Raw genomic sequence first — 121,896 nt, forward strand, 5'->3', positions numbered from 1 at the left:
AAACCACTTATGGACCGCCCGCCACAATAATACATTGGCTGTTTGAAGAGGAATACCGTTGTTATGGTAGCAGCTAGCTACCATTACACTGGTATCCTCTTTTTCAGTGGGCGGTCCGCTACAAGATAAAAGTGGTCTCTGCGGTGGATACTGAATGCCGCAAGATCACTTTTATCGGTGGCGGGAGAAGACCCCCGTCCCACCGCTCTCCGGTGCCCTCTGCCGCTTACCGGAGCCGTCGCAGTGACGGAGACGATCAGGTCCTATCCCTTGCTGTGTATGGAGACGAGTGAGGGGAAGATGGTCCCTATCCGTCTCCATATCACTGCAGGACAGAAGCAATGTCAAAAACTTCACTTCCGCCCATAGCTCTTAAAGGGACTTTTTTGTTTTTTTAAAGTGACATCATTTTTTTTATTGCATTTTAGTCCAAATAGGAGATCTGAGGTCTTTTTGACCCCAGATCTCATATTTAAGAGAACCTGTCATGCTTTTTTCTATTACAAGGGATGTTTACATTCCTTGTAATAGGAATAAAAGTGACAATTTTTTTTTTAAAACAGTGTCAAAATAAATAAAATAAAGTAAAATAAATAAGAAAAATTAAATATATTTTTTTAAAGCGCCCCGTCCCGACGAGCTCGCGCGGAGAAGCGAACACATACGCGAGCAGCGCCCGCATATGAGAACGGTGTTCAAACCACACATGTGAGGTATCGTCATGATCGTTAGAGCGAGAGCAATAATTCTAGCCCTAGACCTCCTTGTTAACTGAATTTTTTAAACGTCACCTATGGAGATTTTTAAGGGTAAAAGTTTGTCCCATTCCACGAGCGGGCACAACTTTGAAGCGAGACATGTTGGGTGTCAATTTACTCAGCGTAACATTATCTTTTACAATATAAAAAAATTGGGCTAACTTTACTGTTGTCTTATTTTTAAATTCAAAAAGACCGCTGTGCAAATACAGTGTGACAAAAAGTATTGCAATTACCGCCATGTTATTCTCTAGGGTGTTAGAAAAAATATATATAATGTTTGGGAGTTCTACGTAATTTTCTAGCAAAACATTTTTTTTTTTATTTGTAAACACCAAATCTCAGAAAGAGGATCGGTCCTTAAGCGTATAAAAAGGGATCAAAGTCTTTACCAAGTAACTATAGACCTGTTAGTTTAACTTACAGTATATTGTCTGGAAGATACTGGAGAGTTTAATAAAATACCACATACAGTGTAGACAAGTTCTTGCTGGAAATAAATATCTTAAAGCGGATCTCCACTCTAAAGTGGAGTCCCGCTGATCGGCACCCTCCCCCCCTCCGGTGTCACATTTGACACCTTTCAGGGGGGAGGGGGGTGCAGATACCTGTCTACAGACAGGTATCTGCACCCACTTCCGGCCCTACGATACGGGCAAAGGACGGGTTTTTTCTCCGCTTCCCGTCGCCCCCCCCGTTGTATGCTGGGAACACTCGGCTCCCAGCACACAGCGGGAGCCAATCGGCGGGCGCAGCGCGACTCGCGCATGCGCCGTAGGGAACCGGGCAGTGAAGCCGGAGCGCTTCACTTCCTGGTTCCCTCACCGTGGATGGAGGGGGGAACAGCAGGGTGACGAGCGATCGGCTCGTCATCTGCTGCGATCACCGCTGGACTCCAGGACAGGTAAGTGTCCTTATATTAAAAGTCAGCAGCTGCAGTATTTGTAGCTGCTTGCTTTTAATATAGTTTTTTAGTGGCACATCCGCTTTAAGCAACAGACAACATGGATTCATGAAAGACAGAAGTTGTCAAACAAATGTATTCTTATGGGGAGGAAAGTAAACTTTGGACTGCGGCTGTGGACGTGTATACTTGGATTTTGCAAAAACATTTGACACAGTTCCCCACACACAACTAATGTGTAAGGTAAAGTCTACAGCAGGGGTGTCTAAACTTTTTTCAAAGAGGGCCAGATTTGATGAAGTGAACATGTGTGAGGGCCAACCATTTTTGCCTGACATTCTTTGAACCATTAAAATTCGGTCTAAGTGTGTTTGTCCGAGTACCAATACACTGCCCAAGAAGAATTGGTGAAGAGTTGAGCTTGGGCGTATAATTTGTATCTATCTATCTATCTATCTATCTATCTATCTATAGATATATAGATATCTATATAGATATAGATATCTATATAGATATATATCTATATAGATATATATCTTTTGTGGCCCCAACGAATCCCAGAGCACCACTCAAGACTAAGGATGAGCTTGGGAGTGTTATTTTATGTATACCTTCACTTTAAGAGGGAAGTTTCAGGGGTAAAAAAACAATTTTAAATAAGGGTCAGTGCCCATGAATGCAGCCTCCTCATTGCCATGAATGCATCCTCCCCACTGCCATGAATGCAGCCTCCCCACTGCCATGAATGCAGCCTCCCCATTGCCATGAATGCAGTCTCCCCATTGCCATGAATGCAGCCTCACCATTGCCATCAGTGCAGCCTGATCCATGCCCATTTGCAGCCTCAGGGGGGGACAGGGAGGGGGCGGGACGAGCACTAACAGATTACATGCAGGAGATTCTCCTGTTTTCTCGGCGGCCTCTTTAATACCAAGTCCTGCCTTCTATGTTAGACAGAACAGTCGTCCAATGGCAACCCAGGAGACAGATGCCGCTGAGTAAACGCTTGTTATGCCCCCTCCCTGTCCCCTCTGAAGTAGCGCCGATAAATACAGTATATATCTTTAGTAGCCCGGGGGCCGCAAAAGATATATATATCCAAATTACCAGGGGGGCCACATTAAACCAGAACAAGGGCCGCATTCGGCCCGCAGGCCGGACTTTGGACATGCCTGCCATAGACCCACACGAGTATACTCTATTATCTGGGTTCCTACCTCACCATAGATCTATCTACCCCACCTCCTCTCCTAACTTCCCAAATATACTTAATCCTAACTTTTCCTTCTGCTGAATATTTTCCATGTTTATCTTTTACCGGACCTAAACCCATATTAAAATCTTCCATACATATAACATAAGCATCTGGAAATTGTGTCATAAACATTACTGCACCTTTTACTACCTGCAAAGTGGCCGGTGGAGGATTATAAATACTCATTATCACAAAAGGTGTAGGAGTACATTTTAGCAAACACAAATACAAATAAATACATAACTGAAATTTATTTTATGCTTCCTACAAAATCTTTTGTTGGTAATGACAGCTTCAAGATGCCTCCTGTATGGAGAAACTAGTCATGCTTTGCTCAGGTGTGATTTGGGCCCATTCCTCCACACAAACAGTCTACAAGTCTTGAAGGTTCAGTTGGCCTCTTCTATGAACTCTGGTCTTTAGTTATTTCCATAGATTTCAGGTGATTGGCAGGGCCATTCAAACAGGTTAATTTTCTTTCTTTGAAATCAATTGAGAGTTTCCCTGGCTTTGTGTTTGGGATCATTGTCTTGTGGAAATGCCCATTGTCGTTTCATCTTCATCATCCTGGTAGATGGCAGCAGACTTTCATTAAGAATGTCTTGGTACATTTTTCCATTCATCTATTCCATTCATCCATTCATATACGGTACTGACAAACTTCATATCATTGAAGGATGACTTCAATGATATGAAGTTTGTCAGTACCGTATACTGAAAATCAGCCCCACACCATGATGTTCCCACCTCCAAACTTCACTGTTGGTAGGGTGTTTTGGGGGTGATGTGCAGTGCCATTTGACCTCCAAACATGGTGTGTAACACGGCATCCAAAGAGTTCAACTTTGGCCTCATCTGACCAGTATTTCACAGGCTTGTCTAGACTTGCATTATGAGTGTGCATACAGGCCATGGCGGTTGAAGGCATTACTTGTACCTGCTAATTACTGGCCTTTCTGAAGCACTTTACAAGTGGTCCTTGGCTCTCTTCTGATAATTATTTTCACTCCTCTGTCAGAAATCTTGCGAGGACGAATTATGGTGAAATTATGTTCTTTCCACTGCTGTATTATGGACCCAACAGTGCTCACTGGAACGTTCAGAAGTTTCTAAATCCTTCTGTAACCGATGCCATCAGTATGTTTTGCAGCAATAAGGTTGCAAAGGTCTTGAGAGAGCTCTTTGCTTTTACCCATTATGAGATGTTTCTTGTGTGACACCATGGTAATGAGACCCCTTTTTAAATCAGTTGAGACTGAACTAGCTGATATTAATTTGTACTGACAAGGGGCAGGATTGCTTTCTAATTACTGATAGATTTCAACTGGTGTCTTGGCTTTCCATGTCTTTTTGCACCTCCCTTTCTTCAGGTGTTCAATACTTTTTCCCTGTGTCATTTCATTCTATTACACATGACTTTACGGGAGTTGTAAAGGAAGAATGTTTTTAATCTTAATGCATTCTATACATTAGGATAAAAAACCTTCTGCATGTAGCAGCCTCCCCTGCACCCCCTAATTACTTACCTGAGCCCTATCTTTCTCCAGCGATGTACATGAGTGTCTTAGCCGTCCGAGACACTCCTCCTGATTGGCTAAGCCATTGGCTCATGCGGCTGTCGGTCAAACTCAGTTAGCCAATTGGGGGGAGAGGGGGCGGGGCAGGTCGAGGCTCTGTGTCTGAATGGACACATGAAGCTGTGACTCGGCTCCGGTGCTCCCATAGCATGTTGCTTGCTGTGGGGGGCATTCAGAAGGAGAGAGGGGCCAGGAGCAGCGAAGAGGGACCCGAGAAGAGGAGGATCCGGGCTACTCTGTGCAAAACCAACTGCACAGAGGAGGTAAGTATAAATTATTTATTAATTAAAAATGAAAAAATAAATAAAAACACAAGACTTTACAACTACATTAGTTACAGTATGTGTTTTGGTTTCTTTGTATGTATGGATTGCACTGCTTGTTACCGACATGGTGAAAATGTTATGTCAATAGCACCTTTAGAAATGTATTTACCTAGAAAAATGGTGACGTGTTCAATACTTATTTTACCTGCTGTATATATACAGTATAGCACACTATACTGGTATAAACATACCATTTTTGTTTCATGAATAAATAAATGCTTTAGAAATTTCATTGTGCATAACCAAAACATCACTTTGCTTCTCATATTTGCCTCTAAAATGCGAGTGCTGCCATAGATCCTAAGAATTCCTCAGCAACATATAATTCTCTTGAATACCCACCAGGTTCGATGCAGTTTTTATTTTTTTTATTTTTTTTCAAATAACAGTTTTTATTGGTAATTTAAAAAAAAAAACAAAGGAAGAAGACATTCAAGGATATGTCCATTACAAATAAAGATTACTTATAATACAGTAAATACATTTTGAGACAGTCATGGCAGTAACAACCACAATACTCAAATATAAGAGATCTCAAAAAAGAGAAAAAAAAAACTGTCTAAGATGGTTCTCAGCTAAAACTATAAAACTGCTAGAACATTATAGCACACAATATCTTTGTTGAAAGAAAAAATAATCATACCTATAGAAGAGCATAAAGAGAAAAGATCAGAGGAAAAGAAAGAGAGAGAGAGTCGAGGGCCATCACAACAGCTTGCTTACAAACTCAAGGTGAGTCCTCCCGGAGATGCCATTCAATGGAGTTTTTTAATGAATGCTGTTTGGTTCACAAATCCATTCCATTAAAATAAAAGATAATATTAATTTACAAGAATGACCTGTTGATCGCTGGGTAACAAATACTACGTGTGTTTGTATGTATAATCATGCTCAAATGTTTGCATACCCTGGCAGAAATTGTGACATATTGGCATTAATATTGAAATATGACTAATCATGCCAAAAAACTATCTTTAATTTAAGGATAGCAATTGCATGAAGCCATTTATTATCACATAGTTTTTTGGATCCTTTTTAAATCATAATGATAACAGAAATCACCCCAATGGCCCTGATAAAATATACAAACCCTGGAATGTTTGACCTTGGTACAGACACAGAAGGTGGCACACACGGGTTAAAATGGCAATTAAAGGGTTATTTTCCTATATTTGAGCTTTTGAGCACAACTGTATGTATATACAGTTTATGTGTATGTAGCGCCCTGCTCCCATTGATCAGGCGCTATGCTAAATGTAGTGGGTGTCTGGGCCGATAGTTGGCTCAGACTTTTATGATTTATGCTAAATCAGCCTCTGTTCTGGCTATGGCTGTGCCTGAAAGGATTTTCCCACTGTTGCCTGTAGGTGGCGATACCACCACAGGCCGATGTTGGAACACGAGCAGGCTATGGTTATTGAGTGTCCTTTCCCAGGAACAACCCAGTGGCAGTGGTCTTCCCGCTGGGCATGCTGGGGAAGGATACTTAAGGGGCAGACACCATGTTTTTGGGGCGAGGTACGTGTTTGTGATTTTTCAGTCTCGGGGCCACGTTGGCCCGAGGCTGCCTTTCTATCAAGTAGGCCCAGCTAACCTGGCTGGGGCCTACAACTGTAAAGAGATCCCAAGCTGTCCGTCTACTAGAGGAAGCTACTTAATGGAGGAAACCAGGGGAGGACCTGCCCAGGAGGAGACCAAGCAGAAGGCTAATGTCTCTGGATAGGCCTGGTGACCCAATTAAGGGGGATCTACAGCTCAAGTTACCCTACAGTTTCGCCGGGTCGGCTCAAAGGCTCTTTAACTGTACGGCTGGAGGTTCGTGTGTTAAAATCCTGTGGCAGAGGTTTCCGGACTGTTCGTTTTGCTCATAACCAGTCTGTGGCAGAGACAGTGGGGAGATGTGGACATTACAGTGGGGGAGATGTGGATATTACAGTGGGGAGATGTGGACATTACAGTGGGGAAATGTGGACATTACTGTGGGGGAGACGTGGACATTACAGTGGGAGAAATGTGGATATTACAGTGGGGAGAGATGTGGATATTACAGTGGGGAGATGTGGACATTACAGTGGGGAGATGTGGACATTACAGTGGGGGAGATGTGGATATTACAGTGGGGGGGGGGGCTAAGGACATTAAATTGGGGGAGGCTGAGGACTGTGATGTGGGGGAGCCGACAAAATGTAATGTGGGGGCAATGAGTGCAGAGTTTAGGGTTGTGCTGCATACAGAGTACAGCCTTCTTCCACAGCTGCCTACACCTGCATCCCCCATCCACATCTCACTTTCACCCTTTTTTAGCTTTGACCTCTGCATGCAACCCCCCTTCACTACCCCATCTCCACACCCCCTCCTTTAAATATCCACCATCTTCCACATGTCTTACTTTTGTTGCTGTATTAAGCTGAAGCTTTCAGCCGACTCTAGCACCTCGCCACACACTGTAGCTGGCTTCTCCTCTTTTACTTGCAGGGAGATCATTCAATATGGGTGTCAGCATCCATATTGAGTCTTCGTAAATTTGCAGTGGTCTTATACTCCTTCCATTTCAATATTATCGCTTGCACAGTGCTTCTTGGGATGTTTAAAGCTTTGTTTAAAGCTTGGGAAATCTTTTTGTATCCAAATCCGGCTTTAAACGTCTCCACAACCGTATCTCGGACCTGCCTGGTGTGTTCCTTGTTCTTCATGATGCTCTCTGCGCTTTAAACGGACCTCTGAGACTATCACAGTGCAGGTGCATTTATACGGAGACTTGATTACACACAGATGGATTCTATTTATCATCATTAGTCATTTAGGTCAACATTGGATCATTCAGAGATCCTCACTGAACTTCTGGATAGAGTTTGCTGCACTGAAAGTAAAGGGGCTGAATAATTTTGCACGCCCAATTTTTCATTTTTTTTTTTTTTTTAAAGTTTGAAATATCCAATAAATTTCGTTCCACTTCATGATTGTGCCCCACTTGTTGCTGATTCTTTAAAAAAATTACAGTTTTATATCTTTATGTTTGAAGCCTGAAATGTGGCAAAAGGTCGCAAGGTTCAAGGGGGCCAAATACTTTCGCAAGGCACTGTATGAATATTACCGGGAACCCCGAACCAAAATAAAAAAAAAATTGCATGGGGGTCCGCTTCAAAATCCATACCAGACCCTTATCCGAGCACGCAACCTGGCAGGCCGCAGGAAAAGAGGGGGACGAGAGAGCAGCCCCCCCTCCTGAACCGTACCAGGCCACATGCCCTCTACACGGGGAGGATGTCCCCATGTTGATGGGGACAAGGGCCTCATCCCCACAACCCTTGCCCGGTGGTTGTGAGGGTCTGAGGGCAGGGGGCTTATCGGAATCTGGAAGCCCCCTTTAACAAAGGGGACCTCCAGATCCCAGCCCCCCATGTGAATTGGTAGCGGGGTACATTGTACCCCTACCATTTCACAAAAAAGTGTCAAAATGGTAAAAAACACGCAGACACAGCTTGGAACAAGTCCTTTATTAAAAAAGAAGAAAAAATTCCAGCGATGTAATCCATTCTCGACCCGGGATACTGAAAAACACGCTGCCGCGATCCAATGCCGCCTCTATGGAAGGCACGCACCGAATGACGCTAGACCCACCGTGACAGCTATTAATAGCTGAGGGCGGGCCACCCGAGACATGCGCGGGTGACCCCGCCTCCTCTGACGCAGCAGGGAAACGCTGCGGGATTACCCAGTGACATGTACGGGTGACCCCGCCCCCTCTGATGCCACAGGGTTTCCCGTTGCATCAGAGGGGGCTGGGTCAACCACGTACGTCACGGGTGGCCCCGCCCTCAGCTATTTAAGAGCTGTCACAGCGTCATTCGGTGGGTCAAGAAAGGATTACATCGCTGGTATTTTTTTTTTTCAATAAAGGACTTGTCCCAAGCTGTGTCTGTGTGTTTTTAACCATTTTTGACACTTTTTTTTGTGAAATGGTAAGGGTACCATGTACCCCGTTACCAATTCACATAGGGGGCCAGGATTTGGGGGCTTCCAGATTCTGGTAAGCCTCCCGCCCACAGACTCCCACAACCACCGGGCAAGGGTTTTGGGGATGAGGCCCTTGTCTCCATTAAACATGGGAACATCCTCCCCATGTTGAGGACATGTGGCCTGGTACGGTTCAGAAGGGGGGGGCGCTCGCTCCCCCCCCCTCTTTATTTTCCTGTGGCCTGCCAGTTTGCATGCTCGGACAAGGGTCTGGTATGGATTTTTGGGGGGACCCCCACACCATTTTATTTTGGCGCAGGGTTCCCCTTAATATTCATACCAGACCTGAATGGCCTGGTATGGAATTTAGGGGGACCGCCCCACGCATTTTTTTTACATTTTGGTTCGAGGTTCCCCTTAATATTCATACCAGACTGGGGGGGAACCCATGCTGTTATTTTCAATTACTTTTATCTGTATTGCCGGGACACGACAATTCATTATAGCCGCAAGTAGTTTTCAAATACTTTTTTTCCTTTAGAAATGACAGTTTGCTGCATGGACTGTTCTAAATGTGGGAAAAATGCACCACTTTACAGGACTATTATTGTTTCACTTTAAGCATTATTAAAATCACTGCACCCGACACAAACGGCCGTTCTTAAGGCCGGGTTCACACTATCCCCGCATGCGGCTCACAGCAGGGGTCCGGTGCGTGCTGGTTCACCGCTTCAGTTCCGATTTAACGCACCAAAAACGGCACCCGTTTTTCCGGGAACCCCGCACCGGACCCGCTGCGTAGATATGTAAACCGGCTCCATAGAGAGCCAGTCACATTCTCCTGCTATGCGAATGGTATGCAGGGAAATGCGCATTCAATTCACATACTGTAGGTGTGAACCCGGCCTAAAACTTTTTTTTGCAATGATACCTGTCTCCTGGGGCAGGACCCAGGCCCCCAAACACTTTTTAAACAATAACTTGCATATTAACCTTTAAAATTAGCACTTATGATTTTTCACGTTCGTGTCCCATAGACTTTAATGGTGTTCGCGTGTTCTAAAAAATGTTTTGCCTGTTCGCATTTTCTGCTGCGAACCAAACCGGGGGGTGTTCGGCTCATCTCTAGAACTGAGTTCCACCAAGCTCCAGCTGAAAAAAAGCCCTGTATATATATACTGGACCATAGATTATAGACTCTATAACTTTCACACTGACTAAATAATATACAATGATTTGAGCTATTTTTGCCAAAGAAATTTAGCAGAAGACATTTGTCCTAAATTTATGAAAAAAAAATATTATTTATTTGCAAAATTGCATATAATACAAAAACATTAAACTCTGTTTCCACGTCAAAACATGGAAAATAAAAAGGCGTGTGTAGCGGCTGTGTACTTTCAGTCCAGGTGTTATCTTAAATTTAGAGGGGGATGAAAGAGTTACTTTACTCTCATCCAGCTAATTCATGTAAATAGGGCCTCTACTCTAGCGGGGCTGTACTGCCAGTTCATTCTGTGTTCCAGAGGTACCTTTCCACCTCTGGGCGACAGGTGGCAGCAGTGGAGTTCAGTCAGAATCGCCTCTTGCCAGCAGCCAATCAGGAGGGGTTTTCCCTTGCGGGGCATGCTGGGGGAGGGTACTTCTTGAGTGGACGCCATTTTGTGGCGTTCTTTTTCTTCTGGTTCCGGGTGCGGCACCCACCTTCAAGGTGTGCGCACATCACGGGCCCTGGCGATATGGCCTACCAGGTCGGGGTGCAGCAAGTTGTGCTGTTCGGTGGGGAGTCGGTCTGAGGAGAGCCCGGAGGCAGGTGATCCAACAGGGCTTTGACAATCCATCGGGGATCGAGGTGACCGGACATTGACAGTTTGTTTGATGGCAACCTGTCAGTCGGTGACCATTTGAAAGACTACCTGAGGGAGATTCAGGCACAAATTTTACTGGAGAAGATTCACTTCATAATCCTATGTATGAGGGAAGGGCCTGTGGCAGAGGTTCTTCCCTGCTATTCATTTGCACCAGGTCTGTGACAGAGACTTGTTCTTCTTCCAGTGTTCCGAGTGATATCCTGGCTGCCAGGTCGGTGTGAGAGGCCTGTCCAGGTACACTATACCCCCTCGGCTGAGGGGCGACGAAAGTAGAGTGTAATTTGAAGCAGGACTGCTTCTGTGTTATCCAGGCCTGAATCTGCAATTCTCCTTTTAACCAACCTTTATCCTATCTACCTCAAGTTCACTGTTTGCCGTGTTGGGCAAGAATAAAAGCACAGAAAAAGACACCTTGCTGTTTGGACATTCCGTCATTGCTCATCATCATACCCCTAGACGCATCACAGAAGGTAACACGCCATCCCTGTTCTATCCAGCAGCTCCTGCAGGGGTAGCGCTACACGTATAAAGGGGTAGTTCCAGTTATCCAGTGGATTTTCAATACCACAACTATCATAACCTTCAATATCGATGTTTAAAGAAGAAATCCAAAAACTGGGAAGCATACAGTAAAACCAACACAAGTAATAAAAAGTTGCTGCTTCTATTTCATCGTTCATTTATTTCTCATTTAACATTAAGCTAAAGTCATGTGCGATACTCTGGTTGTTTTAACCTATGTGTAGGCAGGTTGTAAATATGTTGGTTTTAGTGAGTTATTTGCTGGGCCAGGCTGGAGGAAGGGATTAGGTCTGTGAAGTTCAGTTACCAGGCTGATAACTGCTCATGGCTTGTGGTACTGGGACTGCAGACTGCTGAAGGCACCAGGAATTTGGGAGGACATCCAAGCCATGGAAAATACCAAAATGATCTATCACCCAATGGAGGTATGCTTGCGCAGCCACACTATTGTAGTTAGTTTTAGTTTTTGCTCATATTAAACTGTTATGCTGCAATTTGTTCAGCAAAATTACATTAATCATTCTGAGCCTGGTCTGAAGTTATTCAAATGGGTTCTTGCATATTTAAAGAACCAGGGTCTGTAAAACACTAAGGGGTATGAAGCAACAAAACTACAAAGGGTTAACCCAGCAAGACAAGGAGAGTAGTTGCTAAGGGTAATCAAGTACAAGTTGAAGACATCAAGCAATCAGTCGTGGTACCTGGTAAGGTGACAGGTCCTCCAGTAGTGTGGGGGTCAATATCCTGGCTCCCTCTCCAGCAGTTGGTATCCAATAGTAACGGGATCCAAACCTGCGCACATGATGTCCCTGCTATCTGCTCGGCAGGACCCCATTTTGTTACTGGGAGTTAGGTAACAAAGGTAAGTTGGACTGGTGGAGTGGGCGCAGATTTAGTACATCCCTCCCTATGCAACATCTACCAAGTTACAGTGTGTAGTGACATGGGGAAGCACCTTTAGATCTTTAGATGATCTTTAAATCAGGAAACTGCTTTAATGTTAGATTTTTCAAATGACTGCAGTCTTTGCCTGGTCCCGGGTATTGAGGAGTGTACTCTGCACATAAGGTACCCCCGCATGCAAGGTGAAAATGACCCAGCCCACATGTGGAAGGCTAAAGCCTCGTACAAACGATCGGATTTTCCAACAGGAATTGTGTGATTACAGGCTGTTGTCAGAAAATACGACCGTTTGTACACTCCATCGGACAATTGTTATCAGATTTTCCGACAACAAATGTGGGATAGCATGCTTTAAAATTTTCCAACAACAAATGTGTGATGTCGGATATTCCAAACGTGTGTAAAATCCAAAGTACAAACAGGCATGCTCAGAAGCAATGCTCACCATAACACAACAATAGTAGAATTTGCCCTAAAGAGCTGAAAAAAACATGTCGTTTCGTGTTTGTTGGCTGACAATTCTTTGCCGTTTGTATGCAATAAAAGTTCATGGCCAACGCCCTTCGGACAGAGGTCCGAGGCTTGGTTCGCGGAAAATCCGATCGTGTGTACGAGGCTTAAGAAAGCTTGTCGTGCTAATTTATGTAAGTGGAACCTTCATATCTACTAGTTTCTGCAGTTAGCAAAATTTTGACTCAGTAATACAAAATAGATTTTGACTGCTGTGCATGTGGTTTTTTTTTGTCTTGCTGTGATTGTTAAATAGATTTATATTGAGCTCAAGAATATATGATTATTTATTAAATCTTGTACTAAATGCAATTGTATTTGCAGCCTTTGATAACTGATATAAAATGTAATTTGGTGTAATTGAGTAATCTGTCTCTGATTTTTATAGCACTTCACTCCAGGTTTTAATGGACAGCTCTACCCCTGGCATTCTTGTATGAAGACTCAATTTCCCCTGTCAAGTCAGGACCTATTTCACCCCCTTCCACCTTTACATTGCTGGTCCAACAGAGAGGAGTGGTAGTGGGAAGGGATAGTGCTACTAAGTGAAAACTTTTTAGATGAGATTAAGGTTTGCATATTAGAGAGGCCTAGGTTTCTGGAGCCCCAAGATAGTTTGGAAGACAGCTTAGACAACATGCAAGTGACTGCTACACATGTAATAGATTACTTGTATGTGAGTATGGACCTGTTTTGAATTTCTGAAAATAGAAGATAAAGAAATTGTCTTAGCATCACTGATTCCTTTCAAAAGTATTTATTAAATTAAAGTGTCAGTGCACCCAAAAAAACAATATTTTAAAGTTTTTAGTAGTTGCTGGCCAGCTAAACCACCTAGTACTTTCTTATAAATCCTTCTTACTTATTGTGTTTTTATTCTCAGGGCTTTAAAATTGACATAAATGGTAAATCTTGATGCATAAGTCCCCAAGATATATGTAGCCACCTATAACTGGACATTTCACTTTTGAGATGTTCTAATGTTTTATCAGAAGTAACTGGGTACTTTAAGTTCAGAAAACGTTAACTCAATCTCAGCATTGTGAAAATAAGTTCATCCTGACTGTGCCATTCTCGGTCTTCTCTGACTGGCAGAAGGCTTCCTAGATTGACTAAAAGATGAAGACTGAAGAGCAGGATAAGGAACAACACGTGCAGGTGTCCCTCTTTGTTCATTTTCTTGCATGTTTTGCCGGATCTCACTGAGTGTTTCACCGGGATTGTTAAGTAAGCGATGGAATAAGCTTTTTCGAGTGATTGGTTTCTCCTGGCAACGGAAAGTGACAGCAATACCTACTTGTGATTTCATCTCCCTAGAGAGTCCATCAGAGGTACCATCAAAACATCTGCCAATAGCAATTTCTTTTGCCAGTCGTGGGTTTTGATCAGTGACTGTATAAATTCCATAGTTGTGCCCTAGTGGGTCAACTGGAGCCAACATATTAAATGTTTCAGTATTGTTTCCTAGTGCAAGTGGTGGATGACGACTGAGATATTCTTCTAGAAGTCTGTTGATCTTTGTAACATGACAACTTCCTTGAGGTGTTACAGTGACCAAAGTTCGGTCTACTAAATCTTGGTCAAATAGCATTCCACTACACTTGAATTCTAGACAGGCTGCAGAACTACTTTCCACTTCCAGGTCCCTTACACTCCGTGTGTCTCTAAGTCCATACAGCTGACCTACTGTGTGGGTGTGAGTCCCTCCAATATTTCGTGTTCTAACCATATATTCCTGTGGTCCCTGTATTCCAATCTTAATGTAACAGGCACGAAACTCTTGTGGGTTTGGCCACCAGGACAGGTAGCTACCAATCCATGAAGTCAAGTCTGTCTCATCAAAGGGTACAACATTATACTCATATTTATCCTCTTCTGCTCTAAAAAAACGAAAGTGATTGTCCAAGATAGAAGCCTCTTCACAACCTTGTAAGTTTCTGTAGGCATAGATGGGGCCACGGTTTTCTGCCAAACTGTTTGGATTTGGCTTGGCCAGGTTAATTTTAAAAGCTGTCTTTTTACCAGCAGAATCGTCATGATCAGTTCGTTGATAATTTAGCTTAGATAAATAGGGCTGGGTCACCCCAATTACATTGGGATTTCGTTTGGGAGAAGATGGGGCAGCTTCAAGCTCTTCACCACCCATTGTAGCAGTGACATAGGCAGAATAAGCATCTGGTTTCACAGCATCACAGAATGCAGGGAGGCAGGCTCCATTTGAACCTGTTACCACACTGTCAAACCTACCCCATGCTCTAGGGTTTGATGAGAATCCTGGCATAGGTTCTAGATTTATTAGTGTCACAACAATTCCTTCTAGCTGTTCATTAACCATAAATTTCTCATTCATGAAAGTCCGTACCTTGACAAAACATCTCCTAAATTCTGGTACATCTAAATTAAAAAGCCTTCTTTCTCGTATTTCCAATTGTCCAATTAAAAAAGACCTTTCTTCCCTTTTTTTTCTTTTGTCCCCACTTGGCAACCTAAAATGGCTTTCTTCTTCCCATAGACCAGTCTGTGGATTTAAAGACCATAGTTTCATTTCTTTGACATGTTGAGGCATCTTAATTTGTTCTACATCCAATCTCACCTCCACTTTTCCAGTCTGGAGCAGGGAATTTGTACTGTCCTCCCTGAAGTCCAAATGAAACATTCCATAAGTCCTTAGAGGAGAAATATCTCCATCTCTGCTGACAAAATTTAAATCACTTGAAGCAGCAGAGGCAGAGCTGATGTTTCTGGGGTCCAGGAAAGTTAAACTGGCCTTAACAGTACTGTTGTAGGGTTCTCCAGAAGTCCTGCGGAAAGAATTTGGTGGTATTATAATCTCACCAATGGGGTCCTCCCCAAGTAAATCTCCAAGAGAAATTATATTGGTCACTCTAGGATTCAGATCAGTTGGGTCTTTTTTTCTCATTACTTTTACATCCTGATAGACAGTATTTCCTTTTGGATCAAATGGAATAACTTTTGTAGTCTCAACAAATTTTTCCTGACGGTCCACAAATGTAACTACCAATCTTTTAGTTCCCTCTGGAACTTCTAGAGTAAAATCCCCTTTATAGCCAGTAAATCCCTTGTTTTCTCCACTTAAAAAGATTTGCCCAAACCGAAGTGGTTCCCCAGTGTCATATGCAGTCACCCGTCCGCGAACCATAATCTTATATCGGGAGCACTCAGCACAGCCACATTGTACAACAACCATCACAGGGAGAATGTATCCTGGACACTTCACCTCTTGTAGTTTCATTTGTTTGACCCCACAGCAATAGTTTATCTCATCTTTACACTGGAGATTCGAGCTTAAGTGGTCCATGCATTGTGTGTTGGGACACCTGCCTACATTGTAGTAATAAGAGCCAGTTTTATTTTGAAAACAATCCATTGGTAGCTTGATCAAATGCTCATTTGGGGACTTGTTACAGAGGGATTCACTTTTACCTAAAAAAAAAAAAAGTTATTAAAAAAAGTTATAATTGCTGAAAAATATATGCCAATAAATTAATTGGTTACTTACTTATGACATTTAGATGGGCTACAGAGGACCTGATAACCCCCACTCCATTGCTTGCTTTGCACTGATATATTCCTCCATGTGTGGCTTGAATGTTTCTTAAAGTTAAACTTTTGTCATACTTGAGTGTGTGTTTGTCCAGCAATGTTCCATTGTGATACCTAAAACAGAAAACAAAATATTCAGTAACATGAATTGGAAGAGTTACTTCTAAGTACTGAGTGTTGAGTGAAACTAGAAGGCTCGTTCATAATTTCAATGGATTAATTCAAAGGTTCAGGAACAGAACACTTAAGCCCTGTACACACAATCGGTTTGTCCAATGAAAACAGACCGATGGACTCTTTTCATCGGACAAACCGATTGTGTGTGGGCCCCATCGTTTTTTTTCTCATCGGTGAAAAAAAATAGAACATGTTTTAAATTTTTCCTATGGATAAAAAACCAATAGAAAAATCTGATCGTCTGTGTGGAACTCCATCGGTCAAAAATCCATGCATGCTCAAAATCAAGTCGACGCATGCTCGGAAGCATTGAACTTCATTTTTTCCGGCTCGTCATAGTGTTGTACGTCACCGCGTTTTGGCCCGCTCAGATTTTTGACTGATGGTGTACACAAGACTGATGAAAGTCAGCTTCATCGGATATCCAACGAAAAAATCCATCGGATTAGATTCCATCAGATATGCGATCGTGTGTACAGGGCTTAAGATGAATACACCAATGATACAATGACTCATTGGTATTGAATGTCAGTTTATACTGGAGGTACTGTATTTTTATGAACATATAGTCATTTGAAGCAGGTTGATCTTTTATTTTGTCAGTTTGCAGGCCCATCTTATGGCGGCTGTGACATGATGAAAACAAAGTTACACTTCGTGATTTTAAAGTGCAAATAGTTTTGACATGATCCCAAAGGTGAACTGAGGGAACACAAAAGCAAACAGAAAATGTCTTGTTTACATAGAAAATTCAAATCTTTGTGCATTTTTTATTCATGGAAATGCATAGTACCATCCAGGTTCTGTACAATTTTGAGTCTTGGTATCTAGAGAAAACATAATCTTTTATACTTTACCGAAAAATTGGGCAGTATATTGAAAAAAATTTGCGTTCGATTCAGCTACTGCTTTATTATCCAAGGCCTCTGCTTTCAAAAAAATATATAAATCTTTGAATGTTGTTAAGTAATTTCCTAGCAAAAAATGCTGATTTGAACGTGTGTGAAAAATAAATTGCCCTGGATAGCAAATGGTTAAAGAAATGTATTCAAGAGTGTGTTTTCTGCTGTGATATGACCAGGGTTTTTTTTTCACAGAGAATAGGTGCAAGAACTCCTCCCTTCTTGACTCCACCCCCTACCCACCTCCAAGCACCGTTCCTTGGTTCCACCCCGTATCCACCTCTCGGTACCACCCCCTTTAGAGAAAACAGAGCCAAGTATAATTTTGTGGTGCTAAGTATTTTGTATGGATTTCGTTAATAATAACAAGAAAGGGAGTAAAATAGATCTAGCAACGATGGACACTATCAACAATAAATCCACCCCAGCAACAACAGACTACCGACAGCCAGCATCAATAGACCCTTTAGCAGCCAGCAACATTAGAGCCCTTTCTAAACAGTAGATTCCTCCCAGAAACTATTGACCCCCTGCAGCAAAAGACTCATCCTCCAGAACAATAGATCCCTCATCCGCAACAATAGATCCTCCCCAGCAACAATAGATTCCCGAGTAGCCAGCATAAATAGACCCTTTAGCAGCCAGCAACAAAGACCCCTCTCTCAACAGTACATCCCTCCCAGCAACGACTGACCTCCCAGAAACATAAGACCTGCCACAGCAACAATAGACCCCTCACGAGCAAAATAAAAAACTCCCTAGAAACAATAGACTCCCTTCCTTCACAAAAATAGATCCCCTTCAGTAGCAATAGATTTCCCAGCAGCCAGCATCAATAGACCTTCCAGCACACCCCAGCAACCCTTCGCCATTACAATACATTCAGTTCTGGAGGTGCCTAAACTGCGTTCCCCTGTGTTCCCGCTGAAAAAAAGCCCTGCATATGACTTTCTGTTAGAGGGGGGTTATATTTGTTCTCCATTGCCCCACTGTACGAAGTTATATAGCCACCATCTCTTACTTGCTCCCAAGATGAATTACGGACTATAATGGGCTCAGAGATGTGTAGTGTTCTTAACTAATGTGCACTGCATGTTCTAAACACAGGAAACGGAGGGGGGAAGGGAAAGGTTTGTGAGCTCACATAGGATGTTACAAGAAGGTAGAATAACAGAGTAAGAAATAATTTGATTAAATAGTGAATGTGTATCGATTATTTTTGGAGAATAAGGATATTATTTATTGTCACTTTAACAGGATGTAAATTCAGCAATAAACAGCTGTGCAGATATAAATCCTTGCCTCCATTAGACCAAAAAGTATTGAAGGTGCCATATCCCTAATAATTTAAACAATAAGAAAAACAAATGGGACTTTTAAGGCACCAAACTTAAAACACAATAATTATATAAAAATCAGATTTTATTATTGTTCCATCATTAAAAAACAGGGCCAAAAGGTTCAATATTCTTAATAAAAACAGATATGCACAGAACAGATAATCAATATATATTGAGAACAACCACACAGAACATCTTCAATGTGCAATCTTAAATATGCATTAATGTTGCAAATTCTACCACTTTAGGGCTTATTGTCACAAGACAATGTAGTTATGTGTGGTGGTTCTCAATATATATTGATTAATTGTTCTGTTTTTTTAATGATGGGACAATAATAAAATAATAAAATGTGCTTATTTATACTTATTTTGTTGTAAGTTTGTTGCCTTAACCACTTCAGCCCCTTTTACGATTCGGCACTGCGCCGCTTTAACTGACAATTGCGCGGTTGTGCAACGTGGCTCCCAAACAAAATTCACGTCCTTTTTTTCTCACAAATAGAGCTTTCTTCTGGTGGTATTTGGTCAACTCTGCGATTTTGATTTTTTTGAGCTATGAACAAAAATAGAGCGACAAAATATTTTTTACCTTTTGCTATAATTAATATCCCCACAAAATATCTAAAAAAAACTAATTTTTCCTCAGTTTAGGACGATAGGCATTCTTCTACATATTTTTGGTAAACAAAAATTGCAATAAGCGTCTATTGATTGGTTTGCGCAAAAGTTATAGGGCCAGATCCTCAAACGAATTACCCCGCCGTATCTATGGATACGCCACGTAATTTCAAAGTTCCAGCGTCGTATCTCTGTTTTGTATCCACAAAACAAGATACGACGGAATCTGGGCTCGATCCGACAGGCGTATGTCTTAGTACGCCGTCTGATCGTAGGTGCATATTTACGCTGGTCGCTAGGTGGCGTTTCCGTCGAATTGCGCGTTGAGTATGCAAATTAGCTAGATACGGCGATCCACGAACGTACGTCCGGCCGGCGCATTTTTTTACGTCGTTTGCGTTCGGCTTTTTCCGGCGTATAGTTACCCCTGCTATATGAGGCGTATCCTATGTTAAGTATGGCCGTCGTTCCCGCGTCAAATTTTGAAAATGTTACGTCGTTTGCGTTGTCGTTCGCGAATAGGGCTTTGCGTAGAATGACGTCACCGTCGTAAGCATCGGCTTGTTCCGGTTTAATTTCGAGCATGCGCACTGGGATACCCCCACGGACGGCGCATGCGCCGTTAAAAAAAAACGTCATTTACGTCGGGTCACGACGTATTAACATAAAACACGCCCCCATCACATACATTTGAATTGCGCACCCTTACGCCACCTAAGTTACACTACGCCGCCGTAACTTACGGCGGGAAATCTTTGTGGATACAAAAAAAAGTAAGTTACGGTGGCGTAGTGTATCTGAGATACACTACGCCGGACGGAGAGAAGCACCGCGCTTTGTGGATCTGGCCCATAGTGTCTACAAAATAGGGGATCATTTTATGGCATTTTTATTAATATTTTTTTCACTAGTAATGGTGGCGATTTTTATCGTGACTGCGACATTATGGCGGACACATCGGACAATTTTGACGCTATTTTGGAACCATTGTCATTTATACAGCGATAAATGCTATAAAAATGCACTGATTACTGTGTAAATGACACTGACAGGGGAAGGGTTAACCACTAGGGGGCAAGGAAGGGGTTAAGTGTGTCCTAGGGAGTGATTCTAACTGTGTGGGGGCTGGACTTACTGTGACACGACACTGATCACTGCTCCCGATGACAGGGAGCATACGATCAGTGTCCTGTCACTAGGCAGAACAGGGAAATAACTTCTTTACACAGGCATCCCCCCGTTCTGGAGCCACGTGACACGATCGTGGGACACCGGCGGACATTGAGTCCACGGGTCCCACGGGCACGGGGTTCGCGCAGGGGCGCGCGCATGCCCACACCGCGGCAAGTACATGTACGCCCATTTGCCTGTCCGTGCCATTCTGCCGACATTAAAAGTGCGTGCGGCGGTCGGTAAGTGGTTAAAGGTCGCATTCCAGATGTTTTACTTATTAATAAACTTATTAGGGATGTGGCATCTGCAATACTTTGAGGTTTAATTGAGGCAATGATTTATATCTGCACAGCTGTTTATTGCTGAATTTACATCCTGTTAAAGTGACAATAAATAATATCCGTATATAAGAAATATTATACAGAAATATTGTGAATCGTCTATTCAAACAGCAGATGGAGCTATAGCTTCCTATTTATATTTTTAACTTAATTCCATTTAGTTTTCAACTGTGCTGAAAGAAGACTGTTAACAGAATCTAATCAGAGTCATCAAAGCAGCATCTCTTCCCTTCTCAGATGGTTTAGTCTAGGTTTCAAACAGAGCCTCAACGCAAGCTGCTATTGAAAATGTAATTATTGAATAGACATTTTTAATTTATTGTTATAGGCACATATTATCTGTGCACTATTCAGCAGTGTTCTGGCTACAGCTGTTCTGTAGTATTTTAACAAATTTATTCTTACCAGTAGTATTTAGTGGGAACTGGATTTCCAGTTGCTTCGCAGCACATGGTCACTTTGTGTCCTATTCTTCTGATTTTTGAGTAGGGATTTTGTACCATGTATGGTTTTTCTGAAAGAATTAATATAAGTACTATAACATAGTTACATCAGCTAAGAATCAACAATGAATAGTTTCCTTTTAAATACCATCAAATTATTTGTTTATGGGATTTTATTTGAATCTATCATTATTCTGTATTTTCGGCTAATGTCTGTTATAAAGTCTTTGGATACTTTACCCATTCACTTATTGCAAAGTAAAAATAAATAACACTAGTTTAAAACATTACTTTATCCAAAATATTATCCAAAATATTAATAATTTATCACTTTATAATAAAAAGCTAAAATATGGACCTACAAGGCTTTCATTCCTCCTGTCTTTTGGGCTGTCTTTAAAAACTCTAACTGTAAATTTAAAGGTTCAGATTTTTTCACATTTGCATAAAAAGATATCCAACCCTTCAAGAAGTAGAGCATATTTACTTTACAAAGTGATTTTTCACTTAAAGGGTTACTATAGTAAAAAAAAAATGTTGCTTTAAAATAACAAACATGTTATACTTACCTCCACTGTGCAGTTAGTTTTGCACAGAGTGGCCCAGATCCACGTCTTCTGTGGTCCCTCGGCGGCTGTCTCTGGTCCTCCCCGCAAGAACTCACCACAGTCATGCGAGAGCGCTCGCATGGTAGTGAGTCTTTGCGGGCACGCTCCCGTGCCATAGCCGCTCACTGTATCACTCGGCCCCGCCCCTCGGCGCGCTGCGTCACTGGATGTGATTGACAGCAGCGCCAGCCAATGGCTGTGCTGCTCTCAATCTATCAGCTCTAGCCAATCAGCGGCCAGGCTGAGCGGCGAAGAGGATCTCGAGACCGAGTGCGGGACTTTCGAGGGGTCAGGTAAGTAAAACGGGGGCTCAGGGGGGGGGGCGTCATCAGATGTTTTTTCACCTTAATGCATAGATTGCATTAAGGTGAAAAAAATGTTTTCTTTACAACTCCTTTAATCCCCATACACACATGCAGAAAGTCAGAAGACATCGTCCGGTTAAAAAAAAAAAAAAGACTGACATTCGAACCGTGTGTATGCCACCCTGTCCAGCAGAGGCCGGCTTCTGTTGGATGAGTATGCTAGAAAACCAGCAGCCGGCCGACTCCCGATCAGCACTCTCAGCCAATGGCGGAGATTGCTGATCAGAGTGTTCTGGCGGGGGGGGGGCATTCTTCCTGTCAGAACACAACATTTCAGCACGGGAGATCGCTGTACTAATTTTGCATGGTTAGTACAGCAGCTCCGGCTGGAACTGACAGTTTTTTTTTTACTAGGTTGAACAGAGTGTGTACCAGGCTTTAGCTTAGTGAATGAGGTGAAGCTTTGTTGACTTCAAACGTACAGTTGTGCTCATAAGTTTACATACCCTTGCAGAACTTATGATTTCTTGGCCATTTTTCAGATAATATGAATGATAACACAAAAACTTTTCTTTCACTTATGGTTAGTGTAACGGAACCCCAAATGGGACAGGGGTTAAATCCGTTTAAGATATTCCATTCCGAACCCAAGACAGCTATCGACACTCCACAGTCAGGCAAACAAACCCCAATAACGAGACACTGCTCTGTTTGAGGTTCAAAACGAATAGACCTTTAATGAGAAAATCAGGCTCTTATATACAGTTAGAGAAGGTAAACAAAACATAAATTAACATGAGCTAATTAACTAATCATTTACCCAGATAAGGTGACTCTGAGATATGACCATTTCAAGGTAGACATCCCGGCTCCTCTCACCTGCTATACAATACACATTCTTTTAGTAGACATTTACATGAGCTAATTAACTACAGCTGATAAGTCAGACATCTGACCTTTAGACTGTCTGTTAACTTGCAATACACATTTATCATTAATAGCCCTTCACACAATACAGGGTCAATTAGCACCACACAATGAAAAGATCTTAGGAGCCATCCTAGATTTATTTACATCACAGTAGCAGATGACATTAACACCTAATAGTCTGTGTTCCCACATTGAATGAGTCACTCTTTCAATTAACCTGTTGAGTTCAGAATCAACAATCTGTAAAAAGTTCTTCCAGATCTCCTAGAATATATTGTGAATTACAGACCCATGTTAAATCAATCCAAGATATGTCCATTATTTCCTGGCTCATACTTTGTAAGAGCTTCTGGATTCCATGGGCCCTTCCGTTACATGTCTCCCATTTCGGCAGGAGACTAACCTAGGAGGAGACCCCAGACGGGTTGACTCCGAAGTTAGTCCATAGTTCCATTCCTCTAATGCCTGGACAACCTATTAGCATTGCCATTTTGTTTACCAGGTCGGTAGCTGATGGTGAAGTTGTAAGGTTGCAGGGTGAATAATGAAATTCAGTTCTGGAACAGTCACTTGCTTTGCTCTCTCAATGGCTCCCAAAACTTGTTGCTGATGCTCTTGGGAGAGATAAGGCACAACCTGGATGCAAATCCCATTTAACCTTTTGACAATTTCAGCCTGTTTGTGCATTTCAATGTTCAAGCCAACGGGACATCTCATAATACATGACGTAGTGTTGTTGCATCTCCAATTTCTCACTGGCCAACTTCTCACATTCCAATTTTAGACTGTGATATTGTGCCTGATCTAAGGTACATGTCGGGGAAGATAGTCTTACCCGGGTCTCAGCAGGGTAAGACTTCCAGCAGCACGGGTCTGGGCACAGGTAGTCACTGGGTTGGCTTCAGCGGGGCACATCGGGGCGTAAGCAGAAACAAGGGGGCCAAATCATTCCCCAGTAGTACATCCGCTGGCAAATCCTTCATCACCCCCACATTCACGTGTCCCGAACCAACCCCCCAATCCAGGTAGACACGGGCAACGGGTAGCCGGAAGACGGTGCCTCCCGCTACTCTTACAGCTACAGTGTCTCCGGTGTGCTGGCTCTCTGGGATGAGGTTCTTCTGTAGCAGGGTCATGGTGGCACCAGTATCACGTAGGACATTGGCTACCTTTCCATTGACCCAGATAGTCTGCTGTGTTGCTGCCTGTTGTCCTGGTTAGCTGCTTGTACTGGATCTGCCTCGTGCAGGATGCCCCAATGTTCATTCTCCTCAACGCCTCCTCCTGGGCCGCAGGCATGGATATGTGGGGGTTTCCCCTTACTGGCTGTCTCCATGACTGTGACTGCCTGGGTGGATTCAACAGACACTAGCTTTTTGTGCCCTAGCTGTTTACACCCAAATCACTTGATGGGTTGTGAGTAGCCCTGGGGGTTGAACCTAGGCTGCTGAGGATAAGTGTTCACTGGAGGTGGTGCTGTAGGGCGGTACGACTGGGGTTGGTAGGCAATAGCTAGAGGGGGTGCCGCTGATCGATAATCCACCCGAGCTGTTGTCTTGACCACAGAGTTATCCAGTTTGCGGGTGTCTGTGTATTCATCCGCCAGGCGAGCTGCTTCAGACAAGGAGAAAGGTTTTCGGTCCCGGACCCACTCTCTGACTTCCAGGGACAGTTTGTCAAAGAAGTGCTCCAGCAGGAACACCTGCAGCACCTCTTCCCCAGATTCTGCTTGGCATCCATCGACCCAGTGGGATGCAGTGCGGTGTAGGTGGCATGCCCACTCGGTATATGAGTCTCCAGTCTGCTTGCTCGTCTCTCGGAACCGCCTCCGGTATGCCTCTGGTGTGAAGGCATACCTGGCCAAAAGTATAATAGTTCTTCCAGATCTCCTAGAATATATTGTGAATTACAGACCCATGTTAAAGCAATCCAAGATATGTCCATTATTTCCTGGCTCATACTTTGTAAGAGCTTCTGGATTCCACGGGCCCTCCCGTTACAGTTAGTGTTTGGCCGAAGCCATATATTATCAATCAACTGTGTTTACTCTTTTTAAATCATAATCACAACAGAAACTACCCAAATGACCCTGATCAAAAGTTTACATACCCCTGTTCTTCATACCATGTATTGCCCCCTTTAACATCAATGACAGCTTGAAGTCTTTTGTGGTATTTGTGGATGAGGCTCTTTATCTTCTCAGATGGTAAAGCTGCCCATTCCCCTTGGCAAAAAGCCTCCAGTTCCAGTAAATTTTTGGGCTGTGTTGCATGAATTGCACGTTTGAGATCTCCCCAGAGTGGCTCAATGATATTGAGGTCAGGAGACTGAGATGGCTACTCCAGAACCTTCACTTTATTCTGCTGTAGCCAATGACAGGTCGACTTGGCCTTGTGTTTTGGATCATTGCCATGTTGGAATATCCAAGTATGTCCCATGTGCAGCTTCCTGACTGATGAATGCAAATGTTCCTCCAGTATTATATAATAACATACTGCATTCATCTTGCCATCAATTTTGACCAAATTTCCTGTGCCTTTATAGCGCACTCATCCCCAAAACATCAGCGATCCACCTCCGTGTTTCACAGTAGGAATGGTATACCTTTCATCATAGGCCTTGTTGACTCCTCTGTAAATGTAGCGTTGTTGCCAAAAAGGTAAATTTTGCCTTTATTTTTCTTTCCTGAAGTGTCCTTTTTTGGGAGGACTTTTTTATTTATTTTTAGTCCACCATGGCTTATACAATGGAGACATAATCACTTTTGAATATATGCTCTTATAATGCTAAAGGTTGAAATATTTCCTCCAAGAGAGGGCAAATCTTGTACCAAAGTCAATTTACTCTTCCTACAAGAAACTCACTTTCAGACTAATTCTCTTCCCTCTTGCTCCAACAGATATTTTACCCGGTGGTTCCATAGTACCAATCCCGTCCAGAAGGCTAAAGGAGTTTCTATCACTTTTCACAAAGCCTTGCCTATTGATTTATTTGTCAAGTTTTACCTTTGGGGAACCAAAGTTACAGTGGCAAATACATATCTGCCAAACACCAAACAAAGTCTAAAAGTGATGGGATATCTGGGAATATTGTTTGGTTTCATGGAAGGGAGACTCAATATGGGTGGTGATTTTAATCTTCCAATGGACCCGCAGTTGGATACCTCTTCATCCATTCTCTAGGTTGAAGATGTTGAAGCGTATTTTATATGACCACCATTTAATAGACGTCTGTAGGATATTGCACCCTAAATCAAGAGATTACACTTCTTTTTCTACGGTCCATCAATTCTATAGTCAAATTGACTATTTTTTGTGGACCATAATTGTCTAGAGTGGTCACCAGTATGTGACATTGGTACTATGGTTTGGTCAGACCATGCACCTCTTTTTTTGACACTTAAAATCTCTTCAGTTCCACTAAAGCCCTGTACACACGATCGGTCCATCCGATGAAAACGGTCTGATGGATTCTGAGCATGCGTGGATTTTTAACCGATGGACGTGCCTACAAACGATCGCTTTTTTTTTTATCGGTTAGGTATCCATCGGTTAAATTTAAAACAAGATTGCTTTTTTTAACCTATGGATAAATAACTGATGGGGCCCACACACGATCGGTTTGGACCGATGAAAATGGTCCATCAGACTGTTCTCATCCGATTAAGCGATCGTGTGTACGCGGCCTTAGAGAATGGACGTGGCGTCTGAACGCCGCACTGTTCTACTCACCAATCTTTAAGCTCATCTGCTACTAAAGAAGACAACTTACATAGCAGACTCTCCATTACCTACTTTCGATGAAGATACAATGGAAGAACTAGGAACTCCAGGAAGAGGTCGCTAAGGCTATTGAAAATACTTCCGGCAGGTAGGGATGAGCTTCGAGTTCGAGTCGAACTCATATTCGACTCGAACATTGCCTGTTCGCCTGTTCAGCGAACAACGAACAATTAGGGGTGTTCGCGGCAAATTCGAAAAGCCGCGGAACACCCTGTTAAAGTCTATGGGAGAAATCTAAAGTGTTCATTTTAAAGGCTAATATGCAAGTTATTGTCCTAAAAAGTGTTTGGGGACCCGGGCCCTGTCCCAGGAAACATGTATCAATGCAAAGGTACAGTGTACCCCATTATCAATTTACATAGGGGGGGGCCAGGATCTGGGGGTCCCCTTTGTTAAAGGGGTCTTCCAGATTCTGATAAGCCCCCCGCCCGCAGACCCCCACAACCACCGGGCAAGGGTTGTGGGGATGAGGCCCTTGTCCCCATCAACATGGGGACATCCTCCCCATGCTGAGGGCATGTGGCCTGGTGCGGTTCAGGAGAGGGGGGGGGGCCGCACTCTGTCCCCCCCTCTTTTCTGCGGCCGGCCAGGTTAACGTGCTCGGATAAGGGTCTGGTGTGGATTTTTGGGGGAACTCCACGCCATTTTTTTTTAAATTTGGGGTGGAGTTCCCCTTAAAATCCACACCAGATCTGAAGGGTCTGGTATGGATATTTGGGGGGAACCCCACGTCATTTTTTTTTTAAATTGACGGCGGGGCTCCCCTTAATATCCATATCAGACCTGAAGGGCCTGTTAATGGAAGTTGGGGGGACCCCCAGCTTTTTTATTTTTATTTTTTATGAATGAATCATCTCTGAATTGCCAGAGACGACAATTCATTAGAGCCGCAAAGCCGGTTTTAAATGCCTTTTTTCCTTTCAGAAATGACACTTTGTGCAGGGACAGTTCTATGTACGGAAAACATGTGCTTTTTCACATGCTGACTTTACACCCCCCTAGGTACGAAATTTAAAGTAATTTTACACTTTTATTGTTTCACTTTTAGCATTATTAAATTCACTGCTCCTGAAAAAACGGCCGTTTTTAAAACTTTTTTTTGCATTGATAAATGTTTTCTGGGACAGGACCCAGGTCCCCAAACACTTTTTAGGACAATAACTTGCATATTAGCCTTTAACCACTTGACCACTGGGCACTTAAACCCCCTTCCTAACCAGATAAATTTTCAGCTTTCGGTGCTCTCACAATTTGAATGACAATTACTCAGTCATACAAATTTTTGTCCTTTTTTTCCCCACAAATAGAGCTTTCTTTTGGTGGTATTTGATCACCTCTGGGTTTTTTATTGTTTGCGCTATAAAAGAAAAAACACTGAAAATTCTGTAAAAAAAAAAAAAATCTTGTTTCTGTCATATTAGCAGGTATTGCGGAGTATTGGGGTATTGCAGAGTATGGGGGGGGGGGTTATTGCAGAGTATGGGGGGGTTATTGCAGAGTAAGGGGGGTTATTTCAGAGTATGGGGGGGTTATTGCAGAGTATGGGGGGGTTATTGCAGAGTATGGGGGGTTATTGCAGAGTATGGGGGGGTTATTGCAGAGTATTGCTGGTATTGCAGAGCATTGCACAGGGAGGGATGGATGGCTGCTGCCACCCGCTCTCCCCCCTCTCCTCTCACACTGTACTGATCGGTACAGAGAGGAGAGGGAGGAACCGGCGTCATCACATGACGCCGGTTTGTTTACAAGTGATCGCTCCGTCATTTGACGGAGCGATCACGTGGTAAACGGCCGCTATCAGCGGCAATTTACCGCGATCTGTGATGCGCCGGGTCTAGAACCCGGCGCTCACAGATGATTCCGGGAGCGCACCCCAGGGGGCGCGCAAGAGGAGGTTTCTGGGAGGACGTCCCAGGGACATCCTCCCAGAACAACTCCACCGCGCTGTAGACGTCTTTTGTCTATCGCGCGGTGGCAAAGAGGTTAAAATTAACACTTTAGATTTCAAATGTTCGAGTCCCATAGACTTTAACGGGGTTCTAAAGTTCACCCGAACATTTGGTGTGTTCGCAAGTTCTGATGCAAACCGAACAGGGGGGTGTTCGGCTCATCCTTACCGGCAGGTAAAAGCCCAGGTTATGATGGCTTTACGCCTACATTTTATAAACATTTTGCACCCCTTCTTACTCCTTTTTTGACACAGGTATTCAATTCCATAGCAAATGGGTCTACTTTTCATACACAAACGATGGAAGCACATATTTCACTCATCCCGAAACCAGAAAAAGATCTTTCTCTATGTACAAACTACAGACCCATATCTTTAATTGGTGTAGACGTAAAAAATGTTGCTAAGATTTTAGCTAGTTGTTTACAATCATTATTGGCCCAACTAATACATGAATACATCAGGTTGGCTTCGTCAGCGGTCGAGAAGCTAGAGATAACATGCCTTAAGCCTTCCTGCTGACAGATTATGCCCATATATATTCCTCTATGCTTACTAATGATTGGTGCTGAAAAGGCCTTTGACCGAGTCAGTTGGTAGTTCTTACGATCCTCTTTCAACAGATTGGCCTAGGTCCCTATACGATAACACAGATTATGTCCTCATATCTATCACCATCAGATAGAATCAGGATGAATGGATCTTTGTCTCCTGCGTTCCCTATTTTTAACGGAACACATCAGGGATGCCCCTTGTTGCCTCTGTTGTATGTTATTAAAGCGGAGGTCCGCCTAAAAAAAAATATTAAAAGCCAGCAGCTACAAATACTGCAGCTGCTGACTTTTAATATATGGACACTTACCTGTCCAGGGAGCCCGTGATGTCGGCAGCCGAAGCTGATCAGTCGCTCGGCTCTCGGCTGCCCCTGCCGCCATCCTCGGCCATTGCTGCCTTCACTTTCTGGTTCCCTACTGCGCATGCGCGAGTCGCGCTGCGCATCCCCACTGGTCCCTACTGTCTTCTGGGACCTGCATGTCTCCTAGAAGACAGTAGGGGAGGACAGTGTAGGCGCAGGAAGTGACGTCTATGCCATAAAGTGGGAGCAAATACCTGTATTACACAGGTATCTGCTCCCTCCTCCCCCCTGAAAGGTGCCAAATGTGACACCGGAGAGGGGGAGGATTCCAAAAAGTGGAAGCTCCATTTTTTGGTGGTACTCCACTTTAAGGTGGAATATCTGGCAAACGCATTGCGACAAAACTCAAATATCACGGGCATTCAGGTAGGCCCTCTACATGCAAAATTGTCTCTTTTTGCAGATGATTTGCTTCTATTTGTAACAAAACCTCATACTTATTTTCCTTCTATACTTTTAGAATTTCAGAGATTTGGTAAAGTCAGTAATTTTAAAGTCACTATAGTAAATCAGAACTTCTCAATATATCTTTATCACAAACAAATATGAAGCAAATATCAAAGAACTTTTCATTTAAGACCTGCCCAGTGCCAGCGGTTCAATATCTAGGGATTAGTATACCAGCTTCGACTTTACAATTATACGCCTTAGATTTTCTTCCGATGCTTCACAAAATTCAAATGGCTCTGACATCTTATGCATTTAAGAGACTTTCATGGTTCGATAGAATTAACACCCTTAAGATGGATGTACTTCCTCGCCTTTTATATTTGTTTCAAACGATTCCAATCCATCTCCAGGCCTCATACAGTACTTGCGTAAAATCCGCTGGCAATTTTCCAATTTTATATGGAACTCGGCCTAGAATTAGCTTTGAGACATTATCCCTTCTGAAAAATCAAGGTGGGGTAGGGGTATCAGATGTATCTATCTATCATAAAGCAACCATATTAACATGTATTATTGATTGGTTTCACAAATCCCCATCTAGGCTATGGGTGCAATCCTATAGACTTCTGTGCCCTTCCGTGGACTTTCCCTGTTCTATGAAATGGCCTTTCAATTCCAGCAGATCTTACTAGGCAAACACTGCACATCTGGGATCGCATGATACCCATCTATAGAATATCAAAACAATTGAGCCCTATGACCTCCTTCTTTGGAACACTGGATTTTTACCAGCCTTTCATTCATCTGTGTTTGGCCCCTGGTTTAAACAGGAACACAGAAGAATTGTTCAGGTCCTTCAGTCAGATCCATTATTAACGGTAGCCTCTTCATCTACGATGCTTCTTTATAATTCCACGCAGCAGTTACAGAGGCATCAAGCTTTGTCTTAAATACGATCTATCCCATCACTGCAAGATATTTATGCCAAACCAACTGCCTTTGAATCTTTGTTGTTGCAAGAGGAGCCACTATCACATTCGGTCTCCGAATCTGTATGGATTCGGTCTCCGAATCTGTATGGATTGATATCAATCCATACAGATTTTCCCCCATATACACGGAAATGGGAAAAAGACTTCCAACAGACTTTAACCCCCCTGGCGGTATTCCCGAGTCTAACTCGGGGTTACATTTTCGTGCTGCGATCGGTAACCCCGAGTCAGACTCGGGCTCGCCTCGCTGACTCCACAGGCATGGTTTACTTACCTTGTCCCTGGATCCAGGGATGCCACTGCGCTGTGTTAGCAAGCGGGTGCTCGCTCGATTCACACAGTGCCTCTGTGTGCCGCCGATCTCCGTTCCCTGCGATGTTATGACGCACGGGGGCGGAGAACGGCGCCAAATTCAAAAAGGTAAACAAACACATTACATACAGTATACTGTAATCTTATAGATTACAGTACTGTATGTAAAAAATACACACACCCTTGTCCCTAGTGGTCTGCCCAGTGCCCTACATGTTCTTTTATATAATAAAAAATGTTTTTTCTGCCTGCAAACTGTAGATTGTCCATAGCAACCAAAAGTGTCCCTTTATGTCAAAAATGGTTTTAGAGCAGCTAGAAAACAGCGATAATAAATTATAATCACTTGCAGAATTGTGCGATAGCGATTTGTGGGGAAATTCGTCATAAAAAAATAAAAGTAATGACAGCGACAATTCTGCAACTGAGCAAATTTCAGTGATTTTGAGTTGATTACATTATTGAATAATTTTTATTATAATTATATCATTATTTGTTATAATTATTTATAATTATTTATTATATTATAATTTATAATTTAGTTTTTAAAAAAATTTCATACCCGGGATGCCTACTAGACTCTTGTTTGGTCAGATTTAAGTGAGTTATTCCTAAAAATTACAGGCCTACAATGTAAAACACCAAATTTCCTTGCAAATAATGGTACCGCTTTCAGCACCTAAAATCTGAAATAATCATACCGCTAGGGAGGTTAACTTCATCGGATTGGCAAAAAAAGTATTATTTTGACTCATAAATTGTTAATAGCTATGAAAATTCAAGAAAAGGGATATACATTTGTGACTAGATGGTATAGGTGCCCCTCTACCCTCAACCAATTTAACCAGGATATATCTTTTTGCGTTGTCATGATTCAAAGGGAAATATGATCCACATCTAGTGGGACTGTCCCTCCGTGAGAAAGTTTTGGAAACATATCTTTTATTTATATGGGAAACTAGTGAATGCAACTATCTACGCATCACCCAGAGTGGCTCCAGGATTCCAGGATCTTTAAAGACAGTGAAGGAGGAGGTGCTTAGTCACTTTCTCGTATCTCACGGAAGGACCCCCAAACATTATACAGGCATACCCCACTTTTAAGTACACAAAGCTGGAAAGTGCAAAATCAGGCTCACTTCTGCATAGAAACCAATGAGCTTCCAGGTTTTATTAGTACAACAAGTAAATTATGCGCAAGAGCTCAGATTATTAATATCACAGCAACCTAGTCAGTGTTAACAGCACATAGAACAAATGTCAGGAGACAGAGAAAGTTCAGGCTGTTGTTGTAGTGGTTGGGAAATGTGCAGGTATGCTTTGATGGGGGTCCCGTCCACCGCAACCACCTGCTACCATCAACGGCAGAAGGACTGATCCCCCCTCACTCCACAGCGCTACACCAGGGACCTGATGAAGGATGTAAAAAGATGCACCAGATGACATCTACCTCTCCCTTCTGGAGAATCCTACCTATATGCCTGTTCCTCACCACCAAAATGTGAGTGGTTTTTAATCTTTGGCTATTGTAAAATAAAAACTGTTTTAAAGTATTGCACCCAGAGGCGCCTCTCTCCTTGCTTGTCCTTCCAGGTTTTATTACCATAGCTTAATTGAACAAGCTAGGGTTAGAAGCTCATTGATTTCTATGCATAAGTGATCCTGATTTTGCACTTTCCAGCTTTAGTAAATAAACCCCATTTTGTACTTAAAAGTGGGATATACCTGTATACGTTTTTTAGCAGAGACCCTAGGGAATAAAATGGTGGTCTTTGCAACTTTTTATGTCGCACAGTATTTGCGACATAACTTTTCAAATGTGTTTTTTTGGGGGGGAAAGGTGTTTAACGAATAAAAAAAAAAAAAAAAGAACACTAAAGTTTGCCCGATTTTTTTGCATAATGTGAAAGATGATGTTACGCTGAGTAAATAGATACCCAACAAGTCACACTTTAAAATTGCGCACACTCATGGAATGGCGCCAAACTTTGGTACTTAAAAACTTTCTCAAGGAGGGACAGTCCCACTAGATGTGGATCTCCATAGGCAATGCTTTAATTTTTTTACAGGTTACCTCCTTGGAGTTACAGAGGAGGTTGTGGGCTAGAATTATTGCTCTCGCTCTAATGTGCACAGCTATATCTCACATGTGTGGTTTGAATGCCGTTTACATATGCGGGTGCGGCTTATGCGTTTAAGCAAAAATTGTTTATTTTTATATTTTGACACTTTTCATTTGCATTTTTTCTGTATCACTTTCATTCCTATTTCAAGAAATATAAACATCCCTTGAAATAGGAATTGGGTGTGACAGGTCCTCTTTACAGTGAGATCTGGGCTCTAATAGATCCAGTCGAAGAAACTGCAGTGTTTACATCTGCCGAGGATGGACGTGTTGCCTCTGAAGATCATAGAGATTACCGGGGACCATCTGGTCCTCGGTCAGCTATATGGTAGATGGGGGATGTCCCCTCCCACCACCTATAAAAATAATCAAGTGTCTGGTATCATTAAGATATTCCCACTCAAAGTCAACAATGTCATATGACGTAGTTGGGCAGGATTTGGTTAAAGTGATACTAAACACACTGTTTAATTTGCATTGACCCTTCTATTTCTGTATGTGGATGATGGCACTGTGATTATTTTAATTTAAAAAATCTAAGTACCGGTACCTTTTTCCTAACAATATACAGCTGTCACATGATCCAGCCTGTCTGCAAGGAAACATTAGCAGGAGGAGCTACTAGTCCTCTGCTGCCAGTCACATGTTAAAAAAAAAACATAATTTGGAGTAAAAATAAATAATTTATATCAAATTAACTTTTTTAAATTGTCATACAAATGTATATTTGAAATCAAATCATAGTGTGGGTCGATTTCTGCCAGTCACAAGCTGTGTCACGTTCCTCCAACCTGTGTCTTAGAATAAGAGGGAGATGAAGCCTCCATCAATCTACATGTAATATCCCGTCCCCATAGTGTTTAGCTGGTTAGTGGCCATAGAGGAGGAGAGAGGGAGTGGGGCTGTCATTTAACACTGTATATACGCCCACATATAATCTATAGTCACATGGGCTGCTCAGATGTGATAGGGAGGAAATGCTCTGCATAGAAACTCACTGAAAACTGAGCATGTGCAGTAGCTGCCAACACTGTTCTGCAAAATTCTTAGCTGAATCGGGGACTTGGACAGAAGGGGGAGATGGAGAACAGCAGAATGAACCAGGTTTTTTGCAGAATAGAGAAAAAGAATCTCATAGTGACTGAGTGAATAGGAACAGCATGGAATACAGCATTTATTGTTAGTTTTTTATGATGTGGGTTTAGTGAAACTTTAAGTACTCATATATCTGGTTGTTATAGGTTGGTGTGCTATGTAATTCAGAGTTGCTCTCTGCACAGCATTATTGAATAATTTAGCTGTTAAAGGGTCACTAAAGGAAATTTTTTTTTTTTGCTGAAATGACTGTTTATTGGGTATAGAGACATAAAAGTTAACTGATTGCTTTTAAAAATGATTACAAATTGAATTTAATCTATCATATAATGTGCCTCTAGTTTCACTTTCGGTTTTAAAGGACATACATGAAGAACCGGGTGAGAGGTGAGTCGGGAAGACTCACAGAACAAAAACAAACAAATCCAGGGCAGTGTTTTGTTTTTAAAATGAATCTGATTGGTTCTGAGGAGTTTTTTCTACACACAGTAACGACAGCTTAGACCACTGTGAAAATCTCCCAGTATGATGGTTATAAGGAAACAGGCAACCAGGAAGTGTGGAGATCACAGCAGAATTACAGCCACTTCAAAGCAAAAACGAACAATGAGGACATGAAACCAGTACTGCAGTAAGGTAAAGGAAGCTATTTAGCTAAAAAAAAAAATTCCTTTAGTGACCCTTTAAAGCTGTTTTTTTTCTTAAAGTCAGCAGTTACAAATACTGCAGCTGCTGACTTTTAAAATATGGACACTTGGCAAATGACAGGCAAGGCCTGGACAGGGCAATTGAATTTCAGATAGTAGCGCGAACTGCCCGGTGTTTCTGGAGCACAGGCCAGCATAGGGGGAGGAGGCTATGCGGGTAGCCTTGTGATGTAGGGCCGATACTTTCTCATATTATGCTTTGTACATCTGCGAATACCCGGCCATGTCCGGGAAAAGAATGCACGTGTTTCTTCCATTGCCCTTTTTGTGGACAGTATTGTAGTTCTTGTATGTATGTATGTATGTTTTTTATGTTTTGTAAGAAAATAAAATAAAAATCTATATTTGAAAAAATATATATATATGGACACTTACCTGTCCAGCGCGCCCCCGATGTCAACACCCGAAGCCGATTTACCGCTCGGCTCTCGGATGCCGCAGCCATTTTCGGTGGGGGAATCAGGAAGTGAAGCCTTGCGGCTTCACTTACTGGTTCCCTACTGCACATTCTGATTGGTCCCTGCTGTCTTATGGGACCTGTGTGGTTCCCAGAAGACAGAGGGGGGGGGCACCGGACGTGGGGTAGATATATCTGCTCCCCCTTCCCCCTGAAAGGTGCCAAATGAGGAATAAGGACAGCGGAGGTTCTATTTTGTGTGGACCTCTGCTTTAATAAATGTATAGATTTGCAACTGATTTACCCAATTTCTTTAAAGCAGCTTCAAAATAGGAGACCTTAGGTTCTTTCCTCATGCTTTGTAAGGTTACAGAAGAGAATCCATCCATCTTTATAGTGATATTAGAGGGAGTATCCATACAGACCCCTTTTAACATAAACAAGCCATGTTGGTCTGTTACACCCAGGATCTTCTTATTCATGAACACCTTGGCATTGTGAAGGACAAAGCCATGTATGCTCTGGATTTTACCCAACAAAGTGTGATTGTTGCAATGACACCCAGGACACAATTCTGAGGTTTCTGTTAAAAAAAAAAAAAACAGGAAACAATAACTAGATATCTTTCAGGCAAAGGCTAGAAACATAAATGTAAAATTTTCATTACATCTGGTGTGTTAGATCAGCAAAACTCACCAATAACTGTACAGTGCAAGGGCCCACCTGATTAGATATAATTTAGATTAAATATTTAGTGGAGCATTAAACTAAATAGTAGTGTGAGAGCCTACCTAAGCAATTTATTTAATGTATTTCCAATCAGATAGTCTATAGCACTGCACAACTTGAGATTATAAATCTAAACAAGAATTAACAATCACATTTCAATAAGTGTGGGCAGCTTTAAAATGTTAATTTATTCAAATTCATTTAAAAAAAATGTAATATTTTATATTATAAATTTATGTATAATACATTCATAATACAAATTATATTTTAATAATTTTAAGTTTAATAAATGAAATTAAATTACATAACATTACATTATAGAACTTTAATGCTAAAATAAAATAAATTGAAGGGAAGAAAATGGTGCATGTTAACCCACAGCATACAGTAAAATACTATCTCGTATTTCCTATTCTTTGCTACAATAATAATGAATGAAATTGGGCAATGCAGACATCTATTTCTAGCACATGGATATGCATGCTTTATCATTTTTATTGAACCAGATTTCTTAGCTCACCCATAATAGGAGGCAGTGGCCTTTTAAAGCACATTTGAGTGTTCAGTAAATAAACCCTGACTGGAGAAGAAAGAGTTTGGATGTCAAGGATGAGGCGTTTGCCATCAAAGTTTTTTTATTTTTAATACGGACATGTATGAATATGTGTCAGGAGGTGAACAGAGGCAATCAGGTGGACAGAGGCATACGACTAAAAGCACAAATACTTTTTGATCCACTTTTACTTACAGTTGGTAAAGCAGTTAAAGGAATGTAACCTTTATTCAGCCTTTATTTGATGCTAAAGATGGTCACTAGGGAAGAGCTCTAGGTATCATTAATATAAATGGCGGACATATGTTCTTACCGATCGCTAGCACTTTCATTTCAATGGCCAATACAGAGTGAAAGTGGGAATAATGAAAATCTATAATTGAAACATTACATAAGCAGCACATTCTGTTGACGTGCGCCTTTTTTTTGTTGCTACTTGAAATTAGAATTGTTCTCAGTGATATTTTTCTCACCTCTACAAAGAGTTCTTCCACACTTCTGAATTTGGAAGGTACGCCCTGAACAAGGAGCTGTCTTACTGGAACAGATCCGGCGCCTCACACTTTTCCCTCCTCCACATGTCTTTGTACAGGGTGTCCAAGCACCCCAAGAAGACCATCTTCCTGTTAAAAAGGGTGAAATAATATATTACAATTAATCATTTCCAACAAATTTATTTTCATCAATTTTAATACTATAAAAAGCAAATTCTATGTTGCAAATATTTTAGTAAAAACACTTTAGATTCTGAATAAAGCATCACAGTGGATTAAAGGGATTTTTAACCACTTTAAGACCGGGCCTATTTTTCAGACTTCTGGTTTACAAGTTAAAATCACTTTCTTTTGCTAGAAAATTATTTAGAACCCCCAAACATTATATATATTTTTTCTAACACCCTAGACAATAAAATGATAGTCATTGAAATACTTTCTGTCACACCGTATTTGCGCAACGGTCTGACAAGCGCACTTTTTTTGGAAATTAAATAATAAGGCAACAGTAAAGTTAGCCCACTTTTTTGTTATATTGTGAAAGATGATCTTACACCGAGTAAATTGATACCCAACAAGTCATGCTTCAAAATTGCGCCCGCTCGTGGAATAGCTACAAACTTTTATGCTTAAAAATCTCCACATGCGACGTTTAAAAATTTCTACAGGCTGCATGTTTCGAGATACAGAGAAGGTCTAGGGCTAGAACTATTGCTCTCACTCTAACGATTCCTGTGATACGTGACCACATGTGTGGTTTGAATACCGTTTTCATATGCCGCGCTACTTACGTATGCGCTCTCTTCTGCACGTGAGCTCGGCGGGATGGGCCACGTTATAATTGAAAAAAAATCATATTTATTTAATTTTTTCTTTTTACACTGTTCTTTTAAAAGAAAAATCACTTTTATTCCTATTACAAGGAATGTAAACATCCCTTTTAATAAGATAAAAGAATGACAGGTCCTCTTATATATGCTGCCATAACAATGATATTCCACTTCATAGTACCGTCGTATAATAACGGCGGGCAGTCCGTAAGTGGTTAAAGTGTATGTAAAACTTTAGGGCTCATGCACACTGGGCATAAAGATTGCTACTTAAAGTGGATGTAACCCCCCCCCCCCAAAAAAAAAAAATTAAGGCTTGCACCTTGTACAGTATAGGATTTCATGTCATCTGTGCCCAGTCTTGCCACAAAGAGCTAATCCAGGTCTGAGCAATCCTCTTATCTTTTCAGTGAGATAAAAATGGTCAGACAGAAATAGATGTCCGCTTCTTCCCCTTACTGTGAGTGACAGGTGATTCACCTATCTCATGCAGAGCCTGAGAGAGACATTCTGTGTACATTCTGTGTCCTTCAGATCCCCTCCCCCTTTCTTCTCCAGCTCTCCCAGGATTGGTTGCTTCCCACCTCAGAATGATTGGGCATGCTGAAGTCATATGGTGACTTTCCTGGGTTTTGACTGGATGTTAGTGAGTTTTGAATGGATGTTAGTGGTCATGGGGCATAATCCACAAGACCAGCAGAAGTTCAATAAGGGGGAGTGTGGAGGTGGGAGGGGAATCTACTGACATCACAACTCCACCCACAAGCTCCAGGCAACAGACTCGCCCACAGAATCTTCAGTTTTTCGGGTCTCATAGGGGAGACATTTGACAGGTAAGAATACATGCAGGAGGCATGTAAATCCTTATAGATAACCACTATGGCAGTAGTTTAGAAAGGATGAGAGTGGGTTTACATCCACTTTAACCACTTGCCTACCAGGCACTTACATCCCCTTCCTGCTCAAGCCATTTTTCAGCTTTCATCGCTGTCGCACTTTGAATGACAATTGCGCGGTCATGTAACACTGTACCCAAACACATTTTTTATCATTTTCTTCACACAAGTAGAGCTTTCTTTTGGTGCACTGACTGGCATTGCTAATGGGCAGTGATTGCTGGCACTGTTGGGCAATGATGGGCACTGATTGGTGAGGAGATGCCGCTGATCTGCTCTCCTCGCCACACACTCTGTCAGTGTGAGGCGAGGAGAGTCGATTACCGGCATCTCCATGTTTACAGGTGTCAGAGCCGATCACATGGTTAAAGAGCCGCGGATGCGGCTCTTTACAGAGATCGGGGTACTGTCGTGTCCTAGCAACATGGTGTGGCCGCGTTTGCCATGCTTCGTGCCCCTGTGGGCGTGCGAGAGCGGCCGTTCTGGAACGCCATTATATGATGTCGTCCCAGAAAAAGAGCCGCACCATTCTGCCGTCATTTATATTTTTTATAAGCTCACAAAGTGCTAGAAAAAAAACCCCTGGATTAAAAATGTTGATAATAGTGTTTTTGTGCTGGCTTGTAGTAGCGCCTTAGTAGCTTTTAGACGTTTTTAGGAGCGTTAGCAGTTTATTCGCATTTTTACAATACATGAAGAAAGAAAATGATCAAACAATTCGACAAAAATATATTTTTTTCTGTTCCTTACTCTGATGCCGCGTACACACTATTAGCTGGATTCATGTACAGTTACGACGGCGTATCAGTAGATACGTCGTCGTAACTCCGGATCCGCGCCATCGTACATTTAAGCGTATGCTCAAACTGAGATACGCTTAAATGTTGCATGTAAATCAGCAAGATACGCCTATTCACGAGCATACGCACGGCCGTCGCAGTAAAGATACGCCGTTTACGTAAGGCGTTTTCAGGCGTAAAGATAAACCACCAAAAAGATGGCGCAGCCAATGTTAAGTATGGACGTCGGCACAGCGTCGTATTTTTCACGTTTTACGCCGTTTGCGTAAGTCGATTCAGAATAGGGCTGGGCGTAGGTTACGTTCACGTCGAAAGCATTGACTATTTGCGACGTGATTTGGAGCGCGCACACTGGGATACGTCCACGGACGGCGCATGCGCCATTCGTTCGAAGCGTCATTTACGTGAGGTCACAAATGATTTCCATAAAAAACGCCCACCTTTTCCACATTTGAATTAGGCTGTCTTACGCCGGCCAATTTCCGCTACGCCGACGCAACTTATGGAGCAAATGCTTTGTGAATACTGCACTTGCCTCTCTAAATTGCGTGAATCTACCTATATAATTTTTCGAGTTCTAAAAAATTACGTTTTTTTTTTAATGTCATTAAAAACGATTGTGTGTAGGCTTCAGAGCATTTTGTCAGGGTTGTAAAAAATGGGCAAAATTTTTTTTTTTAACAACGTTTTTAACGTTGTAGTTTTTTGGGTTGTAAAAAATGGTCGTGTGTGGGCTTTAACGACGTGAAAAATCTGTGCATGCTCAGAAGCAAGTTATGAGACGGGAGCGCTCATTCTGGTAAAACAACCGTTCGTAATGGAGTAAGCACATTCATCACGCTGTAACAGACAGAAAATCGTGAATCGTCTTTTACTAACACGAAAACAGCTAAAGCAGCCCCAAGGGTGGCGCCATCCGCATGGAACTTCCCCTTTATATTGCCGTCGTACGTGTTGTACGTCACCGCGCTTTGCTAGAGCATTGACTTTTTCTTTGTACACAAAAGGCCTATTTCTCTCAAATATTGTTTACAAATCTGTCTAAGCCCAGGTTCACACTGGGCTGCGGGAGTGAAGTGAACTCGCACAATTTCACTCCCGCTGACAGTCCCGATTTCGGCCGCGATTACAGAGACATCTGTGCAGGTTTCTGAAATCGCAAAAAGTAGTACAGAAACTACTTTTTGAAATCGGTGCAGCGCTGCAAATGCGGCGTCGCACCGATTAGGATGGTGCCATTGCCGGCAAATGCCGCCAAATTGAGATGCGATCTGACATGTCAAATCGCATCTCAAATCGTACCAATGTGAACCAGGGCTAAACCTATGTTAGTGAGCACTTCTCCTTTGCCGAGATCATCCATCCACCTTACAGGTGTGGCATAGCAAGATGCTGATTAGACAGCATGAATATAGCACAGGTGTGCCTTAGGCTGGCCACAATAAGAGGTCACTCTAAAATGTGCAGTTTTACTGTAATACATACATTAAATTTTTTTCAATCAACCCACAAAAAATTTGCTTATTCCCACGTCCACACATTCAATGAGCTATTGTATTCTAATAGAGGGGAAACTTCCATGCTGTTAGAATATAATAATGCTATAGCCAACAGCACCGATTGTTTGGCAAAAACCCGACAGGCTGCCAGTACATGGATTTTAATTGGCAACAATGAGCAATGCAATTACTCAAAATGCTGTTTCTAAACCTCACTCTGGGTCCTGAAACGCAGTAACTTATGGAAGCCACCATAATGATTATAGGTATTTATAATATCAGTAGTTTAAATTACATTTATAGCATCTAACACATAAGTAATTTGAATTGTGTGTATGTTCAGCTCAACTTTAACGTGGTATTAAACTCAAAACCAAAAATGTAATTTATTGCAGCTTGCCAATCATTAGATATGGTTGCTGTTATCTAGTGATCTGGCCAGTAACACCCCTTCTGTATTAGAGTACTTCCATTCTGGATGAAGGAGCAACAGAGACATTTTTGGACAGCCACATTGTCAGTCTGGGGGAGGGGAGTGTTATATGCACTAGCAGATTTTAATACACTAACAAACTGAACTCCAAATTACACTTTTTAAGCAGTTAAATAAAAAAAACATTTTGGGTTAACTGGTTAACGCCCGCCGCATGTACATGTACGTCCACAGAATGGCACGTACAGGCATATGGGCGTACATGTACGTCCCCGCCTTTCCACGGGTCGGGGGTCCGATCGGGACCCCCCCCCCCCCCCCGGTACATGCGGCGGTCGGTAACCCGCGGGGAGCGATCCGGGACGACGGCGCGGCTATTCGTTTATAGCCGCCCCATCGCGATCGCTCCCTGGAGATGAAGAACGGGGAGAGCCGTATGTAAACACGGCTTCCCCGTGCTTCACTGTGGCGGCTGCAACGATTGAGTGATCCCTTTTTATAGGGAGACTCGATAAAATTGTATTGCATTTTTTTCAAAATTGTCGCTCTATTTTTGTTTATAGCGCAAAAAATAAAAACCGCAGAGGTGATCAAATACCACCAAAAAAAAAGCTCTATTTGTGGGGGGAAAAAGGACGCCAATTTTGTTTGGGAGCCATGTCGCACGACCGCGCAATTGTCTGTTAAAGCGACGCAGTGCCGAATCGCAAAACCTGGCCTGGGCATTTAGCAACAAAATGGTCCGGGGCTTAAAGGTCTTACATAAATAAATAAAAGCTGATCATTGCAGACAATCCTACCAGTGGTAAATATTTTGTCTCAACCCTCTAACTGCTACAAGTTGCAATATAATACATGTTAGTTTTTGGGTTTATTACTGCTTTAATTTATCTGGATCATATCACTTTCTTGGCACTCATGATTCTCACCAACACACGAGGAGGAAACACAGACCCTTCGTTCTGTAGCTTCTCCCAAACATTTTTCCAGGCTCAGTGTAACTGCAGGTTGCACAGTGATACAGGAGCGTCTTCTTATCTGGATTCCCATTCCTCCACAGCTTGTCGGAGAGCAGGTACTCCAAGGAGTCCAGTGTGACCAGTACAGCAGATCTGTCATTGTACAAAGTGACATTAGACAAGATGTAAACCGTGAAGTGTTGAATGGTACAGTATGTGTGCATCATGTTACATGTATAATTATTCTAGAGCCAATAAAACACACCATTTATTTCTCACAAGTACAGTCTGATGTAATATATATATATATATATATATATATATATATATATATATATATATATATATATATATATATGCAGGCCGCTTTTCTCCCTTTTCATTCCATTAAATGTTTTAGGAGATCCACACAATCATGATTCAATAGGGGGGAATTTACTAAATCTGGAGAGTGCAAAATCTGTTGCAGCTCTGCATAGAAACCAATCAGCTTCCAGGTTTTATTGTCAAAGCTTATTTGAACAAGCTGAAGTTAGAAGCTGATTGGCTACCATCTGCATCAGATTTTGAGTGCTCCAGTTCTTTAGTAAGTCTCTTCCAAAAGTGTCAATATTTTTTTTTATAATTTGGACAAATATGGACACTATCATTCAAGAGAATTGAAATTTTTGAAACTCGTTGATTTTCCAACCCACTTGTTTTTCAAACTGGCTCACAATGCATGAGCAGTGACCCAATCAGCTCTATTGTCAACCATAGTAGGCAATTATTATAATCTGGTGCAAAAATTGAAGGGGCTAATACAACCCAAACAAACCACAGCGCACAACAATTAAAAAACGCTGCTCTAAATAGGTAATGTATACAATAATCAATATGTCAAAAAGAAAAGAAAATATTGGAAACAATAAATGACACACAATATTTGAATAATGTATGTGTTACAGCACACACACACTTAAAGATTGTTGGTGTGGGTAGCCCAAAGTGCTAATTATTAAGCAGCATTTCTACCTATGGAGGTACTGCTCTTTAACCAGAATGGGTACTTGTAATCCAGCAACTGTGAAAAGATGAAGAGAAAAACACACAAGTGTATGTAGCAAGGTATCACTTTCTATATGGTTAAAAGACTACCATTTACAGATATAGAAGGAACTTAGCTCCCTCCAGTGGCCAGTTGTTGGATAGCCACCTTCTATTTGGTTTTACACTGGTGCAGCGAGGAATTGTGGGAATTGAAGTACAGGGAGATAAAGACTCCATTGCCCTGGTTAATTGATAGACTACAATACTCAGTGTGCAACTGTGCAATCCCAAAGTACTTTGCACCCTGCACAGCCTGCTGGGTGAAGGAATTTAGGGGGAGAACGTCTTTGGCGTGCTCTCTCTGGACCGCCTCTTCAACCAAGGAGGACACCTGTGTGAGGTGTCTCTTCGGAAGCCTAGGCCGGAGTCTCGAAGACCTATCCACGCCTGTGCGGATCGTCCATTGGGAAAGAGAGGATCCCTGGCGGAGTGACCGGACTGTGTCCCAGCTCAACAGTGACCCGTGTGAGGACCGGGAACTGTTGGTGTCGGAAAGACCGCGGATCGGAGTTTCACAGATGGAGCAATCCGGAAAGGCCAGGCCTAGTTGGGTGAGACGGACACCTGCCCAAGTATACTGACTGTATTGCAGGAGGGTGAATCATCTAGACTTGCCATTGTGATTTGATTACCCGGGCATCATTCATCAGTTTATCTGTTCCCTTTTCCGGATTACAAATCAACCATTATGCACCACCGCATGCAACTAATATATGCCTGAACAGTTAAAACGATCATATTGACGTTTGGTCTGATCAACCAAACTACCCTGGTGTGGTACCTTATTTAAAGACTGCCTTTAAGGCAAAGTGAGTTGCTGATACATATATATATATATATATTTCTAGCTAAGTGTTTGGTTATATTAAGCTGCACAGCATTGTTGTCAGTGAGAGCTGGGTGAGGCCTGTAGGAGAGGTGCTTCAGTGTGAATATATCTTACTGAAGGAATCCCTTTGCTGTGCGCTTACACAGGTCCGTATAATTACCATAATCCAATCTGTATTTACTTGTTGCTATTACTGACTCTTGCAGGGCCCTGTAAGTATTCCACTATCTGTTTTACCTTTGTTCTTTTATTTTTATGTTTTACCAAGTAAAGCTTCCTTGGTTAAGTTCAAATCTGTGTGCAGTCTCTCTATTATCCTGTAAAACCAGTACAACACAAGGTAACCATTTATTTGCATATTTACTGTGGTGTAATAAAATATTGTGCTTCTCAGCAGTCAGTGGGGTCCACAATTCTTACTGATACCAGTTGTGCCAAGGGAGTGTTCGAGACAGTTTCAGGGGTTGATAGCCAGAGCATAGGCCCAAAACAAACCAGCAGCTCCTTCGGGGGTAGTGCTACATGTAAATCCCAGTTGCGCTTGTGTGTTTCTCCCTTGTCTTTTCACAAATATTATAATCTGTACTGTGTAGGGAATTTGAACAAATTGGGGTTTTCTTTACTTTTCTTTTTTACTTTCTTTGTCAAATTTTTCTTTTGTCTTTAACTTTTCATGGAGGATAGATTAAAGCGGGGGTTCCAGGCATAATTTTTTTTTTTTTTTGCAAGCTAAAATTAATCACATTAAATAGCCCCTAAAACATATTAATAGCTCCCCAATTGTTCCAGAAATCATTGCAAACACTTGCCTTATATCCTCCAGCTGTTGTGGCCGTATCCATCATATGTGTGGGCATGTAAAGCCCAGTTCCTTTTTCTTCCTGCTTTTCAGGGAGAGGTGCATGCTGGGCGATTTTTAGGCACAGTAATGCCCAGAGACTCCTGGGAAATGATTGTCATCATTTCCCAGGAGGCAATGGGGTCTTAGGACAGGAAGTTGAACCACCTAGGACCAGAAACTAGGCAGATTAAGAAAAGGTTTTCAATGCAGTAGGCCAGACTGCTGAATTTCCACCGGACACTTTATTAGCTCATATTATAGTCATCCCCAAAGAGGGGAAGGATCTGGCGGAGTGCAGCAGCTATAGGCCGATTTCATTGCTAAACTCTGATCTAAAACTTTTCACGAAGTTATTAGCAAGACGGATCCAAGTCTGGCTAAACGGGTTAGTGGACATGGATCAGGTGGGATTCGTTCCAACACGGAAGGCAAGAGATGGTACAATAAGGGTCCTCAATCTGGTGCAAGAGGCGACTGACGGGGACATCCCTTGCGTGTTCCTAAATACCGATGCCGAGAAGGCTTTTGATAGAATGAGTTGGAATTTCCTGTTCTCAGTGCTGAGACACGTAGGCCTGGGTTAGAATATGTTAAGATGGATTGGGAGTGTCTACACAGGTCCGCGTGCCGCAGTGAGAGTTAACGGGATATTTTCCAAAACTTTCCAAATCACAAATGGAACACGACAGGGATGTCCCCTGTCACCGTTACTATTCGTGCTATCTTTGGAGCCTTTATTAAACAAAATATGCCAAAACCCGGACATACAGGGTATCCAGATAGGGGGGGGGCATAAAGTATCAGCATTCGCAGATGATCTGCTGTTCGCTATATCAAACCCACATGTCTCTCTTCCCAATCTCGTCAAAGAAATCGCTAAATTCGGAGAGCTCTCCAATCTAAAAATAAACCAGGCAAAATCTGAAGCAATGAGTGTGTCAATGACACCCCAGAAACAGTCGATTATACAACAAAACTTTGGTTTTAAGTGGAAGACCGCGCTAAAATACTTGGGTACCCTGATTCCAGTAAATATAAAAGAAGTTTTTAAAATAAATTTCCCACCACTTCTTAATTCAGTAAGAACGCTGCTTGAGAAATGGCAACATGGACTACATTCATGGTTCGGCAGAATAAATATAGTCAAGATGAGCATTTTGCCAAAAATTACGTGTTTGTTTCAAACTCTGCCGACAACTATACCACCGGTCTTTCTCCGGCAAATTAATGCCCTCCTGATGAAATTCATCTGGGCAGGGAAAAAGCCAAGGATAAAAAAAGAGGTGATGAGGTTACCCAAGTGTTTTGGGGGAATGGCAGTTCCAGACATTGCCAAATACTACCAAGCGGCACACTTGACGAGATTGATAGATTGGTGCAGAAATGGGCACTATAAAAGGTGGGTTGAGGTAGAACAGCAGATTTGCCCAATAGCACTAAGTAGGGCTCCTTGGTGCTATAATATACTACCAAGTAAGATGAAGAAACATCCTATAATCGGCCCAACGTTGTTAATTGCATCCAAAATATGCAAAAATCCAAAATTTTCAACAAATTACTCTCCCCTGTTCCCTATATTAGGGAACCCAGAGTTTATACCAGGTACAGTAGGAGCAGTTTTTAATAAATTAAAAGAAAGGGGCAAGGTGCAGGTATCACATTTTCTGCAAGCTGACACGTGGCCATCAATTGAGGTCCTAACGAAGAGAGGGGGGAATTATGAGTTAAGTTTTTGGCAAGCATTTCAAATAAGTTATTTTTTAAGATCCCTGGGACAACCATCTAACTTCCGGCGACAACTAACAAAATTTGAACAATATTGTGATGAGGAGGAACCAATAAAAAGAGTGAGCTCAAAGATGTATAAAATATTGAACTCTCCCCAGGAGGATTTCGAGCTGCCGGTATTGGGTAAATGGGAAAGAGATTTGGGGAGAAACTTCTCACAGATTCAACGTAAACGTATAATTCATCTAGCATTAAACTCCTCAATATCCACGCGAATACAGGAATCCAATTATAAACTATTGTCCCAATGGTATTACACACCAGTAAAGCTGCATACATTTTCCCAAGAAAACTCAGAGTACTGTTGGAGATGTGGTCTGGAGCAGGGAACCTTGCTGCATATTTTTTGGTCCTGTGTAAAAGTAAGAGAATACTGGAAGGAAGTTCAGAGAATTGTTCAAAAATTTACGGAGTTCCAGATTCCGGATGACCTGGCTTTTTTTCTGCTCCATAGTTCACAAATCCCAGTGCGAGAGTATAAAAAGTCGGTGATATGTCACCTGATAAATACAGCCAAAAATGGAATAACATTACAGTGGAGAGATAGTAGACCACCCTCTATTGCGAGATGGCTCAATAGAGTGAGAGAGACTGGAGCCATAGAGCACTTGATTCTCTCAGCCCGGAACAAAAGGTAACAGTATGTAGAAATATGGACAGGCTGGAATCAGTTTATGAGTACGGAAGAAGGGAAGAGACTATTGGAGGAATAGAATGGGGAGAGAAGAGCCCACTAGGGTAGAAGTATGATGGGGGAGGTCGAAGAGATGAATTAAGGGAGGATCCGCCCGTCTCCGGCGGGGAGGGGGAGGGGCGGGGGTGGGGGGGGGTCTTACCCCCATTTTCTTTTCTCTCTTTTTCGTCGAGGTTTGTTTTGGTTTTATGTTTAAGGAGGGGTTAGATAGGGCATTTGAAAGGACAAGGGAACAGAATGGGGAAAGACTTGTGAGGTTAATATAGGGGTCTTCAGGAAACAAAAAAAGAAGCTATGGACAAGAAGCTGGTTAGCATAAGAACAGGATAAAGGGACTAGGTTGGTAATTGTTTTGGTTTTTCTTTTTTTATTTCTTGATTCCCTCTTGTTTTTCTTGCTAATCTTCTGTAAGATTGAAGGAATAATAACTATATGATTATGTACGCATGGTATATGTTATGTTAAATTTCTGTGACCTTGACCATAAAATAAAATAAAGGAATTAAATATGAAAAAAAAAAAACGTTTTTTTTTAAATGGAAATGAATAGAAAGTTCATTTTTAGGGTGGAACTCCGCTTTAAGTCACAAGGATGGGGCATTCTATGCAACTTTGTGGCACAAGATCATTTTAAAAGTAATCTGTAAATAGATTAATCAGTTAACAAGAGACTTCTGTTACAAATATTGAAGGGAAAGGGATGTTTATTAGCTCAATCCTCTTCTAGCATAGCGCATAAACTTCTCAAGAAAATGCTGCTGATAGCATGCTGGGGTCTTTAGTATTTAAATTGAAAAACAGCATAAAAATAATGCTATGTGACTCTTATATTGAGCACTGTGCTGCATATTATAAAACCTAGGCGCTAAACTGATCAGATTTTGGGTTTGGAACTGGACTCCATCTGTCACTGACAGACAGCAGTGCTACTGCCATGCCAATGGCTGCAACGGCCTGTCTCCCATATGATTAATCACAGGATGTTTTATAATGTGAGGCAGTCAGAAAATATACTATTTTAGCTTGTATTTTCTTTAACCATTTCAATGTATATTAAGCCCAACTTTTTTTATTTAATCTAACGCCACTTGCTACACGAGGGGCACGAGGGGCACTACCGCAGCATCGCTGTAAACAGCAGGATCAGACGATTCACTGTTCCAGCAGCCAGACCGTCATCCCTGTTCGTTCTGCAGAAGGAAGAATCAACTTGGATCGCTCTTCGCAAAGTTCCTACACTGTCTCCAGATTGGTGAGAAGACACCTGCCCACAAACTCAGTACCATTCACTACCATACTCCACAGGACACTACACTACACCTTACACCTGGATTACTTTAAGGATTACTACTGGTCAGTCTCAGCTTCTTTGCCTTGACTGCATACCACTGTGCCACATTTAAAAGTCTTGATTCTTTGAGCTCCAACTGCCGGTGAAGACAACGGCAAGGCCTTGCATTTTTTAACACTGCTATTCTATCGCTATTTAAAGGGACACCCCACTAGTGCCTATATTACTTCATCTCTCATTAGGATTAAAGGTATAACAGGCCAGCATGGGGTTCCCCTTTAGCAGTGGTATTATATAGTAAGTATTGTAGATTCTTTACTTACCAAGTGGGCACTGAAACCGAACATGGTAGTTAGAGCAGTTGTAACCTTTTTTCTGCTCTTTGTTGATGCACCAGAAACCTTTCTCTGGATCAGTGTGTACAACTTCCTTTGTGTCCTTTGGAGTAGCCCATTCTGTTGTTCTGGCCTCAATGGCAACAGGTCTGAGGCACAAACGATGTGGGTAATAGAAGCGAATCGCCTCTATGGTTTCAAAATCTCCATCATCACCTGGGTGGTCTACATTAAACCAAGAGGTCCAGTCTGTAGCACCTAAGATATAAGACATCGATTTTAAAACAGTTGGAGACTGATGAGCTACATACAGTATATGAAACACATGGACTCAATTTAAAATTCTTGGAAGATAGTATTTCTTACCCTGCCAACCGGAAATGCTAAAAGTGCTGGGCACAGTACTGGAAAACCAAGCAGAGACACACTTGTAGTAATTAAATTTAGCTGCCAGAGTGAGCAAAACATAAATTATCTAGTCCTTAGTACTTGGAACCGTAAATACTAAAATACATACTGCCTTTTTTTTTTATGTTCTTGGTTCAATAACATAATTTCCATGCACTGCCCTTTAACATCTTTTGCTGAAAACGATAAACATGCTACCCTTCCCCAAACCCTATACTCACAAAAACGCAACAGTATTTCCAAAGTTGTAGTTGGATTATCTCGGATCTCTATATCACTGACATTAAGATGGCCAAATACATTAGATGGCAACATTAGATGACCTGGATAGGGAGCTGCTTATATGTTAATTACATCATGCCACTGCCAGTGGAGGCAGGCTGGGTAAGAAGTGAAAGGAAAATGTATAAAACCTTGTGCATTTTTTTTTGTGTTTTTTTCTTAATTAACTGTGACCAGAGGTGTCTATAGCACAGCTTTGTAATAGGCTCAACTGGAAAGGTCGTGTGACCAACCTTATCAGGGAATACCTGTTAGATAGGTGAGGCACCTGTACATGCTCGTGTCCTTGCTTGCAGGTCTGTGCATAGAGATGAGGCATGCAGGAGTGTGCATGTTTGTGCACATGCTTCACAGTGTGTGTGCAGATGTGTAGGCCCACCCAGCAGTTTAGCTACAAGGGGAGTCTGGGGTAGGATCTTTGTAATTTGAGCAGTGGTCCTCTGCTCACTTTCTAACCACCCTAAAGTCTAATTTCTTCTGTACCAGAAAGAGTGTTATTGCTTCTCTTATTGCATTTACCAATTAATTCAAATACAGTTAAGCTCAGTTCCCATTGCAGTTCCCATCTGATTCATTTTTAACCTCCCTGGCGGTATGATTATGACAGGAATTTTTTACCAAAAGCGGTACAATTTTTTGCATGGAAATTTGGTGTTATGTATTGTAGGCCTGCAAATCTTAGTAATTACTGTTTTCATTGTAAGTTCACTAATTAGACAGGGAACATTCTGACAGTGGTTGAAATATAAATCACAGAAGATAAGATAAGAGTTAACCTCTCATAACAGGTGGTTAAAAATAATTGGGTGTTTTGGGAAAGTTATGTAAATTGAATAAAATATATAATTAATTAGACAATATTGAATAAAGTAATTAGCTTGTATGTATGTACCGTATTTATCGGCGTATATCGCGCACTTTTTTCCCCTTAAAATAACAACCTTGTGAAGACTTACAGAAAACGTTTGACCTCTGTCATTGCCAACAAAGGATTTATAACAAAGTATTGAGATGAACTTTTGATATTGACCAAATACTTATTTTCCACCATAATTTGCAAATAAATTCTTTCCAAATCAGGCAATGTGATTGTCTGGATTTTTTTTCCATAATTTGTCTCTCATAGTTGAGGTATGCCTATGATGACAATTACAGGCCTCTCTCGTCTTTTTAAGTGGGAGAACTTGCACAATTGGTGGCTGACTAAATACTTTTTTGCCCCACTGTATATATATATATATATATATATATATATATATATATATATATATATATATATATATATATATATATATATATAAAATAAATAATACAGTACCTTAGTGAGACATAACAGATAAGGTGGGGTTGTTGAAAGTTCATTCTCCGAAAGTAATTAATCTGTCATCCTTGAAGTTGTGGCTAACACAGCTGGGTGCCAGACTGCCTCTACACAGATGTCTTTAATTGGACAAAACCAGTTATAAATAATTTTTAATGAACATATAGGAAATGGAATTCTAGGAATAATTAAGTTTGTCTGGTTGTAGGACAGGTGTTACATTGACATAGATCTTAGCAACCAATCACATCTAGGAGAGATGGCTGAGATAAGACTTGTGAGGGTATATAAATGCCAGTTTTACAATTGTTAGTCAGACAAGTCAGATAGGAGCTCATAAGGCTGACCTCTGTGTATGCTGCCCTATTGCACGGGTCATGGGGGTGAAAACCAATGGGCAATTATCTGTTCAGATAGGCATCTATCAGGCTGACTGTTTGTCCATGCAGCCCTATCGCACATGTGGCAGGCGGTCAGAACCAGTAGGCAAATATCTGTCCTTTTGTTGTAACTTGTCTCCTCGTACGAGTCAATAAAGTATACTTCTTAACTTGTTTCTGTGTGTGCTCGCAGTGAATTTACCAGGATGAGAGGGTGGTCGGATGTCCAGTAATCTAATCTCTTTCAATTACTTACTTAAACCTGACCAAACAAGACTATAGTAGACATCCCAGATGTGATAAAGTTTGAAACACAAAATCATGAATTATAATCGAATAAATAATATAATTGTATTCAATAATGTAATACAAAATAATGAAATTTGTCAAACAAAGAAAATTCAATAAACATCCTGAGTGTGATACATTTTGAAACAAGGTACAGCACAAAGCCAGACGTCACAATCAGGACAATGGAACCTGCTTTATTTTCGGACTTTCTTTCCATTGCCATCTCTCTTTGAACAGCAAACCACGCACATCCTGGTAGGTGCTGCCTTTTTTGCGGTTGACGGTATGTAGTCCATAAAGTGACGACCAGTCAGGCATTCTGGGTTGACAACGTCAACAGCACGTCATCCAGGTCTGTTCACAGCTACTGATGGCGTCTGGTGGTTGACAAAAATCTGCTCAGCCACCTTCCAGATAAAAACAGAATGAACAAGAGGCTTGTCACTCTTTGCTCTGTACAGGATTTATGCATTCCAAAGGCATTGTTCCATAAGATGCCTGAAAATCTTCTCAGGCAAATTTCATTGCCTGATCGGCTCTGTCGACACCTCCCATTTTGTTATTTAAGTCTATCACGACTTGCGGCTTCAGCACATCTTTCCCACCTTTTGTGTGGCCCAGGGCAATGGAGTTATTGTGCACAGTACTCATGAGACACACGTCCTTCTTGTCTCGCCATTGCATTGCCATCTTCTTACCCTTCAGCTAGGCAACTATTTCTCTGGTTTTGAGTTTTTTTCTTGGCAAACATAGATGGCATGTTACATCGGTTAGGCCTAACGGTACTATACGCATCAGTCTTGTTTTGTAGCAAAACCTTACAGTTCCAGAGATGTGTAGAAATTGTCTGTGGTCACACAATATCCCTGGTTCAGAAATGACTCCAGCAGTGTAAGGACAGATGATGAGGCCATCCCAAAGCCACTGTACCTGGGGTTGAACTTTGTGCCTTTACCAATGTAAATGACCGAATTCCAGATGTATCTGGTGGATGACTCGCAGAGCATGGAGGATTTTATGCCAAACCACGCTCTTTTGGATGCAATAAACTGTATCCAGCTTAGGCGTTTCTTGTAGGCCATCAAACTTTCATCCACGCTGACGTCTCTTTCTGGCACGTAGGTGCGCTGGAAATTGGTCACAAGAATTTGGCATACCTCCCAGATTTGTTTTAGTTTGGGCACAGGATGCGTGGCCTCATCAAATTCTTCATTGTTCGTGAAGTGGAAATACTTCATGATGAGAGAAAACCGGTATTCTGACATCACGGTGCCAAAAAACGTAGTGGCCAGTAACTTATTAGTGGTCCAGTACTATTTTTGGAGCGGTTTCCCCACCACCCACTGAAGAATGATGAGTCCCAGAAACTGCCAGATGTCCTCTTTGGTCACCGGTTCCCACTTTCTGCTTCTGGAAAACCTGGCATGCAGCGTAGCGGATTGCTGCTCTTGGTAGCAATTGGTCTCTGTGTCAATTACCTCCTCAGTGGGGAATAATTGCAGGTATGCCAGAGGGTTGTCATGCTCAACATCTTGGGGGTGCTACCTGGTCCATATCGCAGTCAATAGGGCACCAAATGCGCACATCGCTGAGGTCAGGTGCAGGATCATTGTCGTTGTCACTTGCCAGATCAGTGTCAGTGTCAGACGACACATTTCCCCACGACTCACTATTGCTCAGTTCTGCGAGCAACTCTGTGTCGCTGTCGCTGTCACTCAACTGGTCCAAAAGCGCTTTTGTAGTAAAGTGGCGTGTTTTTGATGCCATGTTATAAAGATTTGGGCACAAATGACAGTAAAATGGCAGGTAGGGGCACTGTACAGTCATCAAGTGTCAGATCTGAGGTGATACAGTGTAATCCTCTCAGATTACAATGTCTCACCTCTTTTATGTGTGTTTCACTTTTTGAAATTCCCGCCCAGTTCTGCTCCCATGCGCCGCTGCTGCTCACATGGAATGGAACCAGGAAGTCAGATTCCGGCCTTCACTCTCGCCGGCGATCACAGCGGATGACATTGCTGGATCTCCAGGAGAAGGTAAGGGGACTCCGCTGCCAGCTCTGCAAAGCTACCCTGAGCGTGACTCTGGGTTACCACTCCTGGCAGAGAAAATCAACAATGAGTCACGCTTGGGAATACCGCCAGGGAGGCTAACTGCATCTGATTCGCATTACATGTGAACTGAACTGGCTTTCAATGGAGCTGGTTCACACATGTCTGGGGCAGCTGCAGTCCGATTTTGACAAGGGTCATGTGCGATTTTGGGTCTGGTTTAGGTGCGAATTCAACAAAAAATTCACACCTGAATAGCACCTGAACTGATGAACAAAACTACACCGGACTCAGAACTGCAAACCGTAGCCAGACATGTGTGAACTAAATGTGTGAACCTAGCCTTAGAGGTGTGCAAACCTGGGTATTCAAATGCAGAGATCTTATCCCTGCAGTCCCCCAAAGGGGTAAAAAAATATTTGTTCATTAATTTTACTTTTCAGCATCTTTTAAAATCAGCTAGACTGTTCCTTTTATCTGATGAAGAACAGACCTTACTGAACTCCTGAGGGTTGCGCTTGCGTAGACCTCCTGTGGGGTGACGCCCTTGCAATGTCCATCCCGCTAGTGTTGAACAGATACCCACCCCCCATTTTTTTCTTTTCTTTTCTATTTTGTGTCTGTTTCACCCTCTTATCTTTTCAACTGATGGCTTTGCCTCGCGTTACTCGGAAGCTGATCTCTTCCTCCAATTTGGTTACGGTCATAGGGTAGCTGGTAGCCCGACAGTGTACACTAACCAGTTATTATAGCAATGTTGAGTATATTAGTTTATGTGGTTTGGACTGGTTCTTGGGTTGAATAGTACGATTTATACACTGAACCAACATGTAATTTTCTTTCGTTTGACATACGGTATATGCCATTCTTCTTGGAGACTGAGTGTGAATCTTCTATTGTAGACCTTTATATCTGTTGAACTGTCGAATTTGACCACAGTTGTACTGTACCTTTCTTTTGTACCTTTCAATAAAATTTATACTTGAAAAAAAAAATCAGCTAGACTGACCCTAAAAAAATGTGTGCACTGTATTAAAGTCTAACTAAAGGCAACATTTTTTTTTTTTTTACTTTTGCATACCGTGAACATGGATTAGAACACATGGCAGTTTTTTTTTTGCTGTCTGTTACGCCAGTTGAAATATTCACCACCTCTGTTGGTGCTGTTTACTTTTAATATTGAGAGTGAAAGTAAACGAAAACCTTACATATTGGATTGTTCCCATAACGGTAAGTTTTTCAATATGGACACTGGCTCTGGTGACCCTGGTGACAACCAGGGATTTGTTCACTTTGGAGGGATTTCTTCTCACTTTCTGTTTCGGCTATGGGACTGGAAGAATAGGGAAGTAAGATGTGCCTGTGTTCAAATCCTAATAGCTTTTATATGTATATAAACCATCAGCTAAAGGGGTGCGACCACATGTTAACACTTACCGGTAAAAGTTTTCAACATTTTCTAAAAAAAAACGTCCTTACAAATCATGGAGGTCATACAAAATGCTACATGTAATAGTTTTTGTCGTGTATTCATTTTTGGATTAACTAATTTGAGTAAAACTGAAGATTTTGTAATCTGAGTTTTATATTATCAACCTTTTGATTTATATAATCTTTATTTATTTTCTTCATATTTATAAAAAATACATACATATAACTATATATCACGAAACCAGTAAAAGGAAGACATTTTCTAACAATTTTCTATTATCTTTTTTATCGCCCTGACTCTTTTCTTTCTTATCCCTACCCCCCCTTGCCCCCGTTCTATGTCCTAGTGTATGTTTTAACCTCGCTCTCTACCTAGTTTAATTTATTTCTATGGGGCCTTCCTTTTTACTCCCTTTTTTGTGCTTTACGTAGGAAATTGTTTGTGTTTATTGAGCCATTGAATAAAATTGTACTTTTCAAAAGGGGTGTACTCATTTATGCTGAGCACTGTACATGTACAGTAGTAGCTATTTGCCCCATATTGACACTATATCAACTGTAGTATTTGCAATTTGCAGAGCAGAATAGGGACTAGCCAGAGAGTGATTACTTTTACACAGTTGGCCAGCTTAAACATGTATTGCAAAGCACTCATCCAGATTTAGTAGGAAGCAAAGGAACATTTTTCCAATCAGACACACATGACAAAAAAACTGACAGCGTTTGTAAACTTCCCTTAGACCACTTTCACACTGAGGAGCTTTTCAGGTGCTTTCACGCTAAAAACAGCGCCTAAAAAGCTCACGAAAACGTATAGCCATTAAAATCAATGAATGCTTTCACACTGGGGCAGTGTGCTGGCAGGGCTGTTAAAAAACTCCCCTCTCTATTAAAATGAATGGAAAGCTCTTCAAAAGCTCCTGAAAAGCTCTTCAAAAGCGCTCAGTGTTTTTACTGGCAGTTTAGAAGCGCCTCCATGTGATAGTGACCTTACTCAATCAGCAAGAGAAGATTTTTTTCTAATTCCTGTAGTTGTGCTTTAAGTATACCCTCAGTATAAAAGGCCCATCATTCTGTATATAACAAAAATTGTACTTTATTTATTTACACAGGCAGCTTCTGGACCATACTCAGTTTCTTGAAATTACTGTAGATAGTCCTTGAAACCACTATGAAAGCAAGTCATCCATGTGGAGATGGAATGACTTACATTAGATTCTACCCTAAACACTTACATTTACAAGCTATAGTATATAGTCGCACAAGTGCCTCCTCACTCCACATCTAGTATGCTGAAACACCGTAGATGTCGTCACTAGGCTTCTCCCGACGCGTTGCATCACATGTCACGTGACTCTTTCAGACAAAATTGTTATTTGTCATTGTGACAAACCCTCAGTCCTCAAACCGCTGTCAATGCTTCCTCTGTCCAGATCCAGCCCCATCCAATATTCTTTAGCCCCCCCCCCCCCCCCCAGTCAACAGACAATACCTCAGTATAGGGTAAAAACCAACAGCCTACTTTATTCAAGCACATGTTATACAGATCCGACGGGTTCAACTGTCCAATGACAATGGACACGCAGGTCAGGTGTGTTTAACTTCTCATCAGTAAACAGTCTTATCAGGGGGGCTGCTGGAGGAACCCCCCTCCCTCTTTCCTCCCAGCAAGACACTTACACATTCCATAATAGTTGAGGCAGACAGCCACAATAGACAATAGAATACAGTCACACCCCAAACCATCACAGTAAATAGTCCAACAACATGAGACAGCACACATTATATATACATATATGCAGAATTGAGTCTGACTACCACAGATCTTAGTGGGGTTCTCATTCACCCTGTGCTCCTATTAGAGACACAGGGTGATTTACACATAAGAGGGGAAGCTGGACAAGGAGCCTCCAGAACTCTCCAAGGCAAGCTGAGTTCCACAAACCCCGGCCCAAAGTCCGTCCTGTCAGGCCTTGTACTCACGACCGGATCTGTGCGCTGGAAACTGTCTGCCCGACAGTTTCCGGCGTACAAGGCTGATTTGTGTTTTGTTCCGCTGGCGTGTACACACCAGCGGACCAAATTCCCGTCGTACCGGAACGCGTGCACGTAAACTACGTACGACGTCACTATAAAGGGGAAGACCAAAGTTAATGGCGCCGCCCTCTGTTCCTCTTTTGCTAGTTACGGGTTTGCTCGTGTTAGTGAAGGTTTGGTTAGAGCTGATTCGCGCTTCTCGGTCTCCAGGCTTTGACAGCGTGTATTCACGGGTTCAGTGCGTGTGCTTGCGGTAACGTAGTTGTCATTCGGCTATAGGCAAGCAGGTTGTTTCTGCTTTAGCAGTTGCATCCTGTGCGCTCGTATCTGTTTGTCACGCGTTTGTCGCAGGTAGTGCTGGATTTGCGAGTGCTTTCTGTTTCAGTGTGTTCTTGACTGACCAGCCGGCCGGTTTGAAGCCATGATGGAGCAGCAGCGTCAATTTTCGCGAGTTGGTGCTGTTTATGGGATGGCTGCTGGATATGTTCATTTGTCCAGTACTTTGGCCAGAAACAGGGGGCGGAGGCGTTTCTGGACCAAGAATTGGTTGCGCCAGCGTGACCAGTTCTCACATATGCCTCTGCTTAGGGAACTCCAGGAGAATAATCCTAATGACTTTAGGAATTTTCTCCGCATGACGGACCCCGTATTCAACCGTCTGCTGGATCTTCTGTCCCCCTATATCACGAGGCAGGACACTGTGATGCGCCAAGCCATCACGGCCGAGCAGAGGCTTATTGCCACGTTGCGGTACCTGGCGACTGGGAGGAGCCTGCAGGACCTCAAGTTCTCGACAGGCATCTCTCCGCAGGCGCTTGGGGTCATCATACCGGACACGTGTGCTGCCATCATCAAAGTTATGCATGAGGAGTATATTAAGGTAAGTTTCCTGGCTCTAATAATGTGGCCAACTAACTTTATTTTTATTTTCCCAGATATGCTGTGTGTTTAACTAACGTTACCTTTTCTCCCTATGCATGTTGATATCAGCTTTACATGTTTTATTCTTGGCCTACCTGCATATTTGTCCCTTACCCAATATTAACCTGTCCAGCATGCTATCCTAGGGACAAACCCACCTTGCCATTTTTTCAAACAGGACTTTTTGGTTTTTGTGTCCCCCCCCCCCCCCTTCAAACTTTTATTGTCCCCATCAGAGGGCTGTGGAGTCTCTTAATGAAGTGGCCCTATATATTTCATTTCCCAAATTCTCCATGCACATTTTTCTAATGCAATTTTAATACTGTGAACTGTCACAAGGATGCTTGTAGGATGTTTTTGTTACAAAGTACTAAATCTCTTTTTTTGTTTGTCCCCACAGCTACCCTCCACACCACAGGAATGGCAGTCTGTGGCTTCCCAATTTGCCCAGCGGTGTGATTTTCCAAACTGCGGTGGAGCAATAGATGGGAAACACGTCCGCATTGTGCCCCCACCCCGCTCGGGGTCCTACTATTATAATTACAAGGGTTATCATAGTATTGTGTTGATGGCGGTGGTGTCGGCACAGTATGAGTTTCTATATGTGGACGTGGGGAAGAACGGCCGGATGTCTGATGGGGGAGTGTTCGCACGGACTGATTTCTATGATCGTCTCCAAGCTGGTGGTCTGGCATTGCCACCAGATGAAGATAATGTGGAAGGACTTCCGTTTGTGTTCCTAGCGGACGAGGCTTTCGGGCTTGGTCCTCACCTCATGCGGCCTTTTCCCCAGAGGACCCTCACCTCAGAGAGGAGTGTGTTTAATTTTCGGTTGGCCAGGGCTCGGAGGGTAGTCGAGAATGCCTTTGGGATACTCACCAACCGGTTCCGCCTGTTCAGGACATCGATACATCTGGCGGAATATAAATTGGACACCGTTGTATTTGCCTGCTGCATTTTGCACAACTTTTTACGCAGGCACTCCCAGACGTACCTACCCGACATCGGTTCTGAGGCAAGACTACCCTCAGATCCCCTTCCCGGGCTGGACACTGGTCGCGCTGGCTTGGCCCCCCAATCAGCTCGTGAGGTACGCGACAAATATGTTGAGTACTTCATGGGTCGGGGGGCCATTGCTATGCCAGATCATATTTCTTTCTAATTCGGCCCCCAAAGAAAGGAATATTCTCTCAAATAATAAATAATTAGACCATTGGACTTTATACAGTTGTTTGTCATTAATGCTTTTTCTCTTTTTCTCTGTCTTCCTGGTTCTCTAACTAACTTCTTCAATTGTAATGCATAATTGATTTCTCCACTTTTAGTAACTAACCACATTTTGCACAGTATTCACTCATCTACAAACAGGGTATTGAGTCTAGAAATAATAAGCAACTCCATTTGTAAATTTTGAGGTCAAGTATTTTAATTTTTGCTTGTTCATGACCCCAAAAATTATTTTATATTTTTTTCATTACTCCCTGCTTTTGTACTTAGGAGTCAAAAAAATTTTTTTTTTTTTTTTTTTTTTTTTCAGGTAATTCAACCAAAAATATTATGCAGATTATACATTTATTAACAAGTTCACTTTTTTTTTTATCAAATATAGTTAGATTTATTGTTTACATATATATATATATATATATAGATTATATTTGGTGGGGTGTTTAGCGCCTTAATTTTTTTTTTGGGCATATTTTTTATGCACAAAAAACAATAATTTTTTTAACATTTTTTTTGTTTTTGGTGTGTTTTTCTAAAACTAAATTTTTAGGTGAGAATTTGGAGTCAAATCTCTACTTCACTAAATTCAGTGATTAGAGAGATTTATAATTCTATATATATATATTTTAAATTTTTTACCGTTGTTTATTCTTTATGGTCTAAACTTTATAGTATCCCAAAATGTTCAACATGGTCAAAAAGTAACAAAATCCTATTCCAAAAATATAAAAACTCACAACAGCAGTCAGTCATGGTGTGCTTTCACACTGGAACACGCCAAAATTGGAAGATACACACATTCAGTGCAAACTCGCCAAATGTCATTGGTTCAACAGACAAATGGCCACATGTGCTATCTGACATCATGGGTGATCAATGTCTGTGTTTTGTGGGAGCAAACCCTTCCTCTCAACTACTTGAGGATGGAGGAGGGGGTTGGACCCACAAAGCACAGACATTAGATATTCTGTGATGGCAGATAGCACATGTTGGCACACTGTGTGTGTATCTTCAAATTTTGGCGTATTCATTATTCAAACTGTAAAAATGTTTGTGGGGGCGGGGGATGGGCGGGGGGTGTTTCAGTCTTTGACACGGCCCATCATGTCAATAATGTTCTTAAAATTAGATTCGATGACCATCATTCTTTGCCGCATATTGTCCATTTCCGTGCTGCATTCCAAAAGCACATTTGTTACATTCTGTTCCATGAGAAACATCCTTTCACGCATATTGTGCATTTCAGTGCTGCACTCCATTACCTGCTGAATAATTATAGCAGCACTTGCACGTGAAAATATTGGCACACCATCCTCCTCCCCTAAAACCAACAAAAAAAAAGGCATTTACAACATTATTTTTCGATGAGGCCTATCTACATATGTTTTTTTGAATCAAGCTAGGGTGACACTGACCTGATGGGCTTCTCCTTTCCACCTCTTCGACATCTTCTATCACTCCTCCTTCTTCCACCACCTCCCCATCATCTTCAATCACTCCTCCTTCTTCCACCACTTCCCCATCATCTTGGACTCCTCCTTCATCCATCAATCCACCTTCTTTCAATTCGCCAAATTGTTCTTCCGCCACTTGCCCTTCATCTGCTATGACTTCTAAGTCCAAAATTACTTCTTCCTCCTCTCTTCCTTCCTCCTTTCTTCCTTCCTCCTCTCCTTCCACATCCTCTTCTCCTTCCACATCCTCCTCTCCTTCCACATCCTCTTCTCCTTCCACATCCTCTTCTCCTTCCACATCCTCTTCTCCTTCCACATCCTCTTCTCCTTCCACATCCTCTTCTCCTTCCACATCCTCTTCTCCTTCCACATCCTCCTCCTCCTCCACATGTTGAGATGGCAGATTTTGGCCTTGTCTGGCCCTCTCTGCCTCCTCCAAATGCTGGCGACTTCTTTCCCCTGAAATAAAACAAAAAAAATGTAGACTCATCAGCACACAGATATTGGAGAGCATAAATCGCACACATTGCTTAGAAGATGCTTTCATTTAGTTACTTTTATCTTTCACCAAACCTACATTTAGCAATTACTTCTATATGGCAAGCTCTGATCCTGCCCCTTTTTAGCAAAGTGACACACATGGATGTCCCCCCTAAACTGTATTTCTGGGAGACCCTACCAAAACCCATTTTTTATTTGTGGAGACACAGGTGCTCTGCATTGCAGATGTGAAAACATCTGCTTTAGTACCACTGTTTTTAGAATGTATCCTGTTTGCCTTTCCCATTCTCATACTTTTTTTTTCTAGAACTAGCTTTTACACAATGTTTACAAACAAAGTTTTTGGCCAGTGAGCCATGTCCAGGTGTGTTGTTCCTGGAATAACCGAGCCTTTCTGATAAACTATGTGATGTTACGTTGTTTACTAAGAACACTGTTTGTAAATATGTAGTTATTTATGTCCTAAAAAATAAATGACAACATGTCTTTAAAATTACAAGCAGGCCAAGGAGGCAGATGGTGAAATATACATGGCAACACATTATTGCAGACAATCCCCCCCCCCCCCCAACCCCAATATATATTTACTTACTTTTACGCAGAATTTTAAGTATTTTCTTCATCTGATGTGGCTCCCTCAATTTTAAGTCTGACCATCGTTTCCTCAGCTGTTCCTTGGACCTGGTGATCCCAAACATCCTCTGCATTCTCCTCGCCACCTTGTCCATAATATGTGCCTTTCGGCGGTTAGGGGTCTTGTATGGCCCTAATTCACCATCATAGTCCTTCTTTCGCATGATGTAAACTAACTCCACCATTTCCTGGAACCGCATATTAGTGGCTTTATATCTTCTTTTCCTTGATCGGGACGTCCCTGCCTCTGTCCCTTCACTTGTGGCATGAGAGCATCGTGCCCGCTCGTGTGACATCGCCATCTTTCCTTTCCCACAGAGATTATGGGCGTGGAAAAGATGAATTCTTACGCCATGGGCGGAGAAGAGGGCGGCGTTTAATACATACGCGGAGTGTAGAGAATGCAAACAACGTGTTTACGTCGGTTACGCGGAGAATCTTCGAGCGCATCCAGAACATACACAGTTAACGCCATATTTCCTAAACTCATTGATTAGGGGCCTCGCAAAGGTGACGAGGGCGGGGTTTCATAAATACGCGGAGTGTTTAAAAGGTTTACGCCGTGATTACGCATCTTACGCGGTAATTAGGCGAGCGTGAGAAACGAGGAGCGAGAGACAGGAAGGTAAGGAAATTAAAAATGTGATCAGCAGAGGCCTTGAAAATGTAGACACATGGGATGGGGGTTTGGGCTGTTGGTTGCACCCTTTTTAAGCTATTCTGTCTATGGGGTACCACAATGTTATTTTGGTATCCAAATGCTTTTGGACACCTCACAAAATAGAGATGTGAACAATGCTGTACCTCATTGACAAGTTTTTGAATGGTGTATTCAGATCAGGCAAAGTATTGTTCAAGTGTTGGTTGTACAGAGGTCATTAGGAAGTGTCTTTTATGTCATCCATTGTCAGGGGCATGAGATTTACACATGAAAGAGTGCCTAGATGAAAACTGTCATTTGTAAGCATTGTTTAATTTTATATATTTAAAATATTTACTGCAATGTGAACAATGGCTCTGCATCTAGCAAATCAATGTTTGGTACAAGCAATGCGGCCGAGCTGCCAATCATTGTTTAAACAAGAGAGACTGTGTTTGTAATTAGATATAGGTAATAAATTTGAAGACACATATTAGATCAAGGTCAACGCTGATCCTTTGGAATATTTATTTTTCTGTGGTTTATGTTTTTGTAATCTAGACTCAAAAAGAAATATAATTTGGGAAAAATTACAATGGACCTCCTACAAAGCAAGGAATCTATAGAGGCCTTACTTCAAAAATACCAGGACACGCCCATCCTGTGGAATTCAAAGCACTCTTTATATTGCAATAAAGAGGTACGAGCGGCAGCACTAGAAGAGCTAGCAAATTATATGCAAACTTGGGTGCCAGGATGCACTGCCAACATGGTGAAGGATAAACTTGCCAACCTCAGAAGCACATACAGGAGAGCATACAAAGCTAATAAAAGCCAAAAATCGGGAGCAGCAGCAAGACAAGCAAAGGAACCCAAACTGTGGTATTATAAACAGATGGCTTTTTTGCGGGACGAAATGGAAGGCAGGAAAACGATGTCCAGTCTTTCTTCCAACCTTTCCTCCATGCTACCTTCCAGCGGACATTCCCCAGATGACCACAGCCCTGCAGAGTCGGAGGAAGAGGGCCTGGCTGACAGAGATGCAGATCTGCCACCCTTCGATGAGGAGGTATAGTAGTTTCCTCTATATTTATGGCGTAAATAATTCTTGGTGGATTAATGATTAGATATTGTAAAAAAAAAACCAAGCTGGGAAAAAGCAAACAAAAAGGTGTACAGACAAATAGGTGTCAGGGATGACAACTGCAGGGGTCAGAAGTAGAGTGTATTCAAGTAATAATGAACAGAAAATACTAAACGAAAAACATGAAAATGAGTGTGGTTTTATTTAGCGAAATTGTAAAAAAATTCCTTTTTTTTCCACACAGGAAGAAGAGATCAGCCAGGAGGTGGCAGATCCTCAGGTGTCTGTCAGCCAGGAGGAGGCCGGGGTCAGTGGCAGCCAGGAGGAGGCCGGGGTCAGTGGCAGCCAGGAGGAGGCCGGGGTCAGTGGCAGCCAGGAGGAGGCTGGGCCCAGTGGCCTGCAGCAGGTCCACCCGGCCAGGAGAACCACCACCAGCCAGTCTTCTCCCCCCCAGGTGAGGCCATCAGGCCGAAGGAGGCAGTTGAGGCCTGTGGAGGAGGCAAGCCTCCGCATGATCCAGGAGGCAAGCGCCATCATGAGGGCCCCCCTCAACCCCACAGAGGCCTTCAGTGCCTCATTGGCCCATGATTTAAATGAAGGGGAGGAGGACCAGAGAAGACTGGCAAAGGCCCTGATGAACCAGGTCCTTTGGTGGATGCAGAGGGGCCTGCTGACCCCAGACACTGGGCTATGTGATCCAGCCCGGCTTGCGGAACACCATCCTCCTGCTGCCACATCAACCCCACCTGCAAGACCCCGTGTTCGATCCGCTGGAAGGCTGCCTGGAGGGAAGGCTGGAAAGAGGAGGAAACGTTGATTTTCTGCCTTCCATTTCCTTCCACATAAAGGACATCTTGTTTGTACTACCACAGTTTGGGTTCCTTTGTTTGTGTGCTGCTGCTTCATATTTTTGTGTTTGGCTCCTGAGGCTTGGAAGTTTATCCTTCACCATGTTGGAAATGCAAGTTTGCATATAGTTTGCTATCTATTCTAGTGCTGCCGTTCTTTTTATTTTTTGTGATGACATTTGCCTGAATAAAAGGCCTTTTGCTTTCATTTGAAAACATGCCTATTGTTTGATATACTGTGGGGATTATTAGGCAGCAAACCTTTAATAAATATACAATGGGTAATTTACAAAGGACACACTCCTTGGGGGGGGGGGGGGACATTTGGTGTGCCAACATGGTTTAATATTCTCTAATGAAACACCAAAAAAAAAAATTAATTTAAAAAAACATGTAAAAAAAAAATTGTTTAAATGGTGACATAACTAGAAACAAAAAAAAAATAAAAAAAATGCACATTCCTTTACAAAAATGACTACTCTAAATTATGGAGGACCACCAACCAAAACACACGTCTGGCATAGAAAACATTATTAAAGGATTACATCACAAGCAAGAAATGTGACATTTCAGTATGGGACAACTCTATTGAAATTGCATCAGCAAGAGAACGGGGTTATTCTAGCAAGAGAAGAATTAAGAAAACGAGGCTTTAAAATGTGGTTTAGTGCGCCTTTTTAAGACATTGTTCTCTTGCTAGAATAAAAGGTTTCTAATGACGAATGTGCCATATCCCAAAGAAACGCGAGTTTTACCTGAACGAGCGCTCCCGTCTCCTCATTTGGACTGAGCATGCGCGGGGTTTTTGTACGCTGCTTTTGTGTACAGACGACCGAACATGTCTGACGGACACGATTCCAGCAGACTGTTTTAAAGCAAGACCAGGAAACAGTTGTTCGTTGGAAAACGGTCTGGCCGACGATTGTTTGCTGGAATTCTGTACGTTACTGCCTACACACGAACGAACATGTCCGCTGAAACTGGTCCGCGGACCAGTTTCAGCAGACATGTTTGGTCGTGAGTACGAGGCCTTACAGTCATCCTGGTAGTATTATTCTAAGGCCTCGTACTCACGACCAAACATGTCTGCTGAAACTGGTCCGCGGACCAGTTTCAGCGGACATGTTCGTTCGTGTGTAGGCAGTAACGTACAGAATTCCAGCAAACAATCGTCGGCCAGACCGTTTTCCAACGAACAACTGTTTCCTGGTCTTGCTTTAAAACAGTCTGCTGGAATCGTGTCCGTCAGACATGTTCGGTCGTCTGTACACAAAAGCAGCGTACAAAAACCCCGCGCATGCTCAGTCCAAATGAGGAGACGGGAGCGCTCGTTCAGGTAAAACTCGCGTTTCTTTGGGATATGGCACATTCGTCATTAGAAACCTTTTATTCTAGCAAGAGAACAATGTCTTAAAAAGGCGCACTAAACCACATTTTAAAGCCTCGTTTTCTTAATTCTTCTCTTGCTAGAATAACCCCGTTCTCTTGCTGATGCAATTTCAATAGAGTTGTCCCATACTGAAATGTCACATTTCTTGCTTGTGATGTAATCCTTTAATAATGTTTTCTATGCCAGACGTGTGTTTTGGTTGGTGGTCCTCCATAATTTAGAGTAGTCATTTTTGTAAAGGAATGTGCATTTTTTTTATTTTTTTTTTGTTTCTAGTTATGTCACCATTTAAACAATTTTTTTTTTACATGTTTTTTTAAATTAATTTTTTTTTTTGGTGTTTCATTAGAGAATATTAAACCATGTTGGCACACCAAATGTCCCCCCCCCCCCCAAGGAGTGTGTCCTTTGTAAATTACCCATTGTATATTTATTAAAGGTTTGCTGCCTAATAATCCCCACAGTATATCAAACAATAGGCATGTTTTCAAATGAAAGCAAAAGGCCTTTTATTCAGGCAAATGTCATCACAAAAAATAAAAAGAACGGCAGCACTAGAATAGATAGCAAACTATATGCAAACTTGCATTTCCAACATGGTGAAGGATAAACTTCCAAGCCTCAGGAGCCAAACACAAAAATATGAAGCAGCAGCACACAAACAAAGGAACCCAAACTGTGGTAGTACAAACAAGATGTCCTTTATGTGGAAGGAAATGGAAGGCAGAAAATCAACGTTTCCTCCTCTTTCCAGCCTTCCCTCCAGGCAGCCTTCCAGCGGATCGAACACGGGGTCTTGCAGGTGGGGTTGATGTGGCAGCAGGAGGATGGTGTTCCGCAAGCCGGGCTGGATCACATAGCCCAGTGTCTGGGGTCAGCAGGCCCCTCTGCATCCACCAAAGGACCTGGTTCATCAGGGCCTTTGCCAGTCTTCTCTGGTCCTCCTCCCCTTCATTTAAATCATGGGCCAATGAGGCACTGAAGGCCTCTGTGGGGTTGAGGGGGGCCCTCATGATGGCGCTTGCCTCCTGGATCATGCGGAGGCTTGCCTCCTCCACAGGCCTCAACTGCCTCCTTCGGCCTGATGGCCTCACCTGGGGGGGAGAAGACTGGCTGGTGGTGGTTCTCCTGGCCGGGTGGACCTGCTGCAGGCCACTGGGCCCAGCCTCCTCCTGGCTGCCACTGACCCCGGCCTCCTCCTGGCTGCCACTGACCCCGGCCTCCTCCTGGCTGCCACTGACCCCGGCCTCCTCCTGGCTGACAGACACCTGAGGATCTGCCACCTCCTGGCTGATCTCTTCTTCCTGTGTGGAAAAAAAAGGAATTTTTTTACAATTTCGCTAAATAAAACCACACTCATTTTCATGTTTTTCGTTTAGTATTTTCTGTTCATTATTACTTGAATACACTCTACTTCTGACCCCTGCAGTTGTCATCCCTGACACCTATTTGTCTGTACACCTTTTTGTTTGCTTTTTCCCAGCTTGGTTTTTTTTTTACAATATCTAATCATTAATCCACCAAGAATTATTTACGCCATAAATATAGAGGAAACTACTATACCTCCTCATCGAAGGGTGGCAGATCTGCATCTCTGTCAGCCAGGCCCTCTTCCTCCGACTCTGCAGGGCTGTGGTCATCTGGGGAATGTCCGCTGGAAGGTAGCATGGAGGAAAGGTTGGAAGAAAGACTGGACATCGTTTTCCTGCCTTCCATTTCGTCCCGCAAAAAAGCCATCTGTTTATAATACCACAGTTTGGGTTCCTTTGCTTGTCTTGCTGCTGCTCCCGATTTTTGGCTTTTATTAGCTTTGTATGCTCTCCTGTATGTGCTTCTGAGGTTGGCAAGTTTATCCTTCACCATGTTGGCAGTGCATCCTGGCACCCAAGTTTGCATATAATTTGCTAGCTCTTCTAGTGCTGCCGCTCGTACCTCTTTATTGCAATATAAAGAGTGCTTTGAATTCCACAGGATGGGCGTGTCCTGGTATTTTTGAAGTAAGGCCTCTATAGATTCCTTGCTTTGTAGGAGGTCCATTGTAATTTTTCCCAAATTATATTTCTTTTTGAGTCTAGATTACAAAAACATAAACCACAGAAAAATAAATATTCCAAAGGATCAGCGTTGACCTTGATCTAATATGTGTCTTCAAATTTATTACCTATATCTAATTACAAACACAGTCTCTCTTGTTTAAACAATGATTGGCAGCTCGGCCGCATTGCTTGTACCAAACATTGATTTGCTAGATGCAGAGCCATTGTTCACATTGCAGTAAATATTTTAAATATATAAAATTAAACAATGCTTACAAATGACAGTTTTCATCTAGGCACTCTTTCATGTGTAAATCTCATGCCCCTGACAATGGATGACATAAAAGACACTTCCTAATGACCTCTGTACAACCAACACTTGAACAATACTTTGCCTGATCTGAATACACCATTCAAAAACTTGTCAATGAGGTACAGCATTGTTCACATCTCTATTTTGTGAGGTGTCCAAAAGCATTTGGATACCAAAATAACATTGTGGTACCCCATAGACAGAATAGCTTAAAAAGGGTGCAACCAACAGCCCAAACCCCCATCCCATGTGTCTACATTTTCAAGGCCTCTGCTGATCACATTTTTAATTTCCTTACCTTCCTGTCTCTCGCTCCTCGTTTCTCACGCTCGCCTAATTACCGCGTAAGATGCGTAATCACGGCGTAAACCTTTTAAACACTCCGCGTATTTATGAAACCCCGCCCTCGTCACCTTTGCGAGGCCCCTAATCAATGAGTTTAGGAAATATGGCGTTAACTGTGTATGTTCTGGATGCGCTCGAAGATTCTCCGCGTAACCGACGTAAACACGTTGTTTGCATTCTCTACACTCCGCGTATGTATTAAACGCCGCCCTCTTCTCCGCCCATGGCGTAAGAATTCATCTTTTCCACGCCCATAATCTCTGTGGGAAAGGAAAGATGGCGATGTCACACGAGCGGGCACGATGCTCTCATGCCACAAGTGAAGGGACAGAGGCAGGGACGTCCCGATCAAGGAAAAGAAGATATAAAGCCACTAATATGCGGTTCCAGGAAATGGTGGAGTTAGTTTACATCATGCGAAAGAAGGACTATGATGGTGAATTAGGGCCATACAAGACCCCTAACCGCCGAAAGGCACATATTATGGACAAGGTGGCGAGGAGAATGCAGAGGATGTTTGGGATCACCAGGTCCAAGGAACAGCTGAGGAAACGATGGTCAGACTTAAAATTGAGGGAGCCACATCAGATGAAGAAAATACTTAAAATTCTGCGTAAAAGTAAGTAAATATATATTGGGGTTGGGGGGGGGGGGTGATTGTCTGCAATAATGTGTTGCCATGTATATTTCACCATCTGCCTCCTTGGCCTGCTTGTAATTTTAAAGACATGTTGTCATTTATTTTTTAGGACATAAATAACTACATATTTACAAACAGTGTTCTTAGTAAACAACGTAACATCACATAGTTTATCAGAAAGGCTCGGTTATTCCAGGAACAACACACCTGGACATGGCTCACTGGCCAAAAACTTTGTTTGTAAACATTGTGTAAAAGCTAGTTCTAGAAAAAAAAAGTATGAGAATGGGAAAGGCAAACAGGATACATTCTAAAAACAGTGGTACTAAAGCAGATGTTTTCACATCTGCAATGCAGAGCACCTGTGTCTCCACAAATAAAAAATGGGTTTTGGTAGGGTCTCCCAGAAATACAGTTTAGGGGGGACATCCATGTGTGTCACTTTGCTAAAAAGGGGCAGGATCAGAGCTTGCCATATAGAAGTAATTGCTAAATGTAGGTTTGGTGAAAGATAAAAGTAACTAAATGAAAGCATCTTCTAAGCAATGTGTGCGATTTATGCTCTCCAATATCTGTGTGCTGATGAGTCTACATTTTTTTTGTTTTATTTCAGGGGAAAGAAGTCGCCAGCATTTGGAGGAGGCAGAGAGGGCCAGACAAGGCCAAAATCTGCCATCTCAACATGTGGAGGAGGAGGAGGATGTGGAAGGAGAAGAGGATGTGGAAGGAGAAGAGGATGTGGAAGGAGAAGAGGATGTGGAAGGAGAAGAGGATGTGGAAGGAGAAGAGGATGTGGAAGGAGAAGAGGATGTGGAAGGAGAGGAGGATGTGGAAGGAGAAGAGGATGTGGAAGGAGAGGAGGAAGGAAGAAAGGAGGAAGGAAGAGAGGAGGAAGAAGTAATTTTGGACTTAGAAGTCATAGCAGATGAAGGGCAAGTGGCGGAAGAACAATTTGGCGAATTGAAAGAAGGTGGATTGATGGATGAAGGAGGAGTCCAAGATGATGGGGAAGTGGTGGAAGAAGGAGGAGTGATTGAAGATGATGGGGAGGTGGTGGAAGAAGGAGGAGTGATAGAAGATGTCGAAGAGGTGGAAAGGAGAAGCCCATCAGGTCAGTGTCACCCTAGCTTGATTCAAAAAAACATATGTAGATAGGCCTCATCGAAAAATAATGTTGTAAATGCCTTTTTTTTTGTTGGTTTTAGGGGAGGAGGATGGTGTGCCAATATTTTCACGTGCAAGTGCTGCTATAATTATTCAGCAGGTAATGGAGTGCAGCACTGAAATGCACAATATGCGTGAAAGGATGTTTCTCATGGAACAGAATGTAACAAATGTGCTTTTGGAATGCAGCACGGAAATGGACAATATGCGGCAAAGAATGATGGTCATCGAATCTAATTTTAAGAACATTATTGACATGATGGGCCGTGTCAAAGACTGAAACACCCCCCGCCCATCCCCCGCCCCCACAAACATTTTTACAGTTTGAATAATGAATACGCCAAAATTTGAAGATACACACACAGTGTGCCAACATGTGCTATCTGCCATCACAGAATATCTAATGTCTGTGCTTTGTGGGTCCAACCCCCTCCTCCATCCTCAAGTAGTTGAGAGGAAGGGTTTGCTCCCACAAAACACAGACATTGATCACCCATGATGTCAGATAGCACATGTGGCCATTTGTCTGTTGAACCAATGACATTTGGCGAGTTTGCACTGAATGTGTGTATCTTCCAATTTTGGCGTGTTCCAGTGTGAAAGCACACCATGACTGACTGCTGTTGTGAGTTTTTATATTTTTGGAATAGGATTTTGTTACTTTTTGACCATGTTGAACATTTTGGGATACTATAAAGTTTAGACCATAAAGAATAAACAACGGTAAAAAATTTAAAATATATATATATAGAATTATAAATCTCTCTAATCACTGAATTTAGTGAAGTAGAGATTTGACTCCAAATTCTCACCTAAAAATTTAGTTTTAGAAAAACACACCAAAAACAAAAAAAATGTTAAAAAAATTATTGTTTTTTGTGCATAAAAAATATGCCCAAAAAAAAAATTAAGGCGCTAAACACCCCACCAAATATAATCTATATATATATATATATATATGTAAACAATAAATCTAACTATATTTGATAAAAAAAAAAGTGAACTTGTTAATAAATGTATAATCTGCATAATATTTTTGGTTGAATTACCTGAAAAAAAAAACAAAAAAAAAAAAAATTTTTTTGACTCCTAAGTACAAAAGCAGGGAGTAATGAAAAAAATATAAAATAATTTTTGGGGTCATGAACAAGCAAAAATTAAAATACTTGACCTCAAAATTTACAAATGGAGTTGCTTATTATTTCTAGACTCAATACCCTGTTTGTAGATGAGTGAATACTGTGCAAAATGTGGTTAGTTACTAAAAGTGGAGAAATCAATTATGCATTACAATTGAAGAAGTTAGTTAGAGAACCAGGAAGACAGAGAAAAAGAGAAAAAGCATTAATGACAAACAACTGTATAAAGTCCAATGGTCTAATTATTTATTATTTGAGAGAATATTCCTTTCTTTGGGGGCCGAATTAGAAAGAAATATGATCTGGCATAGCAATGGCCCCCCGACCCATGAAGTACTCAACATATTTGTCGCGTACCTCACGAGCTGATTGGGGGGCCAAGCCAGCGCGACCAGTGTCCAGCCCGGGAAGGGGATCTGAGGGTAGTCTTGCCTCAGAACCGATGTCGGGTAGGTACGTCTGGGAGTGCCTGCGTAAAAAGTTGTGCAAAATGCAGCAGGCAAATACAACGGTGTCCAATTTATATTCCGCCAGATGTATCGATGTCCTGAACAGGCGGAACCGGTTGGTGAGTATCCCAAAGGCATTCTCGACTACCCTCCGAGCCCTGGCCAACCGAAAATTAAACACACTCCTCTCTGAGGTGAGGGTCCTCTGGGGAAAAGGCCGCATGAGGTGAGGACCAAGCCCGAAAGCCTCGTCCGCTAGGAACACAAACGGAAGTCCTTCCACATTATCTTCATCTGGTGGCAATGCCAGACCACCAGCTTGGAGACGATCATAGAAATCAGTCCGTGCGAACACTCCCCCATCAGACATCCGGCCGTTCTTCCCCACGTCCACATATAGAAACTCATACTGTGCCGACACCACCGCCATCAACACAATACTATGATAACCCTTGTAATTATAATAGTAGGACCCCGAGCGGGGTGGGGGCACAATGCGGACGTGTTTCCCATCTATTGCTCCACCGCAGTTTGGAAAATCACACCGCTGGGCAAATTGGGAAGCCACAGACTGCCATTCCTGTGGTGTGGAGGGTAGCTGTGGGGACAAACAAAAAAAGAGATTTAGTACTTTGTAACAAAAACATCCTACAAGCATCCTTGTGACAGTTCACAGTATTAAAATTGCATTAGAAAAATGTGCATGGAGAATTTGGGAAATGAAATATATAGGGCCACTTCATTAAGAGACTCCACAGCCCTCTGATGGGGACAATAAAAGTTTGAAGGGGGGGGGGGGGGGGACACAAAAACCAAAAAGTCCTGTTTGAAAAAATGGCAAGGTGGGTTTGTCCCTAGGATAGCATGCTGGACAGGTTAATATTGGGTAAGGGACAAATATGCAGGTAGGCCAAGAATAAAACATGTAAAGCTGATATCAACATGCATAGGGAGAAAAGGTAACGTTAGTTAAACACACAGCATATCTGGGAAAATAAAAATAAAGTTAGTTGGCCACATTATTAGAGCCAGGAAACTTACCTTAATATACTCCTCATGCATAACTTTGATGATGGCAGCACACGTGTCCGGTATGATGACCCCAAGCGCCTGCGGAGAGATGCCTGTCGAGAACTTGAGGTCCTGCAGGCTCCTCCCAGTCGCCAGGTACCGCAACGTGGCAATAAGCCTCTGCTCGGCCGTGATGGCTTGGCGCATCACAGTGTCCTGCCTCGTGATATAGGGGGACAGAAGATCCAGCAGACGGTTGAATACGGGGTCCGTCATGCGGAGAAAATTCCTAAAGTCATTAGGATTATTCTCCTGGAGTTCCCTAAGCAGAGGCATATGTGAGAACTGGTCACGCTGGCGCAACCAATTCTTGGTCCAGAAACGCCTCCGCCCCCTGTTTCTGGCCAAAGTACTGGACAAATGAACATATCCAGCAGCCATCCCATAAACAGCACCAACTCGCGAAAATTGACGCTGCTGCTCCATCATGGCTTCAAACCGGCCGGCTGGTCAGTCAAGAACACACTGAAACAGAAAGCACTCGCAAATCCAGCACTACCTGCGACAAACGCGTGACAAACAGATACGAGCGCACAGGATGCAACTGCTAAAGCAGAAACAACCTGCTTGCCTATAGCCGAATGACAACTACGTTACCGCAAGCACACGCACTGAACCCGTGAATACACGCTGTCAAAGCCTGGAGACCGAGAAGCGCGAATCAGCTCTAACCAAACCTTCACTAACACGAGCAAACCCGTAACTAGCAAAAGAGGAACAGAGGGCGGCGCCATTAACTTTGGTCTTCCCCTTTATAGTGACGTCGTACGTAGTTTACGTGCACGCGTTCCGGTACGACGGGAATTTGGTCCGCTGGTGTGTACACGCCAGCGGAACAAAACACAAATCAGCCTTGTACGCCGGAAACTGTCGGGCAGACAGTTTCCAGCGCACAGATCCGGTCGTGAGTACAAGGCCTAAGGGTTACATCCTTAAACATATCGCCGATGGGGGAAAAAAGGAAACCATAGGCTGAAACCATCCAAGGGGCCAACAGGCGACAGCACACCATCCCAGAGCCAGTTCCCTATGGGCCTCTTTAATATGCCCTTAATTCTCAAAATCTATAAACAGGCAGTATATTGTTACTAGAAACATCCCATATATAAGGAACCGTAGTAAACACCAGATAGTATTAGTCTATAGTACTAGTAAATAGTAGAGGGGAATATATTCATACGTTTACCTGGAATTATTTGGCTATGGGATCTCCCATTATTACAGATATAGTAATTTAATTTCCAAGCACAAGGGGGAGCTGACCTTTCACCTATCCACCAGTTGGTCTGCTATAACAGAGCCTGTCCATAGAAACGAACGGGCGCCGCCCCCCCCCCTCCCGCAGTCACACACAAAAAAAAAACTGGCCCTTTAAGAACTTTTATTCGGCTAAAATGTCATTTTGACATTTTAACCGCAGTTCTGGCGGCCGTCTATAGAGGGCGCTGCAGCGCCACCCCCTCTCACAAATAACACACATTCGTGCATAAATGCACAAATGTATGTTATTGTTGGTTGCCAGCTGCCTGGTCTATTCATATAACCGGACGTGGGACGCTGGTTACCCGAATAGCGGCAGCTGGTTGGCTGAGGGGAACTGCCTATCAAAGCCAGCGGCTCTGATAGGATTTTCCAGTACCGCCCTCCGGCTCTCGGATGTCTATACTCGGAGCGCAGGCAATCTGCGGTCCTTGCATAAGACTGACGGCCGTTTGGGCCAATCAGGTTCCCGGATTCTGGTTATCAGGAACCTGATTGGCTGAAGCTTCACCGCGGCGGCAGAAGATATCGAGGGAGGACATGGAAGCTTCAGGTAAGTGCTTTTTACAGGGAAAGTGGTGACAATGGGCACAGTGGCATCATGGGGCACAGTGGTGACAATGGGCACAGTGGCATCATGGGGCACAGTGGTGACAATGGGCACAGTAGCATCATGGGGCAAAGTGGTGACAATGGGCACAGTGGCATCATGGGGCACAGTGGTGACAATTAAAGGGCACAGTGGTGACAATTGGCACAGTGGCAACAATTGAGGGGCACAGTGGCTGCGTTTGATGGCATGGCACAGTGGTGACAATTGATGGAACAGTGGCTGCGTTTGATGGCATGGCACAGTGACTGCGTTTGATGGCATGGCACAGTGGTGACAATTGATGGCACAGTGGCTGCGTTTGATGGCACAGTAGCTGCGTTTGATGGCATGGCACAGTGGTGACAATTGATGGCACAGTTGCTGTGTTGCATGGCACAGTGGTGACAATTAATGGCACAGTTGCTGTGTTTGATGGCATGGCACAGTGGTGACAATTGATGGTACAGTGGCTGCATTTGATGGCATGGCACAGTGGTGACAATTGATGGCACAGTTGCTGTGTTGCATGGCACAATGGTGACAATTGATGGCACAGTGACTGCATTTGATGGCAAGGCACAGTGGTGACAATTGATGGCACAGTTGCTGTGTTGCATGGCACAGTGGTGACAATTGATGGCACAGTGACTGCATTTGATGGCATGGCACAGTGGTAACAATTGATGGCACAGTGACTGCATTTGATGGCATGGCACAGTGGTGACAATTGATGGCACAGTTGCTGTGTTTGATGGCATGGCACAGTGGTGACAATTGATGGCACAGTTGCTGTGTTTGATGGCATGGCACAGTGGTGACAATTGATGGTACAGTGGCTGCATTTGATGGCATGGCACAGTGGTGACAATTGATGGCACAGTTGCTGTGTTGCATGGCACAATGGTGACAATTGATGGCACAGTGACTGCATTTGATGGCAAGGCACAGTGGTGACAATTGATGGCACAGTTGCTGTGTTGCATGGCACAGTGGTGACAATTGATGGCACAGTGACTGCATTTGATGGCATGGCACAGTGGTGACAATTGATGGCACAGTGACTGCATTTGATGGCATGGCACAGTGGTGACAATTGATGGCACAGTGACTGCATTTGATGGCATGGCACAGTGGTGACAATTGATGGCACAGTGACTGCATTTGATGGCATTGCACAGTGGTGACAATTGATGGCACAGTTGCTGTGTTTGATGGCATGGCACAGTGGTGACAATTGATGGCACAGTTGCTGTGTTGCATGGCACAGTGGTGACAATTGATGGCACAGTTGCTGTGTTTGATGGCATGGCACAGTGGTGACAATTGATGGCACAGTGACTGCATTTGGTGGCATGGCACAGTGGCTGCATTTGATGGTACAGTGGCTGCATGTGATGGGCACAGTGAGGCTGCAATTTTTTTTTTTTTCGTTTGCGCCCCCCCAAAAATTGTGAGCACCAGCCGCCACTGCCTGTATATATGTTTCAGAGAAAAGCTGCATTCTCATGCAACCACAATTTCCCAGATATAGAGGTTGATTTACTAAGGGCTGGTTCACACTGCTGTGTGGTGCAAAATCGCATGTGATTTGCACCTCACTACAGTGCAAATCACATGCGATGTCCGTGCAATGCGATTTTAGCCATTCAGATAGTATGGCTGAAATCACATCGCATTCGGACTAAACTCGCACAGGACCCTTTTTTGTTCCACACCAGAATTGGATCACATGGGTGTTCACACATATGCGATCCGATTCATGTCCGAACTGACAGTTTGCAGTGCGATATGCAACCTGAAATGGGGATGTCATTAACAATGTATTGAGACTCCCGAGCAATTTGCATATGGCAGTGTGAACTGCCGTGCGAGTCGGGTGCGATGCGGGTTCCCGCATCGCACTAGTGTGAACCCAGCCTAAAACTGGAGAGTGCAAAATTTGGTACAGCTGTACATGGTAGCCAATCAGCTTCTAACGTCAGATTGTTCAATTAAGCCTTGAGAAAACCTAGAAGCAGATTGGTTGCTATGCAGAGCTGCACCAGATTTTGCACTCTCCAGTTTTAGTAAATCAACCCAATAGTGATGTTGTTTACAATGTTGTATTTCTTAATTTTAACACGTTGCTCTGGTAGGTTTGGAAATATTTGCCATTATTAATTCCAGCCCAGCCCCACTTTGTGTTAGTCTAAAAGGTCAATTGACTACAGGAATGTGCCTTGAATCTAAGAAGAGTTAGGGGAAGTCAATTCTGAAGTGTCAATAACTTGAAAGGTTAGCAAGCTGTTTAGGAGTAAAGACTGGCTCTATATTCAGAAAACAGCTTGTTTTCAAAAGAATACTAAACAAAAAAATAAAATCTTTATCTCGGAAGAAATAGGATTCAGACACGATCTCCTTAGGTTTTACTGCAGTGTGTAAAGCACCAGGCACTCTGCAACAATCAATGAGAAAAATATTCATTTTTAATATGACAGAGGAGAGAACAAGGATCGCTGTTATGTAAAACCTTGTAATAAAACTTTTACCGTCACTGCGCTAAAGCAAGAAAATTACACACTTGCATGAAGTAACATGATTGCATGTCATGTTCAAACATCACTTCTTTAGAAATACCTCTCATACATTTATGACTCTTGTCAGTGCAATAATATGATCTAGGCTTGCTAGCAGCTCTCAGGATAGCCATATCTTGTGCCAGTCTGTATATTTGAAAAATGTTTATGGTGGAAAGATACCATATAGCTGTCTGCAAGGGAAAAACCCCAGCAAGGCGCCACATCTGCACATGCAGGAATGCTGTCTCCTATGGCAACAGCCTTTAACAGTTCCTAACTAAAACCAACAGTACCTACAGCTTCACTACAACTGTGTCTTGTAGTTCTTCAACACTTGAGCTCCCGGTCTCTCACTAGACCCTCTGATTCACTGACCCTTGAGCTCCTCAAATCTTTGAGGTGGTATCTCTCTCAAGCATCACCCCCGCTTCCTTGCTGGGTTCCTTTAGTTACTCATTGGGGTCCCTGGCAATAAGGTGGTTGGTCCCTTTGTGGCGACAGCTTCCCTTCTACCTCCGACCACTGACAGGTTCTCCGACCACTTCTGGTTGGACTGCAAGCCACAATCCCAACCCTGCGCTGCTCTCTTACTTCTGGATAGGCCCTCACACAGCCTAGCAGCCAGATGTCCCCGGTTTAGGCCCAATCTCTGGCCTAGCAGCCCGGGGCACATGACACAAGTCCACCCAGATGGACGTCCAGGTGGCACAGAACATAGATCACCTGACACCCGAATATATAGGTTCTCCCAGCAGGCCATTGTATTCAAGAAAACCCTGCCCATTGGCTGAGATACCCTACATACTCATAACTTGACCTTGGGTTGCCCTTCTCCTGTCTAGTACCACCAAATACCTGGCCACCTATTGGTAGAATAGAAAAGTGCAACAAGGCCAAACTTAGGGAGAAATGAATAGATCTTTATCAATCAACCAGGATAACTACTCCTGCCAAGTCATTTTGTGAGGAGCTCCCTGCCTAAACTACAGGGTGCTACATAAATATCTGAAAAGTGTGAATACGTTTTGTGGACAAGTATCAGTAGTCACAGGCACCTCACCCCAATGATAAGAAAAAACGAGAAGGGGGGGAAAAAAAGGGGGTAACCAAAAGGACCCCGGGGCTTTTGAACGGTGCAAATAGATAATCAGACAAAATTTGATTATAAAATTAGAAAATATAATTTATTACACAAATAATTAATATGCCATAAATACGATAAATTTGAAATACATCTCGATTAAATACGTGATATCAAGACGAAGCATTGTTTAAGTCAGCTCTACATGTTTCACTCCGACGAGTTTCTTCAGGAGCTTTCAGACATACAATGCTAAATATCAAAAAAAAAAAACAAGACATATAATTAAATGACTGTTGAAAACAATCATTTATATATCAATACATTTTGGTAAATAATGTAAAAAAAGGGGGAAAAGAAAAATATTGATCATGAATGCATCAGTTATTGTAGATAATGCATGCTCAAGGATCTCAACTACATATAAACAGGGGCCAAAAGTAAAAACAATAATATTTACTTACCAAAAAGGTAAAACAGCAAAAGACAACAGACCATACAGGAAGGAACCAGAGTCCTCAGGGAAAACAGAATAGTTCAGGAGAACCACAGCAGGATTTTAAGCCATTAATAGAATTAATCTGAAAAATCAGGAAAGCACATGTGGAAACACATATGCAAACTACTCTCAGTTGTATTATGCAACAGTGGGTAAAGAGAATATACACTCCAAAAACTTGTTATAATGAACAATATATGTAATATATATACCTGTCAATAGTAAGCACAAATGCCTATTGTCAGTAGAAACAGTCTAATGTTTGCCATAGATATGGATTGAAAGAGGATAAAGGGGAAGGAAGACACTCTCACAGCCCCTCAAATAACCTGATCAAAAAGCGGCATCCGCTCTGTTAAGAAAAAAGGGGAGAAATAAAAAAGTATATTATAAGTAAATAGGGATAGTTCAGTGCCAAAAAATGCACAGAACAAACAAATCCCTAATGCTCACAGTGTGTAAGCACAAAGCCAAAAAGCTTGTAAGGTAAATACCTGATTAGGACAAAGTCCAAAGATGAAAAGGCAGAGCCACCTAGATAGCTGTGCATACAGCAGCCTTTCCTTGCATTAATTAGGTCTGGTCTCAGCTGGAGCACCTAACACAGCGCTTAGGCTTTAAATCTGCCACCACGGCGATGATTGACCAATCAGAGCGCCGCAGTGCAGACACATGACCTGGGCGTCAGCAGAAGGAAAATAATCCACCCAGCTGACAAGCTCAGCTGATCCCAATGTAGCCAAAAGTAATGACAGCACACATGAGACCAAGGAAAAGGTCTCTGTGGGCGGTCCAAAAACGATCGGCGCCATTTTGGAGGCTGGAAAGGTTTCCAGTACAAGATAGCTGGAAGGCAAATGGAATAGACAGCGCAGCAGCGCTGAAAAAACACACAAAACTCAAGCTGGGAATGGATGTGCTGGCGTAAATGGTCTAAAAGAAAGGGACCTGAGGGGAAACAATAATGAAAGGGGAGTGATAAACCCTCTTAACCCCTGCAGCTCCCTACGTGTCCGTATGGCTCTCCTGAATCCATCCTGCGCCCAGAGGCATAAGGGAAAAACATTCCTTGGTGTGCCGTCATTATGAATAGAAGTAATACAATGAAAATAAAAATAAATATAAATAATAAAACAGTATGATATAGTGTTACTACTTGAAAGTAGAAAAAGCAAGGTGTTTTGACATATAGTGTTCTTAATTAATATTTGTAAATAGCAATCTGTTTTATGAGATCCATGAGCAAGCAGATCCAACAATCATTAAACACAAAGTTTTATTTGGAGAGACAATCCATACATAATTGCATAAGAAGTTACAGTATGATAAACATACAGTGATTATTGCATCTGGAAATATCCTAAGTGGTTTTTGGATTTCAATAAAAAGAAAAAGAAAAAGAAAAACAGAAAACTAAAAACAAAATAAATAAAATGTGTGGCGTGCATTTGTATTCAGCCCCCTTTACTCTGATACCCCTAACGAAAACCTAGTGGAACCAATTGCCTTCAGAAGCCACCTAATTAGTAAATAGAGTCTACCTGTGTGTCATTTAATCTCAGTATACATTCAGCTTTTCTGTGAAGCCCTCAGAGGTTTGTTAGAGAACCTTAGTGAACAAACAGAGTTTGAAGTTTAAAGCAGGGTTGGGTTATAAAAAAATATCCCAAGCTTTGAACATCTCACGGAGCACTGTTCAATCCATCATCCGAAAATGTAAAGAGTATGGCACAACTGCAAACCTACCAAGACATGGATGTCCACCTAACCTGACAGGCTGGGTAAGAAGAGCCTTAATCAGAGAAGCAGCCAAGAGGCCCATGGTAACTCTGGAGGAGCTGCAGAGATCCACAGCTCAGGTAAGAGAATTTGTCCATAGACTAATTGAACACCCCAACCCGTAACCCTTTGTTCGTCTCACTCCCTCGTACCTTAAATGACGACACTGACAACTTCTTAGCCTTGAATGGACGTAGGGGTCAGCCACAGCTTTATTTTGTTAAAACATAACGTAACTTGTTAACCTTTATTAACCTTCACATGGTTGATTACCAGGGGGGAAGCAACCAGCCAGCCGCCGTCCTAAGCCGACGGGCATAATAGCCTTCCACCCCTCCTTTCCATAATTATTCTCCTGTACCGCCAGCTGTGACTTAAATAGCCAATATAACCACTCGCACATAAATGCAAAATAAATAAAACAGGGCCTGCAAGGCCAACGACATATCCCCGTAAACATAGAATTACAGCAAAACAGTCCAACGTGTTCGTCCGCTTCTCTTTTTTTTATTTTTTTATTTTTTTTTAGGGGAACAAAACGTAAATAAAATTGCTGATAATTCCAGACAGTAAGGGGCGGGAGGGCGGGGAGCTGCTCTGCTGGCGCTGCACGGTAAGAGGAAGTGGGGAGGGGGGAGCATCCCTACTTTATAGCCTCTGTCCCATCTCCAAGTACTCCCCGCTCCCCTACTCCTGCACTATTGGTTCCACGCTGGCCTATGGTAAGCCTCCATCCCCCATGAGAGAGGGGGGGAAATGAGTGTGGCTCTTTTTACCCCTTCCTGGCTGTCCTGCATCTCACTTAGTCCGTGGCACCTAGCCCTAATTGGGCCGGTGCCAACCAGGAAAACTAGAAGTCGTGCACTCCACAGATCTGGCCTTTATGGAAGAGTGGCAAGAAAGAAAGAAAGCCATAAGAAGTTCCGCTTGCAGTTTGCGAGAAGCCATGTGGAAGAAGGTGCTCTGGTCAGATGATTGAACTTTTTGGCCTAAAAACAAAATGCTATGTGTGGTGGAAAACGACATTACCCTGAACACACCACCCTTTCTGTGAAACATGGTGGTGGCAGCATCATGTTGTGGGGATTATTTTCTTCAGCAGGGATGGGGAAGCTGGTCAGAGTTGATGGAAAGATGAATGGAGCCAAATACAGGGCAATCTTAGAAGAAAACCTGTAATGCCGCATACACACGGTCGGAATTTCCGACAACAAATGTTCAATGTGAGCTTGTTGTCGGAAAATCTGACCGTGTGTATGCTCTATCAGACATTTGCTGTCGGAATTCCTGACAACAAATGTTTGAGAGCTGGTTCTCAATTTTTCCGACAACAAAAGTTCCTGACGGAAATTCCGATCGCCTGTATGCAATTCCGACGCACAAAAATCGTACGCATGCTCGGAATCAATTTACAGTGTGTATGCAAGACAAGTTTGAGCCAACATTCCGTTTTGGTTTTGTTGTCGGAATGTCCGATCGTGTGTATGCGGCATTAGAAACCGTAAAAAAACTTGAACCTGGGGCAGAGGTTCACCTCCCAGCAGGACAACAACCCTAAACATACAGCCAGAGCTACATTGGAATGGTTTAGATCAAAGCATATTCATGTGTTAGAGTGGACCAGTCAAAGTCCAGACCTAAATCCAATTTAGAGGAAAAAACAGCAAGGGGGAGGCGCCGACCAGGATCTAGTATTAAAATGATGAATTAGAATAAAAACACTTACAAAATGATAGAAGATGCATGCTCGTCAAAGTAAAGTGCAGTCCTGGCATTGCACATGGCCCTGTGGGTCCCACCGCTGTTCCAGATAGCTGGAAAGGTTTAGGCAGCTGGCTGGAATGGATCACAGTGTTTCTCCAGGAGCAAAGAACCAGGAAGCTCCACAATAACCAGCATGGACTGTGGAACAGAAAGTGATGCCACTGTCTGATTGGACCAAGTCAGGGCTAGAATCTTGTCAATCAGGGCTGCAGTGGTGAAGGCTATGCGCTCAAAGCTGGCTGCTCCTTCTATTGGACTCTAGAGCAAGCAATTGTACAGGTGTATCTAATAAAGTGGCTGGTAAATGTATGCTACCAGTGTACACAGCCACCAAGACTATTCATGAAAAGTGTACTGTTCCATAAGACCATGTACAGCTTTAACACCACCCCAAGCACATATGTGAACAATTTGTGCATTTTTAATGCTGTAAAGCTAAAGCCACGTGAAAAGACAATCTTACCATTGTGCATTATCCCTAGGGGCGTGGGGCCCAATGTGCACTGGTGGTAGCTCAAAAAAGATAAGTGTATGGCCAGTAGCTACCCAGCCTGGAGAGGAAGTTGAAGCGTTTTTTGGTGAATCAGCAGCTAATGACTCTAGCTTCCCCTGGCCATACATAAAAAGGGCTAGGGGGAGACAGTGGCCAGAGAGCCTGGAAATGGACTTTAACCTCCTCATGCCCGTCCTATAGCCGAAAGATGGCTACAGTGTGGGCCTAAATTGCCAGGAGGGCATCCATATACGTCCTCCCGAACATGCGTCGCCTGCACGCCCCCTATGGACCAATGAGAATTGACAGATCGGAGTAAGGTGCAGATCCCGGCCCCTTACCATGTGATCAGCTGTCAGAGAATAACAGCTGATCATGTGATGTAAACAGAAGATCGTAATTGGCTTTTTGATTACTGGCTTCTGTCTGAAGGAAATTGGTCCTGCTGACACCCACTGCTGCTAAGCAGTGCCCACCAGTGCCACCTGCCAGTGCCTATTAGTGTCACCTACCAGTGCCCATCAGTGCCACCTATCAGTGCCCTTTAGTGCCACCCATCCGTGCCCATCAGTGTTACCTATTATTGCCGCCCTATCAGTGCCTATCAGTGCAGCCTATCAGTGCCCATCAGTGCAGCCTATCAGTGCCTACCAGTGCAGCCTCATCAGCACACATCAATGGAAGATTACCTGTTTGCAAAATTTTATAACAAACTTTTTTTTCACATTTGTTTTTCAAAACCCAGCAGTGATTAAATACACTAAAACCTTGGATTGCGAGCATAATTCCTTCCCGGAAACATGCTTGTAATCCAAAGCAGTTGTGACATGACGCTACTTGTATATCAAACATTGCTTGTATATCAAGTCAAAATGTATTTAAAAATGTTGCTTGTCTTGCAAAATGCTCTCAAACCAAGTTACTCTCAAATCAAGGTTTTACTGTACCACCAAAAGAAAGCTCTATTTATGTGAAAAAGATGATAACAATTTCATTTGGGGTACAGTTTTGCATGACTGTGCAATTGTCATTCAAAGAGTGACAATGCTGAAAACTGAAAATTAGCCTGGGCAGGAAGGGGGTTTAAGTGCTCAGTAAGAAAGTGGTTAAATCAGCTGCCAAACGCTTGGATCTCTGAGGTTAGTGTGGAGGCACTGATGGAGGAGACTAAAACTTGGAGAGATGGTGGAGCCTGTGTTTACTGCCTCCCCCTGACGCATGTACTACCTGTTCTTCACCATCAACTTCCCCTCTGTACTGACTGTCCCCAGGGCCATCTTAATGAGAGGGCACACCTGGGCACTGCCCAGGGGTCCCAGCTGCATGGGGGGCCCCTGCACTTTCCCCAAAGAAGCTGCTCCTTGAGCCCACGTTGCCCAGAAAATGGGGGCCCCATGATGGCACTGAGAGTGATGGATACACAGGGGAGGCAGTCTGGCAGTGGTGCGCCATGCTGTGCAGAACGATACCTATTTACAGCCAGCAGGGAGGGGTGGAGCCAGAGCGACAGTGATGCTCTGACCCAAAAGGGGAAGCTCCGCTTGTCTGCTTCCTACCTACTTGATGTCTGTTTACCTGCGTTGTCTCCATTGTAGGGGCCCCAGAGCATTACTTTGCCCAGGGGCCAGGGGCGGACTGACCATTGGGACTCTCGGGCACTGCCCGAGGGGGCCCCATCAGGGTTGCCAGGCTCAATAAAAACAGGGACAGTATGTAAAAATCTGTGTTTTTTTTTTACATCTGTCCCTGATATGTCCAAAACCGACATGCTTTTGATGTGAAAATCCTGAGATTTTAGCTGCCCTGCCTATGCAATGCCTCCTGGCGTGGTGGCCATCTGTAAGCCCGGGGGCCCCATATTCTTCTATTGCCCAGGGGGCCCCATGAGTTGTCAGTCCACCCCTGCCAGGGGCCCATGATGCTATTAAGACGGCCCTGACTGTCCCCACCATCTACTTCCCTCTTTGGTACTACCTGTCTTTACCTGTCCCCCTCTGTACTGCATGTTCCCACTATCAACTGCCCCCCTCTGTATAAAACTGTTATAACAACTGTGGTATATGTGAGCACTTCTATCCCGGGATGCCCCAGGTCTTTCATTATCCAAGTCATGCTTACATTTTGTCACACTGTTTTAAATGTATTTAGCTGTAAAGACAAGGGGATTACCCTTATGGGTATTGATAAGTTTACATATTGTTTATACTGTTTAAATATTGTATGAAAGGAGCCTGGGCACAGGAAGGAGCAGGAAGCATAATTCATGATCATGCATACATGGCAACTGCATTCCAAAAAACGTCCTTGTTACGCTTGCTCACATTAGTCTATTACTTAGCAGATTTATTTTGTGTTGTGTGTTTTTTTTTTTATCACTAACAAATGCTTATCACACGCTAAATATATTTGTGTTAAAAGTATGCTGTACTTAAATCAAGGTTGGTGTCCACAACCTTTTATTTCAGTTAAAATCCTGATTGAACCAATTGACGACATGTGCACGGCAGCATCCAGGGCCCTTATTCTCCATCTAAAACTACATTCAGTCTTGTAATTGTCATAACTGCTAACCACCACACCAATCACTGCCTAATCCACTGTTTGCTACCACTGCATTACGATGCCCCAGCCACTGTCAATGTCATTGCCACTGCTCTAAGCCATCATGCCTGCCCACTGAAAAAAAGTAGGACTGCCACTATGTTTACATTCCATAGACCTTGTCTATTTTATTTTTTGTATTTCTTTCAGGAAATTACATGGCGCCAGTGGCGTCACTAGGGGGTGGCTTTTGGGGCTATAGCCCCGAATTTGGGGCCCAGAGTCTCTCAAAAACAGCTGTGGCTCTTTGGGGACTCTGTAAGGGGGGTTCTCTGAGGACCCTGATGTAAGGCAGTGGGGCTCTCTGGAGACCCTGATGTAATGGGAGGGGCTCTCTGGGAACCCTGAGTTAAGTGAAGGGGTTCTCTGGGGACCCTGATGTAAGGGGGGGCTCTCTGGGGACCCTGATGTAAGAATAATATATATATATATATATATATATAATATACATGTGTATGCCCATCCAAGCGTATCACTTTCTTCTTTACTTCGCTGCTATGGGCTCTAGCCCCTAAACTTTGGGTAGACCTAGCAACGCCCCTGCATGGTGCCATGAATTTATGCAGCGCTTTACATATATTTTATACATTTACATCAGTCCCTGCCCTCATGGAGCTTACAATCTAAGATTCCTAACGAATATTCATTCATATACATACTAGGGCCAATTTAGACAGGAGCCAATTAATCTTGCAGCATGTCTTAAGATTGTGGGAGGATACTGAAGTACCTGCAGGAAACCCACGCAGGCACAGTTTCCATCTCGATATTATGGGTAACTGCTCGCTTGGCACTGTCCACAGGTAGGCTTGCCACCTGTCTAGGATTCAGTTTGGGTTTGTAATCATGCGTACGGGTTTCAGACTGCCTGAAACCCGGACAAATTATTTAAACTGGACTATGGCTTCCCAGCAGGGTTGCTGGCTGCAGTTGTCTAAGGTGGGAGTGTCTATTACACTCTTTCACACTGCCCAAAGCCAGCACTAACAACCCCCCAACACTGAGTTCTCAGTGTCCCCCCTTAAATCAGGGTTCCCAGAGCATCCCTTATGTTAGAGTTCCCAGAGTTCTCCCTTACATCAGAGTCTATAGAGTCACCTCTTACAGTGTAAGGGAACTCTGCAAGTTCAGATGTAAAAGGGGAACTCTGTGGATTCATATCTAAAAGGGGAACTCTTTGGACTCTAATGTAAACGGGGACTCTTGTTATTAACTTCATATGATTAGAAATGTTATTTAATAGCAAAATATATGAATAGATTATACTATAAAAAAAAATTGCTGCGCTAAAGTGTTCAGGTTTGACTTGAAGAAAAGCTGACAACCCTATCCACAGGTTGTTTAATTGTTCATAAAACACAGAATCCAACTTAATTTTACTTCAAGTAATTGTAGCACAGAGTATATTTTTCCAGTATTTTAAAGCGTACAAAGACAAAGTCTTCCCTAAGCCTTGACTGCAAAGTGCTAACACTGACTGAGGGAGCATGGAGGAAAAAGGGAGGCTGTGGCTAGGACTGAACTACGGTAATTAGCTCTAAACAATAGGGGAGAATAGAAAGAGAAACAAAATCACATTGTAAACAAGTTGCAGTGATCCAAAACAGCCACTAGATGTCAGCCTACCTCAAACAAAGGCAATCTGATACAGTTCAATGCAAAGAAAAATACAAAAAAGTAGGGAGTTTTTGTTAAAGTAGCATGACCTTTCACATGACATTGCAGCACACCGTTGTTGCTTTGATGCTTGTCACACAGGTAAACAACACTACCATTCACTGCTGTTTAAGTACAGGGAGGATACAGAAGTGAATTGTGCTTTATTGTGTGTCAATGGGTAAAAGTAAGGTTTAATGCCATTTCCCAATAGGACACCATAAGCTACTAATAAATTACAGCAATGAGGCAAGTGACTGATGATCCATGATTGATTTCTATGGCTTGCCACAGACCATTGCTTTTTCAACTGTTATTCAATTCATTTTTTTCTCTTTATGAGGGTCAAGGTTACCGTACTGTTAGTTATATTACTACAGAGGGAATTAGAGTACGTTTATGCTTTTCCCAAAGCGTATGTAAAGACAACTGTTTTACAATCACTCACATTGCCATTATATGCTGGAAATACAATGTTGATTTACCTTATACTTAAATATTTGGTGAATTCAAACTGTTACTGCACATTGATTGTGCATTTTGTCACTTTATGGCAATCATTCCGAGTACATAAAATAGAAAATAGTGCAGCGCTCAAAACAAAAAAAAAACATAACACTAAAAAATACATTGGGGTAATATCTGACAGATCAAAGCCACATAGATAGTCCCAGTTCGTATAGTATGAGAGCCAAGGATGACATAAAGAATGACACTAAAAGGTAAGATTGATCTCCTCAGTAGAGACCAAGGTGCTCGGAAGATGTTGCAATTTATGTGCATCCTTATTCGGGATTCCACCACCGTATATATACAAGCCGCTCACCTCACACTATAGACCTCTGAGTAACAAATAGGTTATTCAAGCATTCCCCACAGGGGTAATCAAAGGTGAAAATTTGCCTCTGAGGCCTCGTACTCACGACCAAACATGTCTGCTGAAACTGGTTTGCGGGCCAGTTTCAGCAGACATGTTCGGTCGTGTGTAGGCCCGAGCGTGCAGGATTCCAGCAAACATTTGCCCGCCGGGCCTTTTCCCAGCGGACAAATCTTCCTGGACTTGTTTTAAAACAGTCCGCTGGAATCCTGCCCGCTCGGACATGTTCGGTCGTCTGTACATGTCCGAGCGCCCGCCATCCCTCGCATGCGTCGAATGACTTTGACGCATGCGTGGAAGCATTTAACTGGCAGGCCCGCCCACGTCGCCGCGTCATTGTCGCGGCGACACCGCGTCATCGACGCGACGATACCGCGGACACGCCCCGCGTATTGTTTACGCGCGGCTTTCTGTACGATGGTTAGTACAGCCATCGTACAGAAAGCCCCGGGCAGACATGTACGGTGAAAACGGTCCGGCGGACCGGTTTCATCGTACATGTTTGCCCATGTGTACACGGCCTAAGTGGTCCAAGAATTGAAAACCAGCCTTTTTAGTGCAGCAGCGAGATTACACTCTCCTACGCAGTTGATGGAAAAGTAGTAGTCGTAAAATCAATAAAACATACATAGTGCTCTCCATTTAAAAAAAAAAAAGCCAAAAAGGTTAAAAAAATAAATACATTTTTATACTCACCAGAAAAGGCTGTTACTAGTCAGATCGTCCTAATCTGCTTCTTTCTCGTCCACGGTGAGGTTCTGTGTTCTCCTCCTCGCGTTGCCTCCTGGGAAATGGAGGCGCGCTGCCTCCTGGGACACACAGGACAGTGGCCGCAAGGATGGTGGCACCGGGACCCGGTCCGAGGGACGGATCGGCCTCTGGCGGCCGACATCGCGGGCAGCCTGGACAGATAAGTGTACTTATTAAAAGTCAGCAGCTACAGTGTTTGTATCTGCTGATTTTTAATTTTTATTAAAAAATTTTTACCGCCGGACCTCCGCTTTAAACTAAAAACATATTTTATTACAATAAAAAATGTCACTCACAAACAAAGCACTGTGGGCCAAATCCTCAGCCAGGCGGCGTAACTTAACTTTCAGCAGTTAAGTTACACTGACTTAAAGTTTCTACCTAAGTGCCTGATCCACAAAGCACTTACCTAGAAATTTCAGGCCGTGTAACTTAAGTGCCTCCGTCGCAAGGCGGTCCTCCTCTCCGGGGGGCGTTTAAAATTTAAATGAGGCGCGCTCCCGCGCCGGCCGTACTGCGCATGCGTGTGACGTAATTTTCCCGACGTGCATAGCGCGCAAACGTAATTGACGCCGGGCTTTGTGGATTGCGACGGGACACTAAAGTTGCGACGGGTGAAAAAAAATATACGCGCCGGGAAAACAAATAATTATAAAAAAAAATGACAGCGTCGCTCAGCATGCATTCCTGAGAGGGAGAACTCCATGCCAATTTTCAAAGAAAAAACCGGCATGGGTTCCCCCCCCCAGGAGCATACCAGGCCCTTAGGTCTGGTATGGGTTGTAAGGAGACCCCCCCACGCCGAAAAATCGACATAGGGGGTCCCCCTACAATCCATACCAGACCCGTATCCAAAGCACGCTACCCGGCCGGTCAGGAATGGGAGTGGGGACGAGCGAGCGCCCCCTCCTGAGCCGTGCCAGGCCGCATGCCCTCAACATGGGGGGGTTGGGTGCTCTGGGGCAGGGGGGGCACTGCGGGCCCCCCCACCCCAGAGCACCCTGTCCCCATGTTGATGAGGACAGGACCTCTTCCCGACAACCCTTGCCGTTGGTTGTCGGGGTCTGCGGGCGGAGGCTTATCGGAATCTGGGAGTCCCCTTTAATAAGGGGGCCCCCAGATACCGGCCCCCCACCCTAAGTGAATGGATATGGGGTACATCGTACCCCTATCCATTCACCTGGAGGCAAAAAGTTAAAGTTATTAAACACACAACACAAGGGTTTTTAAAATAATTTATTAGTCTGCTCCGGAGGCCCCCCCTGTCTTCTTTATTAGCTCTAATACCAGGGGGGGCTTCTTCTTCCGCTCTCCGGGGGTCTTCTCCGCTCTCCGGGGGGGGCTTCTTCTTCCGCTCTCCGGGGGGGGGCCTCTCCGCTCTCCGGGGGTCTTCTTCTCTCTCCGGGGGTCTTCTTCTATCTTCGCCGCTCTCCGCTGTTGACTCGGCGAACCCCGGTTCTTCTGTAGCTGTCCGGTGCCTTCTTCTTCAGCGCTGGCTGCCTGCTATCTTTGTGTGTTAGCTCAATTAGTAACAGGCAGCCAGCGCGGTCTTCTGTGACGTCAGGTTCTTCTTCTCCCCTCTTCCGATGTTGACTCGTCGCCTCTTGACACTGCAATGATGGAAGCGCGCCTTGCATCCCATTTATATAGGCATCACCGTCCCATCATGCTCCGGTAGGTACCCACGTGGTGGGTGCACGTGGGTAGGCACCACCCGCCAGCGCTGAAGAAGAAGGCACCGGACAGCTGCAGAAGAACCGGGGTTCGCCGAGTCAACAGCGGAGAGCGGCGAAGATAGAAGAAGACCCCCGGAGAGAGAAGAAGACCCCCGGAGAGCGGAGAGGCCCCCCCCCCGGAGAGCGGAAGAAGAAGCCCCCCCCGGAGAGCGGAGAAGACCCCCGGAGAGCGGAAGAAGAAGCCCCCCTGGTATTAGAGCTAATAAAGAAGACAGGGGGGGCCTCCGGAGCAGACTAATAAATTATTTTAAAAACCCTTGTGTTGTGTGTTTAATAACTTTAACTTTTTGCCTCCAGGTGAATGGATAGGGGTACGATGTACCCCATATCCATTCACTTAGGGTGGGGGGCCGGTATCTGGGGGCCCCCTTATTAAAGGGGACTCCCAGATTCCGATAAGCCTCCGCCCGCAGACCCCGACAACCAACGGCAAGGGTTGTCGGGAAGAGGTCCTGTCCTCATCAACATGGGGACAGGGTGCTCTGGGGTGGGGGGGCCCGCAGTGCGCCCCCCTGCCCCAGAGCACCCAACCCCCCCATGTTGAGGGCATGCGGCCTGGCACGGCTCAGGAGGGGGGGGGCGCTCGCCCGTCCCCACTCCCATTCCTGACCGGCCGGGTAGCGTGCTTTGGATACGGGTCTGGTATGGATTGTAGGGGGACCCCCTACGTCGATTTTTCGGCGGAGGGGGGGTCTCCTTACAACCCATACCAGACCTAAGGGCCTGGTATGCTCCTGGGGGGGAGCCCATGCCGGTTTGGATTTTACAAATTGCCGTGGAGTTCTCCCTCGGGAATGCATACCAAATGCCGTCGCTTGAATGTGCTTTTACATGGTGTTACTAACTTTAGACCATGTAAAAGCAGCCCTAGTTTTACACTTGGCAAACTAAAACTTACGGCGAAAAAACGAAGCAGAAAAGCTTTGTGGATCGCCCTAAGTGCTAATTTGCATACCAGAAGAGGCATTTCGACTCGAAATGCCCCCAGTGGCGGATGCGGTACTGCATCCTAAGATCCGGCAGTGTAAGTCCCTTACAGATGTCGGATCTTCTGCCTAACTTAGGAAAACTGCTTCTGAGGATCAGTTCCAAAGTTAGAACCAGAGATACGACGGCTTACGCCGGAGTATCTCTTTTGAGGATTAGGCCCTGTATCCCCAGTGCTAGTAAAACGTCTCCTCGAGACTAGGAAGGTGGCTGTGATGATGTCACAGAGTCCTCCCACACGTGTATCGTCCCTGTGGGCGGGACTTCTTCAGCGTCCCTCCCTGGGACTATCTACGTATATGGCTTAATCTGTCAGATATTACCCCAATGTATTTTTAGTGTTATGTTTTTTTGTTTTTAGCACTGCACTATTTTCTATTTTATGTGCTTATTCAAGGATTGCTATATATTGACCTTGAGTCTCCAGCTGCTTATGATAGGATTGTTATTTTAGTTTTGCGCTGACTGAACCCATCTGTTTACCTTAATTATTATGAGTAGAACAGGCAACCTTTATGGCAAATATACAACAGAGCACAAGCTGTCTTGACTAAATTCCAATTACATTTTTAACTAAGTTGAAAAAAATATACACTGCAATTAATTTAAAGTTGACCTACACTGCATCTGAGCAGCACAAACTAAAAATGTAATTCATTTTTAATATTCAAAGCACACACACCCATTAATCCATGTCTAAATGGTTTATTTCGCTAAGAAATCACTTTGAAAAACACCCCCTAGCATTTCTGTCTGTGACAGAAGAGGCAGGTGAAAAATTTAGCATTTACTTACTGGAATCCATCTGTCCTTAGCTCAGGCATACAGGCAGAAGGGTGGGGGCTTAGCTTAGAAACCCCACCTTCCCTCCTAAAAAATAATGGGATATATGACATAATTTGCCTAGGCCCAAAAACCAGGACGTAACTAAAGAAATGTAAACAAAAAAATATGTTTAAAACAAGTAAATATGATATGCTTGATCCCTATCTATTTACTACTAATGGCAGTATAAGGGTTAAAAATAGTCAATGTTGATTGAGAGAGTGAAGTTACACTTTAAGGCTGATGTCAGACAGGCCATTCTGCTACTAGTGACAAAGTGCAAGTGTTAGATTTGCTTAAAGCGGAGCTCCACTCTAAAGTGGAACTCCCGCTCATCGGAACCCTCCCCCCCTCCGGTGTCACATTTGACACCTTTCAGGGGGAGGGGGGTGCAGATACCTGTCTAAAGACAGGTATTTGCACCCACTTCCGGCCACACAGTCCATAGATGATTCATTTTTTTCGTTCAACGAAAGGGTTGAAAAATAAAGACTTAGGGCCAGATCCACGTAGATGAGCGGCGGCGATGAAAACCTACGCCGGCGGCCTCCGGCGCAAGGCAGGCCAATTTAAATGGGCGTGTGCCATTTAAATTAGGCGCGCTCTTGCGCCGGACCTACCGCGCATGCTCCGTTTCCGAACTCCCGCCATGCTTTGCGCGAAGTGACGTCATTTTTTCGAAAGGTGACGTGCGTAGCGTAATTCCGTATTCCCGGACGGCTTACGCTAACGACGTTATTTTTTAAATTTCGACGCGGGAACGACGGCCATACTTTATACAGCAATACGATTGCTGTGTAAAGTTAAGGCACCAAAAAAAACGACTAACTTTGCGACAGGAAACTAGACTAGCGGCGACGTAGCGAACGCGAAAAACCGTCGCGAATCGCCGTAACTCCTAATTTGCATACCCGACGCTGGTTTACGACGCAAACTCCTCCCAGCGGCGGCCGCGGTATTGCATCTTATGATCCGACAGTGTAAAACAATTACACCTGTCGGATCTTATGGCTATCTATGCGTAACTGATTCTATGAATCAGTCGCATAGATAGAACAACAGATACAACGGCGTATCAGGAGATACGCCGTCGTATCTGAAGGTATATCAGTCGTATCAGAAGGTAAAAAACCTTCTGCCTTTAGAACCACTTTAAGTATGCACAGCATAATCTCGTTTGACACTTAGGCCCTGTACACACGATCAGTCCAAACTGATGAAAACACTCCCTTAAAGGAGAATTAACAAAAAAAAGTTAATTAAATCCACAAGTGCTTTTTTTTACCACTACTATTCCTTTATACTGGCTTTTAAAATCTACAAATGCAGCCATTTAGAATTTGGATGAAAAGTTTAGCATTGGGAAACACCTTTTAAATGATAAAAAGTGCATTTTATATACAACTATATAGATCAGACCAAAATGAGGGACAAATGAGGGGGAAAGAGGGGCAGAGGGAAATCAGGGACAATCCCTCGAAATCAGGGACAGTTGGGAGCTATGGAAATATATATTTAAAATCAAATCTTTATTATTTTGTGAAAATAACATGGTGTGGGCGGATTTCTGCCAGTCACATGCTATGTCGCGTCCTTCCAGCCTGTGTCTTGAAATAAGAGGGAGGTGAAGCCACATTAATCGACATGTAATATCCTGCCCCCATTGTGTTTACCTGGTTAGTGACATGGAGGAGGAGGAGGAAGTGGGCTGTCCTTTACCAGAGTGTATACGCCATAAGTGTGACTCTGAAGTCACATGGGCTGCTCAGATGTGATAGGGAGGAAATGCTCAGCATTGAAACCCACTAAAAACTGAGCATGTGCAGAGTTGGCACCAAAGCTGCAAAACCCCTAGCTGAATTGGAAACATGAACAAAAGGTGGAGATAGAGAACAGCAGGATCAAGCAGGTCACACCATATTCATAGTTTTTTATGATGTGGGTTTAGTGACACTTTAAAGATAGGGAATCAAAGCCCCTGTCCTGAAAACTTGTTTTGTTCCTCCGTGTTTTTATCCTTGGTTACCTGTTTAATTTGGTTTATATTTAAAAAAAATCTAAATCTGCAAGTGACAAAGATGGACAATTGATACTCCGGCTCTGATTCCCCTATATACACGTCACTTTTTACTTTTTATGTGGTATATATATAACTGTTCTAGCTCTACATCCAACAATACAATCATCTAAATGGATAATATATGACACATATTCCAGATGTCTTTGTGGAAAGCCATTGTGCATCTTGTACTATACCTGTCCCTCATATGCATGTTAATTGCTAATAAATAAATCAAGAATATAGAAATTAACAAATCTAGTAGAGATGTATTTTCTTGGTTCATTGACCACTTCACTTTGAATGTGAATATGGTTTTATTACAGACATTATATTTTCTCTGAATATTTACCCATAAAGTATCCACACTATAATAAATAGAATGACCATAATGGAAGCATTAGCTAGAGTGAATACCTAAGCTAAAAAAACACCCTTGAGAAACATAACAACATAGGGAGACCATAGCAAAATGTTTGGTGCACATGTTTTAATGTTTTTACTTTATTTTTTATTATTGCACCGGCAGTACATGGACCTATACAATAGAATTTAATGTAAGCTTTATTAATGTTAGAATTTATACAAAATACTGTTCTTGAGTCTTAATCAGTTCTATTCTTTATGCACTCTTTGTTGTGGAAAAAAAAAATTGAAAAATGTTCAATGGAAAGATCATTTAAAAAAATTCAACACCCTTAGGGCCTTTGCACAAGGGTCAGTTGAGTCCATTCAGTATAGTTGTCGGCGTATTTCTGCCAGCCGGTCACACCAGGTGTAGGACAGGAAGTACAGAGAAATTGCTCACTGGGACACACACACAGACACACACACAGAGTGGCCCCAATCCTCCCATTCTGGGTCCCACGCAGGCGATCTTGACTGAGGATAGGGGGGGGATTAAGAAGACTGAGGATGAGGGGAGACTGTGAAGCCGGATGATGGGGAGGCTATGAAGCCAGAGGATGGGGAGACTGAGAGGACCGAGGATGGGGGAACGAGAAGCCTGAGGATGTGGGGGCTGTGAAGCCTGAGGATGGGAGGCTGTGAAGCCTAAGTATGGGAGGCTGTGAAGCCTAAGTATGGGGGACTGTGAAGCCTAAGGATGGGGGTTGTGAAGCCTGAGAATTGAGTGACAGACTGAGGATGGGGGGAAGTTGAAGCCTGAGTATAGGGGGGGGCTGTGAACCTTGAGGATAGGAGGGCTGTGAAGCCAGAGGCTGGTGGGGACGGTGAAGCCTGAGGATGGGGGTTGTGAAGCCTGAGAATGGAGTGAGAGACTGAGAAGACCGAGGATGGGGGGAAGTAGAAGCCTGAGTATAGGGGGGGACTGTGAACCTTGAGGATAGGAGGGCTGTGAAGCCAGAGGCTGGTGGGGACTGTGAAGCCTGAGGATGGGGGTTGTGAAGCCTGAGAATGGAGTGAGAGACTGAGAAGACCGAGGATGGGGGGAAGTAGAAGCCTGAGTATAGGGGGGGACTGTGAATCTTGAGGATAGGAGGGCCGTGAAGCCCGAGGCTGGTGGGGACTGTAAAGCCTGAGGATGGGGGCTGTGAAGCCTAAGAATGGGGGGGCTGTAAAGCCTGAGGATGGAAGGACTGTGAAGTCTGGGGATGAAGGGGCTGTGAGGAATGAAGATTGGGGGGAGTGAGAAGCCTGAGTATAAGGGGAAACTATGAAGCTTGAGGATGGGGGGCTATGAAGCCTTAGAATGGGGTGATGGGAAGCCTAAGGATGGGGGGCGACTGCAAGGATGAGGGAGGATGAGAAGTCTGAGGATGGGGGGTTGACTATGAGGCATGATGATAGGGGGGACTGTAAAGACATTTTCATTCCTTCACTATATATACTATATTATAGATTACATACTTCAAGTTCTCACCAAAGTGTTCATTGTCTCAACGGTTGCTGGTAGTTAAGCAGCCCATGACCATTCTATTGAAGTTCTTCTATCTATAAGGTAGGCTCAGATAACATGTTAGCTCTATGACTATTTTTAGTGTACATAAAATCATATGTAATGGAAGACTATTATTTAAAAAAATGATTGTGCTGAGGTGTATGCATTTCTGTGTTACTCTTGCTTTAGGCACAGCAATAAAAGCATATTTTACAGGTACAAGTAGTCAAGAAGGCTTTTGTTTTAGTTAACACACCACTTTATGCCCCTCCCACTGTTAACACAATTTGGCTATGCTCACCATCTGCTGCATTCGCAATTACTACTCCAGTTACGGTACACAAACATGCCACAGGTCTTTTACAACCCTAGCAACACCCCAATCACAATGAAAACCATGCCCACTCTTTGACTCGGTTCACTAAGCATGGCGTATTTTCTTATTTATTTTTTAGGGCAATGGGGCCCAACTCATGATCTTGCACACATGCCCACTGATTTCATAAAACGCCACTATCTTGTGTGCTCAGCCTGTGCTGCATCCGTATCAGTTACATTGCTCCAAGCTATCAATGTGGACTATAAAACACCTCCCCATGTTATAGAGAACAGATAGAGGAGTTCTGCACTCCTGTCCTAGACAAAACTGCCCCTCTGTTGATATGGCACAGTGAGTGCACTTTCACCCTAGTACAGAAAGTTTAATACTGTCAGGGTCACCAGTTAAAAAAAATTGAAAACAAAACAAATTCAGCCACCATATCTAAAGACTTGTAAGCTGCAATATTTTAAATTTTTTCCTGGATTAAGCAAGGACTTTAATCCCCTCTAACAGCCTAACTGGTATTACTCCAAAACCAGCAGCAAATTCCACATTAAAGCGGAAGTAAACTCCACAACAAAAATGTTTAAAAAGGAGCCTTTTCAGGTTTATGCTATAATGTGCTAGTGTGCACCACATACTAGCATATTATGACAGACATACCTATCAAAGGATGCCCTCCAGTGCTGCGCTGTCAGTGCTCAGATGCTTCCATCTTCCCCCAGTCTTCCTTTGGGTTTTCTCTGTTTGGTCGATTGAATGACCGGGCTACAATGACGTCAGCCCTGAACATGCGCACGGGAGTCACTTCATAATGGCTAAGAGTAGGTGCTGTAAATGTACTCTGAGCTGGGCCTGGGGGGCTCAGTGTACATTATAGCTAATGGGCAGTGGGAAGTATTAATGACAGAAGAGACCATTAGCCCTCATTCACACTGAACACAGCTTTGAAATCGTGTGAGATCATCTGAACTCGCAGGATTTCAAAGCCGCATTTCAGTCCGACTTCAGGGGCGACTTGAAAGACATCTGTGCGAGTTCATGCACAGATGTCTATTGAAATTGTCCCCAAAGTCACCAAAAGTAGTACAGGAACTACTTTTGGAAATTGATGCGGCCTCAAAGTCGGCATTGCACCGATTGAGATGCTCTTATTGCCGGAAATAGGCTCCAATTTGACATGCAATTTGACCTGTCAGGTCGCTTGTCACATTGCGCCAATGTGAACGGGGTCTTAGGGTCATAAAAACCCTGCCTGTCAGCATTTGTTTTCATTTTATGACTTTAATATCTCTTTAAGTAGCAACCTGTTTTGCCCAAAATTTCAACAGGAAACTGGGAAGTTAGTTAGATCTTTTAATAACCTAAACTCTTTAATCCACCCCTATCTTTTGGCCATCTACCTGAGACATCATAAAAGAAAAACGTAAAGTCATGTTTAGTTTTACTATACTTATATACCATATAGAGATTTAATGGCAGCAGTGGTCATTAGGTTTGTAGTTGTACAGCCATTGCTACATATAACCTTATTTTATTATCATAATCATTGCTTTTATTAAAATATGTATTTGGCATTTTTACACAATATATGTCTATATATATATATATATATATATATATATATATATATATATATATATAATGTGTTTTTATATATATATATATATATATATATATATATATATATATATACTAAAATATACATTCAAAATTGTTAGCCATATCTCACATACAACAGATTTTTACTTCAAAATAATGCCCAAGTAATTACCAACCTGACAATGCAAACTATTTCTAAATACTTGAAATTTGAAAATGATGTAAAAAAAAAAACGACAGTGACAATAAGAACACCTCTAAAATGTTAGTGTAATATAAACAGTATAGACAGTACCAACATTGATGATCAACAACTAATAATAAAAAAAAAAGCAGACATGTTTTCTAAAAAAAAAAAAGGGAAACATATTTTGCATTATATTAAAAACATGCAAAAAATAAAAATAATATATATATCTAGATCTCTCTCTCTCTCTCTCTCTCTCTCTCTCTCTCTCTCTCTCTCTCTCTCTCTCTCTCTCTCTCTCTCTCTCTCTCTCTCCCTCTCTCTCCCCCTCTCTCTCTCTCTCTCTCTCTCTCTCTCTGTCTCTATAGAGAGAGAAAGATATATATATATATATATATATATATATATATATATATATATAGAGAGATAGATAGATAGATAGATAGATAGATAGATAGATAGATAGATAGATAGATAGATAGATAGATATAGATATATATATAAATATGTAAGTTAATTCACTTACCCAATGCAGAAGTAAAAAGGACAGACAGCAGCAGTGCAAAATGGCAAGCTAGCATGTCTGCCAGTATAGGGTGGATGGATTTGGCTCTTGCTCTGTCTAGTAATGATTGTCAGTAAGCTTCACAGGGTAGCAGAATATAAAGCTTTATCCAGCCCCAAGCTGAGGGGTCTCCAAGCAGGGGTGAAATAGGAGAACAGCAAAGGTATTAGCAGAACTGGAGGCAACTCAAAATGCAAAAAAAACACTATTATGTGTCTGTGTCACATTTTTTACATTCACATTTCTTCTTTCAACTATCCTCTGCATTTTCTTTCAGGAACAAGTGTCTTTTTTAGTCCTTTGTATATAGTATTTTATCTGAATAATTCGTTTTTTTACACATTCACTACTTTTGTCAAACACCCAAGGAAAATACAGCCTCCTCTGTTGCATACTTTTGTCACTTAGGACTTGGCCACATACTTGTGTACAATTCCACCCATGAATACAGCTACTAGTTTCAGTTCATTAAAAAAAAAAAACTTTAAAGCCCTATTTTAATGCAATTGATTCTAATGCCGCGTACACACGATCGTTTTTTTCGGCATGTAAAAAACAAGGTTTTTCAGCCTCTAGAAAAAACTAAGTTTTTTCCAACTTCATCATTAAAACGACGTTGCCCACACACAATCGTGAAAAAAAAATACTCTAGCAAAGTGCGGTGACGTACAACACATAACAAGGCACTATAAAGGGGAAGTTCCATGCAGATGACGCCACCCTTGGGGCTGCTTTTGCTGATTTCGTGTTACCGCATGTTAGTAAAAGTTTGGAGAGAGACAATTCGCATTTTTCAGTCTTCGTGCTTTAAAGATCGTTTTCTGGTGTTCAGTTTGTGCTTGTGGGTTCGTATCTGTCTTTCAGTGCTTGTAGTCAGTTCGTATCTGTTTTTTCAGTGAGTTCTTGTCCGCTCGTTACTGTTTTTCAGGTCGTTCTTCAGAGGCCTTGCTGTTCTTCAGTGCATTCTTTTAGTCATAATCCCGGACACTTCTTCTGCTATCGTACAGGTCCTGTAAACCTTAAATCCAGCATACTAGCGTGAGCTACAGTATGCCTTTATTTATTTTTTTGGCGCCGTACTCACAGTTTAATCCCGTAGTGAAGTTTCAGACTCCCCGCGGGGAATGGGCGTTCCTATGCAGAGGGAAGATGATTGACGGCCGGCTATGGCGCATCACGCTTCCCGAAAATAGCTGGAGTAGGTCTCGGCTCTTCACGGCACTATACGGCGCCTGCGCACAGACTAGGAGCTGACTGCGCAGGCGCCGTGAAGAGCCAAGTCCTATTTCGGCTATTTTTGGGAAGCGTGACGCGCCATAGCCGGGCGTCAATCATCTTCCCTCTGCATAGGAACGCCCATTCCCCGCGGGGAGTCTGAAACTTCACTACGGGATTAAACTGTGAGTACATAAAACAAAAAATTCAGATTAAAAAAAAAAAAACATTATTTTTTAAAATACAAATAAAAACAAATAAAACATTACCAACAAACAAACTTAAGAGTATACAAAAATATATATATATATTTTTTTTAAACCCTCCCAAGAACATCAATTACGTATTTTAGTCGTTGCTCCACCTTTTTTTGCTTTTCCCTTACCTGCCCCAAACTTGTGTTGATGTCCTCCATGTCAGCACAGCAGGCCATCACCTCGTCAATTAGCAGCTGGGCGCTGTGTGTATACAAGCCGTCCCCAGCCATCAAAGCTCCTGAAATTTGGAAACACACCATGTATTATAAATATGCAGGCCTACATCTATTACTTGAAGCTGTGGTGTATGACACTGACCTGTTGTGGTGCCACTTTCTCCTTCCTGTTCTTCCTCCACATCCCGCGGGGGTGGGGCTTGGGTAGGAGGTGTGGGGTTTCTTGGCTCCTGTCTGGAAGCTCGTTCTCGCCCTATGAGATTGTAACAAAAGGGATAATTGAGTCAAAAAGATTTGAGGCCTAAAAGAGGAATATGAATCATTCTTTTTGTAAGTGCGGTACAATTGTCTGTTTTGTCAATACTTCTAAGCTGGACACAGGATTGTGTCCATTACCAAAGCTGCTACATTTATCTTTGCTGAGCATACTCTCCTTACTGTATATTGAATTCAGTTTGATTTGTTAAATCCAGTTAAGAACACATCTACACTAAAAATAAAAAAATAAATAAAATAATCTCACATAAACAGTTCAAGATGTCAAGTTTCATGTTTGTGGGCACAATAATTGGCCGTATGAGTCGTCGTTCATTCGCTCACTAATAATAAAATACGATCTTTTTGCCTGATACAGTGTTAACTACATTTGTCCATGCCTAAATAGGCATGATGAAATTTCTAAAACACTGTATCAGACAAAAAGATTATATTTAATCATTAGGTAGCGAATGAACGACGACTCCTACGACCAATTATTGTGCCCACAAACATGAAACTTGACATCTTGAACTGTACTAGATGAAAGAAAAAGCACATGCAGCACAATGATATTAATAATACTAATCTGAGTACACAGGAAAATTACTTACTTTTTCTAATGAGTCTTTTAATCTTCTGGTATTGCTCCGGCTCCCTCAATTTGATGTCAGACCATCTTTTGCAGAGATGTTTCTTGGATCTGTGCACCCCAAATTTGTGGTAGAGACTTTTCACCACTTTGTCCATTATTTGGGCCTTCACCTTATTAGGGTATTCGTATGGGCCATGTTTAGCATCATAATCCTCCCTCCTCAATATTGCCACCATTTCCACCATCTCCTCAAACGCCATATTTGTGGCCTTGTATCTCCGGGATTTGGTGTGTGTTTCCGCCTGGGTTCGCTCCTGGCTTGAGGTTGCCACTTGCCAAGTGTCCTCCATGTTGTCTTGCACTTGACAGCCAAGAAAGGACGGGGAAAGTACTAGAATGAACGTCAGGGGCGGGGAAATGTGCGGAGCTTCACGCATGCGCAGTGTATAAAGGGATAACGCATGAGGCAAACCGGCGTTCAGTGTGTGGAAGAAGGTGGAAGGAACGAGCGTGTATATTGACCGTACGTAACATGATTTTTGACTTTATTAATCAGTGGATGAGTTTGTGGCCTATATATGGTGAGAAAGCTTATTGTTAGTGGCTTGACTGACATTAGCTTTTTTGTATTGATTTTGAAAACATGGAAGCTTTTAAGGACAAAGATTTCTTTACAGAATTTGTTCAGAGGTGGAGGGATCTGCCTATATTGTGGCAAACAAAAAGCAAACTTAATAAAAACAAAGAGGCCAGGAATCAAGCACTGGAGACCCTGCTTGTATTTGTACAGACAAAGATCCCCACAGCAACAGTCAAGACTGTGAAAAAAAATTGCGACCATTAGGGGCACCTATAGGACTCAACGAACGCAAGTCCTGAGCTCTATGAGGTCTGGAGCTTCTGCTGACAGCGTCTATAGGCCGAACCTCTGGTACTATAGTCAACTGCATTTCCTGGACGACCACCTGGAGCCCAGGACATCCCTTTCGACCCTTCCCCCCAGAGGGAGCTCCAGCCTTCCCTGCAGTCAACCCTCCAGCCTTCCCTGCAGCCAAGACCAGCCATCCTCAGAGGAAGAGCCAGAGTTCCTGGAGGAGCCTGATTGTGACCCATGGAGCCAGGTATTGCATTTTGCTAATGATTTTTGGGAATAAAAGTATAATGATGTCAAATTGATGTTACTAGTGCTCGAAATTTAAAAGGATTGAACAAAAAGTGTTGGACATATCAATAGACAGTAGTGGCCAAACATGATGGGGACAAAAATGAAAAATGCTGGGGTCAGAATGATTGTCTGTAATATATATAAGCATTCAATTTTCATCTGTCATGAGTTGAAAAATGTGTGTGATTTAGGAAGACAACAAATAAACTATGTACCTTTTTTTATACACAGACAGAGCAAAGCCAGGAGGAGGCAGATCCCACAGGGAGCCAGGAGGAGGCAGGGCCCACAGGGAGCCAGGGCCCACTGCAAGACAGAAGGCAGAGCCCACTGGGAGCCAGGGGGAGGCAGGTCCCAGTGGGAGACAGGAGGCACAGCGTGACACCATCTCGCAGATTCCTCCTCTCCGCACTCCCGCGAAAAGGGCCAGGAGGCTTCTTCAAATGGAGGAGGAGACCAGGCCCTTATTCGCGATTCAACTGCGGCCCTCTGAGAGCCCCCCAGTGCAGAAGAGGGTTTTGCAGGGCTCATTGCAAGCAAGCTCCAGAATCCGGAGAGGGGCCAGCGTGTGCGCTGTGATACCCTCATCTTTAAGGCAGTAAACATGGCCATGTTGGGGCAGCTCGATGACGACACCGACATTGTGCGGATCGCTCCTCCTGTTCTTGCTGCTCCTCCTGCTCCTAGTCCTGCTCCTTTTCCTGCTCCTCTTCCTGAGCCTGCTCTTGGTCCTGCTCCTGGCACAACCTCGCCTCCAGGAACCCAGCCTCCGAGGACTCGGTCTGCAGGGAAGACTGCAGGGAAGAGGACAACCAAATCCAGGAAATGAGGAGAGATGTGATGCCCCTAATGGTCGCAATTTTTTGGATCACATCCTTGGTTGTTTGCTGTGGGGATCTGTTTCTTTACAAATGCAAGCAGGCTCTCCAGTGCTGCCTTCCTGGCTTCTTTGTTTTTATTAAAGGAGCTTTTTGTTTGCCATCAGCCTTTATTTTATGTTACTTACACCAGAATAAATGGATTTTTTTGTTTTCTGACAAAACTTGACCATGTGTTTCTATTAAAAATAGAGAGTTTGCTAGTGAGTAGGCAGGGACATTTAAAAAAATAAAATGTTCTTATTAACAAGGGACACTAACCTCCTTGTGGGTAAATTATACTAAATAATAATGTTGTTGTGGTAACTTGACACACTCCAAAAAAAAAAAATGGAAAGCAGTCTAAAATATTATCCAATTAATAACCAAAAAAGAAGAGCTACATTAAAAGATTTTAAATATGCAGAAAACTTTTTAGACAGAGATCTGGCTTAAAAAAAAAACATTAATATTCATGAGATAACAATAAATAATAAAGTAACAAGCTTGTCATAACTATGTGACAATATCAGCAGCAAAAGATTTGGATTAGTGTAGCATTAAAAAGAAGAAAAGAATGCGCTGCATTACACAATGCAATAATTTACAACATAACGAATGTGCTATCTCCATTCAAAATGCTAGTTTTCATAACTTGCTTCTGAGCATGCGCGGGTTTTCCACGTCGTTTAAGCCCACACATGATCATTTTTTACAACCCGAAAAACGACATTGTTTAAAACGTCGTTAAAAAATGGAGCCTGTTGCAATTTTTTTTTTTTTCGTTTTTCATAACCCGAAAAATGCTGTGAAGCCCACACACAATCGTTTTAAATTAAATTTTTTTAAAACGTAGTTTTTTCATGCCGAAAAACGATCGTGTGTACGCGGCATTAGAACTAAGCAATGTTACTTTTTAAAGTGGAGCACTCAGTAAGTTTACAAGTGTGCATTGCAAAATCCCTAACATCTACAGGCTGAGATTATGTTGTCAGTCTGCTACAGGCAGGGGGAAGCATTTTCTCAGTCTTCTCTCCCCAGGAAACGACAACATTGTAAGGCTGTAGCAAGCCACAAGGTGAGAGGCTGCAGCAAAGTCTGATCTGTGTCAGACATTTGTCAGCACAGCCAAGAACTGCTTAAATAGCAAAATTACAATATTGTTGCATTTTGGAGATAGCCTCACAGTATAAAAAAAGTTGAAATTATTTTCTTTGTTTAGTTACTGAGATTAATTTATACTTCTTGTCCTCCTGGGTCCAGCTGTTTTGTGCTACCCTGTGCCTACCCTAGTCGGGTGCCTGGCCTTGCTATGAGGATCATAGGTCATAGCTACACATACTATGCCTTTTGGGGAGTAGGGAGCGAAAAAAGCAGTTCACCTGCTATATCTCAATACAGCCTGGATCCAAGAAAATAGGGAAAATGACAATTTTAGGGATCTGGAGCCAGTGAGGGTTACATTTGAAAAGTGCAGTACACTATTGTACCTTAGTACTGTAAAGCTCCAATTGGCTACATTTATACAACAGAGTAATGTACACTATATTGTCAAAAGTATTTGGACACCTGCCTTTACACGCACATGAACTTTAATGGCATCCCAGTCTTAGTCTGTAGGGTTTAATATTGAGTTGGCCCACCCTTTGCAGCTATAATAGCTTCAACCTATCTGGGAAGGCTGTCCACAAGGTTTAGGAGCGTGTCTATGGGAATGTTTTACTATTCTTCCAGAAGCGCATTTGTGAGATCAGGCAATGATGTTGGATGAGAAGGCCTGGCTCGCAGCCTCCGCTCTAATTCATCCCAAAGAGGTGTTCTATCAGGCTGAGGTCAGGACTCTGTGCGGGCTAGTCAAGTCTCTCCACCCCAAACTCACTCATCCACAAAAGTAAACATAGAAGTAAACACCCTACCTATGAAAAGCATTCTATTACATTTATAGCCAGAAAAGCCTTGTTTGTCCTTATTTCTGATTTACTTTCCTTTTGTTACCAGTTGTTTCCTGACTTTGTGGCAGAACCCTATTAACTACAATGCCCCTGTCAAATGATAGAGCCCTTAATGAACATGGAAGCATGAGGGTAACACAACCATGTAGCAGTAGTTAACTCTTCAACCTTTTTATTTGTTTTAACATACAGAAACAATGATGACTTTGAGAGTAATGTGAGGTAATGCAATCAACAACTTGTACCGTAGAGGTACTGCATCATTGCACAAATGTGGTAGATCAGTGGATGCAAAAATTGTGAACGAAGAATAAGGGTGGGAGAAGACATAAAAGAGAGCAAAAGTAAAGTGAAACAAGAAAAGGACATAAGTGTGGCATAAGGCCTAAGGGAAGAAACGGAGTAGCAGAGTAACATCAGGCCTACACTCCTTTAAAAAGTCAAGAGGTCTTAATGAAATTCCATAGGAAGGAAATGTGATATTAATGGATGCCAACTGGAGAGAAGTTTGTTTATTTTGCCGCGAAGTCTAGCCTTTATTTTATCATGTCAAAAAACTGAATAGATTCTGGATTTGGTCTTTCCCATGGAGAGGATGAGTGTTCTCCATGCCCTAGCAATTGTCTGTTTGACCGCAGTAAGAATGAGCGATATCAACTTAAAGTCTTGTTTACAAATGTAAAAGGGCATGTTGGGATTGGATAGGGGCTAGAAAATCAACCAATTCAGAAATCCACTAGAAGACCTATTTCCAGAACTTGTGTGCGACAGGGCAGGTCCCCCACACATGGAAAAACTTTCCCAATTGGTCACATTTCTGAAAAATGAGTGGAGTAGCCTAGAACAGTGGTCCCCAACCTTTTTGGCACCGGGGACCGGCTGAATGTAAGAAAATTTTCCAAGGCCCGGTTGGGGGGAGGTTGAGGATGGCATGCGGGGGGTAAGCGATTTTTCGCGGGCAATTTGTCAGCGCATTATTTCTATTTATTACATTGTAGTAAAAAATAAAGTTAAACCCACCATAATGCAGAATCAGTGGGAGCTTTGAGTGTGTCACTTGCCACGCTGCCTGCCACCAGATGCGGATTGTCACTTACCATGCTGCCTGCCACCAGATGCGGATTGTCACTTGCCACGCTGCCTGCCACCAGATGCGGATTGTCACTTGCCATGCTGCTTGCCACGCTGCCTGCCACCAGATGCGGATTGTCACTTGCCACGCTGCCTGCCACCAGATGTGGTAAGGCCCCAACAGATGAAGCTAGTGCCCCCACTAGACCCTGCTCACACTCACCCTGTCACTGGTAGTGTTGTCATACTCTGGGCTCCCCCATTAACAGTACTGTCATCTGCCCCTATTTATATCATAACCCCACATTACAGTCCTCAGTCCCCCCCACACATTACAGTCCTCAGCCTCCCCCCCCCACACATTACAGTCCTCAGCCTTCCCCCCCCCCCACACATTACAGTCCTCAGCCTTCCCCCCCACACATTACAGTCCTCAGCCTTCCCCCCCCCACACATTACAGTCCTCAGCCTTTCCCCCCCACACATTACAGTCCTCAGCCTTCCCCCCCCCCCCACACATTACAGTCCTCAGCCTTCCCCCCCACACATTACAGTCCTCGGTTCCATCCCCCACACATTACAGTCCTCGGTTCCGTCCCCCACACATTACAGTCCTCGGTTCCGTCCCCCACACATTACAGTCCTCGGTTCCGTCCCCCACACATTACAGTCCTCGGTTCCGTCCCCCACACATTACAGTCCTCGGTTCCGTCCCCCACACATTACAGTCCTCGGTTCCGTCCCCCACACATTACAGTCCTCGGTTCCGTCCCCCCACACATTACAGTCCTCGGTTCCGTCCCCCCACACATTACAGTCCTCGGTTCCGTCCCCCACACATTACAGTCCTCGGTTCCATCCCCCACACATTACAGTCCTCGGTTCCGTCCCCCACACATTACAGTCCTCGGTTCCGTCCCCCACACATTACAGTCCTCAGTTCCATCCCCCACACATTACAGTCCTCGGTTCCATCCCCCACACATTACAGTCCTCGGTTCCATCCCCCACACTTAGGGACAGATCGGAGGGAGGCACAGCATGAGGAGAAAAGTTGCAGGGAGGGAGGCGGGACAGTTCTGGATGGAGGGCCGAGGTAACAAACAGGTGATTGGCTGCTAGGATGAAGGACAGTCCTAGCAGCCAATCGCCTGTTTGATAACCTTGGGCAGCTCCGCCCTCCACCCAGAATTGTTCCGCCTCCCGCTGTCGGCTCTATGAGCGACGCAGGAGGAAGAAAAGTCTCCTTGCGGTCCGAATGGCAGAGTGCCGCGGTCCGCATGTGGGGCTCTCTCATGCCGCCTGCTCGCGGCCCGGCTGCAGAAGTGCCGCGGCCCGGTAGTGGGCCGCGGACCGGGGGTTGGGGAACACTGGCCTAGAACATACTGTAGTTAGCGATTTTAGAATGAACTAGGTACCGTCTTGTCATAACTTAAAGGTGATTTTGACCTCTGAAGCCCTGTACACACGACCGGTATAAAGTCCGCCAGGAATCCCGATGGGAAAACCGAGAACCTGCTCGGTAACTTTCCCCGTGTACACACGAGAGGTTTTCCCATCGGGAAATCTGCGGGGAGAGCTTTGGCCAGGAATCCCGGCCATGTGTATGCTCCCTCACAGTGTTTCCCCATAGGAAAACTGCCGGGTTTAAAAATGCCAGGAATCACGGCAGGAAAATAGAGAGCAGGTTCTCGAGAAAACTGCGAGGAAGCATACACACGGCCGGTTTTCCCAGCCAAAAGCTTTCTTGGCAGTTTTCCTAGCAGGAAAACCGGTTGTGTGTACGATGCTTAAAACATTAGTGGAACAGAATTTAGTAGTTTCCAATATTTGACTACAGTCATGTATATCCAAGTCTGATCTTATGACCATGGATGCAAGAGGGGCGTTGTTGGGAAGAGGTTGTCTGTAGAATAAAGTATACAATCAAGCCTGGTGCAATGGGATCATTATCACAATTGTATTCAAAATGGGTGAGCATCCTGGGCCCAATGAATGTTATGCTGGAGAAAGTGCTTCATTTGCAGGTAATAAAAGAGTTCTCATCATGGGAGTTCCCCATGTGGTGGTAATTTAAAGACACCAGGTGAGACAACATCTTCAAAGAATTTTCTTATTTATGCAGTGAATATTAAATAGTACAGTACTGCAACATGTCCCGCTACAGGTTTCTTTAGGTTTCCGATATTGGTCTTCTAGATAGAGTGCTGTGCTGGCATTTGTAGGGTGCAAGTATGTGCCAATCCAAATGTAAGCTGGGCAACAGTATCCTTTCTCAACTCCGAGTAGCATTCCAGGGGAACACCAGGCTGTCCTTATATTGTCCCAAATCCTCATGAACTTTTTCCTGCACTAGGCCTATCTCTCCCTAGTCAATTTGTATCTGACCTTATCTGCACACTTCCCAGAGTGCAGGGTGATCAGAATGGCACAGCAGGTTCTATATAACCTCAGTGGGTCTAATATGACTGTTCGAATCTCAGGAGAGCTATGTGTAGGTAAGGTGCAGAGTGGTGCTGACGTAATAATTCACACAGTCAGGTGCAATGGAAAACTTTTATTGGAATAGTGCAGAAACAGTTCACAACAAATTCAATGGTGAAGGCTGCCCGACCGGGTGCAGTCATCGTTTCCAGTAATTTGAAGAGAGTGGTTATCAGCCGGACTACCATGGTCTGTAAAGAGGGAAGAGTGCAGACTGGCCATCTCATGCCCAAACAGGATGATGGCCAAAGGAGTTGCGACCCTACACTTTCTCTCCTCATCAGGAACCTTTTCATACCGCTAGTGCTTTCCCTAACAGGCAGAAAATCTGTCTCTACTGACACAAGATGGAATAGCTTCCCCGGTGACCCAGTAAACCATAGAGGAACCCTATTCCTTTTCACTTTCTCTCCAACAACACTGCCACTGCGGAAGAATGCCACCTGCTGTGGAGAAAGTAGACTGCATCTGGCTACATCTGTGTCCAATCACACACAGATGCCCCAAAAAGGGAACCCAAAGTGAGTCCTCAGCAGGCTTTCCCCAGCAGCAATCATGTGATCATTGTGTTGAGTGATGTTTGGGTCAGTGCCTTACCCTCCTTGCTCTGCCACCTGCTTGAGTGTCAATTCTGCCAGGTGAGATAGCAGCAACTGCCACCCAGCACCCTGCTACAGGCAATCTTTATTGGAAAAGTGGAATTACAGTGTTTAGCTGCAAAGTCAGGGAAAGTAAGGCCTCCATCTGCAATGTCATCAAAGTAACTATTGTTAGTGGGAACATTTACCAGTTTTTGGATGGCTCAGTAAATTTTTTATTTTTTGGAAGGAAGTCTTAAAAAAAGTCTTAAAAAAAAGATTATTTCAAGAGCACATGCATGTAGATTTACCCCAGCGATGGCCAGCTCAGTTATTTATCCAGCGATGACATTCATGGAGCATTTCAAACTGCTTAAAGGAGAAATATAGCCAAAGCTATTTTGGCTATACTTCTATTATGAATCACAGGAGTGCAGTTAGTTCTGTACTCCTGTGATCCATTTTTAGACATCACAGAGCCGGCCTAGGCTCTTAAATGGGGCCCCCAGGCAATAGGAGATCATGGGGCCCCCAGGCAATAGCAGATTATGGGGCCCCCCGGGCAATAGGAGATTATGAGGCCCCCAGGCAATAGGAGATTATGGGGCCCCCATGCAATAGACACATTTTTTTCAGAACACTTTCTGTCTTCATTTGGTGGGTAATGTTAATGGATATCTCCTGAATTTTTATTAAAAGTTTTTTATATTATCACAATTTGTTTCCTGGTACTGCAGAAAACTGTACCTGTGTAATTTTTTTTTTTACAAATGAGCTGTAGAGAACCATCTGGATAAAGTATATTGCAACCTATTTAAATGTAGTCCTTGTTTTCCTCGTGACCAGGTAGGGGTGTAAGACCTGGCCAAATAGATCGACCACACTCATGTAATTGTATTCAGAGACAGAGAGTGGCTTTTGCTTCTGTGTAGCTGACCCATATTTCATCTTTCATGGTCGTCAGCTCATGTACATCATTCCGACCAGCAGTTCCCTTTTGCTGAAAACTTTTTGATGTGTCTCCCTGTAGATGCTGTCTCGCCAGCTGCTGTGGGAATCTTTTTTTCCCAAAGCTATGGTCTCACATGCTCCTGTGTTTGCAGCATACAAAGATCTAAAAAGCTGTAGCCTGGTACAGTAGCCATTTATGTATCTAGGTAGCTTTTTTTGAGAAGAAAAACATCAATTGCTAGACACATTTTTGTTTGTTTCTATATTTTCTGGGCAGCCTGAGGGTTAATTTATAAGTCCCTTCCTTCATATACTTTGAAGGCAAACATGCACCCCGTCATGCTTTTGATCTGTTTGTGAATTTTAACCCCATAAATCGATGCTCTTGAAGTGTGAGAATTGCTTAAAATGGAGGAAGATTTTAGTATGCATTAATGACTTATCCTAACTTGTAGGAGAAAAAGGAATTAGTGGTTTCAGATTGAATGTGCTGCTCTCTCTGTATCGTTACTTTTGGCCTTGCTACTCTCTGTATTACACATTCCTGAACCCTGAACAATAAATATGTTACATACGCCACTGGAAGAGGCGATCATGTTTGGGGTCACTACTTGGGGGACAATATGAAATGTAAGTGGAGCACTCCTTGAAATCAGTGTTGAATATCATTGCTGAACAAGCATGAGTAATATTCCTGGGCCTAGAGACCCAGTAATGGTGAATTGTGGGATTTCAGACCAAAGCTAGGTTTGCGATGACACTGAAAATTAATTTCATTGTTGTAAGATGTGTTGACGCTCATATATTCTGATGGGAAAAAATATGGTGCTGTGCCAGAAACATTCAGCTTGACGCGTTTTGTCATCTATGTGTGATGTTATCAAAAGCAGTTTTTGATAACATTGCACATAGATGATGAAACGTGTCAAGCTAAATCCCTTACATGTCATTACCGGCCCAGACAGTGGAACGTACGCCATACCATAGGCAGCGACCCCTACCTACACATGTGTAGAGACGATTTTGCTCTTAGTGACGTCCAGTCGGGTTATATTTGACCATTCAATTTTAATGGATTTTTATCATGTATAATGCAGATATTTAATAAATCATCTGAGGATTTTATACTATGAGGAATTTTTCTCTCCATTATTGCACACCTACACATTCTTGCCCTGGAGCTCTGGAGTCATAATTGGAGGTAACCAACACCAGCGGGATTAACCGGAAGATATCACAGTGGCATAGGTCCCCCTAAAGACCTACAAGCACAGTAGACTCCTCTTGCTATATGGTAAAGGAGTCCAGCATATCTGGTGATTGGGGAGTATTTACAGCCCCCCACAAGGTGGATGCACAGATACCATTGGGACGTGGAGCACAAAAACACTTTCTTTTAAGGAAAATGCTTTGTTTTGCACAGTTATCACTTTATGCACTATAAATGTCACTTAAAAATTTCCATAGATTTTCAGATAAATTCACCACCCACATTGACTTTTGGTTTATTAAGCTATTAATGTATATGTCAATTTCATCATTTATTGATTTAAATAATTCAAATGACTGAGATATCAAGCATAAATTAGTTTATGTTTCCGATCTAGTTATAGACACGGAGGATTATAATATTGGTATTTAGCACTAAACTAGAATACTGTCTAGTATTCATTTATTAACCATTTGTCCCACTAGTGGGGATAGTATTGACAGCAGCCGACCAATTACATTGCCGTATATTACAGAGGTGCGGGTGCCCTATATTTAACAAACTGGACATAAACAGTTTTTTTGTGATCTGTGAGTCTATAACCAGAAGCAGTAATATGATGTTAAAGCTACATTCCGGGCAAACAGCTAGATACAGTTCCTTGAAAAAGTATTAATACCCTAACATGTCAAAATGTGGAAGATTTCAAGGGGTATGAATACTTTTTCAAGGTTATGTATACAAATAAAATACGTATATGATAGATTTGCCAAACATTTTGGATTTCTGCCATTCATTTTCTGAGATATACACAGCTCTGCCATCATACAGCTCAATTGGATTGAGCATGAGAGGGAACTTGATCTTTCTCTGCTGCAGTTTCACTTTTGCCTACAGATCTGCTTCACTCCCTATGAGAGTAAAGGAAAGCAGTGCACTGATGAGCTTACCTCTCTGTCACTCTCCTTTCTCCTCTTTTTTCAGCTCCTTGCACTGCAGCACACCTGATTGGTAGCTTCTTAACCCTTTGAGCGGTAATCCCGAGTCAGGCTCGGGGTGTAAATTCAGGACCAAAAGCGGTAACCCGAGCCAGACTCGGGGACCACCTCGCAGTGTCCACAGGCACAAGTTACTTACCTTGTCCCTGGATCCTGCGATGCCACCCCGCTGTGTGATCGAGCGGTGTCCTCCTCGCTCGATTCACAGTGCGAGTGCCGCCGAGCTCTGTTCCCTGCGACATTACGACGCACAGGGGCGGAGATCGGCGCCAAATTTAAAAAGTAAAAAAACACAATACATACAGTATACTGTAATCTTATAGATTACAGTACTGTATGAAAAAAATACACACACACTTTGTCCCTAGTGGTCTGCCCAGTGTCCTACATGCACTTTTATATAATAAAAACTGTTCTTTCTGCCTGCAAACTGGAGATTGTCCATAGCAACCAAAAAGTGTCCCTTTATGTCAAAAGTGGTTTTAGACCAGCTGGAAAACAGCAATAATAAATTATAATCACTTGCAGAATTGAGCGATAGTGATTTGTGGGAAAATACGTCATCAAAAAATTAAAAGTAATAATTTTTATTATTATTATTATTATTATTATATTATTTGTTATAATTACTTATATGTATTTGTTATATTATAATTTATGATTTTGTGTTCCAAATTTTATTATACCCGGGATGTCTACTAGACTTTTGTTTGGACAGATTTAAGTGAGTTATTCCTAAGAATTGCAGGCCTACAATATAAAACGCCAAATTTCCATGCAAAATAATGGTACCACTTTCAGCACCTAAAATCTGAAATAATCATACCGCCAGGGAGGTTAATCCTGGATCTGAGCTCTAGCATTAACAAGACTGCAAGTAGCTAATTTAGGACAAATTCATGTACTTGTACTGCTTGCATAAAATTGGGTGTATTAATTAATACAGAACTGCACTAATTTGTGCCTTTTTTTATCTACCTGATGTTCAGCTTTAAGAACTGAATATAGTATGTCAGGCAGCTTTTAAAAAGAAGGATAAAAGCCAGTATGAAAGCAACCTCGCCTGTGGGCTAAGTTGGATGATTTATCATACCATAAATGCAAAATCACGATTGAGCTGTCATTGTCTTTTAAAATAATGTATTGCTACCAAGATTTTACATCGCTAGACATGAGACCAATATAGTCTGTTTATGCAGTTTCACATATATGTCACACCGCCAGAAGTTCACACAATTTATTACGTCTGTTAGCTTCAACAGGCCAGGTAATAGATTCACATTTACAAGACTTTGGGGTTTTATTTTCTATTTACGGTACACCTCTGTAAGAGTAATTTTATGTGATTCAAGTCATGTTTTCTTACCAGTAATTAATGGCAGTCATTGAAGCTTTCAATACGTAAATTAAATTTCACTTTTGAAATGATGAAGCCTAGACTTGAAGGTTAACAAGAAATGGCAGTAATGATAATCTTACATGAGCTGTTTGCATGCTGATTTAACTTTTAGTTTTTAAACAAATATTTTTTGAAGTATGCAGATAATTTATTAATTTGTTCATTCATTCCTAAAATCTTCTCTACATCCTTCCAACTATACTCTTATGCCCCGTACACACGATCAGGCTTTTGCCCGGCCATTCCGGAATTCCATCGAAAAAAATAGAACATGATCTATATCTAAACTACGATGGAATTCATTGGAATTTCCGATGAAAAGACTCTGATGGGGCTACACACGATCAGAAAACCCGATGGAAAAAGTCCATCCGATTTTTTCCATCGGAAATTCTGATCGTGTGTACAGGGCATTACTTAACTTTTAAAGGTCATTCTCCCCAAAACTAATAGTTCTATATTTTCTGGATGCTGGAGAGTTATGCCCCGTACACACAATCGGGATTTAGCCCGACCAAACTCACATCGGAATTCCGAAGGAATTCCATCGGAGGAAAAGTCGGTCTGACTTTTTCCATCGGAAATTCCGATCATGTGTATGGGGCATTAGCCTTCTGCCAATGTTGTATGTCTTAGGGAGTCTCTTGGTGAGAGCTCTCGTGCTTGACCCATTATTATAGGGTCATAATCTTGCTTTTGAACTATTTAATATTCAATATTATATACATTTCCAAACAGTCGCCCCACTCCAAAAGTTTCTTGCTTATAACACAGATATCTTTATTATCATAACAATGCAATGTGAAATGCATAACAATTTCAAGCCTCCTGGCTGTTCATCAGGTGCACTCATGGTTGATGTAATGACAATAAAGGTATATGTGATATGAGCAAGAAACTTTTGGAGTGTGGTGACTTTTTGGAACTCTGTCTAACTGGCAGACTGGAGGCTGCCTGTCCCCAGCACCTGGTACATACAATAGCAGAAGGGTTTGGGTCTTTAAATGAGGCAGAGGATCAAATAGTCAAAATAAGTTAATTTATTCAAGTAAATACATTTAACACATTACATTATGCCATATACCTAACCTACTATTATGTTCTTTTTAGACATACTAAGTCATCCGCTCCTGATGAGTGGTCCTAACCACGAAACGCATCAAGCTATATAGGATGCAATTATATGACTACTACTAATCACCCAAGTATGATACGCTAAATATATAAGTATTATATGCCAACAATGTCAAATTAGATACCACTTGCCATTGTATCTACCATAACAAGGATGGGATATTGGGATAAACTGCTTTTATGTTGATGCATGTATGCATATGTAAAGTACTCATGCTATGTATATATATGAAATTGCTTTTAAACCTCTTTTACATTTTCTGTAATGCCGTGTACACACGATCAGTCCATCCGATGAGAACGGACCAATGGACCGTTTTCATCGGTTAACCGATGAAGCTGACTGATGGTCCGTCGTGCCAACACACCATCAGTTAAAAAACGATTGTGTCAGAACGCGGTGACGTAAAACACAACGACGTGCTGAAAAAAACGAAGTTCAATGCTTCCAAGCATGCGTCGACTTGATTCTGAGCATGCGTGGATTTTAAACCGATGGACGTGCCTACAAACGATCGTTTTTTTTTCTCTATCGGTTAGGTATCCATCGGTTAAATTTAAAACAAGATTGCTTTTTTTTAACCTATGGATAAATAACTGATGGGGCCTACACACGATCGGTTTGGTCCGATGAAAACGGTCCATCAGACCGATCGTGTGTACGCGGCATAATGTGTTAAATGTATTTATTTGAATAAATTAACTTATTTTGACTATTTGATCATCTGCTTCATTTAAAGTCCCAAACCCTTCTGCTATTGTATCAAAATAGGGATGAGGCCTATGTTCACACAGGCCTCATTTAATTTCCCAAAAATCTTCTTTCATACACCTGGTACATAGAATATGCATCTCACCTATTTGTGAAGATTTTTGATCTCAAAAAGTCCTGTATGGGTCCTAGAGCCCAGAGACTTTGTAGAGTTTTAGGTGGGATAAAGCCTCCATTCATTGGTCCATATCTTACCTGGTAACCAGAACTCATTATTAGTTGTCTCAGCTGTCCACAGGCTTTTTTACATATGAACTGAGAGATGCTCAGGGCTCTCTTGCTCTCGTTGCTGTTAGAACCTGCTAATGAGTTAAAGGATGACTGTTGACAGAACACTAAAAAGCTACAAGTGCTGCTTGTGTGTTTTAGTGTGTTTTAGTGAACCCATTAGTCAGGAACTTACATAATGCCGCATACACACAATCAGGATTTCTGATGAACAAAGTCTGATGGACTTTTTTCATTGGAAACTCCGATCGTGTGTGGGCCCCATCAGACTTTTTTCCATCGGTGTTTAGAAATAGAACATGTTTTTTTTTTTTTCGATGGAAAAAAAACGATAGGAAATTTCTATCGTCTGTGTGCAACTCCGACGGAGAAAAAAACTCAGAATCAAGTCGACGCATGCTCGGAAGCATTGAACTTCATTTTTCTCGGCTCGTCGTAGTGTTTTACGTCACCGCGTTTGGATGGTCAGATTTTGGTCTGACAGTGTGTATGCAAGACAGCTTGAACGGAATTCCGACAAAAAATTCCATCGGATTTTAGGCCATTGGAAATTCTGATGGTGTGTACGGGGCATAAGTTTAAAGCTTGGATGAGAAGATGTTTTGTTCTGTTAATTCCATGGACTTGCTTTACAAAGCCTTTGTTAACTTGCTGAATAAAAGTGCAGAACAAACGTGTTTGGAGTGATCCTTGGTGTCCCTAACTTGTTCATGGTTTATATACAGTATAATTGCTACATAAAATCCATTTCAATTTAGTTTAAGAAAAAAAAATACCTTTCCATCTCAGTCTGCAGCTACCCATATTTATCAAAAACTTCCAAAAATTTAAATTGTAGCTTAAAGCGGGGGTTCTGCGGGAATTATTATTATTTTTTTTAATATATGTGCATCTACTGCTTTTCAGTTTGGTAAGCTTGTACTCACTTGTCTGTAGTTTAAATTTGTCCGCACTGTCATTTTGCCGTAAATAATGTTTTATAAAATTTCCTCCAGAAATGTTCCATCTTGCTTGCTTGCAAAGCACACAAGCAAATACTTCCGGGATTCGGTGAATGCCGATATCCCAGCATTCACCGCTCTATCCCGTGCATGAGCAGTGTTCACGGTTGCCATCACAACTTACGTTTTGCTGAACTATATGTAAAGTATAAGGCGCTAGTTATCTTGTTCCGTCTTGTCCTGTGCAAGCAATGGCTTCCTTCTCCGCATGTTTTCCGGTGTTTAATGGCATTCTTTACCTTTTTGCCATTAATTCAAATGGCGGAATTAGAACCTGCTTCTTGAGTCACGTGACAAGTAAAATACCGCAAGATTTTGTCTTTGGGTGTTATTACTAGTCTCCTGGAAAGCATGAGGCTGTGCTCCCAGGAGACACTCGGGCACTGAGAAAGAGAAGCGGTAGACAGACCAGGAAGTGTCTGCATAGAACAACAGATTACAGGTATTTAAATGATTTAAAAAAATTTAAAGCGGGGGTTCACCCTATCGACGGGAAAAAAAAAAAATTTTTATTTTACCTTAAAATCAGGCATTGTAGCGCGAGCTACAGTATGCCTGTCCCGAATTTTTTACCGCCGTACTCACCTTGTAGTCGTCCATCGAAGATTCCGGGGAATGGGCGTGCCTATGGAGACGGAAGATGATTGACGGCCGGCTCTGGCGCGTCACGCTTCTCCGGAAATAGCCGAAATAGGCTTGGTCTTCACGGCGCGTGCGCATAGCCTGTGCGCAGGCGCCGTGAAGAGCCGAGACCTACTCCGGCTGTCTTCGGGGAGAGTGACGTGCCAGGGCCGGCCGTCAATCATCCTCCCTCTCCATAGGCACGCCCATTCCCCGCGGGAGCCGGAATCTACGATGGACGACTACAAGGTGAGTACGGGGTTAAAAAAATCGGGACAGGCATACTGTAGCTCGCGCTACAATGCCTGTCTCGATGGTAAAATGTGTCGGGGGGGGTGAACTACCGCTTTAAATAGCTAAATGTTGATGTGTAAAATAAGCTCTTCTGGATAAGCTCTACTGGGTGAACCTCCGCTTTAATTTCAGTAAAGAACTTCCCCAAAGAATCATTACCCACTTATGTGGTTATCTTCCTTCTGTTGCAGCTGGCACCAAAAAAGCTTGTGTTGACTGGTGTCAGATCCTCAAGAGTTTATTGACATCATCTCCTCTATCATCGGACAGTACTCAGGGGTAAGTGATTGGCTACTACTTTCCCCAAGATCTGTCACAGGAAAGGAAGTTGCTTTACACAGTTCCCGTGATTAGGAGTTAGCAGGACAACCACTGTGACAGCTAATAACAGTGATCATGCCCCTTATGTGTAAAAAGCAAATTAAATGAACGCTGGGGCTTTGGGGGAAGTGGTTCAGATGAAAGTCACAACTATAGAAGGCACTCACCCTACCACTGATGGGTCACCACAAATATGTAACTCAGTCCTTGGAGTACATAATCCAACCACCTGTGCAGCAGAAGAAAGGGGTACAATTCTCACAGCTCCAGAAAATGTGCATGGAGACATTTCTATTATAGCCTTACTTTTGAACGCAAGTGTACCTGACTTTTACAATTTGTTTAATAAAATTCTAGAGCGCTGGTTTGCTTTGTTGCTTCTGTTGGACCTTCAAAGTGCAAGTAATTATCAGTGGATTCTTTTTAAAGTGTCTATAAACCCTAACAATAAATTACTACAATGTGCTCCCCTTTGTCTGTTAAATACACCACTGAAAGTTGTTTTGTTACATCTGTTCAAGAATTGCAATTATGCAAGAACTTCAGAGCTGCTTTGCATCTTGTGTACACTTCCTGAGTTATATCAAGGAGTCTATATAGCACCCCTATTTCTTTTCTTGGGACTACAGAATGATAAGTCTCTATGTAGTGGACAATGGGTTAGGGGTGGGTTTGAGTAGTTTAGCACAAGACAACTTGGCAGGGATGACACTACTTCATTCACAAAATTGCAATGTTATCAGCCCACAACAGGGCTTAAGTTTCAAGCGTATTAGATGGGGAAAGGTGCATGTATTACAAAGATTATTTTTTTGTCCTGGCATACATTCGTTTGAAAATAATGTTTTGTGATTTCTTGTTTCAACTAACAGTTGCAGATGCAAGGATATTTTATGCAAATTAGATGTCCACTGAATCTCAACTCAAAACAAAGAACATGATCCTGCCTTTTTTTATCATCTGTATTATTTTGATTGCTAGTAACCATATTAATATTTTGAAGATATGAATACCTCCTGGTGGGATTTTTAAGGCAATTTAAAAAAATGAAAAAATGAAATATATAAATTAATACACAGTTTAAATAATTCCCAGATGGGAAACCATATATAAAAAGTACATGTACATGTATCATAATATTACACAAATTCTCATAAGTGGTAAAACCTCACTACACAAAATACAACCATCCATACATGATACATTTGTGTAGTGAGGTTTTACCACCTATGAGAATTTGTGTAATATTATGATACATGTACATGTACTTTTTCAATATGGTTTCCAATCTGGGAATCTTTTAAACTGTGTATTAATACATTTTATTTTATAGATTACATTTTTTCAAATTGCCCTAAAAATCCCACCAAGAGGTACTCATATATTTAATATATATAGGCATGATGACAATTTACATGCCAACCTGCATGAGTCTAACAAATTTCTAACCATATTAATATTTTGTTCATGTCAGACTTACGTATATGACACAGACATGTTAAATATTTATATGGTTTAAAATGTGGAGTCACTCCAAAGAGCAGACATATTTGCAAAATAATTCCTATCATATAGGAAGCTTTTTTTATTCACAGACTTACATATTTTCTAAAATCACAGCAAGTTTTTTTTTTATAGCTGGGCATTTTAGATATCAAGGAGACTATTTATGAATGTTTTCACCCAAGATTCACATAACTTTCACCCAAGATTCACACATTTTCATAATTGTGTTAAATTGGAAAAATATGGAAACATATGTGAATGTAAGGAGAAGGTTGTATGGTGAGTGTATGGGTGTACAGTGTACAGTGTAAAATATGTCTGTTGTTGCGGTGCCTGTAGAAAAAATTAACTTTTATGTTTTGAAAAATACACCCATATACTTTTGCTTTTGCTGGAGGTTTTGGGTGCACAGTGTTTTCTGTTATGCATTCATAGGGTAGGGTGACCAGACATCCCCAGTTTCTGGGGACAGTCCCCTGACTGAGGACACTGTCCCCGGACCAAGTCTGTCCCTGGTTTTGTCCCCAGATTGGATTTAATAGGGGGCAGGGGCAATTTCAAGGACAGTCAGTGCAGAATTAAAATAAAAAAAATAGAATTACACCCCCCCGCTCCGCCGTGCCTACTAGCATAGGGGGGTTGTATTTTTTCCATTATCTGTGCCCCTTTCTGATGATCATGTGCTGGTCGGAGCGGAGGGAACATTTCTTCAGTTTCGGGTGCATGACCATTCAGCTTCGCTCGCATGTTCTTCTGCCTTGGCTCAAATCCTGGCCAGCCACCTGCCTATCTCCTTGCCTTCCCTGGTAGAGTGATCTTCCTCCGCTCCCCATCCAGTAGTATCCGGGGCCCGAAGAGTAAGACTTGAGAGGCTGTGAGGCAGGCGTCGACGGGCAGAGAGTCGCTGAGGCCTCGTACACATGACCGAGTTCCTCGGCAAAAACCAGCAAGAAACCGGTCGTGTGTACACTTTCGTCGAGGAAACTGTCGAGAAACTCGA

General features: G+C 42.8%; 1 protein-coding gene across 2 annotated transcripts; it reads right to left on the bottom strand.

Moving 5' to 3' along the window:
* Positions 1 to 13,324: 13,324 nt before the first annotated feature.
* Positions 13,325 to 99,950, bottom strand: CILP2 (cartilage intermediate layer protein 2). 2 transcript variants are annotated; one of them, XM_040320539.1, is made up of 8 exons: positions 99,818 to 99,950; positions 49,699 to 49,968; positions 42,814 to 42,996; positions 37,406 to 37,555; positions 35,955 to 36,233; positions 21,106 to 21,214; positions 16,104 to 16,261; positions 13,325 to 16,027 (listed from the first exon to the last, which is right to left on the bottom strand). In XM_040320539.1, the coding sequence occupies exons 1-8, from the start codon at positions 99,870 to 99,872 to the stop codon at positions 13,638 to 13,640; spliced, it is 3,594 nt and encodes a 1,197-aa protein (XP_040176473.1). In that variant the 5' UTR covers positions 99,873 to 99,950; the 3' UTR covers positions 13,325 to 13,637. The 2 variants fall into 2 exon arrangements, with proteins under 2 accessions (XP_040176473.1, XP_040176484.1); XM_040320550.1 differs by lacking the exon at positions 35,955 to 36,233 and having other exon boundaries at positions 99,818 to 99,948.
* Positions 99,951 to 121,896: the final 21,946 nt, after the last annotated feature.

The sequence above is a fragment of the Rana temporaria genome, chromosome 1, assembly GCF_905171775.1.
Source record: "Rana temporaria chromosome 1, aRanTem1.1, whole genome shotgun sequence".
NCBI lineage: Eukaryota > Metazoa > Chordata > Amphibia > Anura > Ranidae > Rana > Rana temporaria.

Coding starts and splice junctions, on each gene's coding strand:
- CILP2 (XM_040320539.1), bottom strand. CDS start 99,872: ATGCTAGCTTGCCATTTTGCACTGCTGCTGTCTGTCCTTTTTACTTCT. Junction 49,969..99,817: donor CCTTTTTACTTCTGCATTGG/GTAAGTGAATTA, acceptor CTTATATCTTAG/GTGCTACAGACTGGACCTCT. Junction 42,997..49,698: donor TCGGTTTCAGTGCCCACTTG/GTAAGTAAAGAA, acceptor GTACAATGACAG/ATCTGCTGTACTGGTCACAC.